The 114,440-nt window shown below is 45.2% G+C and overlaps 2 protein-coding genes across 5 annotated transcripts; both read left to right on the top strand.

Moving 5' to 3' along the window:
• The first annotated feature begins 36,331 nt into the window (after positions 1–36,331).
• CGN (cingulin) lies at positions 36,332–58,838 on the top strand. The gene is made up of 21 exons (XM_082675342.1): positions 36,332–36,435; positions 42,136–43,010; positions 43,759–43,859; positions 44,013–44,082; positions 44,184–44,273; positions 45,741–45,868; positions 46,845–46,977; positions 47,270–47,482; positions 47,921–48,069; positions 48,323–48,455; positions 50,882–51,082; positions 51,433–51,639; positions 52,013–52,270; positions 53,285–53,455; positions 53,966–54,127; positions 55,149–55,238; positions 55,707–55,790; positions 55,899–56,017; positions 56,339–56,447; positions 56,837–57,000; positions 57,317–58,838. The coding sequence occupies exons 2-21, from the start codon at positions 42,150–42,152 to the stop codon at positions 57,456–57,458; spliced, it is 3,585 nt and encodes a 1,194-aa protein (XP_082531468.1). The 5' UTR covers positions 36,332–36,435; positions 42,136–42,149; the 3' UTR covers positions 57,459–58,838.
• A 1,255-nt stretch (positions 58,839–60,093) lies between these two features.
• On the top strand, positions 60,094–104,971 carry TUFT1 (tuftelin 1; the record flags this gene model as incomplete). 4 transcript variants are annotated; one of them, XM_082657018.1, is made up of 13 exons in its annotated part: positions 60,096–60,220; positions 83,258–83,332; positions 83,746–83,847; positions 87,147–87,233; positions 88,172–88,261; positions 90,120–90,185; positions 93,231–93,344; positions 97,318–97,446; positions 98,031–98,125; positions 100,761–100,866; positions 101,741–101,824; positions 102,724–102,824; positions 103,411–104,971. In XM_082657018.1, the coding sequence occupies exons 1-13, from the start codon at positions 60,161–60,163 to the stop codon at positions 103,472–103,474; spliced, it is 1,173 nt and encodes a 390-aa protein (XP_082513144.1). In that variant the 5' UTR covers positions 60,096–60,160. The 4 variants fall into 4 exon arrangements, with proteins under 4 accessions (XP_082513146.1, XP_082513147.1, XP_082513144.1 ...); XM_082657020.1 differs by lacking the exon at positions 83,258–83,332 and having other exon boundaries at positions 60,094–60,220; XM_082657019.1 differs by lacking the exon at positions 90,120–90,185.
• Between the last annotated feature and the right edge of the window lie 9,469 nt (positions 104,972–114,440).

Genomic DNA, 114,440 nt, shown 5'->3' with positions numbered 1-114,440 from the left:
GTCTTCAAAATATATTTTTCAAGAAATGCATGAGCAGCAATCTCATCTGTCATCAAGACTTCTCAGTGAGTTGCTATATGATTTCATGGAAGATAATAATTTAGTTAAACTTTGAATTAAATTAATATTATTTAAGAGATACTCAGAAGCAAACCTATACTTGTTTCATCTAGGTTGTTGCTCTGGAGTTGAGCAGGTATGATTATCAAGTAATTAAACTGATTCCATAAAACTTCATGGAAAAATGAATTGGATTATTTTATGGACACACTTGTTTATGTGGCTTGTTCATTATAAGAGATTGAAAATTTTTTTTTGTCTAGGATACATTCTTTTTCTAATTTAGCGGTGTTTGTATTTTACTGTAGTCATTAATAATTTCCAGAACACAACTGTGGACATTAAACAACGAGTCATTCTTTTGAAGGACGTGAGGATTAATATCATTGTTTTACAGATGAGGAGACTGAGGTATCCTCCAGAATTAAATTAAAAAATTTTCTGGTGTAGTTAAGTGGTCAGATCCTTTTGGGTCTCTTCTTATTGTTGAGTATGTACAGTAAGAGTTAGAGGTAGCAAGGAGGCCATCTCCTGTGATAGCCAAGGATTCATTTTTTAATGCCGTTTCTATTGCCTGAAACGTAAAGGTAATAAAATCTGAAAATGTGAGAGTGCCAAGATTCACCAATTTAAAATCATTTAATAGGAGGAAAATGATTTAACCTTCATTCATCCAGGAAATAATTCTCGCTTCTAGGTTTGTGTGTAAATGCATTGGTGTGTAAGTACTATGAGTCAAGTGCGAATATGAGTTTCCTCTTTCCTATGCACCTGCTTCCTGGCAGCCTCTGATCTCTGCTTCTCCTATTCAGAGAACTTATTCCTAGTCTAGAGAAGTGAATCTTAACCTTTTCCGCATTATGAACCCCTTGAAAATCTCTATGAAAGCTATGGATAATCTGCCCCAGAAAGATGCACATTTGTGCATATACACAAAATTTTGCAAACACTTTCAGGCTTAAAGCCCATTCATGTGCCTGTGCATGAACCCCAGGGAGAGAACCTCAGGCCTGGGCTCATTGGACAAGATGCTTCACTTCCTGTGTTCCCAAAGAAATGATAGCCTCTCAATAATCATATGAACATGTGTGCCCAAAGAACTAGAGATTCTTCTCATTCTGACAAGTGGCTTATTATTATTAATTACTATTGTTACTATTATAATTTTATTTCTTCCTTTACCTTTGCCCAAAATGTTATTCAATATCTGTGAAAGTCCAATAACCTCTAAGACCTGAAAGATTATCAGATAGTCTAGCTACCTCAGCCAGTTGAATTGATACCTTTGGAATTGAGGAAGTTATCTCTGATTCTCCAACACTGCAAATATAGTGACCCTCATGGGACGCCTGGCCCCATTTACCTGATTCATTGGCTGTGACTCATTGAATATTCATGTACTCTCTGCATTTCCCAGCCTTGAGGTAGGGCTTCAAGATTGAGTCCTGACAAATGGGAATATGAGTGTGATTGGTGACTCCCAGCCCACTTAAAGCACTTAAAGGTTGATGTGGCTCTTCTCTTCCCATTTAGAGAAACGGTAGGACCACAAGATGGAAACAGCCTAGATCCCTGAGTCACCCCAGGGAGGAGAGCTGAACTAGTGAGTTTCCCAAAATACATTGGACTTAACCAGAACAACAACAAAAAACCTTTATTGTGCTAAGTCATTGAGATTCCAGGATTAATTTGTTAATTCAGCATGGCCTAACTATACTGATAAATACATTGGTATAAAGATTGGATTTAAAAAAAAGAAAGAAATTACTCCAGAACACTTTTTTTTTTTTTTGCGGTATGTGGGCCTCTCACTGTTGTGGCCTCTCGCATTGCGGAGCACAGGCTCTGGACGTGCAAGCTCGGCTCACGGGCCCAGCCGCTCCGCAGCATGTGGGATCCTCCAGGACCGGGGCACGAACCTGTGTACCCTGCATCGGCAGGCGGACTCTCAACCACTGCGCCACCAGGGAAGCTCCCCCCAGACCACTTTTATGGCTAAGAATGGGAATCATTATGGTTAACTGGATAGAGCTTGATATTACCTACATTGCAGGGTTATAGTATAATAGATATGATAGTATATAAAATACCTAGGAGGGCACCTGGCTTATATTAGTTACTCCATAAATAGTGGCTTTTATTATTAGTTCTTTTTTAAAAATATTTACGTTTTTTATTTATTTGGCTGCACCGGGTCTCAGTTGTGGCATGCAAACTCTTAGTTGCAGCATGTGGGATCTAGTTCCCTGACCAGGGATTGAACCTGGGCCCCTTGCATTGGGAACGTGGAGTCTTAGCCACTGGACCACCAGGGACATCCCTATTATTAGTTCTTAAGATATCCTATAGCATACTATAAGTATTTTATGGGACATGATAAAACTGGACTACACTCATGGATGATAGGATCCCTATTCTGATTCTTTTCCAGATTCTCCCCTTAAGGTATCTCTCCTAAATAGTTTGGGTGTTGGGCTCAAGCATCTTTTATAAAATTACTGGAACTAATAACTTCCAAGAAATAAGCTGTATATTGTCTTTAATCCACCAACATTGAGTCAAATCCTTTTATTTCTTCCACACGTTAATTAAGAAAACAGCATAACAGGTAACATAATATCGCCAAGTGCTAATTCATGTGATCCAGACAATGAAAGAATATGACATATAAAATTATGCTGTGTGAGACAGTACTTTCTAGAAAGAAAAAGGAAAGCTCTATGAAGGCTCAAGTCTTCAGTGAAAACTTCTTGAAAGGAGTAGGGCTCAGATCTTGTCTTGAAGCACAGGTAGGATGTGGATAAGTAAGAGAAAGGAAGAAAAACATTCTAAGTGGGCAACAGAATGATCAAGGTACTGATCAAATCCATAAAGGATAAATATCAGGTTGAAACATATAACATTACTGGGGTTTTTTTTGTAGGTACAAAACAATCAAATATTGGCAATTTCATATTGTTCAACCTAATAAAAGTGGCATTTGTGGAGTGATACACTGGAAATTTTAACTGTATTTGTAATGTTTTATTTTTTGTCCTGAGTGGTAGGTACATAGGTTCCTTATATGACTTCTTACTTCTTGTGGTTCTTAAGTATTTCACAATTATTAAAATAATTTAATGAAAAGCAAAAGAGAAAGTAAAGTCTCATCAAATAATTTAAATGATTCCTTTATGTAACACTCATTCTGTTGATGAAGATAACACTCAGTTTTCTCAGCATTCTCAGACTTTCACCCTCTTCCCCAGCTTTTCTCCAAGTATATCAGGGGACAGCATAGCTTATGCAAACACATGACAAAGGAGAGAATCCAGAGATCCCCCAAGTGTTCTTTGACTCCTCTGGCCTTTGGGGCAATGTGCCTCTCCACCTGGCCACTGCTTGCCCTGCTGGTGTTTGCAGCTGAAATTTGTGGTTCAAGACCATGTGGATATAAGGGACCTGGCCTCCCTTAGAGTGCTCAGGCCTTGTGGCTCTTCCTCTACTCCCCCTCAGCTCTCTGACTCTATGGGTCCTTCTCCCATTTGTCTATGAGGCTCATCTGGCCGTGGCCCCAGTGTGGCAGAGGGGGGTGTTCCCTTTGCAGTCTTCACTGCAGTGTCACCTTGCCCCTTAAGGTCACCCCTCCAGCCAGCTCCTCAGTCAGACATTCAGCCACTATGGCTCTCACTGTGGCTTTCCCAAGAAAGCTACACCTCAAGGCCTCCTGCCTGACTACACCTTTACCTGGTGTGACAGAGGAGAATACAGCGTTCTGGGCCTCCTCACAGGGGCCCAAATAGGATCAGTCCCTGTTATTCCCTCCAAATATATGATACACCTCTGTCATCTCTACACAGAAGCCTGGAGAGGAGAAATTGGGACACACATCTGACAGTTTTCCCCTTCCCCCTATTTCTCGATTCCCCTTCTTCTTCCCAGAATCCCCCCAGGGCCCAAAACACAGGCTTGCCTGCCTTCATCTCCTTCATGTCCTTCTACCACTGAGCACAGGCAACATGACCTGGCAGTCATACCCTTTGGGAGAACTCCCTGGGTTAAGTTCCCCAAGCTGGGCTCTTCAGGGAGGTACAGGAATTTTTTTTAAAGGGAATTTAGGAAATCCTCTTTCAAGCCACTAACCTGGCTTAGAAAGTTCTTGTCTTGCTATAAAATCCTATGTTGAATGTCAGAAGCCAAATATCTCACTATTTTTTCCCCATTCCTTCTGTAACAAATCCTTATTTCCCCCCGGGGCGGATGGATGCCAAGGGCCAACTAAGGATGAAGTCATTTTCTGAGAAAGGGAAAAAGGAAAGCATGCTATTTTTCAAAAGAGTACTTTTCTGGGCTTCCCTTGTTGCGCAGTGGTTGAGAGTCTGCCTGCCGATGCAGGGGATGCGGGTTCGTGCCCCGGTCCAGGAAGATCCCACATGCCGCGGAGCGGTTGGGCCCGTAAGCCATGGCTGCTGGACCTGCGCGTCCGGAGCCTGTTCTCCGCAGTGGGAGAGGCCACAACAGTGAGAGGCCCGCGTACTGAATAAAAAAAAAAAAGAGAGAAAAAAAAAGATTACTTTTCTAATTGCACTAAAATTCTTCCCATCCGCTGTTCCTCTCCTTCATAGAGCTCCAACCCCGACATGGGTCATGCCCCATGACCCCGACAGGTCAAATGCCAAGGTTTACTGCCAGGGTTGATACTCAGAATGTTGAACAACTAGCTGAATGGCAACCCTGACCCATGATGAACATGTAGAGGAAATAACAACCAGTTAAGTAAGTTCGCAGTGTTTGCTCTTCTTCTCTCCCAAAGCATATCTGTGCACAGCTTTGTAAACAATTTACCCAGGGGCTCCCCTTCCTCCATCCACGTTTGCAATGACCCCCCCCCCCTTGCCTGGTAAACAAGATCTGTGGAGTGTGTCTGGTGCACTTCAGATGCCAGTTAACAAGGCATGACTTCAAGGAACATAAACTATCTCATTGATAACACAATCGCCTTTTAGGCAAGAGGTCTTTGGAGGAAAACACTCAGATCCAATATTCAGGGAGTCAGTGAAACAAAATGAAAGGAGAGACGGGCAGTGGGTAAAGAGTCCTGCCAGGCACTAACTAGCACATTACTTACCCTTGTCTAAGCTCAGTTTCTTCAACTATGAGGTAGGGTTATTAGGAGAATTCACTGACCTAATGCATGTAATTTGCTTAGCACAGAAAAGTTTTGATAAATAAATGTTGATAAATATAAGTGTTAATAATAATTCTTTTTATTATTATTTTATTGTTGTTATTACTGGGCCAGTGGCCCACTATTGACAATGAAAAGTGTTTCCCTATCATCAGCACCTTCACTTGCATATTCACGTGGGCCTTCTGATCCAACTGCTGAACAAATGAAAATGGCAGGAATGAAGTGAGTGTGTGTAATGGGGGCAAAGATGGAAAATTCAGTCACAGACCACAGCCCTGATTAGCACAAAAGAGAGCTTCCCCTACTGAGAAGGGACAAAGTCAAATTCAATCACTTCAGGCTTTCATATGACCTAAATAGGATGATAAAAAACTTTTAATAAATAATTAGGGAAAAGAGAAAAATGTTTATTTTATTTTATTTTTAAATGTTTATTTTAAAGTAAACATAAATAAAAATAAAATAGATCCACAGGAGTACTTGAGTACATGATATTCCAGCAACCCAAGCTTCCAGGACTGCACTGCAGACAGTGCTTTCAGACACATGTGGAATGTGTCCATGGCCCTGGGGTCACAGGGTAATAGAGGAGCCATAGAGAAAAGAGGAGCTTGGCAGAATTGCCTTCATATTTTAAGCTATAGCTTTCTTTACTGAAATAATAGTTTTCAAGAAACAAATTATTCACAAACCATTAATAGCATATGTTGAGATGGGAAGATGATAGGCAAGAAGGATAATTAATTCTGGCCTATTCTTTAAATAAAATACTGTCTAAGTATAGAGGAATAAATTAGATGACTTTTCAAACCTTTCTAATCAAAGCCTCCTAAAATAATCCCATTGTCTAGTGCAGTGGTTTTCAAACATTTTTTGACCATAACACACAGTAAGAAATATATTCTACATCTAGACTCGGTACATGCACACAGACAGTATTCTTTCTTAATACTGGTTTCACGAAAGAATATATATATAATTTTTATAAATTTCTTTATTTTACTTTTGGCTGCGTTGGGTCTTCATTGCTGCACGCAGGCTTTCTCTAGTTGCAGCGAGCGGGGCCTACTCTTCCTTGAGGTGCGCAGGCTTCTCACTGTGGTGGCTTCTCTTGTTGTGGAGCACAGGCTCTAGGCGCGCGGGCTTCAGTAGTTGTAGCACGCAGGCTCAGTAGTTGTGGTTCGTGGGCTCTAGAGCACAGGCTCAGTAGTTGTGGCTCACGGGCTCTAGTCACGCAGGCTCCACCGCACGTGGGATCTTCCTGGACCAGGGCTCAAACCCGTGTTCCCTGCATTGGCAGGCAGAGTCTTAACCACTGTGACACCAGGGAAGCTCCCATGAAAGAATATTGATCCTTAGTTATGTAATGTTTTTCTATTGTTTTATGCCGGTTCCTTCCTTTCTTTTCCTTCCTTTCTTCCCTTGTCCCTTCTTCCCTTTCTTTCTTCCTCCCTTCCTCCCTCCCTAATACTCCTTGCCAAACTGATTTTGCCACTCATAATCTGAAAAATACAGGCCTATTGGGTTTTCCTAATCATTAAATATTTCTGCAGGTGAGTTTACCCATCCAGAATATGGACAGAATTCAGCCAACTTCCCAGAAGAGCAGTTTCTAGGTTTGACTTTTGTCTCTAGGATTTAAGAAGTCATTCCCAGGGGATCTTGTTTTGTCTATAGCTGAACATAAGGATTTGGGAGGGGGCGGGAAGGAAGGGGACAGATGAGAATCAATAGAAAGAACTGCAAGGTCCGAAGACAAGAACCATTTGTCTAGTGCAATCTATTTTACTATATATTAATAAAAAAAAAAAACTCATCTTAAATATTTAGCATCATCGTGCACCTTTTACAATTGACCCAACAAACCAAGCTCTGGCTTGGAGGCGCAATTATTCATTTTCACGGAAGAGTGACCTCTTTTTTAAAATCCAGGACCCCCGCAGCGTCCCAGCCCTTCTCCGGCCTCCAACTTTTCCCTCCAGTTTGGTGGAAGGTTACATTAGAAGAAAATAGTCCCTATAGTGTTGAAACTTTTCAGGGGAAAAGAGGGCGTTTGACGTGTGGGTGGGTGGGCAGCGCCGGCCGTTGCAGCTGGTGCGGCGAACGCCCAGGGCTGGGCGGCACGCGGACGCGGAGGCGCCAGCGGCGGGGGCAGGACGGGGCAGGAGGGACCCGGAGGCGGGGGTGGGAAGAAAGCCCTGAAGTCCTGCAAAGGACAGAGGCCGCCTGCGCTCCTTTGCTGCGCACCCGCCGCCCGGGAGGGGGCGCTGGCTGCCGGGGAGTTGAGGATGGGGCCTTGGTCTCCCGAACCCTAGAGTCGGCTTGGGTTGTCAAGAACCGTCTTTTTTATTGATCATTTCTTTTTGTCATGATGCTCTCTTGGCCTCAGACTGCGTGAAGGGAGCCATATTAAGAGTGCAGAAGAAGAGGTGACCTGGAGGAAAAATTAAAATGCGATATAAAAAAAGAGTTTTTCTTACTTCCTTTCTCTCTCAAATTAATTTAGATGTAAATTACATTTTGAAAGGTCCCAAAATCAGTCTCCAAGGCTGTGTCCTCTACCCTCACCAGATACATAGAATAAGATTTTGATGTGATAGTAATTTTGCCAGTGGAGGCCGACTCCCCAAACCATCACCCTGGTAAGTAATGAACAATTTCCATGGGTTATGACTTTGAGGTTTTGTTTTACTTCATTCTAATAGATGTCCCGTCTAAAAGTGGGTAAGATTATACCTAACTCAGCCCAGGTTTAATTCGGATTATTTTTGAAAACTCTTGATGGGTAGGTAATTTACCTAGTTTCTCCTTATTCAGATTTAGGAAATATTGCTTTATTGCTACATGCATTTTAAGTGTCTTTTGCCATGCTGTTCTTAGTGTGGGTAGAATGTCTCTCTCTTTCCCCGTTGGTACTGTCAACAAACATTCGAGGAGTGCTTAGCTCAGAATACTGTTGGGTATTACAGATTAAACAATCTGACATACCTGTCAATTTCATCAGAAACAGCATTTATGTATACGTATAGTCTGTACCATGCTATATACTAGAAATCTTTGTGAAATGTAAACTCCTCATATGTAGAGACCCTATTTTATTCTGCAGTGAAATGGAGTCGATCTCCTTGCAGTGTTGTGTATTTTAAAGGATCTAGGATTTAATAGGGACTATTAAATGATAGCCATTAGTATTATTTACCTTGATATCCTCCAAAGTGCTTTGCTCATGGCAAACACTCAATAAATATTGGTTAAATGAATGAACATGGCATGTTCCTTATTATGCACATAAGGAAAATACCAGGATACCCTGTAGCACAATGACTTCATTTCACCAATGAAGCTTAGTGTGGAGGTGTCTATCCTACAGCCCTTTTACCAGACGCAGGCTCTCTTGACCTTGGAATGTGGATCACTTAAGATTTTCGGGGGAAAAAAAGTGTACTTACTTAACTAGTAGGCCCTAACCTCTTGTCAGTGTGGAGCTTGAGAAGTTTGCTTAAATATGGAAAAGCTAAGCTTACTTGACACAAATCAGGGGGAAAAAAAGGTTTCTACATGTTATTCAAGTTATTCATGTCAAAAGTGATTAGTGGGCCCCAGCTTCCATTACATCATTCATTAGGAGAGTGTGGGCTGGGAGCTCTGCAAGTCACATGATTCGATGGAGGAATTAAGACTGAATTTTCTTCTGTGTTTCTGCCCTTAACCATATTCAGTGGTAAGCATGTTTGGAAAAGGTTAAAGCAGAACATGGAGATCTAGTTTATTTTAATGCTGTCAGACTGCTAAGCAGTGGAAACTTGTTGAAGAGATTTACCAAGCTGTTTCCTTAGATTAAAGACTTTAGTGAATTAATTAAAAGGGTTCTGAGAGATACAACATGCCAGACCCCTACTGGCTCATAAAATTGTTCTTTCTGATTGATGTGACGTGACAGCTGAGCACAGTGCATGTAAAGCTGCAGGAGAATAAAACAAGAGTAGTGCTGATGTGTTCAAAGACATGTAAGAGTTCCACGTGAACTGGCTGTGACCACGGAGTCAGCTGGACACCGTGCTTATTTCCTTTGGCTCAGGCACCTGAGCTCAGTAGAAGCACAGATTTGGCAAGGTGCTGAACTACTGGGGGAAAATGAAGTCACAGCTTCAGAAGAGCTTCACAGATTGTGATGTGTTGGTATTATGTTTCATGTTTTAGTCATTGCTTTTAGGATGCACGCTTGAAGATGGTCCTCAATTATGGAGTCATGTCTGCGCCACTTGGTTTCCCGAGTGACTGACTGAGCTGAAAGTGAACTACGTTTTTAAGGAGACAGATATCCAAGACAAGTAGATGAATTGCAGAAGTGTTCTAACATTTTTAGCCACATTCTAGGCAATGTTGGGTCTAACTGGTTTAGAAAATACATTCTTTTTTAGCCAACAGTGTCAACAGTATCAACCAACACTGAAGCTGAGAGCCGTCAGCGTTAATACATACCTGCAGTGAGAATTTGAATGTGCCTTGGCCAAATACATTTATTCATTCAACGCATATTTATTAAGTGCTAGGCCTTGGAGATACCTCAGTTCTAGTATTGTCTAATAGTGTTGTTCAATAGGAATATAATGTGAGCCCCGTATGTAATTTAAAGTTTTCTAGTAGCCATATTAAGACATTTAAGAGAAATCAATGAAATTAATTTTAATAAGATATTTTATTTCCACCAAATATAGCTAAACTATAATTTTAATATGTAATTAATATAGGAGTTATTAATACAATATTTTACATTGTTTATTTTGAATTGTTGTTCTAATTCAGTGTGTATTTTACGCTTAGAGCACATCTCACATTGCACTAGACACATTTCAGCTGCTCAAATGCCACTAGTGATTACCGTATTGGGCAGTGCAGGTCTAGAGGGAAGTACAGATGAGTAAAAAGGTAATTTCAATAAGATGGAATAAAGGCAATGATGAGAGAAGTATAAGGTACAACGAGAACATATAAAAAGGGCTTAGTTCCTTCAGTTCTTCCGCCTAAAAATCCCATACTTCTCTCTGCTCCTCTGCATTCTTCCTGCCACCACTCTAATCCAAGCCAGCATCATCTCTCTCCTTGACTTCCGTAACAGCATCCAAAATTGTCTACCTGCATCCGCCCATGGCCCTCTCTGCAGCTAGAGTGATCTTTTAAAAATGCCCATCCAGGTGCTTCCCTGGTGGCGCAGTGGTTGAGAGTCTGCCTGCCGATGCAGGGGACACGGGTTCGTGCCCCGGTCCGGGAAGATCCCACATGCCGCGGAGCGGCTAGGCCCGTGAGCCACGGCCGCTGAGCCTGTGCGTCCGGAGCCTGTGCTCTACAACAGGAGAGGCCACAACAGTGAGAGGCCCACGTACTGCAAAAAAAAATAAAAAATTTAAAAAACAAATAAAAATGCCCATCTGATCATATCACTCCCCTGATTTAAACCTTAACTAGATGATGAATTGAGCAAATGTGAAATGATGGACGTAAAGCACCTGGCACAAGTCTTCTGCTCACTAAGTTTACTTCTCCCCACGTCTCCCTTCACTTTCTTGTTTCTGCCTTCCTCTTCCCTCTCTGGCTCTGGAAAAAGCATCTGCCTCCCACCCCCTCCTTCCTCTTATCACCACTTATCAGTCTCTTATTATCTGAATTTTTTTTTCTTGCTTTCCCCTTTCTTCTTTCTTGTCTCTCCTTCATGATCTAGTTTATTACAACATAGAATTTAAATGGTTTAAAATTTTGTGCTGTAGGGAGTTCCCTGGTGGCCTAGTGGTTAGGATTCTGGGCTTTCACTGTCATGGCCTGGGTTCAATCCCTGGTGTTGGAACTGAGATCCCATTCCATAAGCTGCACAGAGCAGCCGACAAAAACAAACAAACAAACAAAATCTGTGCTATAGTTATGCACTTCTGTGGTTCAAGTTCTTCATTTTTTAAGAAGATGTTGGGGGTAGGAGTTTATTACTTATTTACTTTTGCTGTGTTGGGTCTTTGTTTCTGTGTGAGGGCTTTCTCTAGTTGTGGCAAGCGGGGGCCACTCTTCATCGCGGTGCGTGGGCCTCTCACTATCGCGGTCTCTCTTGTTGTGGAGCACAGGCTCCAGATGCGCAGGCTCAGTAGTTGTGGCTCACGGGCCTAGTTGCTCTGCGGCATGTGGGAGCCTCCCAGACCAGGGCTCAAGCCCGTGTCCCCTGCATTAGCAGGCAGATTCTCAACCACTGCGCCACCAGGGAAGCCCCAAGTTCTTCATTTTAAAAGTCAGAAAAGCTTGACCTTGTATCAGGATTAAATTAAAATGCTTTTTACTTCAGCATGGTCTTCAGTTAACTCTTCTTATAGAAAGCTTCTATACAAAAGTACATATTATCTTCTTTTGGGAGGAAAACAATCCCCTTTCATGTTCTGTAGAGGAGAAAATGGTGCAGCTGTTTACATAGCATCCTCCTCTAGTGATGTGAAATATGTCAGAAGAACCCAGGTACCTGCCCATAGCTGTGCCTCTCTTAGGTGGATTGCTGCTGCCCCTTGGCAGTAGGGCAGTGAGGCAAGTTAATTATTCAGTGTCAGTGGAAGTAAATAAATAAATGAATTACCTAATTAAATAAACCTTCAGGCTGCTGAAAGCTGGCAGTTTCCTTAACTGCACACTTTCTTTGGAGGATCAGTTCTCTTGTTTGAAGGAACAGCCAACCCAGGCATATGGGCTCTTCCCTTGTACTTCTGAGAAAGTGGATTTACGACCGTCTGTGTACTCATCTTTCTGTTTACGTCTCTGACATAGACAACTCTGCCAGTTGCCAACACTCTTTCTACCTCCACTGAGAACAAGGAGAGATCCTGCCACTGCAGAAGGAAGAAAGTAAGTTATAATTCAAGAAGGACTTCCTGCTGTCAAGACATAATCAACACCCACACAAAACAAGTGAGGGAGTATCTTAGCCTAGAAAAGATGTTTCTGTTATAGAAAAGACCCCCCCCCCCTCATCCCAGGCCTGGCCTGAGGGAGGCCCTGCCCCTGGAAAGGCTTGGGCATTCAGAGTCAGAATCAGCAAGCATTTGTTGAATAGATAGATACCACATAATACAAGGCAGCTCCATGTACATCTTTCTACTACACCATTTTAATATTTTAATTTAAGAGAAACCCTTCAGCTTTTTCCCAAATGGAATTTTATCCTGAAATGAGATCCTGCAGCATGAGGACCAGCTACAGAAATACTTTAGTATTAAGGGACCTCCACAACCTAAAACATTTTTCCTAACTTTGACCACTGTTCCATGGGCTTCCAGAGGCTGTACCACATTCTATCCTAACAGCTTGTTCTTAACCTCCCACTACAAAGATTTACTGAGAATTTCTTTCTGAACAGAATTTCTCTCATGAAATAAATAGTAGAAGCATGTTGTATTTATTAGGATAAGTGCTATAACAGATCCAAATAAGGAAAATGGCTCCCATACAGTAGTTTATTTCTTGCTTCTAGGGTGGCAGAGCAGCCCTCCTCCATGTAGCCGTTTAGGAACCCAGGTTAATGACGGCCTGCAGAAGGCACGGAGGAGACACATGGGAGGTTTTATGGGCCTTGACGGAGGGTTCATCCCCCTTAGTGGGCTCCACTGATGGGTGTCAGTTTGCAAACAGTTTGTTACTGATGCCTGACAAGATAAGTACGGAAATGGAGAGTGAGCCTTTAGAAAATTTTATAGCAATTTTGATAGAGTAATTTTATGTCTGCTGAATTTAATAAAAAATTGGGGCTTAATTTATATCTTCGGTTTTTTTTTTTTTTGCGGTACGCGGGCCTCTCACTGTTGTAGCCTCTCCTGTTGCGGAGCACAGGTTCCGGAAGCGCAGGCTCAGCGGCCATGGCTCACGGGCCCAGCCGCTCCACGGTATGTGGGATCTTCCCGGACCGGGGCACGAACCCGTGTCCCCTGCATCGGCAGGCGGACTCTCAACCACTGCACCACCAGGGAAGCCCTATATCTTCATTTTTTAATTTCATTTTTCCATTAACTTATTGCTAGTGTATTTTTTCAAAAGTTCTGATCCACAATGGATTAGAAAGAAAAAAATCTTGTCTTTTTTGCCACATATGTTATGAGAAGCACTAGTGTACATTCCTTCCCTCCGTGTACCTTCTGCTAGAACTTAGTCTCATGGTCATGTCTAACCGTAGTGGAGGTTGGGAATGTGGTCTAGCTGTATGCAAAGGGAAAAGGGGAGAAGGCAGATGTTGGTGAGCACTAGGAGACTCTGGCACATGTAGCTCACACACCTGGAAACACAACTTGAAGTTTGAAACGGAGAGAGAGGACTGAGCCCCCAGGATGAGGGTGAGCTATGGGGAATGTATCCATCCTACTTTCGTCCAGGCTGGAGACCACTGACGGCTACTGGCATTAGTTACAATTCAGAAGGATTTGGCTGCTAAGGTCAGAAGGAAAAATGTTGTCTTTATTTGCTAGGCTCATTTCTCTCACACTCGAACTTTTCTTTCCATTCTCCCTGCCATGCCTTACTTAGTTCGTTATTTCTTAAACTATCAAAATAGCCTCCTAACAGAGGCCCCTACATCTATCTTTACCCACCTCAGCCCCATCTAACATGTGAGTCTCACTGTGTTATGCTTCAGTAGTTTCCCTGTCACTCACAAGCCTGAGTTAACTTTTGTCATAAAAATCCCACGAGGGCATTCACATTCCAGTCCCTTCCTACCTCTTAGGCCTCATCTCCTGGCACTGTGCTCTGGGCATTCTGTGCCCAGCCTTACCGACTTCCTCTATTCCTGGCACACTCCATGCACTAACATACCTCCTTGCCTTGGACGTGCAGCCTCCCTGGGCCCACTCCCACCTGTCCTTCAGTTCTCAGTTTAATGTTACTTCATCTGTGAAACCTTCCTTGATTCTCTTCAGCCTGGTGATGCACCCCTTCCTTCAGGAAAATCATAATTGTTTGGTAAAAAATAGCTATCGCTCTAAAAAATGTATTTCTCCCCATCTTAGACTATAAGCTAAATGAGGCCCAAGAACATGTGTTCTAATTTATGTATCTCAAGTGCCTCCTATGGTTTCTGATAAAGAGTTGGTACTCAGTGAAGATTTGTAAAGTGAGTGAATGAATGGTTTTCGACCTTTGGACAATTCAAGGATGAACCTTTGGACCATTTAAGCTCCTTCTTGTCTGCCCTCTGTCTAAGAATAAAGGGTTTGAGGAAGATAGGACAAGAAGTTGACACAAAAACGGAAGAAACGAAAGTTAGATCTCAGAAAGACTGTCAAATGAGAGGACTCTGAAATGTTGGTGTCTTGCACTGGATGTGACATCTCAATGCCTAGAGAGGAGACTGCTAGTTGCCTACTCAGCACCCAATATTTCATCCTTCCTTACTAACAGAGCCCTTATGTTATTGAAAGTGGCAATGGGCCTAGCTGAGAAACGACATCTCTTAGACCGTTGTCGCTAGGAGGAGCCATGAGATGTGATGGAATTTCTTGGAAAAGACCTTTAAAGGTGGCTGACTTCGCTGAGAGGTCTCCCTTTCTACCTTTGCCTCAGCCTCATTTCTGCTGCTTAGAATATGGATGTGGTATCTGCAGCTGCAAATCTTGCTACCAGGAGGCAACCTTGAGGATGGAAGCTGTGAGCTAAGGAGAGCAGGATAGAAATATAGAAGCAGCCTGAGTCCCTAATGGGATGGAGCCACCCTACCTGGCCTGTCTTGCCTATTTTGTATAAATTTATTTACTTATTTATTTTTGGCTGCGTTGGGTCTTTGTTGCTGCGCACAGGCTTTCTCTAGTTGTGGCGAGCGGGGGCTACTCTTCGTTGTGGTGCGCAGGCTTCTCGTTACGGTGGCTCCTCTTGTTGCGGAGCTCAGGGGTTCAGTAGTTGTGGCTTGCGGACTCTAGAGTGCAGGCTCAGTAGTTGTGGCGCACGGGCTTAGTTGCTCCGCGGCATGTGGGATCTTCCCAGACCAGGGCTCGAACCCATGTCCCCTGCATTGGCAGGCGCCACCAGGGAAGTCCCAGTACCCACTCTTAGCCATTACCATATTAGCATATTAGCAATAACATAAGCGCATTCAGAGGCCTGACTGTAGTTCAGAAAGCTTCAGTAACTTGTTTAAGGTGACACAGTAAGCGGTAGAGCCAAGATTCAGACCCGGGCCCCCATGAATCTTAAAACTGTGCATTTCTGGGAATTCCCTGACAGTTTAGTGGTTAGGACTCCACGCTTTCACTGCCGGGGTTCGATCCCTGGTCGGAGAATTAAGATCCCGCAAGTCGCATGGTGAGGCCGGAAAAACAAACAAACAAACAAAAACAAAACAAAAACCCAAACTGTGCATTTCCCCATGCATTTTGGAAGGACCCAATGTGGGTAGACTACAGGGTGAAGGGGCGGGATACCAGATGGATAAATGAAATCCTGCCTTTTACTCTCCTGTAACCCTGAGTCTTACCCATGGAGCCGACATCCATCTCGCCCTCTTGTGGCCACATGACCCACTGCTCTTGGCAAGCAGTTAATAGGAAGTCCCACGTGGAGGGCTCAAGTCAACAAAGGGCTTAGCTCAGCCGACCCATGGGAGAAAGATGGGGTATTCAAGGAGGAGGAAGGCAGCTACCAAATAAGGGAACCATGCTTAGCCTGACTTCCCAGTACCAAGTCCATCCCCAGAGCTAGGAGTGTCAGCCTCCCATAAAAATAAGGGCCAAAAACCTCTAGGCAGTTGATAAGACTTTCTTAATCATGATATGGGGCTCTCAAGAGAAGAAATGGAAGATATAGTCCCCTCCCTCAAGGAGCTCATCATATAATTTATCCATTTGCGCAATCAGCAGACAGAATTTTATATGGTTAAGAGCAAGACTCTAGAGTCTGACTGTCTGGGTGTGAATTCTGCCTCTGCTACTTACTGTGTGACCTTGAGCAACTTACTTAACTTCTCTGTGCTCTGATTTCCACGCTTAAAACGAGGGTGATAATACCACCTACTTTATAAGATCATCATGAAGATTAAATGAAGTAATATTTGTAAAGTGATTAGAATAGTGTCTGGCATATAGTAAATGCTTAAGAGACTTATAGATAACCTGTAAATGAAACACTCCTTTTGTGGTTTAACTCCATAACAATTCAGAAATGGGGAAAGTCATAGGAGAAAAGAAATTAAGAAGGGTGTCACTAAAATAGTGAAGCCAAATAATGGACAGGATTTGGGAAGATGCAGAGGTGTGGCCCGGATCCAGGCAAAAATATGGAGGCAGAAACTGGCATGGTCAGGGTTACAGATGAGGTGGGGAGTAAGAAGGCATGCCAGACAGTAGACTGGGTAGGTGCTTGCAAGCCTCTGATCAGAGCATTTTCAACTGATAAATTCATAACCTTGTGTGTGTTTCTGTTTAAAGACACCTTATTTAATATCTATTGTTGATTCATTAACATTGAACTCGTGACAAACAGCACTCTAAATCATGCCTGCAAGAAGCATATCTAACACCCTTTTCCTCTGTAGGGCACATCCCAGCCTTCTTGCACCTGGGAAGCACTTCAGCACTGCAGTTGGGGGCCATTGTAAACAGCGAAATCACCAACAAAAAGCATACACACAAAAGCAAAACACATAGCACTAAACAGACCATGAATAGGACACTTGTTTACCGGATGAGAGCTGAAACAAGGAGGTAGAGCGTTGCCCTGTTGGACCTCAGTTGGTAACGTCACTATCCCATGACTCAAATTTTTTGCTGCTCTGAACACATCTGTGAATGACCATGAAAGCCTTATGATTACTGATTGGGGGGTTGCAGATAAATTTTAGCAAGTAGGCAAAATTGACAAATATAGAAACTGTAAATCATGAGGTTGAACCATACATAGAGGGCCAGCTTCTTGGTCATGTGACCTGTCCAGTCCCACAGAGACAACATTCAGAAGGGCCCCAAGCTTGGTTTAATGCTCTGCTGTTGTTACTGTCCTGAATTATTCCTAACTTTTTTTTAAATTGAAGTATAGTTGATTTACAATATTGTTAGTTTCAGATGTACAGTGAAGTGATTCGGTTATATATATATATGTTTTTTTCAGATTATTTTCCATTATAGGTTATTATAAGATATCAAATATAGTTCCCTGTGCTATACAGTAAACCCTTGTTGCTTATCTATTTTATATATAGTAGTATGTACCTGTTAATGCCATACCTTCCCCCTCACCCCTCGAAATTCTTAACTTTTGAACAAGGGACCACACATCATTTTCATTTTGCACTAGGCTACAAATTATGTATCTGGTCCTGTATATGTTTGTGTAGGCATATTTTATTTCATAAATGAGATATTATAAATGCTCTTCCTTTTTTCTTATATTTTCCTTTTTTAAAAACTCAGTATTATATCTTTGGAGATATTTTCATATTGACATATAGAAGTCTACTTTCCTCCTTTTAACATCCATAGTATAGGTGTATCATGATTTATTTTTCAAGCCTCCTATTGCTGGACATTACTTCATGAATTTTTAGAAATTATACTGAAAAGACCATCCTTGTTATACATACACAAACGCTTTGGCATATCTTCAAATTATATTCATACAGTATACTAGCAGTAGAATTGCTGCTACATCAAAGGATATTTGTATTTCAAATAATGATCATTATTGCCTTGTTGCTCTCTAAAAAGTTTGTACTGATTTTCACTCATACCAAGAAAGTTTGAGAATGCCTGTTCTCAAGTACAGCTTGCCAATTCCATAAGTTTCCAAACTTAAAAAGAATTTGCCAGTCTGATCAGCAAAAAAGGTATTTTGTAGTTGTTTTAATTTGCATGTATTTAATCATGTGTGAAGTTGAACATTTTTTCTGTATGTTTATTTATTAATCATTTTTTCTCTGTTTTTGAATTTCCTGTTGCTATCCTTTGTTCATTTTCCTATTAGGCTTTCTTTAGTACTTCTTTATATAAATGAAAGAAATTAACCCTTTGCTTATTGTATGAATTATAAGTATTATCCCTGACTTATGAGTCTTTTGATTTTATTTGCAGCATTGCTTTATTTCCAATACAGGAACAAAGCTTTTCATGTTATACACTGAAACTTCTAGATGAGAGGTATTTTAAATTTCAATCAGGGAATTCCCTGGCGATCCAGTGGTTAGGACTTGGCGCTTTCACTGCAGGGGCCTGGGTTCGATCCCTGGTCGGGGAACTAAGATCCTGCAAGTTGCGCAGTGTGGCCAAAAAAAAAAAAAATTAAATCAATATCACTTCATGATAGCTTAGATATAAAGGGCCTGGGAGAGGAAGACATCAAAGATAACACAAGTGTTTCTCGGTTTGGGGAATAATAATAGTGTCCATACCAGGCTCCTCCAGCAGGAATCCTCCCAGTGATAGGTCTTCCCTGTGAGCTTAGGGAGCCAAAGTTTCAAAATCAAGAATTCATTAGAGTTTACTGCTTTTATTTTTTAATAAATTATTTAGGAATAATTTTAGATTCACAGAATAGTTGCAAAGATAGTAAGCAGAGAGGGTTCTCAGATACCCTACGCCCAGTTTTCCCTACTATATATTAAAATATTACATTAACATGGTATATTTATCACAATTAATGAGCCAATATTGACACATTACTATTAACTAAAGTCCATACTTTCTTCAGATTTCCTTAGTTTTTAGTCTCATAACCTTTTTCTATTCCAGCATACCATATAATATTTATTAGTAATGTCTTCTTAGCCTCCTCTTGATTGTGACAATTGAGTTTCCTGCTTTTTGTCATTATCATTCCACATCAATTCACTAACGGGAGCAAAACCCTATCTGAACTAGCCATGCCCAGGATACAGAATCAGCAAATAGCTGACTCTAGATCCTTATCCCCACTCTCCTCCTGCTTCCAATCCCCCTTTTCTGAGTCTCTCAGGCACCCTCCACTTCCCCTACATTCACTCCAGTGCCCTGTGCATTCCTTCTGTGCCCTCTGACTTAACCTCTGACAACCTAGCAATGCTTAAGTCTTCCTCTGAAATCAAAGACTGTTTTCTACCTTCTTTGCCAAAGGTAGGGATTAACCCCCACATAGTCCCATAAATTTGCCTTATTTGTTTAGTTATATAATTATTTGTTTGTTTATCCCCTCAATCAGAGTAGCTGGCTGGTTTTCTTAGTAGCTAGTCTCTGGTACAACTCTAAGAAAGGAGGTGCGGGCTTCCCTGGTGGCGCAGTGGTTGAGAGTCCGCCTGCCGATGCAGGGGACACGGGTTCGTGCCCCGGTCTGGGAGGATCCGACATGTGAGCCTGCGCGTCCGGAGCCTGTGCTCCGCAACGGGAGACGCCACAACAGTGAGAGGCCTGTGTACCGCAAAAAAAAAAAAAAAAAGAAAAAAAGAAAGGAGGTGCTCCTGATATTGGAGAGAATGAGGACTACGATTAGTAGAGGCAGGGAAGTTGGGAAGCAGAGCTGGGGTACTGGGGAACTTCGTGCACCTGGTTTGTATGTGTCCTAAGTAAAGGTGAGTTGCACAAGTGCAGAAGTCCTGGAAAAATTTAGAAATACAGATTTCATATACTAATGAGAGGTCAGTGTTTAAAATGGAGCTTGGAGAGATGTCTGCTTTTGGAGGTGGCAGTAGAAAGCATGAGAGTGAGGGAGAAGAGTAGGGGGCAGAGGAAAGAACCTTGTCCACAGTTAGGAAACAGGGGAAGAAGTTCCCATGAAGGAGGCAGGGGAGGGGCTGGAACTATGGAAGACCATGGACAGAGCAGTGGTGTAGGAACCCAAGGAGAAAAGAGTGTGGAAAACCAGGAAGCAGAGGAAGAAGAGCCACTCAGTAAAGGGAGGACTGAGACAAGGTCTTCAGTTTCTCAGCTCACGTGCAGAGGAGGGACGAGAGGACTTGGAACCCTCGTGTGATAAACTGCTTGACTCAGACGTCGTAAATAGAAAGGAAAGAAATAGGAGAGCAGCTTCAAGTTGCAAAAGGATGAGGATAAGTTTCTCTTATACATTTTCAGGGCATAAGGAAAGTAACTCAGGGAGGGAATTATTGAAGATGATAAAGAGGAAAGGGAGATTGGTGGAAGTAAGATTCTAGCTTTTAGTTTCCCTGCTTTACTTAGGATGAAGCTCATGAAGGCAGGGATTTCTGTCTGTTTTGACTTCTGTTATATTCCGGGAGCCTAGAACAGTGTCTGGTACCTGGTAGGTAGTCAATAAATATTGATGAATAGTGGAGAGGAACAGGAATTTTTAAGTCTAGACACTAAGAGGAGAGGCTGGTTTTAGAATGAAGGATAAATAAATATCTCTTCCTCTGAGATCATAGGGAAAACTGAGGAGCCAGAGGGGAAGAAGGAACTCATGCCTGACGCCCTAGGCTGAATAATAAGGTACCTAGTGAAGGTGGACGGCAGGAAGGCGGGTCTGGCAGGGAACTGAGGGCAAAACTCCCCTCCTGCTCCCATGCAGGGCAGCCAAGAGCTGGCCTGGGACACCAGCTGGGCACTTTTCCCAGCCCTTGCATTCCAGCCGAGTCCCATACACAATGAAGAAATGGAGCTGACAGTGCAGTGACATGATTTAGGTTAATGAACCTAAATCATCTGCCAAGTGGGTGGGAAGTTGTTTTTCTGTCTGCCCACTTTTATAGAAAACATTTTTTTATGAATGATTCATGTCTTATTACTCAGAGCACAAACTTGTGAGCTGATAACAAGAGGTTAAAACCCGGAGAGAACATAGCTACCCCCACCCCATCCCATTCCCCCCAATTTCTGGTGTATGGGTATGCTCACCCTCTTGATTTTGGTGAGGATTTCACAGATGTATATATATATATATATATATATATATACACATACATATATATATACGTGTGTGTGTCAAAACTATCAAATTATATATTTACGTGTGTGCAGTTCACTGTATGTCAATTATACCTCAATCAAGCTGTTTAGAAAAAGGAAAACAGAATCTTTTTTTTTTTTTTACCATTAAAAAAAATTTTTATTGGGGTATCGTTGATTTACAATGTCGTGTTAGTTTCAGGTATACAGCAAAGTGAATCAGCTATACATATATCCACTCTTTTTTGTTAAATTCTTTTCCCATATAGGCCATTACAGAGTATTCAGTAGAATCCCCTGTGCTATACAATAGCTCCTTATTAGTTACCTTTTTTATATGTAGTAGCATGTATGTGTCAATCCTAATCTTCCAATTTATCCCCCTCCCCATCTTTACCACTTTTAAGCATAAGGTTCAGTGGTAACAAACACATTCATCACATTGAGCAACCATCACCACCACCCATCCCTGTGAACACTTTTCATTCTAAAATGGAAACTATACCCATTGAACAGTAACTCTTCATTTCCTCATTCCCTGCCCCTGGCAACCACCAGTATATTCTTTTAAAATATATCTGGACAACCTATGTTTTCACCAATTGATCAAAAGGCAAATTGGATGTCTGTGTTAATGGCGTAATAAAAACCTCAAATATAAGAATACTACCACAATCAATCTAGAAATCCTTAACATTGGTGTCAATATGTGGCGAATCTACTTTTTGTATGTGGCTGCAAAGAGGTACAGCTAGACGTCAACTGTGATGCTCATTCACTGGTGGTTAACCTTTCATGTCCCTACACCTTTCTGTACCATCTTGTTTTCACTGAGACCAATCTACTTTTTAGTTGCTTTAAAATACTTTATTGGAATCCTTTGGGTAAGACGAAGTAAAGGCCACCTAATTGATTTTGGTCCCCAAATTTCTAGGCAGTCCCCTCCCTCCACCCCAGGAGATTGACAGCTGCTCACGCGGGTTAATGCAGGAAAGACGTGAAGTTCCAAGGATCTGTCCAACACCAGGTAGAGAACATCCTCTGTGTCAGCAAAATTCACAGTACCCAGGTAGAAGGCACGCTACTCTCCACTTCTTGTCACTCTCCACTTCTTGTCACAGCTTGTTGATGAAGTGGCAGGAACCATTACCTGGGCATCGCAGCTATCCCAACAGCACTTCTCCAAGAGGAAAATTCCAAACTTTAGGCCTTCAGCCACCAGGCTATCCCTGAATCTCTGTGAAGGGGCACTGCTCCTGCTGGGCTTCCAAAGCTCTCAAGCTTTATTCAAAAATAACACACCGGTGAACGTCTTAAACCCCTTCGAGGCGCTGCGGACCCTCCTTCGAGAATCAGGGGCCTGTACGCCGGCAGCTGTGCAAAGATGGTGCAGGCGGTCGCCTTCCTCTTGGAAGGTTGCACAGCTGCCACCAGGCGGATCCCAAAGCCACCATCTTCCCCATTCACGAGTTCACTGCACAAAGAGGGAAAACAGAATCTTACATGTAAATTTTTTTTGATCACAGAGTTTGGAATATATACATATATATATACACACACACACACATACACACACATATACACGTTTATATATATATTTATATATTTTTAATTTTTTCAATTGCATATATAAATTTATCTAATTTATCTTTACAATCAAAGAAAAATTTATTTTGAAATAAAATAATTATTTGGGGGAAAACAAAGGTCAACCCACGGAGATGAGATACAAAGAGGGTCATTGTAAGATTTCCAGCCACATCTCAGGATAAACTAGCCACTCCCTCTCCTTGGATGAAAACTGAAGAGGAAAAAGTCTTTGGTTAGCTGGGGTGAGAATGTTGTGTTCCTTTTATAAACTTTTTATAATTCTTTATTTAGCTCTCCTTGAGGCCATGGTCTCCTTGTAACCTTCAATCTATAGAAAACCCTCCCTTTCACAGCCTGGAGAGAAAGATGGCTTTTTCCTAGGGAAGCCAGTTGCTCTGCCATTCTGCTGGTGCCAAGGGTCCCATTTCTTCATCCTCCTGATACACTACAGAACTTGAGAGACACCAGTACAACTTACCGAATAGAGGGATCTGGGACCTGGTTTCCCTGCCCCCAGGACTCAGTGGTGAACCAAATCCTAGCTGAGGCCGGTTTACTTTAAACTTTTCTGAAGCGGTTTTGAAAATCATTTCCAAAGGAATGAAATTTAATTGGGTAAGGACTGAAATTACTCCCACTTTGGGCTCTGCCATCACATTGCAGCCTTAGGGCTTTTATGCCGGACAATATGCATGAAACAGTGCTGGGTGCTGTTCTTAATCCTAAAGAGAAAGGGTTGGTTCTTGATCTTGACTTGAAATTCAGAAAGCCTAGAGAATAAAATCCCTGGATGGGGGGGGTCACAAATCCATATTTACTTTGTGAGTTGGAACTGGTCTGCTTAATAAAGCTCATTCATAAGTGAGGATGGTAAAAGCCAACACACTTCCTGAACTAACAGGCCCCAAATTCACCAGAAATATCCAAAGGACTCCAAGGGGAACAGAGCCAAGTGTGCTAGTAATTGCCTTATAGTCCTTCAGGCTTTAGCTCCAAAGCCAGTTCCTCAGAGGGAGTTCTCTTGGTCAGACCACTCTCCAAACCTTGTCACCATCATGATGCCCTTTTAAAATTGACTTCAGGGGACTTCCCTGGTGATGCAGTGGTTAAGAATCCACCTGCCAATGCAGGGGACACGGGTTCGATCCCTGGTCCGGGAACATCCCACATGCCACGGAGCAACTAAGCCCATGTGCCACAACTACTGAGCCTGTGCTCTAGAGCCTGCACCACAACTACTGAGCCTGCGCGCCATAACTACTGAAGCCCACATACTCTAGGGCCTGTGTGACGCAACTACTGAGTCCACATGCTGCAACTACTGAAGCCCATGCACCTAGAGCCTGTGCTCTGCAACAAGAGAAGCCCCTGCTCGCCGCAACTAGAGAAAGCCCACACACAGCAACGAAGACCCAACACAGCCAAAAATAAATAAACAAATAAAATAAATAAATAAAATTGACTTCATAGCACTTATTAGCATTTTATCAATTAATTTACCTGTTTATTTTCTGTCTCTCCTACACTGGAAGAGAATCTCCATGGGAGCAGGGATCTCACCTCCTGTGTTCATCACTCTATTACCACAATAATGTAGAATAATGGCTTCCCCCAAACGGCCACCTCCTAATTCTAGGAACTCCTGAATATGTTACCTCATGTCATAAAAGGGACTTTGCAGATCTGATTAAATTAAGGATGGGGACTTAAAAGTGGGGAGAGTAGCCTGGATTATCCAGGTGGGCCCAACGTAATCACGAGGGTCTTTATAAGAGGGAAGGAGGATCAGTGTCAGAGAAGGAGATATGACAACAGCAACAGCAGTCAGAAAGTGGGAGAGAGATTGGAAGATGCTGTGCTGCTGGCTTTGAAGATGGAGGAAGGGGCCACGAGCCAAGGAATGTAGACAGCTTCTAGAAGCTGGAAAAGACAGGGGAATAGAGTCTCTCCTAGCCTCTAGAAGGAACGCAGCCCTGTGACAACTGATTTTAGGATTTCTGATCTCCAGAACTGTAAGGTGATAAATTTGTGCTGTTTTAAGCCACTAAATTTGCACTAATTTGTTACAGCAGCCATAGAAAATACAAATGGTACCTGATGCATAGCAGATGCTCAACAAACATTTATTGATTGACGAACTTCCTTATATCTGAGACCCCAGCCTACAATAAAAACAATACTTTGCAACTTCATAGTGTTGTACAATAGCAAAATGAGATCATAATCCTAATCTCATTTTATTTTCACAATTATTATCCTTATATTACAGACAAGGAAATTAAAACTCAGTTGTCAATTTCCCATAGAGGCAGAAGGTAGATTCAGAACCAATATCCTTATTTTCTCCTTATTTTTGTGTAATGTATAAACAATGTTAACAGTAAAGGACAGGTAAAAAAAAATTTCACTCACAATCCTTTTACTCTAATAGATCAACTAGTTTTATTTTTCTATGTCTTCTTCCAGGTCTCATCTATGTAAACGTAAAAAATCTTTGTAATTATAGTATGTGTTACATATATACGTAGTTTTCATTTTTCTGGTTAATATTATTTTACTGCCTGGGTGTGTTGGTTTGGGTCTTTTGGGAAACAGCTGCTGAGACAAAGTTAACAATATAAGAAGTTTATTGGGGGTAACACCTGTAAAAGATAAAGAGAGAGGAAGCAGGATTGGGCGTGGAGAGCCCCAAGTCATGATGCAGCTCTGACGGTCTCAGCCAGCCCAACACGGAGATCTGGGAAAAAGATAGCCAGTTAGACGAGCAGAAATGGCCAGTCCTGGTACCCACATCAGGCTCAGTCATTGGCTGGGGGCTGTCTGGGGAAAGTATGGTCTCAACTGGAATATAATAGTGAATCCTGAAGGTGTTGCAACTGGAAGCTGTGAGATCACTGCATTCTGGTAGGTGAACAGAAATAGTTTTCTGAAGGGGATCCAAGTGGGGCACCTCCACAGCTGCTACAGTCCACACCTTGTGTCACGTGGATTCACTTCTCCATACATATTGAGTAAGTGTTCCCTGGACCTCTTCTCAGGAGAAACTCAGTTGAGGGAGGTTAGTGGAATAATGTACAGCTCCATTGCTGCAGTTGGTCTCAGGGCTGCAACTGGTGCTCATTGTTTCCTTCCTCCATTCTAAATCCCCTTTGCCCTCGGCCTTCACCTCTACTGGTCTCAGTGGCTTATCCAGTGGTGCAGCCCAAACACTAATTCCTGAAGGGTCTGAGGTAACTTCTTAGGTCAGGGTTGCTACACTTGTCCATTCATGGTCACAACTAGGCAAGGGAGTACCAAGAGGTGCCCAGGTGGGTCACGGCGCACATTCCTCCCTGCCCCAACTGGGTAACTGAAGGAAGTCTACCTCTTCCCTGATCAGAGCCAATGACCCTTGACCACATGGTAATTTCTTGCCTGCTGCTCTCTGTATACAAGGAGTCCAAAGTGCCCAGGTGGCAGCCACTGCATGAAACTCAGTGTTACCCTTGTGGAAAGAATATATCCTTTGGGGGATTAGAACTTCAAACCCTGCAGAGCCCAGAGTTGCAGGAACAGGAAGCACAAAGTCCCCAGTGGGTCACTGAGAATGATGGTAAGTAGGTGCTATTGTCTGAATGCTTGTGTCCCTCCAAAATTCATATGTTGAAATCCTAATGCCCAATATGATGGTGTTAGGAGGTGGAGCCTCTGTGAGGTGATTAGGTCCTCAGAGAGAGCCCTCATGAATGGGATTAGTGTCCTTATTAAAGAGGTCCAAGAGAGACCCCTCCCTGCTTCTGCCATGTGAGGACACAGTGAAAAGACAAACATCTAAGAACCAGGAAGCCCTTACCAAATACCAAGATGCTGTACTTCCCAGCCTCCAGAACCATGAGAAATAAATGTTTGTTGTTTTTTACCTACCTGATATGTGGCATTTTGTTGTAACAGCACGAGCTAAGACTGTGGGGCTACTCCTTTCCTGCTCCAGGCCCCACTCAGCGCTGGCACGTTTTTTTTGTCACCTAGTATGTGGGCCAGAGCAGTATTCCTAGTGTGGAAAGTATTGCCTTCACAAGCTGAAGAGGCCTCCCAGGTCTGTGATCCTTTCTTTGTGGTAAAGGATGGAAGATGAAGTAGTTTGTCTTTTATTTTGGAAGGGATGTCCTGGCATGTCTCTTAAACACTGGACTCTTAAGAACTTTACTGATGTAAGAAAGACTTTACTGATATAAGACTTGACTTTAGTCTTACTGATGTAAGACTAACTGATGTAATTTACTGATGTAAGAATTTCTGGGTGCCCAGGCCTGCAGCAGGGAGAGAGAGAAGGAGGGGCAGGGGGCAGGCACTGGAAGGTGCTTCCTACAAAAGTGTTTGTTGAAGCCTTTTGCTAAATCATGCATCCTGTTCAAAATGGAGAAAAATTGTTTTAAAAGCTCGACCTCGGGACTTCCCTCGTGGTCCAGTGTTTAAGAATCCGGCTTCCAATGCAGGGGACGCGGGTTCGATCCCAGGTTGGGGAACTAAGATCCTACATGCCGCAGGGCAACTAAGCCCGTGCACCGCAAACTACTGAGCCCATGCACACTGGAGCCTGCACGCCACAACTAAAGAGAAGTCCATGCGCCAATGAAGACCCCGCACTGTAACGAAAGATCCCGTATGCCGAAACTAAGACCCAAAGGAGGCAAAAACAAAATAAATAAATAAAATTTAAAAAAAAAGAAAAACTCCACCTAAGGGCCTTCCTTAAAAGAGAAGATTCCAGGACTTCCCTGGTGGCACAGTGGTTAAGAATCCGCCTGCCAATGCAGGGGACATGGGTTCAATCCCTGGTCTGGGAAGATCCCACATGCCGCAGAGCATCTAAGCCCGTGTGCCACAACTACTGACCCTGTGCTCTAGAGACCACGAGCCACAACTACTGAGCCCGGGTGCCACAACTACAGAGCCTGCGCTCTAGAGCCTGCAAGCCACAACTACTGTGCCACAACTACTGAAGTCCATGTGCCTAGAGCCCATGCTCCGCAACAAGAGAAGCCACTGCAATGAGAAGCCCGTGCACCGCAACGAAGATTAGCCCCTGCTCGATGCAACTAAAGAAAGCCCGCGCACAGTAATGAAGACCCAATGCAGCCAAAAATAAATAAATTAAATAAATAAATAAATAAATTTTAAAAAAGAGAGAGAAGATTCCAATCCTCTCTGTAGACAATGTAATGCACTCTTGGTTGATATGCAGAAGTTTCTAAAAGACAAATTGACTTCGGTAATTGCTCTAAAAAAATCTTTACAGCAAGCAAACAGAGTTTGGATCTAACTATTCTTTTGAGTTCACATCTGAGACCTGCCTAAATTTAAAATAAACTATATGTTTTCTGTGTGAAAAAAAAAAAAGAACTTCTGTAGGGATTATCTTCCACACTCTGGAGTGTGTGTGTCTTTTTTTTTTTTTTTAAAGTTTCACTTAATATACAATTGAATTTTACTTTTATTATTATTTTTTTAAATTTTTGGCTGTGTTGGGTCTTCGTTTCTGTGCAAGGGCTTTCTCTAGTTGTGGCAAGTGGGGGCCACTCTTCATCGCGGTGCGCAGGCCTCTCACTATCGTGGCCTCTCTTGTTGTGGAGCACAGGCTCCAGACGCTCAGGCTCAGTAGTTGTGGCTCACGGGCCTAGTTGCTCCACGGCATGTGGGATCCTCCCAGACCAGGGCCCAAACCCGTGTCCCCTGCATTAAGCAGGCAGATTCTCAACCACTGCGCCACCAGGGAAGCCCAGTGTGTGTCTTACCTAGGCTTTTAGTGTGCTAGCTCCTGTTGCTCATCCTGACTGATCAGCATGATGTCATCAATGTAACGGACCAGAGGGATGTTGTGCAGGATGTCCACACAGTACAGATTGCTTCTGACTAGGTAGGGTGGATCCACTGGAAGCTGGACTTTGGCTAGGACTCTACTTATCACCCGACTCTCACAGGCTCCCACTCCAACAGAGGGGTGAGAATGACACTTTGGGTCTCCAGGTGTCAATGTCAACTTAGATTCTGTGTCCAACAGTCCTCAAAATGCCTGGGTGTTCTCTCCTATATCTACAGTTACTTGAGGAAATTGTCCTAAGTCCCTTTTTGGAAAGACTACAGTATATACTTACTGTGCTGTTGCCAGTCTTGGAGACATGGCCACCTCTTTAATCAAAGAAATCTTGGTCTGGAAACTGACTGAGGTTGGGGAACTAGACAAGGGACCATGATTTTTTACTGGGACCTCCATCCTGAGGTTTCTGCTCATCTATTTTTGCTTTCTTTTCATATATGCAGCAATACCCTTGTTTTGACTGCCCATCTATTTTGCCCCTAGGGATGCCATGTTCTATCACTCATCTACACAACTCTTTGTGTCAAGCTCCTGGGCTGTCCCTCTGACCTTGCCAGTCATTAGGATCATTAATAACCCCCAGGCTTCTGGCAGTTAAATGCTGCCACTTGGCCTCTATCGCTGTTGCTATAGAAGAGCCAAACTGTGACAGCATCTCCTCTTGTTAGCTCTGGCTTGCAGAAGAAAGCCAACACTGAGCTTCTTAGTAATGCTGGTACTCCTCTTACCAGCACATTCCTGATAGCACTGGTAAATGGGGTTGTTCTAGACCTTCCATGGAACATCCTTTGGTAGGGTTTCTGGCCTCTTATAATTGACTCTAGCATGGCCACTTCACTGAGCCATTTAATCCTTTCTCCCTCCCAACTGCTGTGGCAATTCAGGCAATTGAACTTCACTCAGCAAAAGTTATCACATCCTCCAGGTTTCTAGGAGCCACACAGGCAGGTCCTTACAAGGAAGTTAAATTCTATTCCAGGGGAGGGGATCCCAGTCAATAAACTCTTCCTTATTCAGTCTTGTATTTCAGCCCCTTGATTAAGCATCATCAAAAACCCAATCCCAGGGGCTTCCCTGGTGGCACAGTGGTTAAGAATTCGCCTACCAATGCAGGGGACACGGGTTCGAGCCCTGGTCCAGGAAAATCCCACATGCCGCGGAGCAACTAAGCCCGTGCACCACAATTACTGAGCCTGTGTTCTAGAGCCCACGAGTCACAACTACTGAGCCCACACGCCACAACTACTGAAGCCCGCGTGCCTACAGCCCGTGCTCCGCAACAAGAGAAGCCACTGCAATGAGAAGCCTGCACGCTGCCACAAAGTGTAGCCCCCGCTCGCCGCAACTAGAGAAAGCCTGAACGCAGCAAGGAGGACCCAACGAGGCCAAAAAAAAAAAAACTCAACCCCATAGATACTCCCCAACTCTTACCAGTTCATATTGGTCAGTTCTTGCAGCTACTTTGGGGTATGTCCTTTTCTTCCCTTATCAAGACCAGCATGTTCTTACTGGACTATGCTGTCACTTAACCCTAATTAAGATCCTGGCAGTCAGGAGAGGAGGTGGAAGCAAATTCTGAGGGGGAGAGCCCTCTGCAGTGTCTTCACACATGGAGGGAGTGCTAGCTCCTAACAGGAAAGGGTGGGCCCCCTTCTAAGGCTCTGAGGTGCTCAGAAGAGTGTAGGGAGCCAAAATCTTTGGGGGCACCACCTAGATACCTCCATTCCATGTGTCAGGGTCCTGGGTTTTCCTAACCAGGATCCTGACCTTGATTACAGGTCTGCCTCCTGGAATTCTCAAGTCTTGAGTTTGGTCTTCAGCTTTTTTTTTCCCCCTCTCCCATTGTTATAAGGGCCTCTTTGTAACCCATCAAAGAAGCTCTCTGGCCTTCACAGTCAATTTTCAATGTTTGGTAACTGCTCTCAGCTTTTCATTATCTCTTGGCAGGACTCAATGCAACTTAATAAGTCAGCTAATTCCATTGTCCTTGTATCCGCTGCTATCCCTCCACCTACCACATATGTCCGAATTGTTGCACCATAGGAATATTTTCCCACTTCACCATCAGTGAAAGTTTTAGCAAATGCGCCATCACCTTGTCCCAGTGACTATCTGTACCCCACATACTATCCAGGAGGGGTTCTTATTGCCAGCCAGGCAGTGAGTAATGCAGTTCCCAAACCCCATCTTACTGCCAGCCTTCTCAGACCACTCCTGGAACCAACTGAGTCAGTTCAGGTGGTCTGGCAAGCAGATGCTGAGACAAAATTAGGAGTGCAAGAGATTTATTGGGTAGCAATGCCTATGAAAGATCAAGGGGAAGGAAGCAGGAATGGGTAAGTAAAGCGTTTGGCTAGTAATACAAAATTGGGCAAGGAGAATCTCAAGTCATGATGCAGACAGATCCTCCCAAGTTGCAGCTGACCCAGTGAAAAGTTCCAGAGCAAACAGGGTCCTCTAGAGGAGTCCAACAGTGGGCAGAAATGGCCAAGCCCTAATGTCCACATGGTGCCTAGTCATAGGCTGATAGCTGCTCAGTGAGAGTGGGGCCTCAGTGAGAGTGGGGTCTCTAACACTGTAACAAATCCCAAAGGTGATGTAGCTGGAGGCTGACAGCTAACAGCACTCTGGCAGTTGAATGCCAGTGTCTTTTTTTTTTTTTTAATTAATTAATTTATTTTTGGCTGTGTTGGGTCTTCGCAGCTGCCCACGGGCTTTCCCTAGTTGCTGTGAGCGGGGGCTACTCTTCGTTGTGGTGTGTGGGCTTCTCATTGCAGTGGCTTCTCTTGTAGAGCATGGGCTCTAGGCACGTGGGTTTCTAGTTGTGGCACGCGGGCTCAGTAGTTGTGGCGCACGGGCTTAGTTGCTCCGTAGCGTGTGGGATCTTCCCGGACCAGGGCTCAAACCTGTGTTCCCTGCACTGGCAGGCAGATTCTCAACCACTGAGCCACCAGGGAAGTCCCCAGAGTCCTTCTTAAAGGGAGAGCTGAGCTACATATCTCTGTGGCTGCCATATCAGGTATTTTCTCTTCGAGCCCAGTGCTATTTCCATATATCATCTTGCCTCTGTAGTTGAAACATGAACTTTGAGAAACAGTCAGATAAAGAACCTAAGTAAATCAGAGTGGGACTCTGCTGAAATTCTTTGCCACAATGGACTGTGAGAGAATGTGGGGCTACGGGAATGTGTGCATAGGTTTAAGCTGCCTAGTTTCTGCCTCCTTCACGGATGAGGAAAGGAAAGTGGGGTGTGAGGTACAATCAGCTCTTGTTTGGCTGTGTGGAGGAAAGCTGGCTGTCTCCTCAGAATGGCAATTTACCAACTCGGGAAAAGAAATTATTCAGAAGGAATCTGTCCCTTTTAATTACCACTGGAATTGGAAGTACGTAGCCTTCTTGCTCTTTTTTCCTTCTAAATAATACTCATATTTTGAATGTATGCTGGAGACTGAACATGATGGAATTTAGTTGCTCAGAGCATTAGAGGTGGGGCAGCTGGGATCTATCAAAGGGTTAAAGGGTATAGGGTCACCTGAGGAGCTGGGAGAGGAGTCTTTCCCTTGTCAGGAGTGACTCTGATTAGGCTGAAAATGTTGCTTGGAATTCTTTGTCCCAAATAGTTATCTTGTGTCAGATATGGTTACACTTACTCATGTTTCTAACTGATAATAAAAAGAGGAGCTGGAAGACAGAACGTGACTTCTGCCCCCAAAGAAGCCAAAGGAAACAATATAATTATGGAATCTGCAATCATCTTTTTTTTTTTTAAATTTTTAGTTTTGGCCACATTGCGTGGCTTGTGGGATCTTAGTTCCCTGACCAGGAATCGAACTCAGGCCCTCAGCAGTGAAAGTGCAGAGTCCTAACCACTAGACTGCCAGGGAATTCCCAACATCTCCTTAATTTCTCAGAAGAAACTGAGTTCTAGAGATTTTAGGAAACTTGGCTAGGATTACAGCTTTCTCAGAAGTAAAATTAGAATATAGGTCTCAACTCCTGACTCAGTGCTCTACCTCAGTGATGTTCACTCATAAAGTCTCTTGTGGAAAGAGTGGAGGACGTGGGTCAGAAAAAATGAAAGATCATTTGGGGACTTAGAGATCCTGAACCCAAAGATTGGAAGAGTATATCAAGCGAGTATATAACGTGACCATTTCTTATTATCTTCCCTAACAACACCCATAATAAAAATTTTACTCAACCAGGAAAAGCCCCAAGCATTAGTATAATTACAGGTTGTTACTGCTGTTGAAGAGCAGAGTATTTGTAATGGAATTTGTAAAGAAATGGTGAGTAATGTGCTAAAAGGACATCAGGGTGACTGGTCCCTTTCTTTTCCCTCCCTTGGTCACCACTCTAGCGTAGGACTTGCCACCTCAATCAAGCCTTGCCATTGCATTTATCATCCCAACCTAGATTAACCTTCTGAAGTACTGCCACTTTCTTGTTCAAAAACCTTCAATAGCTCTCTATGACCTACCAATAAAGTCCACATTCCTTATCCTGATATTCAAGGCCTTGTAAAATTTATCCCAGAATCTACCTTTCCAGTCTATTTCTCAATCCTCACCTGTCCCTGTGCTCAGCCTGTAGGATCTCCTTCTAGTTCCAAAATAAACATTGTGCTTTCCTGCCCCAAGGCCCTTCCCCCCACCTCTCCCCTTCACCTACCTGTTTTTTCAAGGTCCACATTAGATACCACCCCATTCTAGTTGGAAGGAAGACTTTTCAGTACTATTTCATTTGTGCCATTCATCGGGCACTTTTCATATCCTTCTTTAGGCTCATAGGTAATTCCAACAGCTTCAAAACTTGTTTACACAGTCTCCGGCCCTCAGAATCACTCTTATTTTTGGCAGGTCCATCTATCTGGTGAACTAAAGTTACCTGACTCAACTTTCTCAACTCCCCACTCCTTCATACCTGGTCTTCCAATTTAAGTTCTAGAACACAAAATTTACCTTTTCTTCTGTGTCAGGCTTTGAGTGCTCGCTCGCTCGCACTCTCTCTCTCTCTCTCTCTCTCTCTCTCTCTCTCTCTCGTACTTCTTGAATCTTGCTCACTCTTCTCGCTTATCCTCAAAATACAACCAAGTCTCTCTTTCCTGAAAACAAAACCAAACCAACATACAACTTCCCCTTTCTTTCACCCTGTTTTTCTTTAAGTCAAGGTACCTTTTCTCCTCTTTTCTTGGTATACTCCTGTTACTGCAGTTTGACCTAAGGGTCTGCCACGCTGTTGAAACTGACATCTGGAAGATCAACCATAACTTCTAAATGCCAAATTCCAGTCTCTTCTACTTGAACACGTCCCTTCTATGGACTTTTTCATCTACCTCTCTGACTACTCCATCACTGGCTTTTGTTTTTCTTCCTCTGTCCCATACTTTTCAAGGTTTGTTCTTTGGTCCTCTTTAGAAACTTCCACTTCTGTGGGGATGATTCTTAGATCTGTCTCTAGCCCTAGCTTCTCTTCTATGCTTCATTTCCAGTTGTTTGCTAGACTTGTGTGTGTGTGTGTGTGTGTGTGTGTGTGTGTGTGTGCGTGTGTGTCCCACCTACTTCTCCAAGATGGCAAGTTCCAAAGTTAATTTATTTTATTCTTCCTCTTCCAGGCTATCCCCAAATCTCTTCTGTCTCCTGTCCTTTCACTCTCAGCCAGTGGCATCACCCCCTTTCAGTTATTTGTTTATCTTTAATTACTCTTCCTGTGTAGCTTCCTGCTGCTCCATTTAGGAACTGGCCACAGAATAATAGGTGATCTCTGAGACGATTTCAGTAGAGTTTTTAGTGGTAGTGGTGATAGTCTTGGGGAACTCAGGAAAGAATTGCAGGATAAGAATTTGGCTCCAAATTCACTGCTTTCAATGAAGCTGTCTCCAATTTACTTAGAACATTCTCTCCTACACCATTTCACAAAAGTAAAATTACTCTCTTGAGTACATATCAATGTAATTCATTTCTTCTTTCTGGATACTATATTTCGCTCTAATTTTCTATCTTTGCTATATTTATAAACTGGTCAATTTTGCCAAATTGTTACATTTCTTAAGGAGACAGACCACAAACTCTGGAAAAGGCATTGGTGTCATCTTTGCCATCTGTACCTGATGATAGTGTCTCTCTCAGATTGAGTACTTCCTCGAGGGACAGATGATGATGACTGTGACTCAGAAGTCTCCTGGTTTTTTCTTGTAATCTGTGTTCATAGTGCAGGGGTGGGGTGTCTCCTTTGCCACTCTAACTTTGTATTTACTACAAATACACGAAATATACTAATTATTGAGGTGTTAACTTAGGAGAGTTTAGGAGTTTCCACTTTTCCAATATTTGGGTCAATTAAACAATCTCAAATTTCAAAAGAAAAAAAAAACTCTTCAAAAACCACCCCAGTGGGCTGGAGATAAAGTAGTCCTGGAGAGACATTTCCTTTTCCGATCCCCCCTGTTCCTCACTCCACCGCCCGCTGTTCCTCCCTGGGGCATGGGCAGGTTTGATGGCTCAGATCCCTACATAAAGCTTCCCTTGGAATGCTGAGACTTTGCGTCCCAGCCTAGGAACTGGGAGGTGGACTTTAATCTCCAGGACCTACATCTAGCCTTCGAAGTTTGGGGGGAGGGGAAGGAAATGAGCTCCCGAGAAAGCACTAGACTGTCAGCAGCATGTAAGAGTCCTCTTCAACCCTAAATAGGTACACAATAAATATCTGTTGAATAAATGAGAACATCAGAACCCAACAACGTAAACTAAGTCAATCTCTTTTTTACATACCTCAACGATTAAAATCTAGGAAGTCAGCTTTACCGCTGTTTACACCTAGTAGATTAGCAGAGTGCCTGCAGTTTGCTGAGCACCCCTGACTTTACTGTTCAGGGCACTGGGATCAATTTCCCCACTTCTTGAAAGGCTAAACCCCAAAATGGATTTGTAATCTGGGGTTGAGACCTCCTTCTGTTTAGAATGAGTCATTCCCGTTCCCTGTAAACTCACCCCGCCCCTTCCCATTCATTCATTCAACAAATATTTATTAAGCGCCTAACATATGCCGATCCCTTTGCAGGCGTTTGGGATAAACCAGAGAAAAAAACAAGAGCTCTTTGCCCTGGTAGAACTTAGCGTAGGGCAAGAGACAAACGACGACTATGAATTTTAGATTAAATTATATGATTTGGAAATTGATACATACTACCGAGAAAAAGGTGCCAGGCTGAATGATTTGTGGAGGCCAGGAGACAGGGGTGGAGAATCCAAGATTGGGATCCAGCTCAGGTTGGGGAAAAGGGAGACGGAGCTGAAGTGGAGGAGGTGCTGACGTCGGGGGACCGGGAAGATATTTTCCGCAGAATGCGACGGAAGAGTATTCTGGCTTATGCGGAGGTAGGTGAAGAGCAGAAAGGAGTCTGGACAGAGATTCCCGTCGAGAAGCCGGCAGGCGGGGGACTCTTCTGCAGCTGAGGAGAGAAGATGCTCTGGCTGGAGGATCCTGGTCCAGGGGCCGGACGGGGGCCGTCAAGGGCGGCCAACCACTAAGTCCCCAAAATGGCCTCCCGATGCCCCTCGCAGCCCCACCCCCGCCCCCGCACTCCACCGCTCGCCGGCCCACGTGACCCGACCGGCCCCTCCCGCCCACCCGGGCTAGCGACCCCGGGTCCGGGTCCCTGCGGCGGTGGCCCCGCCCCTCGCGGGAAACGGACCAACCGAGGAAGGGTAAGGCGGGGCGGGTGGTGACGGCCAATGGAGGTGGAGCTCCGGAGGGGAGTAACAGGTTGGTGAGAGGGGGAGAAAGAAGGAGGGAGCGCCGAGGGACAGAGGGGGAGGGCCCGGGAGCCGCGCGTGCAGCTCTACCCGAGCCCGAGCCCGAGCCCGGGAACGCCGAGCCCGGCTGGGGTGAGTGAACCGGGCGGGCGCAAGGGCACCTGAGAGGCAGGCGAGCCCTCAGGTGTACCCCTGAGGGGCGGGAGTCCAGGCGATCAGAGATACCCAGGGCACAGGTGCTGAGTTGGCGAGAGGAGGAGGGGAGGTCAAGTTAGGGTGGGAGTAGTGATTAAGAGCTGGCTCCTACTCTAAGATGCCACACGCAGGTGCCTGGGAAGGTGCCAGGTGAGGGGCATCTGAGGCTAAGGCTATTCCCAGGGCATGGAAGCGTTTCAGGGCCCATATATCTCTGGAGGTCAGACGCCAGTCCCCGGGGCAGAGTTTCTCTTGGAGACCGGAATGGTGGGGGGAAGGAGTCAGTCTCAGTTGGGCAAAGGGAACTGCTGCCTGAGGTTCAGACACGTAAAGGAAAGGGCGTGGAAAGGTGCTGTTTCCCTGAGGTTCTTTACCCGACTGCCAGTCTGAGCCGGTGCTGATACCTCCCTCTGGCTTTGAGGTGGAATCTTTCTCTAACCATTCATCTATAGGGCAAGACAGGTGCAATTAATAGACACTGAGAGGTAGAGCGAGAGGGCACCCCCATCTCTTTGCTAGGTGTGAAACTAAGTCTTTCAGTTTTTGTCCTCCTTTGCTTTCTTGCCAGGGAGCATATTTCCTTCTTTCTCTTGAGAGAGTGCTCTACAAGAGAGGGATTTGAGTAAGCCTAGATCCCTAGGCCCACAAAATGTGTAGAAATACTTCTTTCTAATGAGGCCTCTTTCTGGGGGCTAATGTCAAGCCCTCCCCCCAAGCATACATACTTCTGTGGTTCTAGGTGGGGCCATTGGGTGAGGTTTGGGAGCCTAACCAATTTCCTTGATGCCTCTCAGAAATTCCCCATTATTTCCTTAAACCCTACCAGGCATCCCTGACAGCTGGACCATGATGGCTGTCAGACTAGCCATAGGCACTGGTGCAGGAAATAAGCAGGACTCCTCAGGAGACCACAGGACTAGGAGATTCAGCACCTCTGAGTCTCCAAGCTGGATGAGAGGTGCACGTCAGGGCTGAGACAAAATTTCTGAGGCAGATTCCCTTGCCTTAGGCAGGTGAGGGAATCAGAGCCAGCCTTAGCTTGGCCCCTTTGATGCCCTGCCTGAGGAGAGTTGTTGTAATTGGGAAATAATTAGCAACCGCTATGTTGTCGACAGGCTGCCTGCACATGCCTCTCTACCTCTTTTTTCATCCTGGATATTCGGGAATGGGGGGCTGGCTCTAGGGGACCGCTAATCCAGAGATTTGCCTGACCCTAAGAGGATTCTGGCTTCCTAGAACCCTTCCTGCTTTCCCCAGGCTGACCTGCATGCCATCACCCATGTGGGAGGTGAGGAGGGGGTAGGGCTGCTGCTTTCTTCACGCCAGGGAAGGGGAGAACTGAGGGCCAGGGAGGTGGCCCAGGTTAAGTGTGGGATCTGGAATGCAACCTTGGGAACTTTAGAGGGAGGGGTAGAGGGAGACAAAGTCTTCTGTTACACACTGGCCTGTCTGTCAGTCACCAGGCACACTGTGTATCTGTTCCTGCCTGTTCCCTCCCCACCTTCTGCCTCTTCCTTCAGAGCCTTGGCCTTGGCATCTAAGCTGGACGGAGTCCCTGCCCATGGTTTTGCCCCTCTGCCTCCTCTGTGGTGTGGAATTTCTCTGGTCTGCTTCACAAGCTGCCAGTGGAGTCTCCCCGGCCGTCCCCTTTCCCTTGCCTCTCAAACCAGTCCAGCCAGTTTGCAGGGGCCCAGTTCCTCATTGTGTTTTTTTCCCCACTGGCCAAGCAGCTCTAGTCTGGTGCTCAGGTTTGACTTTTCCAGTGGACTGAGCCAGGAGTACACATGGGGGGGGGGGTTCTTTTTTTTTTTTTTTTTTGCAGTACGCGGGCCTCTCACTGTTGTGGCCTCTCCCGTTGCGGAGCACAGGCTCCGGACGTGCAGGCTCAGCGGCCATGGCTCACGGGCCTAGCCGCTCCACGGCATGTGGGATCTTCCCGGATCGGGGCACGAACCCATGTCCCCTGCATCGGCAGGCGGACTCTCAACCACTGCGCCACCAGGGAAGCCCACATGGGGGGTTCTTTCTGGATCCTTGGGCAACCTTATCTTGCTAACTCTTTATGAGAAAATAGGAGCCGAAAGAGCAAGGTCATTGAACTGTCCTTTTCTGTTTTCACCATTTGCTTTCCTTGTTTCCTCCGAGGGGAGTCTAATCTCTGTACCTCTAGTTCATCCATTTTCTGCATCTACCAATTATATAGCATCTAGCATATTGCCAGGCCCTATGTATACCAGTTCTTCCTGGGCACACCTGGAGCCACCCCACCCCCACTTCCTGCCAGGAGTCCAGAGACCCTGTCACTCCTAGTTGGAAGCCAGCTGCTTATGGTTGGGCCAGAGGTGATGGAATTGGGGCAGGGCAGGCTAATGAGTAACTCAGGGAGAAGTGGCTGCCTGATACAAGTGCTGTGTTCTCCCTCTCCTTACAGGCAGGAATGACAGAGGCAGAAAGATGAAGCTGAATTAACTTGTGGCCTAGTCTCTTCCCAGAGTACAGTTGGTGGGAAAAGCAGGGTCAGGCATCTGGTGAGAGGAGAGGCTCTGGGCTCCCTGTTGCCTGGCACTAGATCACTATTTACCTGCCTCTGGGGCTTACGAAAGGCCTTGGAGCTGCCTTGCTCACCGGGCCCCGCCCCGCTGTCCTCTGTAACTGAAGGCGGATAGGTTTCGGGTTTTCCATGTTGAATCATTTAGAGCCCTGCTTTCTGACCCACCCCAAAGATCCCTTTAGCCCTCCTGGCCCTTGACCCACATGTCCTGGGACTAAAGGGGGTTGAGGTTAGGGAGTCACTGGGACCTCAGGGTACACTTGGTGCCGCCTCTGAGCAGCTTGGTGCTCTTGGGCAGGCAAGGGCTATGCACTCTCTGGGACTAGGCTGGGAACTTCTTGACCTGGATCTGGAAGATCAGTAGATGTACTGTCAGGGTAGAGCTGCATCATGAATAAATCATGTGACTTCTAGGCACATCTGGTTCCAAAATTATGCCTGAATAGGACAGGGAGTCCAGGCCAGGAAGAGGTCCTGTTACTAGGACAAACAAGAAATGGCTGTGCACGATCCTTGGGAAATCTCCCCACTGCTGTGTTGAGTCTGCCTTGGTTTGGGATACAACTTCTTTTTGTTTGTTTTTTTGCGGTACGCGGGCCTCTCGCTGCTGTGGCCTCTCCCATTGCGGAGCACAGGCTCCGGACGCTCAGGCTCAGCGGCCATGGCTCACGGGCCCAGCCGCTCTGAGGCATGTGGGATCCTCCCGGACCAGGGCACGAACCCGTGTCCCCTGCATCAGCAGGCGGACTCTCAACCACTGCGCCACCAGGGAAGCCCTGGGATACAACTTTTAATAGATATATATTGACATCTACCATCTGCCAGGCCCTGGGGACACAGGAGTCAGCTGAGAACAATGTCTTTTTTCCCTCCAGGAGCTTATAACCTAGTGGAGGAGACAGATAGGAAACAAATCATCATTCTGATAAATATATAACTAAACTGAGGCACACTCACTGAAGGCCAACTATGGAGTGTATAACGTGAATCTGATATAGTTTGTGGGAAGGAATGGTCAAGGAAGGCTTCTCTAGGAAGTGGCATCCTTCTGTAAACCAGGGGAAGCCAGGAAGGTCCTGTTGGAAGGAGCAGCATATGTGCAGGATAACATTTGTTGTCAGCTTTGTGACAGGCTTATGCTGCTAGGTGCATTCATGTTTAATATCTTGACATTTCCCCTCTTTTTATTGAAGTAGAACCTAAGTAAATAAAGTGCAAAAATCTTAAGTGTATAACATGATACATTTTTACAGTTGTGTATACCCACATAGTTGTTATTATCTAATTCTCACAGGTAATTACCTCATGAGGTATTATTATACCCATTTTACAGATGAGGAAACAGGCTGGGAAAAGTTGTGATTTGCCCAAGGTTATATACATCAAGTGAAGGTCAGAAGCTGGGATTCCAAGCCAGATCCTGACTATAGTCCAGTGCCTTTTCTATTGGATGAGTGGCTTGGAGAACTTACGCCTTTGCCTTGTAGCTTCTTTTCTGGTCCCATTTCTTACTTGAATTCCAACATAGGGCTCTGCCAACTAAAAATATTGCTTTCTGGGGTATCTGAGTCAGTGGTTGGTTAAAGTCCTCCCCGATGTCCGCATAGTGGAAGGATCGGGTCCTTGGGTTCATGGGTGGGCCTTAAGGACCTCTTGAGATTCTGTGGTAAAAGTTTGGGTGGGCTGTCTCCTGGGGGAAGGGTGCATTGCTTTCATCATTTTCTCAGACACCAGAAAAGGTGAAGAACCATTGCTGATAAGGTGTTCCTCCCCCCCTGTATCTTCCCCTGTAGGGGAGGGGTTGGGAATGCTACTAGGAATGCTCTTCTTCCAATTCCTTTCTCACCTGGAGCTCCGCCCCTCCCTTCCCCACCCCTCCTGGGTTCCTGAGCTTCCTGGCACTTCTACAATCCCTGAAAGGGGCCTTGCCAAGTTTCCTTGGCCCAGAGCTCCACTGGGAGGTTGAGTTGGGTATGTTTGTGTCTCTGGTACATCAGAGGCTCCTCCTCCAGTTTGGTGCTAGGCCCTGGTGGAGGTTAGCAGAAGGGGTGGGGAAGCTGGATTTTTATTTGCTTAGAGGAGAACCTCTCCCTGCAAGTTCCTGGAGCCAGAGCAATAAGCAATACCTGGAACACATTCCATTTGCTGACTCTGAGCTTAGGCAATGTAGACCCAGGGAGCTGGCCTGTAGGTGGTCTTGGCTCTGGCTCTCAGATGGGACAAGTCTGCCTGTCCTGGGGCCTGATACTCTTTTTTTTTTTGGCTGCACCATGAAGCTTGTGGGATCTCAGTTCCCTGACCAGGGATGGAACCCAGGCCTCAGCAGTGAGAGCACCAAGTTCCAACCACTGGACAGCCAGGGAACTAATTCCTGGACTGGTACCCTTAAATGTTACTTAAATCTTTTCTTGAATAGGTAGTACATGGTTCCAGATTCAAAAGGGACAAAAAGATATATAATAGAAAGCCAGTCATTCTCCCATCCCTGTCCCCAGCCCTCAGTTCCCCCAACGCTGATGCATCACTGCTATTGGTTTCTTTGAGTATCCTCCCAGAAACGGGATGACATATCTTGGGGTCTTCTGTATTTGAAATGAGCTCTGGGATTGGAGGCCCCTATTCTCCATTGGGTTGGAGGTGTCTGCAGGTGGGGCTTGGGTTCTGCCTTCCCTGGGGGTAGGAGAAGCACATGGTAGTGCTATAGGTGTACGTGTGAAGATCAAGAAAAATCTTTAAACTCTTGACAAAACCAAGCTGCCCAGGACTGTATTAGAGGAAATGGATTCTTCTGGGTCAGTGGGTCTCAGAATGTGGAATCTGGACCAGCAGCGTCACATCACCTGGGAACTTGTTAGAACTGTAAATCCTCAGTTTGGGGCTACCTGCTGAATCTGATACTCTGGGGGCAGGGTCCAGCAGTCTGTTTTAACTCGTCCTTCAGGTGACTCTGCTGCTCAGGTAAAGTATGAGAACCACTATTTTGTGTAGAAGGGATTGGCAGGGCAATCACCCTCACAAAAGCTGGGCAAGTGGAGGTTTCTGGGTTTCTACTTGTAGTCTCTCAGCTTAAACTCTTCATCTTCTAGGACCCCTCCTACCCATGGAGCAGGTGTCCACCATGGCCGAGCCCCGGGGCCCTGTAGACCATGGAGTCCAGATTCGCTTCATCACAGAGCCAGTGTGTGATGCAGAGATGGGCACCCTACGTCGTGGTGGACGACGCCCAGCTAAGGATGCAAGAGCCAATACCTATGGGGTTGCCGTGCGTGTGCAGGGCATCGCTGGGCAACCCTTTGTGGTGCTCAACAGTGGGGAGAAAGGTGGCGACTCCTTTGGAGTCCAGATCAAGGGGGCCAACAACCGAGGGGCCCCAGGAGCTCTGAGCTCCGACTCGGAACTTCCCGAGAGCCCCTACTCTCAGGCCAAGGAGTTTCCTGACCGCTCGCAGGGAAGCACATCTGATGAGGAGCCCGGGGCCCACTGGAATGGAAGGCTACTGCGCTCCCAGTCCCAGGCCTCACTGGCAGGCCCTGCCCCTATGGGTCCAAGCAACAGGAGCACCAGCCTGCTGGAGCTAGCCCACCAAGGAGCTTACCTGGACAGCACCATTGACACTGCCCCCCTGTCTTCGGTGGACTCCCTCATCAACAAGTTTGACAGTCACCATGGGGGCCAGGCCCGGGGCCGGACTGGCCGCCGCACGCGGATGCTGCCCCCTGAACAGCGCAAGCGGAGCCAGAGCCTGGACAGCCGGCTCCCACGGGACACCGTTGAGGAACGGGAGCGCTGGTCCCCCAACCGCTGGACCCCTAGCACAAAGCATGACCAGCACACGGGCAGCATGAAACAGTCAGCCCAGAGCTGTCTTGGTGGCTTTAGCCGTTCCCGTCAGACCCAGGACTGGGTCCTTCAGAGTTTTGAGGAGCCACGGGGGAGAGCACAGGACCCTCCCATGCTACAGGTCAGACCTCACCCCTCTGTGGCTTCCAAGCCCTGGCCCCTTCTCATCAGCCCTGACCTACTTGGGTCTCCATGTTGGTTCAAATGACCTATGGCAGAAAGTCTACTTTTTGTCCTCCCCTTTATCCGTCTACTTAATAGATGGTATTCACATGTACAAGACACTTCCATGGGCAAAATGCTGAAGGAAGTGGAAGTAACTGTGAAATCACCATTCACAAGCATGGAGAGTTACTTGTCATTGCCCGACCATTAACTGTGCCTCAGTCACCAGCGTTTGCTAGGTCTGCAGCAAACGTGAGGCAGGCTTGGAAGATATGAGTGGCTCCCTGGTGCTCTTGCCAAAACTCCCCGCTTTGTCTCCCACTCAGGAATGCGAGCGCGTGGGGGAGTGACTTTACTCTGAGACAAAGTTAAGCCCATTCTAAAAGTAAATCATTCACAAATTCTAGTACATTAACTGCCATTAGTGACAAATAACCTGTGACACAGCTCACAACTGGTCGAGATCTGTGTGTCGAGCAAAATCTGGTTTGCAGCGATAGTGAGAGGTGTACCCTGCTTGGACCCCTTCCTGGCCTGTTGCTCCGGCCTCAGAGGTGTTGCCTCTTTACCCCACTTCAGGCTTGTTCGTCGTGCTTGAAGGGCCTCGTCTCCCAACTGCCACGTCTCTTCCATCTGAACCCCACACACGCTTCTGGCGTAACCTTTGTAGTCTTCCTATTGCTCTGGGTTTACTTTTTTTATAGTTCAAATCAACTCCAGACCTTCTCCGAGACCAGCAGGAGGCAGTCCCACCAGGCAGTGTGGACCACGTGAAGGCCACCATCTACGGCATCCTGAGAGACGGGTGAGTGGGGACCCTCCCAATAGCAGAGTCACACACCTCCCTTCTTTTCCTTCTAGCTTTGTTCCCCATCTTCCTTGCTCTTAGCCTTTCCTTCCCTCATCTCTGCTACCCCTTTCCTCCCCTAACCTTTGCATCTGTCCTTTTATCCTCCAGAAGCTCAGAAAGTGAAACCTCTGTGAGGAGGAAGGTCAGTTTGTTGCTGGAGCAGATGCAGCCTCTGGTGGTGAGTGGCCTTCTCACGGTGGGGCAGGGGGCAGGGTTAGGGCCTTGTGGGCCTTGGGATCTGGATGTGGACTCGCTTCCTTCCCCCCGTGTCTCTGGCAGATGGTTTCTTCTGGTTCCACTAAGGCAGGGCAGGGTGAACTCACCCAAAAAGTGGAGGAGCTACAGAAAAAGCTGGATGAAGAAGTGAAGGTGAGGAGAGATTAGAGGTGCAGGAGGGATGAAGGGCCACAGGGGGAAAGAACCTTGGCCTGAGCTGGCCCTTCCAAACAATGGAATGAGCACTTGTGTGTCCTGTGAGACAAGAGCATGTGCTAGTCCCAGGAAGGACTTCTGGAGTTCTCTGGAGCTTAGAGAGGAGGAGCACATTCATCAGGGGTCTAACTACTTCTAATTCCATTTCCTTTGGAATTTCCTGTCCTAGCTCTGCCACTCGCTGTGGCTGTATAAATCTTGAGTAAATTATTTACCTCAGTTCTTGGCATCATCATAGTAATGATGGCAGTAATAGTAGCTGTCATTTATTGAGTTTAATTTTTGTAGTAGGTACTATCCCGAGTAATATGTAATAATTACAATGACCCTGTAAAATAGGCATCCTTGACCCTTGTATGATGAGAAAGTTGAAGATCAGAAAGGTTAATTGCTCAAGGTGGTAAGTTGTAGAGGAGGAGTGTTAAAATTCAGGTGAGTCTTATGCTCAAGCCTACGTACTCCTCTTTTTTTATACTGCTTCCACCTGTCACAGTATTGCCTTGTATATAGGTGGTGCTCAGTAAGTGTTAGATTGTAACTCCCCTTGTTTCCTGAAAAGCGGTGTCGTGTACTGGTTGAGCGGTGGGCTGTGGAGTCAAACTGAATTCAAATCCTGGTACTCTTACTTGTTGGCTATGTAACTGACCTTGGGCAAATTCTTTAAATGTTCTAAGCCTTTGTTTCCTTAACTGTAATGTGAGAATAATAATTGTGCTGTGTTAGTTATCTCTTGCTGTGTAACAAATTACCTCAAAACAAACATCACCCAGTATCTGAGTGCCCAGGATCTGGGAGCCACTTAACTGGGTAGTTGGGGCTCAGGGTCTGTGATGAGCTTCCAGTCAAGGTACTGGCTGGGGCTGTAGTCATTAGAAGACTTGACAGGTGTTGGAGGATTTACTTCTAAAACGGCTTACTCAGTGGTTGTTAGTTGGAGGTCTCAGTTCCTTGCTATGTGGACCTCTTCATAGTGCTGCTTGAGTGTCCTCACAGTATGGTAGCTACCGTCCCCCGGAGGGAGTGATCCAAGAGAGAAGGTAAGGAGGAGGCCGCAATGCCTTTTTCTGACCTAGTCTCAGAAGCTACACATCACTTCCCCCTTTTTCTATTTGTTAGAAGAGACAGCCTATACTCAAAGGGAGCCTATATTAAGTCCAGCCTATACTCAAGGAGAGAGGCTTCACCTTTTGAAAGAAATGTCAAATAATTTGTGGACATATTTTAAACCATTACAAGTACCGAGGCTTGTTATGAGGATTAAATGCAGATAATATACATAAGGTCCCTAGTACAGTGCCTGTCATATAGTGAGTGTCAATAGATGTTAGGTATTCCCATTATTCCTGGTCCTTCTGAGAGGCTTTCCCTACTCTCCACCTGTTTCACTCTCTTTTCCCTTTCCAGAAACGGCAGAAGCTAGAGCCATTCCGGGTTGGGCTGGAGCGGCAGCTAGAGGAGAAGGCAGAAGAGTGCAGCCGACTGCAGGAGCTGCTGGAGAGGAGGAGTGGGGAAGCCCAGCAGAGCACCAAGGAGTGAGTGCAGCTGATGGTGCTTGCAGGGCTGCATGAGGGCCTCAGCCAGAGTTAGAGGCTCCCCCAGGGCTGGGGGAGACAGGGAAATCTCCAGAAGCTGAAAGGGGCCAACAGAGAAGGTTAAAGATAGGACCTTTCTCTTTACCTTCTCTATCAGTAATGCTGACAGCACATGAGTTAGGCTCCCTAGATTTGCCTCTGTGCATCAGGTTCTTAATCTATAAAATGGGATTTTTTTTTTAAAAATGTGATGGAACTGAACATTTCTTTTTTTATTTTTCAATTTATTTTTATTTTTTGGCTGTGCTGGGTCTTCATTTCTCTGCAAGGGCTTTCTCTAGTTGCGGCGAGCGGGGGCCACTCTTCATCGCAGTGCGCGGGCCTCTCACTGTCGCGGCCTCTCTTGTTGCGGAGCACAGGCTCCAGACGCACAGGCCCAGTAGTTGTGGCTCACGGGTCCAGTTGTTCCGCAGCATGTGGGATCTTCGCAGACCAGGGCTCGAACCCGTGTCCCCTGCATTGGCAGGCGGATTCTCAACCACTGTGCCAATTCACAGGGAAGCCCTGTAAAATGGGATTAACGATGGTACCTACCTCACAGGATTGTTGTGAGGATTTAATCATTCACGTAGCAGAAGTTTTTGCAATGAGTACTGTGTAGTAGGCACTGATCTAGATTCCTGGGGTTCATCAGTGAACCATAAAGATGAAGCATAGCTTCTAGGAAGGGGGCACAGACAGTAAACAATTAACATATTGTATAAGTAAACGTATTACATATGAGAAGGTGGTAAGTAGAATAGGTTAAAGCAGATCAGGAGGGCTGGGTTGCAATATTAAACAAAGTAGTCAGGGGAAGCCTTGTTAAGATTTGAACAAAGACTTGAAGGAGGTTTATAGGAACTAATATAAGTAAAGTGTTTAGAAAACGGCCTTACACGTAGTGCTCAATACTGTTGTCTATAATTAATATTAGGCTCCAGAACATGAAGCTCCTCCTGGACCAGGGTGAAATGGTACGGCATGGGCTGGAGACACAGGTGATGGAGCTGCAGGACAAGCTGAAACAGGCCCAGGGTCCTGAGCCTGCTAAAGAGGTGCTAATGAAGGTAGGGAGCAGGATTGGGGTACCTTAGCCTCTGCTTCCTTTCAGCTAGAGCATCCTCAAGTCTGCTCATCTGCAGTTTCCCTAAAGTATGGGGAGTAGGTAGCTGATTACAGGTATCCCTTAGGGTGCTTTCACGCTGACTCAATGACGGCGTGGCACTAGAGCCCAGAATGGTAGATTTCCTTTATCCTAACAGGGCATCTTAGAGGGCAGAGAGCACCTGGTACCATGCCTAACAGATAGGAGGTGCTCAATAAATATTTTTGATTGACTTTCACCTTCACTTTGCCCAGGACCTGGTAGAGACCCGGGAGCTTCTGGAAGAGGTCTTAGAGGGGAAGCAGCGGGTAGAGGAGCAGCTGAGGCTGCGGGAGCGGGAGCTGACAGCACTGAAGGGCGCCCTGAAGGAGGAGGTGGCCTCCCGTGACCAGGAGGTAGAGCATGTGCGGCAGCAGTACCAGCGGGACGCAGAGCAGCTTCGCCGGAGCATGCAGGATGCAACCCAGGCACGTGACAAGAGCAGGGCTGGGAAAAGAGAGCACCCCCAGGGAAGGGGGCTGCCTCGAGGTCTTGGTATTTGGGGAATTTTTCATGGTCATAACCGGAACTCCCCCTAAAAGACACATGTGAGATGTAATGAAAACCTTGCTCAGGAAACCTACAAGGGCAGAGGGAAGGAGTGCAGGCCAGAAGTCCTCTGAGGATGTGTGACCAAAGTCCCATGGGGAAATAACTGGGGGAGGCTTCCTGTAGATGACAGAGGGGCAGACTGTGTCTTGGGAAGAGAGCCTTCTGCTAGCATTGCACCAGGTACCCTGGGTGTCAGGGTGTGCAGTGGGCATGGTGCCTCTGGACCTGAGCCTCCCCTTCTACACACTCACACTTTGGTTTGGAGTGAGCTCTTCCCTCCGAGCCTCCTGGCCCCTGACTCTCCCCTTCCCTAGGATTACGCAGCATTGGAGGCTGAGAGGCAGAAGATGTTAGTCCTGGTGCGGGAGCTGCAGAGGGAGCTGGAGGAGACCTCAGAGGAGACAGGGCATTGGCAGAGCATGTTTCAGAAGAACAAGGAGGAACTTAGAGCCACCAAGCAAGAGTAAGGACATTGCCCCCCAGGATGCTTATACATGATTCTTATATTCCCCCTCTTTTCTGCCAGTGCTGTGCTCCTTCCTTTCCCATTTCTCAAACTGCCCTTCTCCATCCCCACCTTCCGCCCTCCTGAGGGTGGGTGCCCAGTGTCCTGCCTCCAGGGAGGTGGTTGTCATTGTCATTGTCCTGCTCACCTCTCCCAGGCAGGCGGCCTCACCCTGTTCCCTTTCCCTTTTGTTTCACCTTTCTGGGCTCAGACTCCTGCAGCTGCGGATGGAGAAGGAGGAGATGGAAGAGGAACTTGGGGAGAAGATAGAGGTCTTGCAGAGGGAATTAGGGCAGGCCCGGGCTGATGCTGGAGATACTCGCCAGGTGGAGGAGCTCAAGAAGGTACTTGGGAGTTGGGGGGCAATAGGGCAGGTTGGGGTGATGGGCATCTGCCTCACCTATCCACGAAGGTCTCCACACTTGTGTGGCTGTCTCCCGTGTGCTTGGTTTTCAGGCTTCATCCTGCCTGTTCAGCCTTATCTCTTCCCAGCACACACTCTAGCAGGACTGGTCTCCTCACTCAGTATAGAAGTTTCTAATGGAACGGGCTCTCGGCGGCCAGGTTGGGTTATAGCCAGAGGCTGCTGGCTGCCTCCCAAGAGACCTCATGGGTAGCAGCATTGAGGTGGATTTGTGAAACTCCAGGGTCATTTTTGCAAGCTTGGAAACCTAATTTGGTCAGGATAGCAAAAGTTGCTCTGTCTCTCAGAGGGGACTCATTAACTACACTTATGAAACAAACATTTACAGTTAGAATGCCAGTTTATTAACTTACAATGAGTAGTGTTGTCACATGGACTGGAACACTTGCAGTGGCATGGCCAGCTGACCTATATGGGAAGCCAAATTGTAATTTGAAGGCTGCTTAGAGAGTATAGAATCTAGACACAGGTAGCTAAATGTTTTATCATGTATGGATATTTTATGAATAATAAGGTCATAAAATTGAAGTGAACACAAATAATTTCTTCATATTCCTGGTATCAGTTTATGAAGGACAAGAAAGCAATGAATTATTTCAGATGATTTGAAAATTAGAAAATATTTTCATTAATTATAGGGAACTGGCATTTGTGGCCTCCTGAGAATCCTTCTGGGTTTATATTCTTTCATTTGCTATGCTGTATATGTAGTAGGTGCTCAGTTAACAAGTATTAATTAATCAATTCTTGTTTATCATGCTTTTACTATAAAACTACCTAATTGTAATCAAGGTAATCATATTTTTAAATGAGCAAAGAAATATAGCTCTGAATGATGATTTTCCAGATAAATAAAAGCCTGAGCTTATGCAAAATATTTGGTGGAGAAAAAGATAATAAATGTTAACCAAACATACTTTGGTGGTTGTGAAATCAAAAGTACTCCTAATTTTTACTATACTGTTTTTAAGTTAACAAATATCAAGGATAGTCTGAGGTCTGTTAAATATATTGGCTGATATAGTGAACTTGGACATTCCTCTGGACAATCTCAGTTGACTTATTATGCTGGGTAAAGCTAAAAAGCAAAAAGTAATAACTAGTGTTTCATTTATATATTAAGCTAATTTTATTAAGTATTTAGTAAATCAATAAGATATATATTAGGAAAATAGACTAACCCAGTCCACTGTAGACCATACACTGTGCTATTTTTCTTTTTTTTCTTTATTTAAAAAATTTTGAAAATTTATTTATTTTTGGCCGCATCGCACCTCATGTGGGATCCTACTTCCCCGACCAGGGATCGAACCCTCACCCACTGTGGTGGAAGCATGGAGTCCCAACTGCTGGACCACCAGGGAAGTCCCCTCTTTTTCTTTGTAATTAGTATGTTAGTGTCTTACACTGAAGACTCACGATATACATATAACCTTTCAGCCTAATTATACTTTCTGAATTTCAGAAGTAGCTAATAGATAAAGAATTAGAATGAGAAATCATATTTTGATTTTTTAAAAAAGAAATCAGAGCAGCACCAATATTTATTGTGTCACATATTTTGGTTTTCAGCATTTAAAAAAAATAGCCAATCCTGTTTTATGCATACCCTCATCTGTTCTCACTCCATGTAATTTTTTTTAATGGAGATTTAGTTCACATACCATAGAATTCACCCTTTTAAAGTATACAATTTAGTGGGGTTTTGTATACTCACAGAGTTGTACAACCAACACCACCACCACTATCTACTTATAGAACATTTTCATCACCCCAAAAAAGAACCCCGCATCCATTAGCGGTCACCCTCCCCACTCCTGGCAGCCACTAATCTACTTTCTCTCTCTATGGATTTGCCTATTCTGGACATTTCATATAATGGGACTCCTATAATATGGGGCCTTTCATGTCTGGCTTCTTTCACCTAGCATAATGTTTTTCAAGGTTTATCCATGTTGTAGCAAGTATCAGTGCTTCATTACTTTTTATGGCTGAATAATATTCCACTACATGGATATACCACATTTTTTATCTGTTCATCAATTGATGGACATTTGGGTCCTTTCTGTATTTAGCTGTAATGAATAATGTTGCTATGAGCATTCACTTACAAGTTTTTTGTGAACATATGTTTATACAGTTCTCTTGGGTATATGCCTAGGAGTGGAATTGCTGGGTCATATGGTAACTTTATGGTTAACTTTCTGAGACATTGCCAAATTGTTTTCCAAAGTGGGCATACCATTTCACATTCTCACCAGCAGTGTACGAGAGTTTCAGTTTCTCCACTTTCTGTTATCCCAGGCTGGCTCTCTCTGCCCTGTCACCATTTCCCTTCCCTTCTAGGAGCTGCGCCAGACACAGGAGGAACTTAAGGAGCTGCAGGCAGAGAAGCAGAGCCAGGAGGTGACTAGGCGACACCGGGAGCGGGAGTTGGAGAAGCAGCTGAGGGTAGAGGCTGAACGAGGCCGGGGGCTGGAACTGCAGAACCTCCAGCTACAAAAGACCCTCCAGCAACTGAGACAAGACTGTGAAGAGGCTTCCAAGGCAAGGGGAGTGGGCACAGGGCTTAGGAGGTGGAGGCTGAGGGGTCTGGAGGGCTGAGGAGCCAGAGGGCGTGGAAAATTACCTATCATGGGTATGTATAGACCAAATACCTTGGTCCTAGGTGTGTGGTTAAAAGTAGCCAGGATGTGGCAGGGGGGGAGGTTGGGTTGTACCTGGTGACACCCATTGCATCTCTGTAGGGGTGGGTTTCTCAGGGAAGCCTCTGGCTGGTGGCACTACCCCTTTTCACACCTGGGTTCGTGTGAGCTCTCTTTGGGGTGGCTTTCCTGGGAGTCGCCAATGACCTTGAGCCCTGGGGTCTGAGCCACCTCTCCCTGAACCGGCCTCAGGCTCAGATGGCAGCAGAGGCAGAAGTGGCAGTGCTGGGGCAGCGTCGGACAGCAGTGGAGACGACGCTTCGGGAGACCCAGGAGGAAAATGATGACTTCCGAAGGCGCATCCTGGGTCTGGAGCAGCAGCTGAAGGAGGCACGAGGCTTGGCGGAGGGTGGGGAAGTGGCGGAGGCTCGGCTTCGGGACAAGGTGCAGCGGTTAGAGGTCAGTGCTTTTGCTGACATTGTTGGCTTCCTCCTGGCCCTCTCTCCTCTCATCCCTGGCTAAATACTCAGCCATCACTTTGATTTTGCCTGTAGCGTGCTTCTGTTTGCCTCCCTAGTCCTCTGCCAACCTCGGGTTTATTTCCTGGAGTGTGCTTTAGTGTGAACGTCTCAGCCTTTGCACTGGTATTTTTGTCCATTTCCCACTCTTCGCATGTTCTCTGATCTTTGCTGGTTCCTCTGAGCCTGTTTTCATTGCCCACCTTTTTCATAAACATCTCTTCCTCCTCCCTCCCACCTACTCACCTCCAAATGGCTTGAGCCCAAGCTTTGCATCCCCTCAGTCCAGCGTCCCTCACCTTCCCCACTCCCAGGCAGAGAAACAGCGGCTAGAGGAGGCCCTGAACACAGCTCAGGAAGAGGAGGGGAGCCTGACAGCAGCCAAGCGGGCACTGGAGGCACGGCTGGAAGAGGCCCAGCGGGGGTTGGCCCGCCTGGGACAGGAGCAGCAGGCTCTGAACCGGGCCCTGGAGGAGGAGGGGAAGCAGCGGGAGGCGCTCCGGCGCAGCAAGACTGAGCTGGAGGAGCAGAAGCGCTTGCTGGACAGGACTGTGGACCGGCTGAACAAGGAGGTGGGGCACGGTGGCCTGGGCTCAGGAAGAGGCTCAGCTCATACAGAAGCTTGCCCGGGGGGCGGGGGGAACAGGGGAGGGAATGGGGTCACGACGTGTGGTGTTTGCTTTCCTCAAGTTCATTGTTGAGGAGGCCAAGTCTACATCTGCAGTGTGGCATCCTTCCTACTTCCCCTCAGTGTTCTTGACCTCCCCCTACCTCCCATTCCTTTATGATCTTGATCCTTGGAGAATGTCTCCTGGAGTTCCTCTTAGAAGTCTGTAAGACCTAAACATAAGAATCTTCGTTGGTAGAGTTTTATATTTAGGGGAAGGAAAAAGGCCTATAATCCCTCCTTAGATGTCTATAAGACCTAAAAACAGGAATTTTCATTGGTAGAATTTTATATTTGGGGGAGGGAAGGAGAAAGGAAGAAAAGGAGATAAATTGCTTTTTTTCAGGTAAGGTTCTCCTCCTAATCGCTTATTTATAAAACCGGGGTAAACACCTAAAATATTTCATCAGTTCTAATATGTACATTTTATCGTCTCTGAAATTGATTTGTGTCTTATAATTGACGGTATGTTATAGTTCAATTGGCAAATTTTTCTTTTTCTTTGTAATAATCATTGGTATCTTGGGTTTGCTGAAATATGGTCATTTAAGGTTTACTTTGTATCAGGCACTATTGTAAGTACTTTACGTAATTAATTAACATAATTCTCACAACAACCTTGTGATATAGGTGCACTGTTATTATCCCATTTTACAGATGGGGAACTGAGACCCAGAGAGGGTAAATAACTTGCCTGTGGTCACACAGCTAATAAGTGGTAGAGCCAGGATTTGAACCCAGGAAATCTATATATTACTCCCAGCCGTACTAGGGACCTAGGTCCAGGAAAGAGCAAGAGAGGGCTACTTCGGCAGGAAGGAGGCTCTGGGAGAGTCTTGGGAGTCTGGGCCCAGAGAAGAGAGAGAGGCATCCGTTGAAGAGATGCAGTGCTGAACAATCTCTTTTCTCTGTGTCTCAGCTGGAGCAGATTGGGAATGACTCTAAGCAAGCCCTGCAGCAGCTCCAGGCCCAGCTGGAGGATTACAAGGAAAAGGCCCGGCGGGAGGTGGCGGATGCCCAGCGCCAGGCCAAGGAGTGGGCCAGTGAGGCTGAGAAGACCGCTGGAGGGCTAAGCCGGCTTCAGGATGAGGTAGGAGCCTAAATGGCAATAGTCCCAACGTCCTTGGTTTGAAGGTCATTACCTCTTAACCTGTGACCAAGGGATCCTGGGACCTGGGTTTAGGTCTAATCACTTCGGTGGGGGAGGGTGGGGGGAGTTGTCCACTGTAGGCAGAGACAGTAGAGGATGCACTGTCTGCACAGCAGTGATTTTCAAACTCTGCTGCACACTAGCGTCACCTGGGGAGATTTTTAAGATCTCAACACCCAAGATGCCTCCTGTTACACTTAAATCACAAGCCCTGGGGCTTGGATCCAGGATCAGTAGTCTAGAAGCTCCTCACGTGATTTAAACTTGCGTAGAGAATTTTAAGACGATAGAGAATATGGGCTAAAAGTCAAGTCTTTTTATCATCACTGTGCTCTGGCAATTCTAAAGAATGTCAGAGTTGAAGAATTTTCCCCCACGGGGTGGACTGCTTCCACCCTTCAACCCCCATCTTACCTTATCTGAGCTGCTGCATTTTTCTCTTCTGACCAGACTCAGAGGCTGCGGCAGGGCCTGCAGGCATCCCAGGCTGAGCGGGACTCCGCCCGGCTGGACAAAGAGCTGCTGGTCCAGCGACTGCAGGGGCTGGAGCAAGAGGCAGAGAACAAAAAACGCTCCCAGGATGACAGGAGCCGTCAGCTCAAGGGCCTTGAGGTGAGGACAGTGAGGGGGTGACGGGTGGTGGGTGGGATGGGGAAGGTGAGGGTGTCCGGATCCTGGCACAGGTGGGACTAATGTGGGGAAAAGAGCCAGGACACTCCAGCCTCTGGGATAGGAAACTGGCAGCCGACAGCTGATGGGTTTTGTTTGACTGCAGTGTTGTAAACAACTTTGAATTAATTGCCACTGTTTAGAAATTTATAGATGTCACATAAAATTTTGGATTTCTGGCTTTTCTCATACATTTGGAAAATATAATAACACTGGGCTTTGAGTCTTGAATTGTCCACATGGCAACAGTTGGCTGGAGCTGAGCAGTGGCTTCTCCCCTTTAGAGTCAACAGTGGTCTTCAGTTTGCTATATTTGGCAATAACAACAACAACAGTAATAAGAGCAGCAGCAGCAGCAAGCAAACACTTACATATTGTGCTGTGTGCCAGGTACTTAAGAATTATTTAATCCTGAGAGTAACCTTATGGCATGAGTAGGCTTGTTTTCCCCATTTTATAGATGAGGACAACTGAGACAGAGAGGCCAAGCAACTTGTCCGTGGCCCCTTTGCTAGGAAGCAGTCGATCTGATTTTTAAATCCAGGCAGTCTTGTCTTAGCCTCTACATGGTACTGCCTGACTTGAATTTGCTTCCCCAATCTGTACGCTGATGCTTCAGTTTCTGACTCTCTTTATCTCAGCCTTGGCCTGGGCACTTGGGTTTCTCTCTATTTTCCCATTTGGGAAATAGGGCTGCACCAGTGAGAAATAGATTCTGGGGTTTGTCATCCTGCCAAGGCGCCAAGGTCAGAGCGGGCCCACCCTTTTCCCTTGATGCCTCACTTGGGCAGCAGAGGGCACTAGCTCCGTGGTGGCTCTGGGCAGGGGCAGGGACCAATAGGTTCTGGGATGTGGGAGAGAGAAGAACCTGTGGAGGCTGGTGTCTGAGAGGCTCCTGGGCAGAGTTTGGCGTTCTGGTGTCCAGCATTTGGGGCAGAATTAACCTGTTGGCCCTCTGCCACAGGAAAAAGTCTCACGGCTGGAGGTGGAGTTAGATGAGGAGAGGAGCACTGTGGAGCTGCTGACGGAACGGATGAATCGTGGTCGGGACCAGGTAACCCCTTCCTTATGCCTTATCCGTGTCTACCCCGATGACAGAACCTCTTGGCCCTTTCAGAAACAACCCTACCTTCCCATCTTTCACATACGGAGTTCTGGCTGCAGAATCGGTGCGTGGCCGGCTCTACTGCAGGGTCTCGTCTGCTTTCGGGAGGGGTTGGCGGGTTTCCTCAGGTGGAAAGAAGCCGGGAGTTTGAATGGAGGAAGGAATCCTGGTGGCCTGGGCTGTGGATCTGAGTCTGGGCTGCTTGCATTCAGAAGGGACGTTAGTCCCTGGTGAGACTGAGGAGGCCCTGTTTAAATTCTGGGGCCCCATCCATCTGAGTAGGCTGTGATTTCTTAGTTGCCTGGGAATTTGGGGGATTCAGAGAGCACCCTCCAGCTACTCTGCTCCACTTGGTTCAACTTGCTGGTTCATCATCAGTCCTCCCTAAGTCTGGTTCCTCTGGCCCATCCCCACTAGGTGGACCAGCTGAGGACAGAGCTCATGCAGGAGAGGGCTGCTCGGCAGGACCTGGAGTGTGACAAAATCTCCTTGGAGAGACAGGTGAGGTGGGGGGGGGGTCTTGGGGATAGGCCTCAGGAGGTGGGTAAAATGACCATGGAAGCAATCGCAGGTTGAGTGCTAACCAAGGAGGCTTCCTGTCCCTCTCAGAACAAGGACTTGAAGAGCCGGCTGGCCAGCTCAGAAGGCTTCCAGAAGCCCAGCGCCAGCCTCTCTCAGCTTGAGTCCCAGAATCGGGAGTTGCAGGAGCGGCTGCAGGCTGAAGAGAGGTGACATGAGCCCATCCTCTCTCTCTCCCTCTGGGCTTTTCTCCTCTGGTGTCCCTACATCTTCTGCTTCAGACATGGCCAACCTGGCTTGATCTTTTGGGAGACCTCTTCTCTTGATGGGGAGAAGAGAGAGTTGCAGAAATTCTGAAATGTGAATGACCTCTATCTACCTGGTTCTTTGCATCTGCCCTGGATCCTCCTCAGTCTAATGGTTGGGCTCGTGGCTGAGCCCTTGGAGTTCTTGGAGGCAGTATGGGGCCAAGTAGGAGTTTCTTTAGAAATGACAACAGCCATAGACATCCCCCTACCCCACCCTCTTAGGGAGAAGACAGTTCTGCAGTCCACCAACCGAAAACTGGAGCGGAGAGTTAAAGAGCTGTCCATCCAGATTGATGATGAACGACAGCATGTGAATGACCAGAAAGACCAGGTAAGGATGGCAGCTAGGGCCAGGCAACCATATGGCAAGTATATACTATGCATTTGCTTGAAGGCCAAGAGAGGTCCCATCTCATAGGTCTTCTAAACTTAGACTTTCCTTCTATAAGGTCAGAGAGACTAGAGTGAAAGGACTAGATTAGAGCAGTCATAGTAAGCATGGGTATCGAGTACTTATGATGTGCTAGGCTCTCTTTCTAAGTGATGTATTAACTTATTTAATCCCCAGGACAAACCTAAGAGGTTAGGGTACTGGCCCATGGTCTCAACATTTTCCTAGGGGCAACTGTATATACCTTGTCAAGATTGCTGCAGGGGAGGATCCCAGGCCACGGTAGCAGCAGCTCCTTTTCTAATGTGGGGACTTGGTATCCTGCCTAGCTAAGCCTGAGGGTGAAGGCTTTGAAGCGGCAGGTGGATGAAGCCGAAGAGGAAATTGAGCGACTGGATGGCCTGAGGAAGAAGGCCCAGCGTGAGCTGGAGGAACAGCATGAGGTCAATGAACAGCTCCAGGCCCGGATCAAAGTCCTGGAGAAGGACTCCTGGTACGGGCTCCTCTTCTGACCCCTGTTCCATCGGGATAGCAGAGCAATAAGGGAATGGGCTCTCCTGAACTGGATGGGGAGGAGGATCTCTAAGAAGGGACTTCGCAGGCACTCATTCCTGGGTGAAAGCCAGTGTGACTGTCTTTTAGTATCTCAGCCCCCATCCTGTACCCCATCTCCCCATATCTCTAATTAGTGGGGGAATCTTGTGAATAGCTTTAGGCCTTAGGAGAACTGGGAGTTTCCTTAGCATGAAAAGGGAGGCTGTTTAAATCTTTCTGTCTCCTTCCCTGACCAGTATTTCTCTTTGACTCAGGCGCAAAGCTTCCCGCTCAGCTGCTGAGTCAACTCTCCAACATGAAGGGCTGAGCTCAGATGAGGAATTTGACAGCGTCTACGATCCTTCCTCCATCGCCTCACTGCTTACGGAGAGCAACCTGCAGACTAGCTCCTGTTAGCTCATGGTCCACAAGGGCCCATGAACCACACTTGAGGCCTATCCTGGCCAGTCCTGCTCTGCTCTGCCCAGCCTCAGATTCCTCATCCCTGTGGGGGACCCAGTTATTCAGACCTAAGACAGGGAGGGGTGTGAGTGAAGGTGATAAAAAAGGCATCAGCGCTAAGCCGGTAGACAGACTTTCCCTTTCCTCTGGAGGAGTGGGCATTTTAAGCCAACAGAGCCCCCTCCTTAAGTGCCGACCCCCTCTTCTGCTCCCTCACAGCAGTAGGTTGGTGAGCATATAGGCTGAGAGGGATTGAGCAGGATAGGAAGGGATAGAAATTGCCATGTATATAAAGCTTTATTTCTTTAGCCCTTAACCCCAGGCTCAGGGAAATACCCTATGTGATTCTGCCCCCTTGACTCCTGCAACTCATTTCCTTCCCATTCTGGAGCACTGTAAGGGGAACATTATGGGTAATGGACATGCTGGCGTGGCTCTACCCACTTCTCAGAGGCTCTTCTTTGCACAGTCATGGGGCCCATGTGGTAGTCCCCACCTGTCTCCATTCCTGTATTTTTTGTCTTCCCCAGGCCAGGATCCAAGGGACCCTTTCTCTTTCTCTTCCTATCTTTACCGTTTCTATGTTCCTTCTTTCTTCTCAGTGCCTTAGCTGGGGTGAGGAGATAAGGATGCTCTTCTTGCCTTTTATTACCTGCACATTCATACCTCTCCAAGGACCACCCTTTCCCCAACCGGGGCCTTCTGCCTTCCCTGCTGCCCCAATGACTGGTCGAGAGACCTACCGGCTTCCCTGCCTATGAGGCCCTGTGAGAGGGACTTTGGGAGGGCCATGATAAGGTGGTGGGGCTGCTTCTGCTCAGGGTTTCCATCCTTCCTCCTCTCCCTCCGTGACTATGGATGTGCTTATAAGATGGTTGCACCTGGGAACCCTGACCACTGTCTACGCAAGTTTGAAAAGCAAAGGTTTTGGTCTCCGGGGCCTTAACTTGTGGTTTCTCTGATCAGATGTGCCCAAACTCAGTAGGGAACCGAGGGACCCTCATTATCTCAGGAGCTTGGACCTGATACAGAGGGGCTAGAGGCTGACTCTTGGTAGAAATGGGAAGAGGCAATGGTGGACTTATTCCTCCTTTGGGATTTGGGGAGAGCCACGTTCTGGTGGGAGGAGGTAAGGGAGATGATTCACCTCTCTTATTTTCTAAGCAGACTCTGTAAGAAGCCTAGAGGAGGGAGAAGCCTGTTCTCACCAATGACTTGTAATTTCATGATTAAAAAAAATTTCCTTTATTCTGCAAATCATATATTCTCTCCCAATCCAATCCAGCATTGAATTTATTTTAAATTAAATATTAAAATTATATATCTATACTGAAATCCTTGACTTGTCTTCTCATTCTTTTTCCTGACTTATTTGGAGGTCTAAATTTTATGAAGAAACCATTTTACTGTACAGCTTAGAGGCTGAAGCTGGGGTTTTCTTCACCTCACTTTTAGAGGCCTTTTACAACAGATCAGATGGAACTTAGGGAACCGAGAAGTGTTTATAGCAGCTCCATTCTTTCCTGAGGAAACTTTTGGGAATAGCAAGGCCAGTAAATGCCTTCTCTGAGGGTTAAAGGAGACAGACCAGAAATGGGTTTTATTCCTTTGGGGCATAGGGATAGCCCAAGCATGCACCTCCCAGGCGCAAAGATACCCATCCATTCTTACCAGGCATGGGACCCAGTCCCTCCATGAGAGGTGGGGAAGTTTCTGTCATCCCTGCCCTTGTGTTGCCTTGAAGAGAGCTAGCTGTTCACCAGAGCCTATTGCCAGATTTAGGGGTTCTGCCCACTCAAGAGTGGGTCAGACCTCTTCTTGTCTTGTGTCCATGTGGACCATAGCCCAGTGGAGAAGCCACCTGCTGAGAGCAGTTGGGCTGGAAGAGGCTCCAAGGTCCTGCTTGGCCATCCTCTATTCTAGGCCCTTAAGATGCTAACCTGGGCTTAGAGAGCAAATGCCACTGGAGAAGTTGAGGTTCATCCCTTCTCAAGAATGCAAATTCCTTTTAAGGCAATGTGTCCCACCTCTCCCATCCATATTAGGGCAGCTTTGGTATAATAGCGTCTGCAAAACAAGCCCCACCCAGAGCCAAGCTAGCTTTGCCTTTGGCCTGGGCTTCCTGCCAGGGAAGGGCACCTGCCAGACTGGCTTAGGCCAGTCTGAGTGAGCTGGTCTTGGGAGCCTGTACAGTGGAGGAAATGTTTGCTCAGCTCCACAAAGCCTACAGGCTGGCCTATGTATAAGGAGAGGAGAATGTATGGAAGCTTTTTTCGAACTCCTCATCCTCTAGGGGCAGGCAGGGTGATTCTGTCTTACCAATACTGGTCTTGGAGTTGAAAGGAGAGGGCAAGACTAATGTTTAAGGTACAACCATACATAACGCTAGGCAAAACTTCAGTTAAGCAGAAAAGCAGCTCCTAAGCCCCACCTTTAGGTAAATCTGAGAGAGCGCAGATGGGCGTGCCCTGAAACGTCTAGGCCACGCCCACTGCATCCCTTTGCTCGCTTGTTGGCGAACGGCGTCCTAGGGGCGTGTCCTATCGTGCCTCCGCCCGTGACGTGCCTATACAAGGAAAGGTTCGGCGCGCGCCAGTCTGGGAGAAGTCGGACCGCAGGGCCCAGGGTTGGGGTCCCAGCTGCGACCCCAGCAGAAGATGAACGGGACGCATAGCTGGTGTACACTGGTGGATGTGCACCCGGAGGGGCAAACCGCGGTAAGAAAAAGCGTCCGCACCGCCTCCCCTCGCGCGGTATTCTCGGTTTCTAATTCCGCCCTTCCAGTGCCCAGCGAGGAGTTCGCTGACATCACCTGGTGCAGCGCTCGGTGCGGTCAGCTCCTCGCGGCGCTTCTCTTTTTCTGCCGCTTCTCGGCGGGAGGTGGAATCCTGGGGAGTTGCGGGATGAAGACTGTTTTGAGGCTCAAGGACAAGGGGCGTCCCTGCCCTTTGGGAGGACACTGCGGCTCCTGCCCGAACTGAGCGCGGATCTCCAGGTGCGCGCTGCTCGGGCGTCCTGTGCGCTGCTAGATTGCGTCGTAGGAGAATGAGCTCCAGGGACGGGATCCCTGTGCTCTTTTGAACTTTGGTTCCCAACGAGGGGGATTAGGCTTTTCTGTGGGTCCTGGTGACCTCAGGGGCCCTTCAAAGAACTTCATGGGGCTTTGGGTGAGCAGTAGCAAGACAAAGGGTAGAGAGTGAAATCCTAGGGCTTGGACTGGAGGGTGGGGGCGGTAGAACTCCAGGTACGTTGAGATTGGCCAGGGACTCTTACCTTTCGCTAGGTGGGGATAGGGCTGTCTGCTTGGGGGTCACCTCTCTGCTGAAAGAGGATTTCTCCTCTTTCCCCCCATGGAGGATCTCCTGCTCCCCTCCCCCCGTCGGCCAACCGATAGCTTCCTGAGACGTGTTGTTGGTTTTGCTTCCGTCTCCAGCCTTCAAGCCCGGGGCAAGTGGATGGAGGGGATGCCAGAACCTGGGCTGAGAAGGGGAGGGAAGTGACTTACGCGAGAGCTTCTGGACGGAGTGAGAGTGGGGGAAAGAGGAGTGCTCACCCGTCTGCTCCAGTGCTAACCGATCTGCCCAGCTCCCCTCACTGCCTTGGCTCCCAGTACCTGGTCTCCTCCCCACCCCAGCAGACTGTATGATTCTTCCTCTCCAGAGGCAGAGGAGGGTAACTTGTGGCTGAGTGTTTCTAGGTCTGCTGGGGAACTTAACCCAGAATGGGTGTGTATTATTTCATCAATTTCTAAGCTATTGTGGGGGGGAGTGAAATGAGAGACAAGGTGATGGGGCGTTTGTATGCCTCCCTTTCCCCCACTCCACTCCGATTCTGATTCCCTTCCCCTCTTCCTCTCAGCATGCCCTTGAGATAGAGCTAACCCATGTGCACCTGAATTATGGCTCTTCAAAGAATATTTGTTGACTAGTTTCTCATTTCAAGTTTAGGGTATACATGATCACTTAATTCTGTTCACAGTCCCCTCTCTGTTTCTGCCCAGGCTGTGAGAGTTTCCACCACATTACAATTCAGGTCTTGCTACTGCCCAACCCCAGTACCTCCATGCCTCATCTTCAGTAGATAGAAAAAATCCATCCTCTATCGTGTCAGCCCCAAGTCCTACTCCATGAGCTTGCTCACTGTTTTGGGATGGTTGAGGCAGGGAACGGGGTATGAGGAAAATAAAGGAGAGGGGTGTTTGCACTTCTTTTTGCTTGCTGTAGAAAAGAGATCCAGAAAAGTCTTAAGTCTAAGGCATTGGCAGTGTTGAGAATGAATTGACACTCTCTTCCATCCCTTGATGTTTTGCTGCTTGTCTGGCGGGGGAAAGTAGTGGATTGAAAAATAGCAAGGAATTCAGACAATCTCCAGCCATAGATTAGTTTGAAGCTTATCAGAGACCTCTAGAATGAGGGGGAGACAGAAATTCCCTTTTATTCTTTCTTTCTAGGCTGGGCTTGAGAGTTATTTGACTTCAAAGGTGGGAATGACATAACTATTGCTGAGATCTGGTGTTAAGAGACATTCCTGAGCTCTTAAGGAAGGGGAGGAGATTGTAAACAATCGATCAGTCAGGAGACAAGCTTTTTCCTGGATTCCTCTCCTCTGAGCCATCCTGCAGATAGAATTTATGGCTCTGGACAGTCTCCAGGAACCTCTTGTATATTCACACCATTGAAGGAGTGCTCAGTGCATGTGTAAAGTGAGTGAGTGAATAAATAAACGAACAGATGTTTCTTCTGGTGTCTGCAGCGTAGACAGTTTAACTGTCTGGTGTGTCCTAGTGAATGTCAGGACCCTTGGACTGTGTTGGTATTTCTCCACCAGCCAGGCCATATGCCTCAGTGCACTGCACATGGACATGGAAATATGGCTAATGCATTCTCTGGGTTGCTTTTATTGTTGGAGGTAGATGTGGCAGGTACAGGGAGCCAGTGTTTTTTTTTTCAAACTGCTGATCATAATCGCATAATCACTGAGATCAACTTAGTGGGTCAGAACCAGTGTTAAAAAAGAAATAGATGTGCTCAGAGCAGGAAGCCGGAAGAAATGGTTCCTCTGTTTACAACACACCCAACAGGAATCATTGTAACAAGGGGCTCAAAACTTGTGGCCTTCCTATAAATAAATACCCTACAGGTGTCCCCCTGTACCTCTACTGGGCAGGACCAGTGGGAAGGGCTCAATATTAGACGAAAAGTTGCAGTATTAGAAGAGTTTGCCTTTTTTAAAAATTTTATTTAATTTTTTATTTTTGGCTGCGTTGGGTCCTCGTTGCTGCGCGTGGGCTTTCCTTTTAGTTATGATGAGCGGGGGCTACTCTTCATTGCCACGCACAGGCCCCTCATTGTGGTGGCCTCTCTCATCTTGGACCACAGGCTCTAGGTGCGTGGGCTATAGAGCGCAGGCTCAGCAGTTGTGGCGCACGGGCCCAGCTGCTCCGCAGCATGGGGGATCCTCCCGGACCAGGGCTCGAACCCGTGTCCCCTGCATTGGCAGGCAGATTCCCAACCACTGCGCCACCAGGGAAGCCCCGAGTTTGCCTTTTAGATCCTGTCTAGTCCATGCATGGGTGGGCCATGAGTGGTCTTATAGGCATAAAGGCTTTGAACTCTCTTTTCAAAAAGGAAGAAAGAGATTCCAGCTATATGCCATTCTGGAAAAGGTAAAACTATGGCGACAGTAATGAGATCAATGGATGCCAGGAGTCTGGGGGGAGAGGGGAGATGAATATACAGAATACAGAAGTTTTTTAGGGCAGTGAAAATGCTTTGTATGATATTATAACGATGGATATATGTCATTATACCTTTGTCCAAACCCAGAGAACGTGCAGCACCATTCACTTCGTTAGAGTGAACCCTAAGGTGATCTGTGGATGTTGGGTAATTACAATGTATCAATGTATGTTCATCTTTGGTTAAAAAGTACCATTCTGGTGAATGATATTGATAATGGCTATGCATGTGTGTGGGGATGTATATGAGAAATTTCTGTACCTTTCTGCTAATTTTGTTGTAAACCTAAAACTGCTCTAAAAACAATAAAGTCTTAAAAAAAAGAAATAGAATTAACACTCTCAGAGTGTTAGGGTAGACATTTTGGCAAAACTTTTGTTTCAGTTATGTCTGTGTATACATATTATATATATGTGTGTGTGTGTGTTTATTTGATTGTGATGTAAAATGTATTTTTTAGGTCAAAAAAGTTTGCAAACCACTGTAGTGAGTTACACTGGCAAATAAAAGCACAGATAAACCTCAAACTCATTTTTTTTAGACATTCCCATTTAAGTTCCCTTATTATAAGCAATAGAGAGTGGCTCCAGCTAACTTAAGCAACAGAGGAATTTATTAGACGGAAATGGGCAACACAGAGGATTTAAGGGAGAGCTTAAAAAGTCCGAACCAAGGGAGTCCTGGGGCCTGGGTAAGTGGAAGGTACTAATGGAGGGCTTCTGCTTCTGGGTGAAGTGTTTCCAGCTGTTTTAGGTCTTTTTGCCATTCTGCTCAAGATTCCAAGAGGGTGTCACTGGCCCCTTCTCCCCCTTGGCCAGGGCATGTTGGGGTTCCTTGATTGACAGGCCCACCGGATTGCCCAGTGAAGGAGGGAGATTCTCCAAAGCCAAACCCAAGTGCTGTTATCAGTGGAGGAGGATGGAAACTGTGGCAAGAGCAACAGTAGACTTTGATTGGCATGATCTCTGATTTTCTTTCTTTTTCCTTTTTAATCATTTTTTATCAAAGGAATACATGTGTATGATTTTAAAAAGATCTATTAATATCAAAAGGCCTTTAAAAGAAAATTGTAAGCAGTTCCCTACCCAAGGCCTGCCCCATGGAAGTTACCACTTTTAACTCTTTTAGCTCTTTCTAGTGTTTACTGCCATGTTTCTAAATAGTATGCTTATGATTTATCAGTTTTAGACATCATTGACTTCCTATTGTAGGAATTATAGGAAGGTTTATACTCCCACTCCTTACATGCTCCCTTTTCCTTCTCTCATCTTCCCAAAGAAATTATATCACAATTTTTTTTTTTTTGCGGTATGTGGGCCTCTCACTGTTGTGGCCTCTCCCGTTGCGGACCACAGACTCTGGACGCGCAGGCTCAGCGGCCATGGCTCATGGGCCCAGCCGCTCCGCAGCATGTGGGGTCTTCCCGGACCGGCGCGTGAACCCGTGTCCCCTGCATCGGCAGGCAGACTCTCAACCACTGTGCCACCAGGGAAGCCCCACAACTTTTTTTATATCATTATTGGAGTATAATTGCTTTACAATGGTGTGTTAGTTTCTGCTTTATAACAAAGTGAATCAGCTATACATATACATATATCCCCATATCTCCTCCCTCTTGAGTCTCCCTCCCACCCTCCCTATCCCACCCCTCTAGTTGGTCACAAAGCACCGAGCTGATCTCCCTGTGCTATGCGGTGGCTTCCCACTAGCTATCTATTTAACATTTGGTAGTGTATATATGTCAATGCTATTCTCTCACTTCATCCCAGCTTCCCCTTTCCCCCTGTGTCCTTAAGTCTGTTCTCTATGTCTGCATCTTTATTACTTCCCTGCCACTAGGTTCATCAGTACCGTTATTTTAGATTCCATATATGTGCGTTAGCATGCGGTATTTGTTTTTCTCTTTCTGACTTACTTCACTCTGTATGGACTCTAGGTCCATCCACCTCATTACAAATAACTCAGTTTTATTCCTTTTTATGGCTGAGTAATATTCCATTCTATATATGCCACATCTTCTTTATCCGTTCATCTGTCAATGGACATTTAGGTTGCTTCCATGTCCTGGCTATTGTAAATAGTGCTGCAATGAACATTGGGGTACATGTATCTTTTTGAATGACGGTTTTCTCAGGGCATATGCCCAGTAGTGTGATTGGCTGGGTCATATGGTAGCTCTGTTTTTAGTTTTTTAAGGAACCTCCATACTGTTCTCCATAGTGGCTGTAGCAATTTACATTCCCACCCACAGTGCAGGAGGGTTCCCTTTTCTCCATACCGTCTCCAGCATTTATCGTTTATAAATTTTTTGATGATGGCCATTCTGACCAGTGTGAGGTGATACCTCATTGTGGTTTTGATTTGCATTTCTCTAATGATTAGTGATGTTGAGCATCTTTTCATGTGTTTGTTGGTAATCTGTATGTCTGCTTCGGAGAAATGTCTGTTTAGGTCTTCTGCCCATTTTTGGTATATCACAATTTTTGACTAAACTATGATTCTATTAATAACATTGTGGTTAAGAGCCTAGTTCTGGGAATCTGACCCAGTGGACTAGAGTCAGGGCTTCAGCGTTTGCTTTGCCCAAGATCACTTTGGTAAATTACTTTATCTCTTGTCTCAGTTTCCTCCTCCTTAAAATGGGGATAATAATTGCACCCTTCTCATAAGGTTGTTGTGAAGAATGCATATGAACCATTAAGCACAATGCCTGGCACACGGTAGGTGCTCAGATGTTAGTTGTTATTTTCTGTTACTTACTGGCTAGTGTTTTATCTTCCCCTGGTCAAGGGATGGAGAAAGAGTCTGGGAACTCTGTGGTCTGGTCAAGGTTTGCTCCTTCTCATTATGTTGATGTTTGCTCTTACATGTTCCTTTCCCCTTTCCTCTACCAGTGGAGGGTCTTGAGGATTAGAAGGAACCTATAGGTAGACCCAGAGTGAAGACCTGCGTAACCTTCGCTAGTCCCAACTCAGCCAGGACTGTCTTAGAGTGATATAGTCAGGGTTCATATTTTAGCATCCCACTCTGGGCTCCTTTCCTCCTCCTCCTTTTTCAGAAATCATGGCCAAGGCAGCTGGTATCCCATGATGCACTGGACTCTGATAAAGTGATTCCCTTTAAGTATCCTATCAGTGTTACCCTTCCTTAGAATATTTGCTCTCCCCTCCCCCACCCACCACCAGTCCTCGCTACATTTTTTTATGTTGGTCAGTCTAGGCCAGAGAGGTTCTCTCAATGCCTGAGTGGATTTGAAATTTTATATCAGTTGCAGTCTGAACCTTTGTCTTTACCCTGGAATAGGTGTCATTCCTTTAGGACCTCAGAAGCTGCATTAGTTACATACCAAGTCTTTCCTGAGACCAAGTCTTTCCTGAGCCCGACTCTTTTTTTTTAAACTAAAGCTGTAATTTACTGAACGCTTACTATAGGCCTCATTTTCTTTTTATAACAGCTTTATTGAGATATAATTCACATACTGTACATATCACCCATTTAAAGTATACAGTTCATTGGTTTTTAGTATATTCACAGTTGTATAGTCATCAGCACAACTGATTTTAGAATACTTTCATCACCCCATAAAGAAATCCTGACCCATTAGCAGTCACTCCCTGTTTTCTTCCAACACCCCCCCAATCCCATCAGTCTCTTTCTCTATGAGAAAGAGACAAAAATGTATTTGTGTGACATTCCTATAATAAAATATATAAAATAAAGAGAAGGAAAGAAAAAGTACTAAACTTAGAGGTGGGATCTGAGTCCGACCCCTACTAATCCTTGAGCAAATCATTTTATTTCTCTGGGCAATTTTCCATCTACAAAATGGGGGTAATAATACCTACCTTGCCTACACTTTAGGCAGGGTAGGTAGATGTGTAGGAACAGTGTGAAAGTGCTTTGCAAACCATAAATCACTTCACAAAAGTAAGGCAGCATTAACTTTCCCAAGGAGCTCTGGAAAGACCGCAAGGGAGGAGAGTAGGTGAGACAAACTGTCTAAAAGAAGCCTGTGACTAAATCTAGGGTTCTCTCTGGCACCTCATCCTCTAGGACCAGAGGATCCGGTCTGTAAGGCCACAGACTTCACCCCACGACCCCAAACCATAGCCAAGAAGGAAAACCCAGGCCCCTCTCTGCTTGGTGCCGTTGGTCGTTTTCTGGGGCTGGAGTGACCCCGAGGCTGCGAGCAGGCTCCAGGGAGCTTTAGGAATACCCCAAGATGTCTAGCAGGGTGGTCCCCACTGGGTGCTCTCTGAACGGCAAGATAGGAAGGGGAGCCATCTTCTCTAAGGAAAAAGGAGCAGAGCTAATCACAAGGTAAGCAGTCTCTAACCTCATAAACATTCCTGGGGAGAAGCCCAGCCAACTCCAAATTATAGGCAGCCTCTCCACTCTGTTCAAACAAATCTGCAGCTGTGACTCACTCCTCAGAGTGGGGAGGGGGTCAACACAGAGCTGAGGGCTTAGAGATCAAGACGCTGAGGAGGAGCGATACGGAGATATATCAGGGAGGCCCCGGAGGTTCTCACATCACTGGCTCATGTGAATAGGGGAAAGATCTATGGGAAAATACGTTTCCCCAGCTCCCACTCCCCAGGCTGCTATGAGGGCCATGAGGACTGGATGGCAGGTGAGGATCAAGGGACTCCGAGAAGGAAGTAAGGGAAGTGGAAGATTGCCCCTGAGCTGCAAACCAGCATCCTTAATTTATCCTCTCCCTATATAACCCACTCTTCCACCATTTTGTCCCTCAACCCTGTTCCCTGTTCCCACCGGGAATGTACATGGTCTCTCAAGCTGCTACAGCAGCAGCCACCTCAATTTTCCCCTTCTGAGAAATGGGAATAGCCAGCACCTTGAAACAATGGTTCCCAAGAGGTCAGGATGAGGAAAGCCCCAATAAAGTCAAAGAGGCCAGATGCAGTGGTTGGGGGATGACCCTCTCCTGGCTGAGACTGCTAACGCACTCAGCTCACAGATCTCAGGTACCCTTGGTCCTGCCTTTTGCAGGGCTCTCTAGGTCAGAGATGGTGCTTTGTTGGGGATGGCACAAAGAATCAGTCCTGCTCCTCCCCAGATTAGCCAACAGAACAGGTATTTGCTTTTTATCTGGCTACCCGCCCAGAGGCATGGGCTGGACAAGCTCTATGCCGAGGGCTGACCAGGATGACTGGGAGGTGAAATGAGAAAAAGGGATTTAGGGTGGCACCCTAAATGGGGCAGCCTTTCTCATTCCCTGGATCCCTAGCACAGGGAAACACCAGGGCCTGGAAGTGAGAGTGTGTACATAGAGGGAGGTGGGCTCCTGAACTCTCCACTCTGAGAAAGACACCCTTTTGCTCAGCCAATCTCCCTTCACGAAACCCACCTAGTGCCCAGCCAGCCTGGAATTCCCAGGTCCCCAGCACCCTCTCCCCTCTCTAGTCTCTGATTACCTTGCTTTGTGATTTTTGCTTCTTTGCCTCCAGGCCCTAGAAGACCATTTCCTCTTCTTTCCCCTGTATTTTCTTCTCCTCTTCCTGCCCCTGCTGGCTAGGCTTAAATCTGGGCCAACAGCCTCCCTGGCGCATACCTGTTCCCTCAACTAAACATCCCCACCCCTAGGAGACAAAGGTGTTTCACAAGACTCTGCATCATGACCCAAAGAGGCACATACCACAATTACCAGCAAGCGAGGAAACCTGTCCCACCTGCTCTGAGCACGCGTGTGTGGAACCAAAACCATCTGCGTGCACACACCGCCCCACTACTCCCACCCGGGAGAAATATGGGCAAACTTTGGCGCCCAAAGCCTGGTGACTGGGTAAGCCTCCTCACCCAGGTCCTCCCACAGAGCCCAGGATTCCCCAAATTCCTGGCAGGCTTGGAGACATCAGCTGTAGTGCTCCTGAAGGTGAGAACTTGGCAAAGAATGGGGGAGATGGAGTGGAGTGAGGAGGAATTTATGGGCTGAGCTTGAGGCAGGTCTCATGAGTGGAAGGAACAGGCAGTCACCAAACTTGAATGGTTCCTCTGCCCAGGAGTTTCTTCCCCACCCAGGTGTCACAGAGCCAGGGCTTCCACCATTTTAGAATTCATTCATTCCTTTGGAGTAAGCATCAATGACTCCAGATGAATCCCCTTTTAAAACGCAAATATTCTCACCCAGCAATTCCAATCCTAGGTATTTCTTTCCAAGAGAAAGTAAAATGTAAATCCACATAAAAACTTGTAAACAAATGTTCATAGCAGCATTATGCACAATAGACAAAAAGAAGAAACCACCCACTAATAAGGACCTACTGTCTAGCATAGGGAACTCTACTCAATACTCTGTAATGGGCTACATGGGAAAAGAATCTAAAACGAGTGGATATACATATATGTATAACTGATTCACTTTGCTGTACACCTGAAACTAACACAACATTGTAAATCAACTATACTCCAATAAAAGTTAAAAAAAAAAAGAAGAAACAACCCCAAAGTCCACTCACATTTATTCACGATGAACATGTCATAATATATCCATACAATGGAATATTATTCAGCCATAAGAAGTAATGAAATACTGATTCATGTTACAACATGGATCAACCTTAAAAACATGCTAATTGAAGGAAGCCAGTCACAAAGGATCACATGTTATATGATTACTTTTAGATAAAATATCTAGGAGTCCCTTGACTCCCTTGACTTTCTCTAGCTTAGTGTATATGAATTCAGTACTTTTCTGTTGTGCTTACTTTCAAGAATTGCCAACGTGGCATGGTGGGTAGGAGCACAGACTCTGGAGCCACAGGGCCTGGGTTTGAATCCTGGCTCTGCTCCTTACTAGTTATATGACCTTGGGCAAGATACTTAACTTCTGTGCCTCAGTTTTCTTGTCTATAAAATGGGAATTTATACCTACCATATAGTTGTGTCGTGAGGATTAAATGAGTTAATACATGTAAAGCACTTAGAACAGTGCCTAATAGGGCTCAGCATGTAGTAATTGCTTTATTTAGGAACCGGCAATTACCAATACTATGAACATATGTGTGTACTTAAATAAATAAGAAGTCACATTTTATGAATGAATTTGTGACTTGCTTTTTTTTCACTTAATATGTCTTGGAGGTCTTTTCCTGTCAATTTATAGAGGTTTATTTATCAGCAGTGTAGTATTTCATGGTGTGGATGTTACCATACTTGACTCACACACTCACTTACTCAAGAATATTTATGCTGTTTCCACGTCTTTAACTATTGTAAAGAGTATTGCAGTCAACAGTTTTACACACATATCTTTGGGCAAATGTGCATGGATTTTCATAGGCCATATTCGTAAAAGTTGAATTACTCCAAGGGTTTATAAAATATGCAAACTGTTTATTAATATCACCAAATTAGTTTCTAAAAATACTTTTATAATCTCCAACGATATACATGGGAGATTAGTCTTTTTCCCTGCATCCTCACCAACCCTAGGTATTATCAGTATCTTTAAAATTTGCCAGTCACTTGATCTAAAAATGATATTTCTCGACTTCCCTGGTGGTCCAGTGGTTAAGAATTTGCCTTCCAACGCAGGGAGCCGGGGTTCGATCCCTGGTTGGGGAACTAAGATCTCACATGCTGCTTAACTAAGCCGGTGCGCCACAACTACTGAGCCTGCACGCCACAATTAGAGAGCCTGAGCACTGCAACTATTGAGCCTGCGTGCTCTAGAGCCTGAGCGCCTCAACAAAGAGCCCACATGCTGCAACGAAGATCCCGCATGCTGCAACTACGACCCCATGCAGCCAAATAAATAAATATTTAAAAAAATAAAAATGATATTTCTGTAGGATTCACATGAAGTAACTCACTCGCTTTACTGAAAAGCAAGAAAGGATTCTTGTGTATATGTCAAGTTTTTTCTTTTTCTTTTTTTTTGGCCACACCGTGTGGCCTGTGGGGTCTTAGTTCCCTGATGACCAGGGATCGAACTGTGCCATGCGCCCTGCAGTGGAAGTACGGAGTCTTAAACCACTGGATCACCAGGGAAGTCCCTATATGGGAAGTTTTAAAGCAAAGCAATAAAATGGTCCTGGTGTACTGAACAACCAGGTTAAGAAACAGAACATTACCCATACTTTTGAAGCCCCCTGGGGTCCTTTCTGGATCATAACCCCTCTGCTTCCTCCATAGAATTTGTGAATTTTGTGTTTATTTTCTTGCTTTTTATTATGCTTTTACTGCATGCTCAAGTGATATCTTGCTTAGTTTGACATGTTTTGAACTTTGTATACATGGTATCTATATTCTACTGCTTACTTTTTTATATAACATTAATTTTGAGATTCCTTCATGTCAAAGCGTGTAGCTGTAGTTCATTGTACTAATATGCCATATTGCATTCATCCATTTACTTGTCAGTGCACCATTTGGGTTGTTTCCAGTGTTTTGCCATTGCAAGCAGTGCTGCTGTGAGCATACTTCTATGTGTCTCATCTTACACTTTTTAACTCAGAATTTAATGAAATTCCCCCCAAATGATAACTCATTATTATTTTCATTTGCATTTCCTTGATTACTGGTAAGGTTGAGCATCTTTCATATATTTATTAGCCACTTATATTTCTTCTTAGTGTTGCCTTTCTTGGTCTTTGCTCTTTTTTTTTTTTTTCTTGTTTTCCCCTTTTCATGTCTGCTTTTTTCCAGTATTCCCTACCGCCTCTCTAAACTGAGGAATCTAATGTTCTCAAAAGAAAGAGAATTGGGAAAATCCTGGACCACATTACCTGAAATTCACACAACATATATTCTTTGATATGCCCGCTCTAAGCAAGGCACTGTACTAAATAAGCCATCGAGGTCTTCAGAGAGCTTATGATTTTATTGGGGAGATGAATGAATAAGTAGTTATGAAGGAAGGGGACCAGTGTTACAGTGTAGGATATGTAGGGTGCAGTGGTTGCAGGAGCAGGCTCTGACTAAGGAGTGCTAGGGTCGGACCCTTAGAGCTGAGCCTTCAAGGTTGACTGGGAATTCTCCAAGGAGGCAAGGGAGGGAAGCGTATCCCTGGAGGAGAAAACGACATGTACACTTGTGGGGAGGTGGGAGTGTGTATTGCATTGGAAAACTCATCAACAGAAATAGAAATTTGGATTTGGATGCCTTCCTGCAATTGGATCAGGAACGTTTGGGATAGCTAATGTAGGGTACAGGTGGGGTACTGGTGGGAGTCAAGACATTATGTGATATACACTGTGATAGGTCTGATCATGCAGGGACTTTAATGCTACAATAAGGCGTTTTAAATTTTTTTGTTTGCTTTTTTTAAAAAAAGCATACATTTATGTATGTTAAACAATAACATACATACATAAAAGTGCATATATCATATATGTACAGTCAAGTAATTTTCACAAACTGGATGTATTTCTCTAACCATCACCCAGATCAAGAAGCAGATCGTCAAGAAGCCCCCTCTTGTCCCCTTCTAGTCATTACCTACCCTCCACCCTCAAGGGTAACCACTGTCCTGACTTCTGAAGCATGTATTAGTTTTGCTTGCTTTTATACTTTTTATACAAGTGGAATCATATAGTATACTTTTGTGTGTGACTTCTGTTGCTTAACATTTCTGTAAAGTTCATCCATGTTGCATATTCACTCTTTTTCATTGTTGTGCAGTGTTCTGTTGTATGACTGTATCACAGTTTATCCATTCTACTCCAAAAACATTTGGGTAATTTCTAGCTTTTGGCTATTATGAAAAATGCTACTATGAACATTCTAGTATATGTTTTTTATGGGGAAAGTATGTATGCATTTCTGTTGAGTAGATAACCAGGTGTGGAATTGCTGTGTTATAAGGTACGCATGTGTTCATCTTTGGTAGATACTTCCAAAGTGATTGTGATAATGAGCAAACCCACCATCCGTTCTGATTTTTCCACAGCCCCGGAAACTTGGTATTTTTTTTTTTTCATTTTAGTCATTCTGATGAGTAGTTTGTGGTTTCGCCTTATGGTTTTAGTTTCTAGTTCTTTGATGATGATGACTAATAAGGTGGAACCCTTTTCATATGTTTATTGGACATTTGGATATCCTCTTATGTAATGTATCTATTGAAGTCTTTTGCCCATTTTTCTGTTGGGCACCACTCTGTCTCCCTCTCCACTTTCTTTCTTTAATTATACTTTTTATTTTGAAATAATTTTAGATTTACAGAAAAGTTGCAAAGATAATACTCATATACTCTTCACCCAATTTCCCCCAATGTTAGCATCTTAATAACCATGGTGCATTTGTCATAACTAAGACATTAATGTTGATACAATACTATTAACTAAATTATAGACTTTATTTGGATTTCACCAGCTTTTCCACTAATGTCCTTTTTCTGATCCAGGATTCAGTCCAGGATACCACATTGTTTTTTTGTCTTTTTGTTTTGTAGGAATTCTTAATGTATTCTGAATATCCTTTGTCAGATAGTCATAGAGTGAATATCTTCTACTCTGTGGGTTGTCATACTCTCTTAGTGGTGTCTTTTGATGAACAAAAGTTCAGAATTTTAATATAGTCCAATGTATCAGTTTTTTATGGGGAGGATTTTTTTTGTGCTGTGGTTAAGAAAAATTTTGCCTTTCCAAGGCCATGAACGTGTTCTCCTATAAAACCTTTACTGGGGCTTCCCTGGTGGCGCAGTGGTTGAGAGTCCACCTGCTGATGCAGGGGACGCGGGTTCGTGCCCTGGTCCGGGAAGATCCCACGTGCCGCGGAGCGGCTGGGCCCGTGAGCCATGGCCGTTGAGCCTGCGCGTCCGGAGCCTGTGCTCCACAACGGGAGAGGCCACAACAGTGAGAGGCCCGCGTACCGCGGAAAAAAAAAAAACAAAAAAAATCACCTTTATTGTTCTGCTTTTCACATGTACATCTATAATCCACTTGGAATTAATGTTTGTATATAGTGTGAAGTAGGAGTTAATATGCATCTTTTCCCATGACAAGGCATATTACTTTAACCTATAAGCATATGGAATATGCTTATGGAAAATATTTTAAAGAGGAGCATTATGTCAAATTTGAGGAACTGGCATTTTTGTATGTCTATTAGTCACTGTGTATTAGTCACTGTGTTCTCACTGTGTATTTGTCACTGTGTTCTCACTTAAATGTTGTACTATCCATCTTACCTAATACTAAACTAAGGCTGAGGGAGAATAAAATTAATACACACAACAAATAAAAGCTGGAGCCAGTGCTTGAGCCAAGGTCTAACTGTTCCAAATGCTATTCTTTTTCTGCAAAGAAGAGAGAAAATCAAGTTAGGCTTGAGGAGTAATGGACCAGGCAGTAAATCTGGTGGTGATCTAGGTACTGCTGTGTATCATGTCATTCTATCAAAATAAAATATATTTTCTAAAATAAAAAAGTAAATATATAAAAAATAAAATGCAAAAAGTTGATAGGAACCTATACTGGGGTGGGGGTAGGCTGAATAAATTAGTCTGATCTATTCGTGGAATACTAGTAGCCATTAAAAGCAAATTTTGAAGAATATTTATTTATTTTTAAAATGTTTATTATTTGGTTGTGCTGGGTCTTAGTTGTGGCAGGCAGGCTCATTAGATGTGGCACGTGGGCTCCTTATTTGTGGCCCAAGGGCTCCTTAGTTATGGTACGCAGGCTCCTTAGTTGTAGCATTCAAACACTTAGTTACAGCATACATGTGAGATCTAGTTCCCTGATGAGGGATCGAACCCAGGCCCCCTGCATTGGGAGTGCAGAGTCTTAACCACTGTGCCACCAGAGAAGTCCCTGAAGAATGTTTAATGTGATGGAAATTCATGATGAAATATTAAAGGGGGAAAAAAGCAAGTATATAACTGTATATAGTAGTATGCCTTTCAAAAATATACATAGAAAAATTATAAGGAATACACTAACATTTTAATAGTGACTATTTTGGAGTAGTAGGATTATAATAATTATTTTTTAAAATAAATGTATTTATTTATTTTATTTATTTTTTGCTGCATTGTGTTTGTTGCTGTGCACAGGCTTTCTCTAGTTGCGGTGAGCTGGGGCTACTCTGTTGCGGTGCATGGGCTTTAGGTGCATGGGTTTCAGTAGCTGTGGCTCGCGGGCTCAGTAGTTGTGGCTCGCGGACTCTAGAGCGCAGGCTCAGTAGTTGTGGCTCACAGGGTCTAGGGTGCAGGCTCAGTAGTTGTGGCACACGGGCTTAATTACTCCACAGCCTGTGGGATCTTCCAGGACCAGGGATCGAACCCATGTCCCCTGTATTGGCAGGCGGATTCTTAACCACAGTGCCACCAGGGAAGTCCAGGATTGTAACTATTTTCATTATATTCTTTAATTTTTATCTCTGGAAGTATTACTCTTTTTTTTTTTTTTTTTTTGCGATATGCGGGCCTCTCACCGCTGTGGCCTCTCCCGCTGTGGAGCACAGGCTCTGGACGCGCAGGCTCAGCGGCCATGGCTTACGGACCCAGCCGCTCCACGGCATGTGGGATCCTCCCGGACCGGGGCACGAACCCGCGTCCCCTGCATCGGCAGGCGGACTCTCAACCACTGCGCCACCAGGGAAGCCCTGGAAGTATTACTTTAAAAAAAAAAAAGACAGTTGTAGATTCACATGCAGTTAAAAGAAATAATAGAGATCTCTGTACCCTTTACTTAGCATTCCTCAGTGGTAACATATTGCAAAACCATAGTACACTGTCACAATCAGGATAGTGACATAAATACAGTCAAGGGACAGAATATTTCCATCACCACAAAGATACTTCAGGTTGCCCTTTTAGAGTCACACCCACTTCCTTCCCATCTCCATCTTCTCCTTAACTCCTGGCAACCCCTAATCTGTTCTCCATTTGTATAATTTTGCCATTTCAAGACTATTATCAATACATAAATGGAATCGTATAGTATGTAACTTTTTGTGATTGACTTCTTTCATTTAGCATAATTCTTTGGAAATTGTTGTTGCATGCATCAATAATTTGTTCCTTTTTATTGCTGAATGGTAAGCATTCCATGGTATGGCTGTACCACAGTTTGTTTACCCATTCACCTACTGAAGGGCATCTGGGTTGTTTCTAGTTTTGAGGTATTACAAATAAAGCTTCTATAAATATTAGTGTGCAAGTTTTTGTGTGAACATAAGTCTTCATTTCTTTTGGATAAATGCCCAGGAGTATAATTGCTGGGTCATATGGTAGTTGTATGTTTAGTTTTTAAAGAAATTGCAAACTATTTTTCAGAGTGGTTGTGTCACTTTGTATTTCCACAAGCAATGTGTGAGTGATCCAGTTTCTCTGCCTTCTTGCCAGCATTTGGTGTACTTTTTGTTTTAATCATTCTGATAGGTGTGTAGTGGTATCTCACTGTGGGTTTAATTTGCATTTCCCTAATGACTAATGATGCTGAACATTATTTTATATGCTTATTTGACATGTGTATATCTTCTTCAGTGAAATATCTTTTCATGTCTTTTACCCATGTTCTAACAAAATGTTAGAGAGTAAAATCTCTGTATTCATGAGAGATGTTGGTTTGTAGTCTGTTTATTTGTTTTTTTCTTTTTAAAATTGTCTTTGTCTGGTCTTGGTGCCACACAATAAGAATAGATTGATGAAATGAATTTGTTCCCTCCTCTTATTTTCTGGATGAGATTATGTAGAAATAGAATTGGTGTTAATTTTTTAAATATTTGGTAGAATTCTCAGTGGAGCCATCTGGGCCCGGATAGTTCTTGAGAATATTTTTTTTTGGCCTCGCCACACACTTGTGAGATCTCAGTTCCCCCACCAGGGATTGAACCTGGGCCACGGCAGTGAAAGCCTGGAATCCTAACCCCTAGGTCACCAGGGAACTCCCGAGAAGTTTTAAATTATGACTTTAATTTCCTTAATAGTTATAAGGCTATTCATATTACCTATGTCATATTAGATGAGCTGTGGTAGTTTGTATTTTTTGAAGAATTGATTCATTTTGTCTAAATTGTCGAATTTATGTTCATAGAGTTTTTCATAGTATTACCTTATACTTTCAATATGTGCAGGATCTGTAGAAATATCCTATTTCATTCCTGATATTGGTATTTATGTCTCTCTCTTTTATTCTTTGTCAGTCTTGCTAGAGGTTATGATTTGCATCGATCTTTTCAAAGAACTGCTCTTTGTTTCATTGATTTTTCTCTATTGTTGTTCTGTGTTAAAGTTTATTTATTCATGCTCTTATCTTTATTAATTCCTTCCTCCTGATTGCTTTGAGTTTGGTTCTTTTTCTAAATTCTTGTAGTGAGAGCTTAAATTATCTGATATTAATACAGCACTCCTGCATTCCTTTGATTAATATTTGCATGATATATCTTTTCCCATTCTTTTACTTCAACCAGCCTATATTTTTATATTTAAAGTATGTTTCTTATAGACAGCATATAATGAGTCATTTTTTTTAATCCATTCTGCCAATCTGTTTTTTATTTTATTTATTTATTTATTTTGGCCGTGGCCATGTGGCTTGTGGGATCTTAGTTCCCCAACCAGGGATTGAATCCAGGCCCCCTGCAGTGGAAGTGTGGAGTCCTAACCACTGGACTGCCAGGGAATTCCAGCCAATCTGGTTTTTTTTGTTTTTGTTTTTGTTTTTGTTTTTGCGGTACATGGGCCTCTCACTGCTGCGGCCTCTCCCATAGCACAGGCTCCGGACGCGCAGGCTCAGCGGCCATGGACCACGGGCCCAGCCTCTCCGTGGCATGTGGGATCCTCCTGGACCGGGGCACAAACCCGTGTCCCCTGCATCGGCAGGCAGACTCCCAACCACTGCGCCACCAGGGAAGCCCCAATCTGTTTTTTAATTGATGTATTTAGACCATGTACATTTAGTGTAATTATTGGTATGGTAAGTCTGCTATTTTATTTTTGTTTGTTGTTTGTTCTCTCTGTTCTTCATTTCTCTGTTTTCTTTTCCCTGCCTTTCTGTGGGTTACTTGAACACTTTTTAGGATTCAATTTTGATTCATTTATAGTGTTTCTGAGTGTTATTTCTTTGTATAGACTTTGTAGTGATTGCTCTAGTATTACCAGTTTAAGTGAGGTATAGAAACCTTGCCTTCCTTTACATTCCTTTACCCTCTCCCATTTATAATTAATTTAAATATTTCCTGTGTATGCATTTAGAATAACATCAGATGGGGTTATAATTTTTAGCTTCAATCATCAAACATAATTTAGAAAACTTAAAGAGAGAGGGAAAGCCAATTGGATTAACCCACGTTTTTGCTATCCACGTTGTTTCTGTCTTCCTAATGTTCCAAGATTCCTTTTTTATTGTTTCCTTTCTGTTTAGAGAACTTTCAAAGCCATTCTTTTAGTGTAGGTCTACTGGTAAGAAATTCTCTTAGTTTTCCTTTACCTGAGAATGTCTTGATTTCCCTCTCATTCCTGATGAATACTTTTCCTGGGAAAAAATTGATTGAGAGGTTTTTTTTTTTTTCCCCAGCACTTGAAAAATAGTGTCCCATTTTCTTCTGGCCTTCATGGTTTCCGATGACAAATCTGTTGTTATTCAAAGTGCTTTCCCCCTGTAGGTAAGGTGTCATTTTTCTCTGGCTGCTTTCAAGATTTTTTCTTTGTCTTTAGTTATCAGAAGTTTAATTACAATATATCTTGGCATGAATTTTGGGTTTATCATGTTTGCTGAGCTCCTTGAATCTGCAGATTCGTCTTTTGCCAAATTTGGGAAGCTTCAGCCATTATTTCCTTGAATACTTCTTCAACTTGTTCTCTTTCTTGTCTGCAACTGGAATTCTGATGACATGAACAGAGGAGATGACCTCTCAGGGCCCAAATCCAGCCTAGTTGTCTGTGCTCTTCCAATTAGAATACCATGGTTGAACCCAGGCCACAGCAGTGAAAGCGCCAAATCCTAACCACTAGACCACCGGGGAACTCCTGAGATTGTGTTTTAATCTGAATGCATGCCTGCGTCCTGGGGAAAAGGAGTTGGCAGCCACTCTGGCTATTTTGAAATTATTTTTTCTTCTTTCTTTTGTAATGTTCTTTTGACCTAGATGTCATGGAACACTCACTATGCATTCGGAAAATACTTACCTTTGTTAGGGGCTGTGGCAGACAGCTGCCAACAAGGAGTTAACAGTTAGAAGGGGTAATTCCTCATGGATCACAAATAAGTTAGAGGCACGTGCCACCAGAGGCCCTGTGATACAGAGGGAGCTCAGGGAAGGGAGTATGTGTTTCCCACAGGATGTAGGGAAGTGTCATGGAAGATGTGGCAATTGAATGCAAGCTCTTGAGGGACTTGCAGATGCCCCTGGTGAAAATGGGAGGAAAGAACTTTTTTTTTTTAACATCTTTATTGGAGTATAATTGCTTTACAATGGTGTGTTAGTTTCTGCTTTATAACAAAGTGAATCAGCTATACATATACATATATCCCCATATCTCCTCCCTCTTGTGTTTCCCTCCCACCCTCCCTATCCCACCCCTCTAGGCGGTCACAAAGCACTGAGCTGATCTCCCTGTGCTATGTGGCAGCTTCCCACTGGCTATCTATTTTACATTTGGTAGTGTATATATAAGTCCATGCCACTCTCTCACTTCATCCCAGCTTACCCTTCCCCCTCCCTGTGTCCTCAAGTCCATTCTGTACATCTGCATCTTTATTCCTGTCCTTCCCCTAGGTTCTTCATAACCTTTTTTTTTTTTAGATTCCATATGTATGTGTTAGCATACAGTATTTGTTTTTTTCTTTCTGACTTACTTCACTCTGTATGACAACTCTTGGTCCATCCACCTCACTACAAATAGCTCAATTTCATTTCTCTTTATGGCTGAGCAATATTCCATTTTATATATGTGCCACATCTTCTTTATCCATTCATCTGTCGATGGACACTTAGGTTGCTTCCATGGCCTGGCTATCGTAAATAGAGCTGCAGTGAACATTGTGGTACATGACTCTTTTTGAATTATGGTTTTCTCAGGGTATATGCCCAGTAGTGGGATTGCTGGGTCGTATGGTAGTTCTATTTTTAGTTTTTTAAGGCACCTCCATACTGTTCTCCATAGTGGCTGTACCAATTTATATTCCCACCCACAGTGCAAGAGTGTTCCCTTTTCACCACACCCTCTCCAGCATTTATTGTTTTTGTTGTTGTTGTTGTTGTTTTTGTGGTACACGGGCCTCTCACCGTTGTGGCCCCTCCTGTTGCGGAGCACAGGCTCCGAACGTGCAGGCTCAGCGGCCATGGCTCACGGGCCCAGCCGCTCCGTGGCATGTGGGATCTTCCCGGACTGGGGCACGAACCCGCGTCCCCGAACCCGCGTCCCCTGCATCGGCAGGCGGACTCTCAACCACTGTGCCACCAGGGAAGCCCTCCAGCATTTATTGTTTGTAGATTTTTTGGTGATGGCCCTTCTGACTGGTGTGAGGTGATACCTCACTGTGGTTTTGATTTGCATTCCTCTAATGATTAGTGATGTTGAGCATTCTTTCATGTGTTTGTTGGCAATCTGTGTATCTTCTTTGGAGAAATCTCTATTTAGGTCTCCTGCCCATTTTTGGATTGGGTTGTTTGTTTTTTTGATATTGAGCTGCATGAGCTGCTTGTAAATTTTGGAGATTAATCCTTTGTCAGTTGCTTCATTTGCAAATATTTTCTCCCATTCTGAGGGCTGTCTTTTCGTCTTGTTTATGATTTCTTTTGCTGTGCAAAAGCTTTTAAGTTTCATTAGGTCCTATTTGTTTATTTTTGTTTTTATTTCCACTTCTCTCAGAGGTGGGTCAAAAAGGATCTTGCTGTGATTTATAATGTCATAGAGTGTTCTGCCTATCTTTTCCTCTAAGAGTTCTATAGTGTCTGGCCTTACATTTAGGTCTTAAATCCATTTTGAGTTTATTTTTGTGTATGTTGTTAGGGAGTATTCTAATTTTCCCATCACCACTTATTGAAGAGGCTGTCTTTTCTCCATTGTATATTCTTGCCTCCTTTCTCAAAAATAAGGTGACCATATGTGCATGTATTTATCTCTGGGCTTTCTATCCTTTCCATTGATCTATATTTCTGTTTTTGCAGCAGCACCATACCATATTGATTACTGTAGCTTTGTAGTATAGTCTGAAGTCAGGGAGCCTGATTCATCTGGCTCCGTTTTTCTTTTGCAAGATTGCTTTGGCTATTTGGAATCTTTTGTGTTTCCATACAAATTGTGAAGTTTTTTGTTCTAGTTCTGTGAAAAATGCCATTGGTAGTTTGATAGGGATTGCATTGAATCTGTAGATTGCTTTGGGTAGTATAGTCATTGTAAAGAACATTTAAGGCAAAGGAAATGATGAGAGCACTGTTACAGAAGTGGGAGGACATGGGACGTATTGGACCAGGGGCAATGAAGAGCAGTAGCAGGAGATGTGAGTTGACTCAGACTGTGGAGAGCCTTAAATGCCACACTAAGGGTCTGGCTTTTATTTGGTAGGAATTAAGTGTTTTTGTAAAACTAGCTACATTGCCAGGATTGGGAAGGCTTAAGGGCCATGTGGAAGTGTCTTCCATTTTTCTTAAATTTGGGTTCATTCTGAGAAGTGGGAGGAGGCTAATATTTGAGTACCTCCCTCTTATGTGGCAGAGAACAACCTCCATACATTTTCAGTTACTCTTCAACCAAAAGCCCTCAGTTGGATGGTATTCCCATTTTATAGCGAGAACACTGAGAGTTAAGTAGCTGACCACAGAGACTGATTACTTCTCCACCAATTCACTCTTTCTTGTGTAGGAAGGACTATTGTCTACCCAGAAAAGCTTCTCCCAACTCTCTGGGCAGAGTCCATTCTTTCTTCTTTCTTTCTTTCCAGCAGACATGTGGAAGGTTAGGCGGGTTCCTTAAAATGTGTTAAGAGTAAGATGGCATTTATACTTCTGGACCTTATGGCAGGGTATGACCAGATGACCTCAAGGTCACTTGCATCTTGGCTAGTTCAGCACCCATCTTCCCATCGTTGGATGGGAGAGGCATATACTCCTCTTTTATGCTGCCATAATATCAAAGCTGGAAGGAGCCTTAGAGATACTTATTCCAACCGTTATTTTTCCAGTGAGATCCAGAGGCCCAGAGTGGCTAAGCCTCTTGTCCACCTGTACACATAACATGGGTTATTGGCAGGATTTGGTCCACTCTGCCTTGCTGATTCTCTCTCAATGTTATTATCTCTCCAAATCTCCAGCCCCCCACTTTTCCCTCTTATTGCATGCTTTCCCTCTCGGGTTTTCTATCTTGCTCACAATGTGTGTTTTTTTTTTTTTTAACATCTTTATTGGGGTATAATTGCTTTACAATGGTGTGTTAGTTTCTGCTTTATAACAAAGTGAATCAGTTATACATATACATATGTTCCCATATGTCTTCCCTCTTGCGTCTCCCTCCCTCCCACCCTCCCCACAATGTGTTTTTTAAAACTTCTTTGAGTTATGAAAGAACATCTGCTTTTCCCTTTGAAGTTAGGCTGAGCTATTGTATTGCCTGCTTTCATTTGGATAATTTCTGTGTGGCTTATAGAAATAGGGGTTTGGATTCATGTACCTTCCTATGGTTTGGTTCTGGAAGGATATCTTAGTCTTATATATCAATAACTACCTGGTTGGCTGTCAGGTGCAGAAATTCTGGATTGGGGATGACCAATCCAGGGATGCTGTCTTCAGGGTTGGGGAAAGGAGAGTGCATGCAATGTGCTTCCTGTAATCCAAGGACCAGGGTAGCCCCTCTGCAACCACACAGAGCAGGGTGCTGTGTAGTCTCCGTGCATTGTAAAGAGCACTGTCAAAGTCCCCGGAGACATCCTTATCACCTAAGAGTGAACTGATCTTGGATAAGCTGATGTCACCTCCCCGGACCTCAGCTTTCCTTGCCTGTAAAATGCTGATAATAAGGCCCACTCCACAGGGCTGGCAAAAGTGCATGTGTACTGGTAGTAGACTATAAAGGTAAGAGGTTATTGTTGCTGTCATTGTCATTATTAGGGCAGCGTGGACATTCTCAGGCTGACTCTCCAGGGTGAACTGACAGGAGATGAACTTGAACGCATAGCCCAGAAGGTATTGAGGTTTCTGGTGGGGCAAGGCCTCCTCCCCTGCGCCAGTTCTCCTTCCTTGCTGCCGACTCCGCGTCCCAGTGCTGGCTGGAGCCACCTCCTCTGCTGCCCGGGAGCATCTCCTTTCAGACACCCCCAGCTGACCTCAGCATTGTGCACTGCTTTGGGGGATAGAGAGACCCCTATTAAAATTAAAACTAACCTGCAATTTCAACTAATTCTCCCCGTCCTGTGTTCTTGTTGCTGCTGTGTTCATCCTGTGGCTGCTGGTAGAGGTTCTGAAATGAATTTTGGGAGGGGAAAATCGGACTAACCCTTCAAGTCTTTTGAGGAGCAGTTCTTCTACATTGGTTGAGGGGCAGAAGTTCTGTGCTTGTCGTATGGTTTCTGAGCCACTTTTCTCTCTCTCTCCGGTAGGCCGGCAGGAAGACCTATGCCATGGTGTCCGGCCGCTCATCTGGTCATTCTCTGGCCTCAGAACTGGTGGAGTCCAACGATGGACATGAAGAGATCATTAAGGTAAGCTTAGTTCACCTCCACTGTTTCTCCCTCCTCTCTTTCTTCCTATAGACATGGGAGAGGGAACGGCTGACTTCGTCAAAGGGACCTTGTGGCTTGACTAGGAAGAACCAGACCTGCAATGCTAGCTCCTGGCCATCTCCTGGAAGGATCTTAATCAACACCAGGAGACCACAGTCAGTCTGTAGTGACTTTGGTGCGACCCGGCCCCGGGCATGGGGATGGATGGGATGACCTTTCTAGGTGCTTATCCACTGTCCATGTTTAGCTGCTGGAAGTTGTGGAGACCGGTGGGAAGTGTGTTTATGGAACTTATTTTTAAAAATTAGAACAATTTTTGTTATTTCTTTTTTAAAAACAGCTTTTTGAGATGTACTTCACATACCATACAATTGACTTGGTTAAAGTGTACAATTCAGTGGTTTTTAGTATATTCACAGAGTTGTGCAACCACCACCACTACTAATTTCAGAACATTTTCAGTCACTCCTTCTAGCTCCTGGCAATCACCAATCTACCTTCTGTCTCTATGGATTTGCCCCTTCTAGACATCTCATATAAACAGAATCACACAACATGTGGCCTTTTGTGTCTGGCTTCTTTCACTTAGCACAGTATTTTCAGGGTTCAGCCACGTTGTAACATACATCAGTACTCACTGCTTTTAACGGCTGAATCATGTTCCCTTGAATGAATATACCACATTTTGTTACCCATTCATCAGTTGACGGACATTTGGGTTGTTTCCACTATCTTTTATGAATAATGCTGCTCTGAATATTCATGTACAGGTTTTTGGGTGAACATATGTTTTCAGTTCTCTTGGTATATACCTAGCAGTAGTGAAATTGCTAGCTCATATGGTAATTCTATATTTATATTTAATCTTTTGAGAAACTACCAGACTTTTTCCCAAAGCATCTGCTCCATTTTATATTCCCATCAGTGATGTATGAGGGTTCCAGTTTCTGTACATCCTCATTAACACTTGTTATTGTTCATCTTTTTGATTATATCCATCCTAGTGGATGTGAAGTGATATCTTGTGGTTTTAATTTGCATTTCCCTGATGACATCTTTTCTTATGCTTATTGCCCATTTGTATATCTCCTTTGGAGAAATATTTATGCAAATCCTTTGCTCATTTAAAAATTCAATTGTGTTTTAATTGTTAAGATTTAAGGGTTCTTTCATATATTCTGGATAATAGACCCTTATCAGATATATGATTTCGAAAAAAATCTTTAATTTTTTCCCATTCTGTGGGTTTTTCTTCTGTTTTTACGTTTTCTTTCTTCTTCTTCTTTTTTTTTTTTAAATATTTATTTATTTATTTGGTTGCACCAGGTCTTAGCTGTGGCAGGCAGGCTCCTTAGTAGTGGCTCACTGGCTCCTTAGTTGTGGCATGCAAACTCTTAGTTGTGACATGCCTGTGGGATCTAGTTCCCTGACCAGGGGTCGAACACAGGCTCCCTACACTGGGAGCGTGGAGTTTTAACCACTGCACCACCAGGGCAGTCCCCTGCTTGCCCCACCTTTAATGGTAGTTTATAACATCTTTGTATCCATAAATGGGTGCTTAGTGTTCTAGTATACACATACCATAATTTCTTTAATCCTCCATTGTTGGACATTTTGTCTATTTCCATGTTTTGCAGCCATAAACAATATTTTGTCGAGCATATATGTTACTAATTTGTGAATGTGCTTTAAAATACAAGTGATAAAGAACTACTTTCTCAATTGTTAAAGATTCAAGCATGGTATACAGAGAAAAATGTGTAAATCCCCTTTTACAACCCCCTTTCCATGAATTTGCATATATGTACGGGAGTATTTATGCTAGTTTAGCTAAATTTATTTCATTAGGATGAATTTCCAGAAATAGATTTGATAGGTTAAAGAGTAAATATAGTTTATTTTAAAATTTTTATTTATATTTATTTTTGGCTGAGTTGGGTCTCAGTTGCTGCATGGGCTTTCTCTAGTTGCGGTAAGCAGGGGCTACTCTTCATTGCCATGTGCGGGCTTCTCATTGCGGTGGCTTCTCTTGTTGCGGAGCACGGTCTCTAGGCACGTGGGCTTCAGTAGTTATGGCACAGAGGCTCAGTAGTGTGGCTCACGAGCTCTAGAGTACAGGCTCAGTAGTTGTGGTGCACGGGCTTAGTTGCTCCATGGCACGCGGGATCTTCCCAGACCAGGGATCGAACCCACGTCCCCTGCATTGGCAGGCGGATTCTTTACCACTGCGCCACCAGGGAAGCCCCCAAAGACTAAATATAGTTTTAAGTCTTCTGATCGGAATTACCAAATTGCCACCCAGAAAGGTGGTGACAATTTACCCTTCCACCAGCAGTGTATGAGGCTGCCTGTGTGGAGTTAATTTAACTGGAGTTTTCTTTTTATTGAAGTAGAGTTGATTTACAATGTTGTGTTACTTTCAGGTGTACAGCAAAGTGATTCACATTCTTTTTCCTTATAGGTTATTACAAAGTATTGAGTATAGTTCCCTGTGCTATACAGTAGGTCCTTGTTGGTTATTTATTTATGTATTTTGTCTGTGTTAGGTCTTTGTTGCTGTGTGCCAGCTTTTCTGTAGCTGCGGTGAGCAGGGGCTACTCCTCGTTCCGGTGTGCAGGCTTCTCACTGCAGTGGCTTCTCTTGTTGTGGAGCACGGGCTCTAGGCACTCAGGCCTCAGTAGTTGCTGCACATGGGCTCAGCAGTCGTGGCTCGCGGGCTCTAGAGCGCAGGCTCAGCAGTTGTGGCACACAGGCTTAGTTGCTCCGTGGCATGTGGGATCTTTCCCGACCAGGGGTCGAACTCATGTCCCCTGCATTGGCAGGAGAATTCCTAACCACTGAGCCACCAGGGAAGTCTTCTGTTTTATATAGTAGTATATATATGTTAATCCCAACCTCCTGATTTATCCCTCCCCCCCACTTCCCCTTTGCTAACCATAATTTTGTTTTCTATGGGTCTATTTCTGTTTTGTATATAAGTTCATTTGTATCATTTTATTTTTCTAAATTCCACATATAAGCAGTATCATATGATATTTGTCTTTCTTTGTCTGGCTTACTTCACTTAGTAAGATAATCTCTAGGTCCATCCATGTTGCTGCAAATGACATTATTTCATTCTTATGGCTGAGCAATATTGTATTTTGTGTGTGTGTGTGTGTGTGTGTGTGTATGTGTATATATATACACCACATCTTCTTTATCCATTCATCTGTCAATGGACATTTAGGTTGCTTCCACTGGAGGTCTCTTAATTAGTGTTGTTTTCCTTATTTCAGGTGTACTTGAAGGGGAAGTCAGGAGACAAGATGATCCATGAGAAGAATATTAACCAGCTGAAGAGTGAGGTCCAGTATATCCAGGAGGTGGGCACCCCTTCCCTTCGTGGAAATGACCTAGGTCATTTCTCTGAACCTCACATTTATTTGGCTCCCTTCTTTTGTAGGTTCTGATTTTCTCCCTTCTGCTCCCTTCGTATCTCCAAAGCACCATGCCCCCTCATGTGTAAATATCATTTCTGACCCTTCCATTCATCAACCAATCCATTAATCAACAAATACTTATTAAGCACCATGCACCTAGCACTGTCCCCCCAGTCATCCTACCTAAAGTTGCCAGCCTTGCTTCCTTACTTTTCTTTTTTTTTTTAACATGTTTATTTATTTATCTTTTGTTTATTTTTTTGGCTATGTAGGGTCTTAGTTGCGACACACGGGACCCTCGTTGTGGCACGCGGGATCTTTCGTTGCGGCGCGTGGGCTTCTCTCTAGTTGTGGCATGCAGGTTTTCTCTTCTCTAGTTGTGGCGCGTGGGCTCCAGAGCATGTGGGCTCTGCAGTTTGTGCCACGCAGGCTCTCCAGTTGAGGCGCATGGGCCCTGCAGCGTGTGGGATCCTAGTTCCCCAACAAGGGATCAAACCTGTGTCCCCTGCATTGGAAGGCGGATTCTTTACCACTGGACCACCGGGGAAGTCCCCTCCCCACTTTTCTTAACCCTCACTCTGGCTCATGTTTCTTCTTGGCACTTGTCACCATGACATATTACATGTTTTACTTATTTGTCTTTTGGGTTGTGTGTCTCCACAACTAAAATGTTAGATATACCAGGGCACGGTTTTTATTATCTTGTTGCTTGTATAGGAGGGACTGCGTTGCAGCCCCACTTGACTAGAATCTCTCCTTTCCCAGCCGGTACTTAGAACAGTACCTGACTCATAGGAGTATGGGTTGTGGATAGGCACAAAGGTGGGTGAGTTGGTGTGCTCTCTTTCCCAAAGCTAAAGCCTCTTGCCCTCTCCTCCCAGGCCAGGAACTGCCTGCAGAAGCTCCGGGAGGATATAAGTAGGAAGCTCGACAGAAATCCAGGAGATTCTCTCCATCAACAGGAGATACAGGTAATAGGAAATGGTCCATGGTTGGGTCCCCACTGAGGAGGTGGGGTTGTACCATTTACCAGTCACCCAGTGGGTGCCGAATCTAATGCCGCTGCCAGGAAAGGCGAGAATACAAGTGATGCTGGCTTCTCTGAGCACTCACAACATTGTTAGGGCTCTCCGGCAGATGGACACTTGTATTCACACTAATCAGCCTACATACAAGCACACCTGTTCCTAAAACATGTGCAAAAATTGAATTTATATCAATAAAATTATTAAGTTAATGGCAGGCCATCTTATATATAAGGATTCTGTGATCAATCTTCTTGTAGTACAAAGTCTTATAAAGAGACAATTAACCTATAAATCCGAACTTCTCATAAGCTGATCTTGCTTAATTTGGTGATGCTTGTGGTGTAAATTGGAAGTCTTGGTCCTTGTCTATTATTACTGTCTGTGTCTATAGCTATCTCTACCCTGGGACAGGAAGCTCCTCCAGGTGAGGGTTCACCCCCTGACCCTCGTCTCTGTGTCCCCACACCTCAGCCCAGGGTCTGGGATGCACAAGGTCATCAGTAAATGTTTGTTAGACCAAACTGGTTGGAGAATCCCTCTTGGGGTGGATGATCCTGGGATCCTGTTTTTCAGTTCTTCAAAAATTTGAGGATAGAAATGTCCCCAGGAGAGCAGAACCATGACTTCACCCTCATCTTCCCTTAGATTCCAAGCTGTGTCTCCTTCATTTGCTTTTGGTTTGGTTGCGGTGGTCCTTCTCCAGTAGATCCTGCCCTCATTCTCCTGAGGGGAAGAGTGACCTAGCAGCTAGTGCCAGCAAAATTACCCTTCGTCTTGGGCATGTGCTAGGCTTGTGTGGTGGATTCTCCTTAATTCATTTTGCTTTGGCTGGAGGTAAGACTTTCACTGCCTGAGCTCACATCTGGCTGGTGGGAGGTGCTTTGTCTAGTGACTGAAGAACCTAATGTGTTCAGAGCCCGGAGGTCCAGGCACCTTGTTTACACAAAACGGCAGTCGTATGATGACTAATTAGGCTTTGGGTTGGAAAGAACTGCAGCAAATGCCGCTTCCCCTTTTGATTTATGTTGTGTCAGACTTTGTCAGGATCCCCGAGGGGCAAAGGAAACTGTTTATGGCAGATAGCAGCTTGTATTTCCTGGGCTGCGAGGAATGTGCCTGCACATTTTCCAGTCTGCTGAAAGGTTTTAGCCTGGGGTTTCTTTCCTCCTCCCAACAAGGCTAGATAGAGTATTCCCCCTCAAGGCTGCACATGTTTCTCCACTCCCTCTTTTCTCCATTTTCCCACAGAGCACTAGATGTCTTTTTTTCTTTTCTTTTCTCCCTTCCTTCCTTCCTTCTTTTTCTTCTTCTTCTTCCTCCCCCCTTCTCTCTCTCTCTCCTCTTTCTTTCTATCTAAGATTTGAACTCTTAGAAGAATAATGTTTCAAAAATATATGATACTAAAAAAAACGATACAAATGAACTTATATACAAAACAGAAATAGACCCACAGACATAGAAAACAAACTATGGTTACCAAAGGGGAAAGCAGGGAGGAGGGATAAATTAGGAGTTTAGGATGAAAATATACACAATACTATATATAAAATAGATAACCAACAAGGACCTACTGTATAACACAGGGAACTATAATCAATATTTTTTAATAATCTATAAGGGAAAAGAATATGAAAAAGAATAGATATATATATGTATAACTGAGTCACTTTGCTGTACACCTGAAACTAACACAAGATTGTAAATCAACTATACTTCAATTAAAAAAAAACAAGGAGAAGAATGTTTCAAAGTTGATTGCTTGGGATTGTTTTCACTACCAATTTTATTTTTCTTTGAATAGGTGGTGCTAGAAAAGCCAAATGGCTTTAGTCAAGGTCCCCTGACCCCACATAGCAGCCCACCCGAGGTAGGTAACAGGGAAAATAGTGGTAACTACTGCTTGGCCAAGAGGCAGGAAATAATCCTTCCTGATCCTTTTGTTTATTGCTTTCTCTCTCTCACTAAATATGAGAGTAATATTTACTTGCTGTAAAAATTCAAACAAAGGAGAAATATATAAAGTGTAAATTTTCCTTCCCCAATCCCACTCCTTGAAAGTATTTAAGGTTAACAGATTGAAGTGGGTGGGTCCTTTTATTTATTTAATTTTTATTTTTTTGGCCTTGCTACGTGGCTTGTGGGGTCTTAGTTCCCTGACCAGGGATCGAACCCACACCCTTGGCAATGAAAGCGCAGAGTCCTAACTGGACCGCCAGGGAATTCCCGTGGGTGGGTCCTTTTAGAGCAGTGCTTCTCAGCCTTCATTGCCCATTAGGATGGCCTTGGGAGCTTTAAAGGACGCAATATCTGCGTGCCATCCCTAGAGACTGTAATTTAACTGGTCTGAAGTGTGGCCTACGCATCAGGACTTTTAAAAGCTCTTCATGTGATTCTAATATTTAGCCTATTAGTTCTAATATTCTAGTCTAAAGTTCTAGAGTGTTTTTCTATACACAGACAACCATATTTAAAAGCCATATGTATCTGTGTATATACACTAATAGATACACATGCACCATCTATACATACATGGATAAATGTCTGTATATAATATGCACATACTTTTCACAATTCCAGTTGTGATAAATACATTATTTCTTGCTTGCTTTTTTATTTTTTTAAGCTGAAAAGTATATATAGCCTTCTTTCCATATTTGTATGTGTAAATCTATCTCATTCTCTTGAACAACAAAGTATTTCCTTCCGTAGCTGTACTTTCTTTCCCCGCCCCAACTTTATTGACGTATAATTGACAAATAAACATGGCTGTACTTTTTTTTTAAATGACATTTGTTATTATATATTTTGTGATTACATAATAATTTAAGACACACATATTGTAGAAAATTAGGGAAATTCAGAAACACAGAAAAGTTGAAAGAAGAAAAAAATATCAATTGTAATCTACCCAGAGAAAAACCAGTTTGGTGAAATTTCCTTTGTTTTTCCTTCAGTGCAAATATATATTTATGATATTGAGATTAGACTGTATATAGCATTTCGTTGCATTTGTTTCTTTGCTTGGGCAGGTATATTTTTGGATTAGGTTTGTTTGGCTCTCAAGTGCAGAGCTGAATCAGACCTTCCCATCAGTTCAGGGCTCATTATCATCATTGGTCCCATAAAGACCTCTCACTGCTTTCACTTTTTTTTTTTTTTGTCTCCCCCACCAAAAGGTACTCACTCTAACATATTCAATATATGATTTAAATATGCCTATTAAATATGATTTTTTAATTAATTAATTTATTTGTTTTTATTTTTGGCTGTGTTTGGTCTTCGTTGCTGCGTGCGGGCTTTCTCTAGTTGCGATGAGCAGGGGCTACTCTTCGTTGCGGTGCACGGGCTTCTCATTGCGGTGGCTTCTCTTGTTGTGGAGCACGGGCTCTAGGCACGTGGGCTTAGTAGTTGTGGCATGCAGGCTCAGTAGTTGTGGCGCACGGGCTTAGTTGCTCCGTGGCATGTGGAATCTTCCCGGGCCAGGGATTGAACCCGTGTCGCCTGCATTGGCAGGCGGATTCTTAACCACTCCACCACCAGGGAAGCCCGTTTTTAATTTTCATAATGGACTTGTGCTGTATTTCTGTTTTTTCCTTTTTTTATCCAACACCATGTTTTTAGGCTCTATCTATGTTGCTGTGTCAAAATCTGGTTTGTTGTCTCTAGCTCCTGCATGTAAAGTTTTATAACTCCCTTTTTTCTCTTCATACTGTATCACTAAATTTTTCCTTGTCATCAGAGAGTCTTATGAGAATGCCATTTGAAATAAACACATAACAGTTGTGCTCCAGGAGGAGCCTTTTCAAACGTTCTCACCTGCCCAGCAGCATAGGCGCAGACATAGGGGAACTGACCAGATAACTTACTGACGGCTGGATTTGGAATGTTGTGATTCTAGCCACTTACTTTAGATGTGCAGTTTGGATGTTTCCCTTCCCCGAATCACCATATTTGGCAAATATGCTGTTGGCAACAAGTTATAATAATACCTGGCACTATCTGTTCAGCCTTTCTTCTCACAGGCTCCAAGCCCTACCGGATATTATCTTAGTTTTGAGGCAGGCTGTAAGGCAGGGCGTGGTAAGGAGTCTTTTCCCTGCTTCCCAGATAGAGAAACAAGGCCCACAGGACTCAGTGATAACACAGCCACCCAGGGACCCTGTCCGCTCCTCCCAGCTGAGCTCTGTGCTCTGGTTTGAAGGTGCTGCTATTTCCCCGCTGTGCAAGACCGGGAGGGACTTTTCTGTCAGACTCAAGGGAGCTGGTAACTGAAGTGCAGCAGAGATGGAGGCGAGAGCATACATGCCAGTTTGGGTGTGCCTGGGGGAGAGGCTCACAGTAACCTCAGTGAGACACCTTTTCCTCCATCGAATCAGATTTCTGGACTTATTGGGTGCTTTTGCCTTAAGCTGCCCATCTGTCAGTAACCCTTTATCTGCTGATCTTTGTGCTAAGTGCAGAGAACCACAAAAGACGTGCCTTTGGGACATGCCCCTCATGATGAATGTGGCACAGTCCCTGCCCTTGGGGAACTGTAGTCCAAAGCGAAACATGGTCCCTGCTCTCAGAGAGCTCTAGTCTGATGGAAGCAGGACAGACACGTGAGAACGGCATAAACATACCTGTTCATTAATCAGTTGATACACGTATAAAGATTACTACAGTGTGTCCTAAAATAATCAGGTGATTGGAAACTAGTTAAGTTCTTTAAGGTATGAGAGTGTTTTCATATGAATAACTCAGAACTCCTTAGTGCCTATGACTGACTAACTCTCCCCTTGTGCGATGTGAATTCTTTTGTGAGGGTGGTCTGAGCAAGATGGTCCAAACAAGTGTGCGTTGTCGGGGGGACCTCGTCTTACCAAGTCACAAACATAGTAACTTCACCTTCCCTTCCCTCCTCTGGCTGCAGGTGGACACCTATATAGATGAAGATGTCGAGAGCTTGAGGAGGACCGTGCAGGACTTGCTTGTCAAGCTGCAGGAGGCTGAGCGGCAGCACCAGTCAGACCGTGTGGATTTTGAGGTGAGATTTGGGATCTGGGGAGAAGGTGCCCTAAGGGTTGGGCCACTGGATACAGGTGCAAATGAAGTCTTCCTGGCTGGAGTGCCATCAACTGGAAAGGCTAGGCTCTGCGGCCTGGAGCACTTCCTGTCTGCTTTGCCCTTTCCTGGATATTTATAGTTTTTGTTGTCTAAGCCTAGCTCTTGAGTCTCTGCTCTACTGGAGCAGAGTGGTGATGCTGGTCTGGGAGAGCAGGTACTTCAGAAGTCCTTTCTATAAGGACTGCTGGGCTCTAGGCACCATGCAGGCAAGGACTGTTGCTGTCCAGTTCACCACTGCATCCCCAGTGTCTGGGACAACACTTGGCATCAGGTGGGTGCCTCTTAAGTGTGGACAGGGTGAGTGGATGAATTGGTGTGGCCTTAGGAAGAACTGTGCTCATGGAGTCAGGGGACTTTAGATCAAGACTTGGCTTTACAACACAGAGCTCTGTGATCTTTTTTTTGAAATTGAAGTATAGTTGATTTACAATGTTTTTAGTTGTACAGCAAAGTGATTCAGTTATATACACATATATATATTCTTTTTCAGATTCTTTTCCATTATAGGTTATTTCAAGGTATTGAATATAGTTCCCTGGGCTATACAGTAGGTCCTTGCTGTTTATCTACAGTATATATAGTAGTAGTATCGGTTAATCCCAAATTCCCAATTTATCCCTACTCCTGCCCAGAGCTCTGTGATCTTGAGTGAGTATCTCAATTATTGCTATAAAAGTAATACTAGGTTATTGTAGAAGATTAAAAAAATACAAAAATCTCTATATAGAGAAAGCCCCCCACTTTTAAAAGTATGTGACGTCTTCCATGCTTTCCAGACAATTCTTTGGGTATAAGATGAGGTACACTGGGCAAACAGAGCAGTTTTCCTAGCTGCTCTGTGTGAGAGTAACCTTCTGTTATCTGGTATTGTTCACCCACACGTAAAGTACTTTTTAGGTCAGAAATATGTAATCATAGGATTCTGCCCTGCCCAGGCTTGCCAGGGTCTGGTGGAAAGAGGAATCCCAGCCTGAACTCTTCTGTTTTATGGACTAAGAGAGAGAATTTTTTTTTAGGCCACACCACGCGGCTTGCGGGACCTTAGTTCCCTGACCAGGGATCGAACCCGGGCCCCCGGCAGTGGAGGCGTGGAGTCCTAACCACTGGACCGCCAGGGAATTCCCTAAGAGAGGGAGTTTTGAGAGGTGTATTGAGGGTGAGGACGAAGGGCAGTGAGAGTGATCAACTGCCTCAAGAGTAGTCGAAGTCTTACCTGAGTGAGTAGTTTAACTTCCCTAACCATCAGTTTCAACTTCTGTACAAAGGGGTCATGAAATATACCTCACAGGTTTGATGTATGGATTGAGTGAGGTAATATATGTAAGTATATTTATTATTCAAAGGGTTTTAGAAATAAAAAATATCCTATATTTTTCTTAGTGATCCATTTAACACATGGGTTTTCTTATCCTAAATAATTTGGGCTTAGGGTAATACTAAGATTAGTTTGTCTCAGAACAGAGTAGCTGTGCAGTAAAGGAGTTTGTTGTATCTATTTCAGATTCCACAATTTGTATAATTAGGTTGACAATGAATTGGTTCAATGACCAGCTGTTCCTTACCTTATTGGAGTAGAACAGGAGGAAGGGGAGGTCGAGGCTGTAGCACTGACCAGACTGTGAATTTTAGAAAGAAATTTCTACATTGAGAGACACTGTGAAGTACTGGTTGGTTTTGGCAGCATACGGGGGGCTCTGCTGGCCCTGGGTTTCAAAGCTTGAGCAAAAGTGTCCTGAGTAAAAGCCCAAGGCTAGAAGACCCCTGACAGCTGTTAACCACACGCCCATGGCTTCTTACAGGGGGCTGCCCTTTAACCCCAAGGCATGCAGCACCCACCTACGATAGGAGATGCTCCTTGGGTTTCTCCCACTGTTGGGGTAGGTCACCACACCCTCTTATGATTAAGAGGTTCCCTTAGGGCAGAGCTGGCTGGAGCTATGGGACTGATGTGGCAGAGGAGTGTGTTTTTTTCCTTTGTGATCCTACAGCTGGGTGTGAGGATCATCTGTGGCCCGTTAATGCTGTACTCCGAGCACACATCAACCTGGGTGCAATGTTTGTGTACAGAAATGAGAGGCCTTATTTTTTTTTTTGTGATATGCAGGCCTCTCACTGTTGTGACCCCTCCCGTTGCAGAGCACAGGCTCCGGATGCGCAGGCTCAGCGGCCATGGCTCACGGGCCCAGCCACTACGCAGCATGTGGAATCTTCCCGGACCGGGGCACGAACCCGCGTCCCCTGCATCGGCAGGCGGACTCTCCACCACTGCGCCACCAGGGAAGCCCGAGAGGCCTTATTTTTACATTCCCGCCCATGGGGCTGGCCTGTTCCAGGCTAATATGAGACATTTGAAGGCTTTTCTCTGTATCTCCTGGTGTATTAGACTTTCTGGTCTCCTTTTCTGAATATGCGGGGTAGGAAGGGCAAGGTTGTCAGTTACCCTGAGGAAAACCTCATGGTTTCCCGTTCTACTGACTCCTGGCCATTAGGAGGGATTTGCCGTGAGTTTGCTCTGGACAGAGCTGTGTGCAGCATGGACACATCCCATCACACATCATCCCGTGCTTTGCTTTCTCCTCCTTGATTCTGACTTGGGAGGTGCCAGACAGACTGGTTGCTGGTGTTCTGTTTTACCAGGTCTGGTTAGGCTTTCCGGAGGCTACTTGGATTCTTTTTTAGTAACTGACTGGGGAGTCAATATGGGGTATCTGGGAAGCATTGAAACGGATGACGAAGTAACCGGGTTCTGTCATTCTTTGGCTGTGTAACCTTGAATAGGTCAGTTGATCTTTAGTTGTGAAAGGAGAGGGTTGGACTAGATGACCATCAGTTCCATTCATGATGTTAGGGAGCGGTGGCTGTGTGCTCGGTGTTGTGCTGAGCTCTGGAAAGGTAACAGTGCCCAAGGTCTCCGCCATCATGAAGTTGATGGTCTCCTGGGGGGTGCACACAAGTGACTGGACAAAATCTGCTCAGTGCTATAAGAGGGAAGGGCTGTGTCTTCTGTGGACACACAGGGAAGGACTCCTTACCCGAGCTCAGAGCTCCCTAGAAGAAGGGATGTCTAAGCTGAGACCTGAAGGATGACTGGAGTTGGCAAAATGCACGTGGGAGGAAAGGAGGCAAGTTCTTACTTTTTCACTAAAAGTGCTGCTTCTCTCCTTTCCAAATTGGCTTATCATCCTTGACAAAGAGCGAATGCTTCCTGGTGCTAGTAGCCCTTCCGGGTGCCATTTTGGCCTTTCCGGTATTGCTGGAAGTGAGGACGAGGAAGAGTGGGAGACAGAAGGAAGGACATGGAGATCTCCTCCCCTGGATTTTTTGTGTTTGCACGAGGAGGAAAGCTGAAACACTGGGTTACGCTTGGGTGGCACCGGAGGGCTGGTGGGGATTGTTGGCGAAGTCATCCATCTGGAAACCGGTGCTTGTGGGTTCCAGGTGTCACTCTAAAGTAGAGCTTGATCAACTCTGTGACAATTAACCCTGCAAGTGGAGTTAATCTGCTAGTCTCCTGAGTGGTCCTGGAACAGTGAGTGGGAGACAGCGGTGTGCTCATCAGGGTTGCCTCCCTCCTCCCATCACTGCACCCAGATTCCTGTTTTTTTTGTTTTTAATATTTATTTATTTATTTGGCTGTGCTGGGTCTTAGTTGCGGCGTGTGGGATTTTTAGCTGTGGCGTGTGGGATCTTTAGTTGCGGCATATGAACGCTTAGTTGCAGCATGTGGAATCTAGTTCCCTGACCAGGGATTGAACCCGGGCCCCCTGCATTGAGGACACGGAGTCTTAGCCACTGGACCACCAGGGCAGTCCCCCTCCGGGTTTTTTTTTTCTAAGGTTTTTATCCATGTTTGTCCCTCTGCCTGCTTAACGCATCCCCATCCTGTGTCACAGGTCACACTCAATCGGTACCAGAGAGAAGCAGAACAGAATCAGGTGGCCCTTCAGAGAGCAGAGGACAGAGTGGAACAGAAGGAGGCGGAAGTCGGGGAGCTGCAGAGATGCTTTCTGGGAATGGAGATGGTAACTGTTGGACTCTTGCTCTTCAGCACTCAGACTCCTGGGCCGGAAGGCGCCTGGGGATTGACTGAGGTGGTCGCAGGGACTGTCCTTCTCTGAGCAGCTCCAGAAAATCACATTTCATAGCTTCCTTTGGCAAATACCTTTGAGGACCTTTCAGCCCTTAAGGAATGGGAAGGTCTTTCTCTGTCTAACTTAGCCCTTGACAACTAGAGTTGAACCCATTTCCATTTCGGGCGGGTTCTTGTATAGCTGCCCTTTGGCCTTTGAAGATGGTTCTTCAGGAGCCACTCAGCCTGGTTTCTTGGGGACTGGTAGCCATAGTTGGCAGGGGGGCCTGGATAATGCAGGGCCGGACTCTCCCTCTGGGCAGCTGGGTGAGGCTGAGAAGTTTCTATGTGCTGGGGTGGGAAAGGTTATCCCGGACAGGGGAGAGTGCCCCATCAAACCAGCTTGGGCTGCTGCTCTTTGGCAGCTGTCCCAGGCCCAGCAGGGGCTGACTGCCAGCCCTAGCGCCCATCTCACCCCAAACGCAGGAACTGTCGCCATCTCCTCATCTTAGATTTTCTTCCCTTTGGCCCATCCAGGAGCATCAGGCCTTACTGGTGAAGGTCAGGGAAGGGGAGACAGCTCTGGAGGAACTTCGGAGCAAGAAGGTTGACTGCCAAGCAGAACAAGAAAAGTAAGGACTCTGGTTCACTGTGAGGTTGGGGTGCAGGGAAGGGAGGGCACAGACCTGGGGAGGAAGCTGGTGCTGATGTCAGATTTTCCAGCTCTGACTCACCATGTCTCTGCTCAGTGTGGGGCCCTGCCCAGGGAGACACTGCTGGGAGGCTCCCATCTCCAAGGAGCTCATTTTCCAGGGAGTAATAACCTGAAGAAAGGGCTTCTACAGTTTTAGAGCCAGGGTCAAGCAGGAGCTGGTAAAGTGTCTGCCGTTGTGGCACATCATTCCTTGGTTGTCATACTGGATGTGGAAGTGGTGTTATTACACCACAGCTTACTCCCCCCCAAACAAAAACCAACTGTAAACTATCTGAGGGTAAAATTGAATACTTTCCTCACAAGTCGTGCTGATGAAAATAAAATGAGCAGCTTCGTGGAGAGCTACTGAACTTCTTTCATCTGAACCATCTCAGAAACTGAGACCCATCTGTCAGCAGTGGCATCTAGGGGATCTCTGAGATCCTTTCTACTCCAGGCTTAGAGGATTTTGCGAATTCCCTCTGATCAGAGGGGATCAGAGGCCCCAGACCAATGAAACCTACAGGGCAAAGATTGAGCCATTCTTGGACCTTCACAAATTTAGAAATTTTTTACGCTGTTGGCAAGTAATATAGAAGATCTCAGATGGTAAATCAAATTTTTTAAAATAAAGTTATTTATTTTTGGCTGCATTGGGTCTTCATTGCTGCACGTGGGCTTTCTCTAGTTGTGGCGAGCGGGGGCTACTCGTCATTGCAGTGCGTGGGCTTCTCATTGCGGTGGCTTCTCTTGTGGCGGAGCATGGTCTCCAGTTATGGCAAGCGGGCTCAGTAGTTGCAGCTCACAGGCTCTAGAGCGCAGGCTCAGTAGTTGTGGTGCACAGGCTTAGTTGCTCCGCGGCATGTGGGATCTTCCTGGACCAGGAATCGAACCTGTGTTCCCTGCATTGGCACGTGGATTCTTAACCACTGCGCCACCAGGGAAGTCCTGGTAAGTCAAATTTAACATTAGTATATTGGTCTGGACTTCATTGTATAAGTTGGACCTTTCTAAGTTCAACAGACATTACCTGAAGGGCCTTCTAAGGAATTCCAAGATGAACCGACACAATCCTTGCCTTCTTGGACCCCTCAGTCTTCTGGGGGGTCCTTTTCTCTCCTTTGGGATATCCTTGATCTAGGCCTGCCTGACATGAAAAATGCAGACATCTTATTGTAGCCTTCTTTCAGACTTCACAGCAGAATTGCTTGATTTTTTTTTTTTAATTTTTATATACATTTATTTATTTATTTTTGGCTGCATTGGGTCTTCGTTGCTGTGCGCGGGCTTTCTCTAGTTGCGGCGAGAGGGGGCTACTCTTCATTGCGGCACACGGGCTTCTCATTGTGGTGGCTTCTCTTGTTGCGGAGCATGGACTCTAGGCGCACGGGCTTCATTAGTTGAGGCACGGGGGCTCAGTAGTTGTGGCTCAAGGGCTCTAGAGTGCAAGCTCAGTAGTTGTGGTGCACGGGCTCAGTAGTTGTGGTGCACAGGCTTAGTTGCTCCATGGCATGTGGGATCGTCCCGGACCAGGGCTCGAACCCGTGTCCCCTGCATTGGCAGGTGGATTCTTAACCACTGCGCCACCAGGGAAGCCCCAGAATTGCTTTAAATTACTCAGCACTCCCTCCTCAATGGTGAAGGTGCTCATGGGCAGGAGACTGAGTGGAAGGAGCAGGAGGAACACAAAAGACCAGATAATCCAAAACTGAGACTTGGGGATGGCAAATGACAGCTATGCATCATGAATGCTGATTTTTTAAATAAAAGGAGACTGAGTAATAGGGCACTGGAGAGCTGAGGGTGACAACTTAGAATGTTTGAAGCTTAGGAAGGATGAGTTTGGAGGCTCAGATTGCACTGTCCCCCACGCCGAGCACTGCCCATCTTCTAGCAGTGGGCGCTTGTCTGTTTCCTCAGGCAGACCCAGAGGGTAATGGGTACCAGCAATTCTTCAGCGATCTGAACTCCTGGACTCCCCAGCCGCCTGACCTTTGGAGATCTTGGCCCAGTTTGCTTAGAAGAGGCAAAGGAAGCAGCAGTGACTGGGAATCAGGAGACTTAGAAATGGACTTGTGTGAAGAGGCTTTAAGGGTCCTCAAATCTTATCTCCCTCTTGATATAAAATCCCTGCCAAAGCTTGATGGTCTAGGGTATCATAATCCCAGCTTGTACTTGAATCTTTCCAGGAAGGAGGAGTTCATTACACACGAGGCAGTCCACTTTCTGACAACTTTAATACTGAAAAAGTCTTTCCTGTGTTAATACAAGAACTCCTTCCTTGAAACATCTACCTATTGGCTCTAGTTTTATCCGTAGAACTATCCGGAATGACTTATCCTTTCTAACCTTTCCGAGCCTCAGTCCCCTTATTTGGACTAGATGATCTCTAGTGATGCTTCTGATGTGTTGTTCTAAGGTGTCCCACCACCTCCTCCTTATAGCAGACCACTGGGGAATCAGGCAGAGGGAATCATGCCTGATCGTAAGCCCCTGAGCCCAAGGCCCTTACTGTGACTGGGTGGAGAAAGCATCTTTTCCCCTTGTCTCAGCCTTCTGGTCTTAATCCCCAGAGCTGCTAACCTGGAAAAGGAAGTGGCTGGGTTGCGGCAGAAGATCCACCACTTGGATGACATGCTTAAGAGCCAGCAGCGGAAAGTCCGGCAGATGATAGAGCAGGTAAGCAGGGTTAGATCTTACCCTGCTCTGGGTTACCCCCTCTGGAAGTTTCCACATTGTCTAGCCCTGTTTTCCTGTCAAGTCTACACCTTTATTGATTTATTTGCTTGGGTATCTTGGCTTATATTCATTAAGTGTCCCGTAAAACATTTATGGCAACCGATTACTAGGTTAGGGTGATTGGGATTTGCTTTTCTCCCATCTTTCCCCTACTTGTTTGGTTATTTGCCTTGTGCGTTCCCCTGGGAGAAGAAGGACGAGGTTATTCTCGCCCACACGTTGAAGAGTGCTGGTAAATGAGTAATTAAACCAGTAAACTCACTTATCTGTGTGTAGATTTTCAGCCTTTGCCCCTCATGCACATTTTCTGCCTTCCCTTGCCTGAGCTAGGGTAGCACACTCAGAATATGCCATTTCGTAGAATCGTTTTGAGAATTTAAGATACCCTAATTGGGAGGGCATAGTTGCTGCATGTCAGCTCCATGAGGGCTAGGATTTTTCTGTCTTGTTCACTGCTGTTGCCCATTCTCTAGAACAGGGCCTGTCATAGGGTAAGCACTCAGTAAATATCTCTTGAACCAATACATAATTTGTATTTCCCAAAGTCAAATGGAAGGGGTTTTGAAATCATCCATTACTTTGGATTATCAGGGTGGTGTTCCCCTCAAACCCCTGCCCCCACACCTGGGGTAATCAAGAGTTTAACACTCACTGAAACAAGGCTTTTATAGAAAAGCTAAGCCAGCCACGTGAGAGGTGCAAAACTCTGCCCTTTGTCTCTGCTGGCTCCCCCGCCCCGGCAGCAGGGCGAAGTGCGATGAGTATGTAATGAGTCATTTCAGAACAAGCTTCAGTGTCTGCCATAACTTTGCAGCTCCAGAATTCAAAAGCTGTGATACAGTCAAAGGACACTGCCATCCAGGAGCTCAAGGAGAAGATCGCCTACCTGGAAGCCGAGGTGTGTGTTCTGGGCAGCCCTGGGAAGGGAGCAGACTCTTGAAGAAAAAACTGGACATAGGGAGGGGGAGATTCTGGAGGGGGTCTCGATCCTGTCTAGCTGCTGCTCGGAAGTGAGTAGCTGGGGTGGTTGGATGATCTTCAGTTCCGCCGAGTGAACATTTTCTAAGACTCTTCAGGGAGTTGCAAACAATGGTAAGACCTGTCCCCACTCTGAAAGGATATATCCTCATGGTGTAAGCCCTGTGCCACATAGCAGCATGGAGGCCAGCCCTTCATTCTGACTATATGGGCTTGGCAGAGGAGCTGACAGTGGAGCTGAGCTTTGAAGGAGGACGCATTCTACAGGTGGAGTCTTCTCCTTGGCTAAGGCGATGGGCTCGATTAGCTAATGAGTTCTTGGTCTGATTTCTACCATACCTCAGGGCCCCTCCTGTCCATTGACTGACTACCTGAGATTGCTTTGCAGCCATTGTGTGAGGGTCCCAGCTAGTGGGGGAGATAAAAAGAAATGGGAGACAGGGTTGTTTATCTCCAGGGAGATTGCAGTCTAGATTTATAGATAAAATACATTTAAAAAATACCTAAGAATACTTTATAGAAAAGCATATGGACAAACATAAGTAAATATCTCAGCAGACTATAGGAAATTATATGCAGGAAATGTATAGAGAGGATTTACAGGAGAGGATCAGTGCTGCACAGTTATTGAGAGAACGCGCCTTCAGGGAAGGAGGCTGGAGTAAGTAAGTACTGGAGGGAGAGGGCATCCTGGTGGCACACACGGTAGGGGTTGGGGTGACAGCAGCGCACAGAGGTGGAGACCAGAATGAGCTGGTTAAATGTGGCACGGGGCAAACCAGAGGAAGCCCAATTCTAATCTCATAACTTGTGTTACAGAATTTAGAGATGCACGACCGGATGGAACACCTGATAGAGAAACAGATCACCCATGGCAACTTCAGCACCCAGAACCGGACCAAGACTGAGAACCTGGGCAGGTGAGTGGGCATGAATGGAGTGGGCCCCAGGTAGGAAGTGAAGGAAAGAGGGACAGAGCCGTGGGAAGGAGACCTTTAGTGCCAAGGCCAGGATGAGGCTCTTCTAAATCCAGCTTCCTTCTCTCAGTCTCGAATCTGACCCATTCTCCACCTGAGCCACTTTCTAACCAGCTTAGAGTAGAGCCTGATACCAGAACCCCAAAGAGGCCCGTGAACAGTGCTAGAGGCGCCTGAAGCCCCTAAAGTCGTATGCAAAAATTGTGAGTGTATAGTAAGGGCATATTTCCAGGGAGAGGGCCTTTTGTTTCCAAGAGATTCACAAAAAGGTCCAAGACTGAAAAAAAAACCAAGAATCACAGCCATACCCACCCCTAAGGTGTTCAGCTGCACCTTCTCTTTTCCCCACCCCTGCCACCAGACAAAAGTACCAGTCCCCTAACCTCTTAGCACTGACAATTACTATTTCAAGGCATGAGAACCGAGATCAGCGGGCCCTGCAGGATAGAATCCAGAGGCAAACTGGAGGGGTGGCTCTGTGAAGGGTGGGCAACAACAGGGCACTCAGCGTTTCCGACTCTCTTTTCAGCGTTAGGATCACCAAGACCCCCAGCCCAAAGCCCATGCCTCTCATCCGAGTGATGGAAACATGAGCTGAAGGAGACAAGATGCTGCTGTTGCTGGTGCCTCTGGCCTGAGGAGCAGCCCACCACCCCTGGAGGCTGCCGGCCCTGACTTTGACTTCCCGACTGCTCCCTTCATGGTTCCGAACGCCAGTCCTCTACGCTGGGCGGACGGGGGATGAGCTCCCCCTCTGGACACTGCAGCCTCTGGAGGCCGGCGATATCCTGCCTACAGGACCCAGGGCAGTAGCCTTATTCCCATAGTTACTATTTTTCTCTGTAGCAGAGCCTCCCTTCTGTTGTAGACTGGAGTTTGTAGCCGGGGCCGGTTATTCTGCCCCAGAAGCCAGGCCCTCCGCAGGTCAGGAGAGGTGACAAGATCTACCTCAGCCCTAGAGGCTGGAGGCACAGATGTCAGCAGTGATTGGAGAGTGGCCCCGGGGCATGAAGTTCCTTCCTTAAACACAGCTCAGTTCTTAGCAACAAACTGTTTGTTTTTCTAATTGCTCCACCCTCAGCCCATGCTGACCTGGGCCTCCTGCAGACAGACAATGGGGCTACCTGTCATGGCCTGTGAACCTCAACTTTGACTGGACGACCTTGTCTTTTGGGGAGGGGGAATGTCCTTCAGGGAGTAGCTCATAGCAGAAAGGTTCTGTGAGACCACGGACAGTTACGGGCGACTTCTGTCTGTTGTGAGGACTCCCAGAATCTCTTAGCGTTTCCCCCTAAGTTGCGGAGCAAGATACACCTCATTCTTCTCGACTCAGAGCCTAAAAACTGTTTTCACTGGGTTACATCAGTCTCAGCGAAGAAACTCTCATGGTATTTATTTTGCTAAGTTATTGGTGTTTTTGCTTACAACTGATTAAATACCAAGAGTTCAGAGTTCTGCAGCCTTCTCTTGCGGTGTTTGGATTTGCTCTGACAGAGGGAAAAGAGTGTTCCCAGTGGACTTGTCGATTTCAGAATGATGTCATAGTCTTTTTCTCTCTTTCCTGCTGCTTTTCCCTTCCTCCTCCAAACCTCAGGAAGGCAAGTATTGATATATTCGCCCTGAAGCATCTGGGTCTGAGTGTCTGTTGTTTGGGGGAAGAGAGCAATCAGGAGGGATTGAATTCTTTCCTTAACCCCTCTGCACCCCTCTGCTCCACAGTCAGTTTGTTACCCTGGCTCTGAGTGAACCTGCCACTCATCGAGTTTCTTTAGGGCTCTTCCTGCAGCCTTAAGGAGGAGATAAGCGTCAGAATGTGGTACCGTAGGACACAGAAAAATGAAAAATAAAAATTAAGTCTTTAAGTTCTACTTGGCTCAAAACCAGAAGCCTTAAGTCTGTGGTTTCTGTGCATCAGGTCTGAGCTCCCATGCTGGCTTTGTCCATCGTGTTCTGGTGTTCTGGTGTTCTCGCCATTCCCATTTGTGAAACGAGGGGCTGGACCAGATAATCTCCATGAGCCCTTCCAGTTCTGATATTCTTTCCTGTGGCATGTTCTTTGTGGGGTGAATTTAATAAATTATGTTAATGTGTCTCTTTGAGCTCCTGGCCTGGTTTCTTTTCACTTTTCAGGGAGGATGAAAGAGCATAATTTTAGTGCCTCTTGCAGGTGGGCACCCTGCTGTCCACATCTGGGAGGTACGGAGACATCCCCAACACGATGATGTGGGGACTTTGTGGCATTCAGAGGAGTTAGCCTGTCTCTGTTAAACAGCTCAGCTCCATAGTCTGAGTCCGCATTGCAGGAGGTAGCCCCTAACTTGAGCTCTGACCCTGTCTGGGGTGGTGGCCTTGTGGGATCCCTAAGGTTGGCCACTGCGTGTCTTCCTCAGTTGGAAAAGATCTGCTGACAGACAGAGGTCCTATGATTACTTAGAGGTTTACCAATCAGCACTGGAGGGAGATGACTAACTCCATGTGCTTCGCAGAAATGAAAAGTACTCTGGAAATGCTGACTGCAGCTGTTTGAGGCTTTAGTTTTTGGCTATCTCTAGGCATCATTCAATTAATCCACTGATCATCTTTTTCTTTCTGCCAAAAAATGTAGTTGACTGCAGGGCCCAACGGGGACATAGCTAAATTTACACGAATCTTCCCTGTACCAAAGAAACTAGAAATGGAACCCCTGTCATCCCTGGCTGCATTTCCTCTCTAGTCCCCTTTCTCCTTCAATCAAAAGAATGTAAATTTTTCTCTTGTGACTTTTCTTCCCCTGTCTGCTTCTCAGCTAATTCACATCCAGGCTTCAGGATGCACTGGATACCTCCTTCCATTCCAGACCTGGGTTTGTCTTCTGACAGCCTGGGTTCTCTTCCTTCTCTGGAAGTCTTGCTTGGCCTGGGTGTATCTAGACTGTGCTTGTTCTCCGAATATTAAGAGGGTGGAAGCAGGGTGCGGTTACCTGAGGTGCCAAGGTGACTGACTTGCGTGGCTGGAAGGAGACAGGAGCGAGTGAGCCACCGCACAGGAGAGAGAGGCTCTGGGCTGGGTCTCAAGGATGTGGTTGGATGAGCAGAGCTTCCATCTGGAGATAATGAGGTGGTCTGGAAACGTTCTGGAGATTAGAACTAGAGCTCTAATGGCAGTTCCCTGGCGGTCCAGTGGTTAGGACTCTGCGCTTTCACTGCCTCAGGCCCGGGTTTGATCCCTGGTCAGGGAACTAAGAGCCCACAAGCCATGTGGCACGGCCGGAAAAAAAAAAAGAACTAGAGCTCTAAGAGATTCCTGGGACCAAAAAGTGCCCCTGGTGTATATTTCTCCGAGTTTAGTTGTACCACTGCTGAAAGGAACAGGGGCTAAGAAGGGTCTATGGGAAGAAAAAGTAGCTGAGGGAAAGGTAGTTTATATCCTGGCAACTTTTCCCTTAGAGATGGAGAATAGCCCAGGGCCTGAGAAAGGGCGTGGTGAGAAGCTGCTCCTGACTTCAGTGGCCTGTTTATTGCCTGAGTTATGTCATTTGTAAGCCAACTCCTCTGTGCTCCTTGAATATGTCGCAGAGGGAAGATTGAGTCTGACTCCCTGGGACCTTTGCCATGACGGCCTGTTTATTTGAGCTGGGTGTTGAGAGCTGCCCGGACACGCAGCCATCATCAGCAGGCTGCTATAAACCTGGAGCATCACCCCAACATGGGAAAAGCTTGCAGAAGCACTCCTTGCCTCTGTCCTCCCACCTCTTCATTTGTCCCCTCCCTGAGTAGAAAAAATCCTGACAGGGACATGGTATTTCAACCAAATGGTACATTGGACCTCTTTTTTTTTTTTCAGTTTTTAATTTTATTTTATTTTTTACTTTTTTGAAAAAATATCTTTATTGGAATATAATTGCTTTACAATGGTGTGTTAGTTTCTGCTGTACAACAAAGCAAATCAGCTATACGTATACATATATCTCCCTATCCCCTCCCTCTTGTGTCTCCCTCCCACCCTCCCTATCCCACCCTCTAGGTTTTCACAAAGCATCGAGCTGATCTCCCTGTGCTATGCAGCAGCTTCCCGCTAGCCATCCATTTTACATTTGGTAGTGTATATATGTCAGTGCTACTCTCTCACTTCCTCTTTTTTAAAACTAAGTATCTAAAGCCAAAAATTGATTGGCTTATTTTCAACTCTATTTAAAAAAATTTTGTATTATGAAATGTTCCAAGATGTACTCTGTAAAGATGATTTGACATGACATGGCTTAAAGCAACTTAATTTGACTGAGGAGGGTAATATCCCTTGGGGTAGAAAAGCAAATTTCTGTCTTTAATCAGCTCTTCAATGTGTGTTGCTGTTTTTTGTTGGGCCTCTGCTAATCCCGTGGGCTCCCTCATTCCTCATTGCCAAGCGTTGCGGAGCTTGGGCCTGAGTTTTGTTCAGGCTCTGACCCAACAGCAGATGTTAGCCTAGGGCCCTTGGCCTCTTTTCCATGCTTCGATTTAGGACTCTCACTTCCGCAAGGAGAAAGTGTTTCCTATCTTCCCTGTCCCAGTTCTAAGCCCCATGACCTTGAAACTCAAAGTTGGAGACCTAAATATTCTCTAGCCCCTCTTTCTCCAAGGAAAATCCTTATCTAGCCTGAGGCTAAAGGAGATGTATTTTTAAAAGGTGAGGAATTTCTAACTCTGTGTGCTCTGTGGGTGGGCAGTGAGACCTACTTTGAACTCTAAAATGTGTGTGGCCTTTCTTCTGGAATCTCTCTTCCTCTGGAGCCCTCTGGGACATGGGATTGAGGGTAGATGGTGGTAGCTTAATTAATTTCCTGACCAGGTATTGGTCGCCAAGTCTTAGACCACAGGATCTCACAAGCTGAGGGGAAGGAAGTCATTTGTCCTCTTGACTTAATCTGTCAATTCAGGGGGGTATTCTAGGCCAAACTCGCATATGTCTGCAGGAGTTTGAGGACACTTATATCTGTTTTATATCTATTTCTATGTGTTTGCGTTTGAACTGGCCTGCTATGTAAAACATATGATTGTGGGGGAAAATTGGAAAAACACTGATGTTTAGGAAAAACTCAGTTTTTCACCTGTATGTCTCCTTTACTGCATACACAGAACACTTCACTTCTGGTCACCAAGTATGTGGGGGGTTTTCCCCCTATAACAGGCAATTCTCTGCAACACCAGCTGGGTGTCCTACAATTTAACTCAATTCTGACACCATCTACCTGGAGATAAGGTTAAGGGCTCAGTCTCAAGAGACTGTCCCTCCCCAACCTCAGATGCCAACTGCAAGTAGCAGGTCCCTAGCTGGACTTTTGTCTGACTTGCCTGCAAACCAGAGGTTCCCACAACCCCCTCCTTGGGTTCGATTAATTTGCTAGAGAGGCTCACAGAACTCAGGGAAACACCTACTTACCTTTACCAGCTTATTAAAGGATATAATAAAGGATGCAGATGAACAGCCAGATGAAGAGATCCATAGGGCAAGGCCTGGGAGGGTCCCGAGTGCAGGAGGTTCAGTCTCGGTGAAGTTGGAGTGCATCACCTTCCCAGTATAACGATGTGCTCACCCACCTGGAAGCTCTCCGAACCCCATACTGTTGGTATTTTATGGAGTCTTCCTCATGCAGGCATGATTAATTGTGAACTTCATTTCTAGTCCCTCTCTCCTCTCTGGGTAAGTGGGGGACAGGGCTGAGAATTCCAAGCTTCTAATCATGGCTTGGTCTTTCTGGTGACCAACCCCCGTCCAGGAGCCCGGCCGGAGTCCCCTCATTAGAATAAAAGATGATCCTAGTGCATTTATCACTTAGGAATTGACAAGGGTGTTAGGAACCCTGTGCCAGGAACCCAGGACACAGACCAATACATATGTTTTCTATTATCTCACAACTAGGCTGTAGATCTGTCTCCTTGGATATATTGTAATCTCAGGGTCAGGAGGACCAAAATTGACTTCCTTTGAAACTACCTTCCCTTTTCAATTCTCATACTTCCTCTTAGTAGAGAGAATCACTTTCTTCAGTGATTTAGAGCCATCTTTGACTCTTTGCATTTCTTTATTCCTTATATCTAGTTTGTCAATATGTCCTAATGTTTCCTCTTTTGAGATATCTCCCAGACTTGCCCCTTCCCATGTTCGCAGCCTCATCTTAGCCCATCTCTTTAAGCCTGGATTACCACAGAAGCCAGTCCTCACTGGTACCCCACCTCTAGCCTAACCTGCCCCAAATCCACCCACCTCACCACTGTCATTTGAATTACTCCCAGATACATTTTCATCCTATCAGCGGGGTTATTTAGCCAGGACAAAAGAAGGCTGATGGAAACATGATAGCAGTCTCCAAGAGATGAAAATCTGTCCTGTAGAAGGAGGTGCAGTTTCACTCCACCTAGCTCCAGAGGGCAGAACTCAGACTTGTGGGTGGTACCTGCAGGGAGATGGCTAAGAAACAAAAGGACAATTAGAGTGTCAGTTGGACTGTCTTGACAAGTTAGCAAGTTTCCCTACATATGCCAGTAATATCCCAGTTAGAAAACAATCTAAAATAACAAATACAAAATACCTAGAAATAAACTTTATTTGAAACGTCAGTAATCTTTGTGAAGAAAATGACCACATTTTGTTGAAAAATATGGGAAACTTAATGAAGAAAAACTTTCCTGGATGGCAAAGTTTAAAATCGTAAAGATGTCAATTCTTCCTTAATTTATTTTTAGGCTTCGTGTACTTACAGTGAAAATTCCAAGAGTCCTTTTAGAATTAGATATAATTATTTTAAAAATTCATCTGGAAAAATAAACAAGGGAGATGGCAAAGAAAATTTTGAAGACAGCCCTTAATTGGAGGATTATTAGCCTTGGCGAATAGTGAAATATTACATAGCTAGGCAGAAATAGACTCAATTTTATATAAGCATTAAAAAAAGGATAAAAGAAGTATTGCAACTCAGTGCGGGAAAAGGCGTTTGAACAGTTGGTTAAGAATTTAGAAAATAGGGCTTCCCTGGTGGCTCAGTGGTTGAGAGTCCGCCTGCCAATGCAGGGGACACGGGTTCGTGCCCCGGTTCGGGAAGATCCCACATGCCGCGGAGCGGCTGGGCCCGTGAGCCATGGCCGCTGAGCCTGCGCGTCTGGAGCCTATGCTCCGCAGCGGGAGAGCCCACAGCAGCGAGAGGCCCAGGTACAGCAAAAAAAAAAAAAAAAAAAAGAATTTAGAAAATAAAAGAAAAAAGAATTCTAACCTTAAACAGTACCCCTGAATAAATTCTAGGTAAATGAAAGAAATTAAATACTACAATTTAACTGTAGAAAAACTAGAAGAAAATACAAATGAATATCAACTCTGAGAGGAGATCCATTTAGAATTTTAGTATTAAAGGTCATGAAGGTATATGTCAATTATATCCCAATAAAAAATAAAAATAAAGGTCATGAAGGAAAATATTTTAGTTCATAAAAGTGTAAACTTTCTAAATTGAAGAACTAAAGAAGGCCAAAAAATGGGGAATTACTAGTGGCAAATATGATGAAGAGGCAACATTTTTGTTGATAAGCTTATATTGATAAAAGTACTAAGATCCTTCTAGATCACTGGTCAGGATAAGAATGGATAGTTCAGGGCTTCCCTGGTGGCGCAGTGGTTGGGAGTGCGCCTGCCGATGCAGGGGACGTGGGTTCGTGCCCCGGTCTGGGAGGATCCTGCATGCCACGGAGTGGCTGGGCCCGTGGGCCATGGCCACTGGGCCTGCGCGTCCGGAGCCTGTGCTCCGCAACGGGAGAGGCCACAGCAGTGAGAGGCCTGCGTACTGCAAAAAAAAAAAAAAAGAATGGATAGTTCATACAAGAGTTCATATTCTTTTTCCTGCACATGTTTATTAGGCTCCTACTCTGTGCCTTGGACTGAGGATTCAGGTGGGTTTACGACAGTGAGCAAGACAAGCTCAGTCCTGCCATTGGAGCCCTTATGTTAGGTGGGATAATGTGGGTTGCAAATCAGAGAAAATGCAGCTCCAATTGGCTTAAGCAATAATGGATCAGTCTGACTGGCTCAGGTGACTAAAAAGTCCAGAGATGCTTTAGGCTCATGTGAGCCTTCATAGAATAATTTGAGGTTTCACCAAAGACCCAGTTTTGTTCCATGTCTTCTCTGCACAAGAGATCTGTGCTTCTTATAATAGCGTAAAATGGGAAACATGTGTCCAACAAAAGAGAAATGGATAGGTACATGCAGATGCATTCACTACAAATGGCCTTTATGAAGACTATGTCACATCAGGGAACTGTGCTTAGAATGTTAAGTGAAACAAAGTAGGACACAAAATTTTATGGACACTTATTACAGCTTTAGCAAAAGAAAAAAAATATTTCTAAAAAAAAGGCTAGAAATAAATACACCTCACTGCTAACCATGTTAGTGTTAAGGCAGGATTTATTTTTCTGTTGGTTTTTGTTACCTTTATCCTTCATTTTCCAGATTTTCTACAGTGTTCACTCTTCCCTCTCCAGCAGGGTTGTGTTCCCACACTGCCTTCTGTTCATGCCAGGATCATTCCTCTCTTTGTACCTTTGCTAGTGTTATTTCCTTCGCCTGGAATGCCTTCCTCTTTTGCCCTATTAATCCATCAAATATTTATTGATAATTGATACAGGCGTATAGTGCAGCTTGTGGAATGTAATGTACCTGAAAACACTTTGTAAACTGCTTTACAGATGTTAGTTGTTATCGTTAGGAGAAAAAAAAAAAGATGAGGAGGATAAGGAAGAGAAAAAACTATTATTTGTACAAAAATGTGCCAGGTGCTAGGGGAGGCCAGGATGGAAAAATATAGAACAGGGTTGCAGTCCTCCAGAAGGTTAGAATCTTGTCAGGTGAGTAGAGGAAAAAAATACCACCATATGGAATAGAAATCGATAGAAATGAAATGAATAGAAATAGATAATGGAACATGTGAAATGCGAATGTGAGAGAGGCAGACAGTGATATAAGAGGAAACAGAGAAGGGTGGGGAGGATGTGGAGCTAGAACCAGGCCCTGAGGGATTTGGGCAGGTAGGTTCAAAGAGAAAGGACATAAAGAAAGCTTGTGTTGGGAAAAAATGTGGCATGGGGTGGGGTGGGGGGATGAGCCCAGCTGAAGATCCTGCTGGAAAGTGGTAGGAGGTTAGGGGGAGGGGGAGATAAGTAGGGTGGGCCTTGCCACAGGTCTCTGCTGGAGTTTTTAAAAACTAGTATGGAAGTCCCAGGTGGATGGTGGGCAGGGTTCTTCCTTGCCTGTCTTGTTTGATACTGAATATCTTAGTACATAGAAAAGTGGTGCCTGGAACACAGTAGATGCTCAATAAATATTAGTTGAAGGGAAGTTGGAATGAATGAATCATAGGAGTGACATCATAAATAGGAAGGCTAATCCGAAAGAGGTGGATGACATGGACTGAAAAGGTAAAGGCTGACAGCAAAGAGACAAGTTAATAGATTGTTAGGGTACTTCCAGGCAGGAAATAATGAGGGACTGAATTGGGATTATGGCTGCTGGACTTGAAAGTACAGGACTGGTGTGAGAGTCATTTGGAAAGAACCGATAGGCCTCGGTGACCAACCAACCAGATCTACAGAGATGGAGAGAAAAGAATCAGAGCTAACATCAAAGAAAGTTAATCATGCTTCAAGACTTGGCCTGAGTTTCTCTTCCAGAAAGTCTTCCCAGAATTCTCAAGCCTGTGCTGTGTGTTCCCTTTCTGAAATCAATTAACATAAATAATCTGTATCGCCCTGTATTAGGATGTAATAATTATGACATTATAATTCAGACTTTGCATATGTTTGTTTCCCCAACTAGATTGCAAGCTTTGAAAGGTCAGGGAAATATCTAATCCCCACAGTGCCTGGCCCTTGTACTGCCACAAAGTCCTCACTGATTTAGAAGAAACCTGTATTCTCCTCTGTGCTGAAGAGGGCACTTACCTCTGTTTCTTGTTTTGAATTGTTTTCATCTTCTCTCTTAATTGGTCCCAGGTAGTATGGAAGAGACCAATCTGGAGTATTAGTATCCTCCCCATGTAAGAGTCGAATGCCAACTATTAGCATTGTTTTCAGCAATAAAGGATTTTATTTATTCCTTCATTCATTTGTCAGTCATTCAACAGTAGGGAAATAATGTAGCATAGAGCTTAAGAGTCCATGAGCTTTGGATCTTGCTTCTAATCTTAGATCTGTCATTCACTGGGCCATGCCGGTTTGGAAAAGTTATTTAATCTCTCTCAGTTTTAATTTCCTCATCTATAAAATCAAGATAATAATGTCTACCTAATAAGAACATTTACTGAGTGCTTACTGCCATTTACTTCCCGTTTTACAGATGAGGAAATTGAGACACAGAGAAAGGATGCACAGGTAGGAAGTGTGGAACCAGGAGTCAGTCATAGAAAATCTTGTCCCAGAGTCCTTGTGAAATGGGAGGGAAGCGGGCAGGACACAGCCTTTGAAAGAACAACATAGCCCGAGGACATGACATAAAATGATTTGAACCAAATGGGCCCAAGATGGCAGACAAGTTGACTTCCACTAGACCTTGAGCCTCAGTATATGCTCACTGTAACACATCAGCAAGCTAAATTACACAGCCATAGGCACCATGACAGTTCCAAGGCTGACCATAAGGATCAAAAAGTGGGCGGTGGGGGCTTCCCTGGTGGCGCAGTGGTTGAGAGTCGGCCTGCCAATGCAGGGGACACGGGTTCGTGCCCCGGTTTGCGAAGATCCCACATGCCGCGGAGCGGCTGGGCCCGTGAGCCATGGCCACTGAGCCTGCGCGTCCGGAGCCTGTGCTCTGCAACGGGAGAGGCCACAACAGTGAGAGGCCTGCGTACCGCAAAAAAAAAAAAAAAAATAGTGGGCGGTGGCCCAATTCCTGGAAATCCCCGCCCCTTCCTGAAATAGCTGGAATACTCCTCCCATTCATTAGCCTATGAAATTACCCACCCTGATAAAAACTGACAAACCCATACCCTGGTGCCTTTCTTACCTTCTGAGGTGGCCCACACTCTGTGGAGTGTGTTTCTCTCTAAGTAAGTCCACTTCTTACCTTTGTCTCTCACTGAATTCTTTCTGGGGTGAGACATCAAGAACTTGAGCTTCATTAAGTCTTGTGATCTCAGTTGGAAGACTGGGGGTTTTGGCCGCGTTGGAGTCCTGGCCGCATGGGTTTGAGTCCCAGTCAGGGTTTTGGCCGGGTTCGAGTCCCTGTACGTGGGTTCAAGTTCCAATCTGAGGTGCATGGTTTCACTTGTGCTTAATGGTGTGCTCTATAACGTCACAGGTGTGGCGATCGTCAATATAAAACCACATCTAAATATCATATGTAATGTGTCTGGCAGTGTCAGCACTGAATATGCTAATTATTGTTAATAAATCTTTTTGAGCATCTAATATGTCAGTGGTATAGGGTTGGGCTTTGGGGATATTAAGAGGAAAAGACTCTGCCCTCAAGTTACTCCGAGTCTTAATAACCAGATATTTGTGTGCCAGATATTTGTGTGCCAAGAGGCAAACAGACAATCATAAACTATCAGTGCTAAAG

This window comes from Grampus griseus, assembly GCF_964374135.1.
Source record: "Grampus griseus genome assembly, chromosome: 1".
Taxonomy (NCBI): domain Eukaryota; kingdom Metazoa; phylum Chordata; class Mammalia; order Artiodactyla; family Delphinidae; genus Grampus; species Grampus griseus.
This window is presented reverse-complemented; position numbering and strand designations above follow the sequence as displayed.

Coding starts and splice junctions, on each gene's coding strand:
- CGN (XM_082675342.1), top strand. CDS start 42,150: ATGGAGCAGGTGTCCACCATGGCCGAGCCCCGGGGCCCTGTAGACCAT. Junction 51,083..51,432: donor ACTGTGAAGAGGCTTCCAAG/GCAAGGGGAGTG, acceptor AACCGGCCTCAG/GCTCAGATGGCAGCAGAGGC. Junction 55,239..55,706: donor TGAATCGTGGTCGGGACCAG/GTAACCCCTTCC, acceptor CATCCCCACTAG/GTGGACCAGCTGAGGACAGA.